This window comes from Anopheles marshallii, chromosome 3 (genome assembly GCF_943734725.1).
Source record: "Anopheles marshallii chromosome 3, idAnoMarsDA_429_01, whole genome shotgun sequence".
Lineage (NCBI taxonomy): Eukaryota > Metazoa > Arthropoda > Insecta > Diptera > Culicidae > Anopheles > Anopheles marshallii.
In genome coordinates this window covers 45,963,965-46,070,902 of record NC_071327.1, presented here as the reverse complement: position 1 = coordinate 46,070,902, position 106,938 = coordinate 45,963,965, and the positions used below count along the sequence as shown (strand labels likewise).

Genomic DNA, 106,938 nt, shown 5'->3' with positions numbered 1-106,938 from the left:
ACAGAGGAACGAGTGATGGTGACCCTTCGGGGTTACAAGTTCTTCACAACGACATTCGGCACCACAATGTTTTTCTTCTGGTTGCCCTGGATAAGTAGACTCAATCATAAACAGAGACGACCATTGTGTGTAGCGCGTAGGCATATATTTTTTATTCAATATTTATACCCACGATAACGAAATTCCCACGAGTGAGAATGAACTCTAGTAGGTGTCGCGTGATGTGTATGAACACAGGTTGATGGTGTTTCCTACGTTATTTTGTGTTTTTTTTTTTTGAAAGCAAAGCTACTACTACTACAGTGTGATGAATTAAGCATGTGTTAAAAGTGCGTTATTTGTTGTATTGTGTGTGCAAAAAATGCGAATTAGAACGAAAAGGACTAAAAAATCTGGTTGTTTATTGTTTCTTCCCCGAGCGAAACAAATTTAATGTGTTATGTGTGGTAAATTCACGAACACACATCAATGAATAAAACACAAGTAGAGTTGATAGTCAGCTGTAGGAAATATGTAACCAATTTTGATCGTGATTGCATGCCAAACAAGGCAAAAAGTGTATTGTAATGGCACGATGGTAGAGAATTTGATAGTTAACATACCCCCGAAGCATACACAAAACACCCCTTATATTCGCAGAACTAGACTTACTGAATTACATTTCAATCAAAGCAACCGTAGGTTTAATGATGGGTGTCAGCAGCATTAGAAGCGTCGGCAGCATACTCAGCAACAGCGGCAACTATATACTATATATTGTTATACACACGCGCCTATACATAGATATATGTACCGGATACGTTATACGCTCATTAGACAGAACAAGAACGAAAAGTGAACACTCACTGTATTTAGCCGCAATATAAAGGTTAGATGAATTTTTCGAAAGTATGAGCATTGACCAGCAGGAAGAATAGGATATATATCTTTTGTAGCATATCAATTATGCATACACTGGCATATAGTGTAGTGGACATATCATTTGTTTCGCGATCACCTCGGTGGTCACTTGGATGGAAGGGTGAACTAACATTTATACTAACGTACCACTGGGAAAGGTAAATGAGTCGTAGTTTTGCTAAACCTTAATAAACGTACTAATTAAAGCCCAACATTGTGGTAAGTAACAGGTGTCCGATAGTTGCGTATCGGCCTAAGATTTATAGACACACACACTTATTATGCGATGTGCCCGACAGAGGGGCAAGATAATGTGAAATAATATGACGGGTTGAATTTAGTGCTATGCGCGGTTTAGTGTTAAATGAGAGAATTAACGAAAACGTAGAAAAACCACAACACAACACCCTCTAGTATTCAACCAATACGCGTACGGAACGAAACGAAAATCGAAGCGGGATATGATTTGAAACGTATAAAAAAATTGAATTGTATGTAACCAGAAATGAACAGAATTTATACAACAGCAAGATAAAAAAACCACAACGACAAGCAATATATGCTTTGGGCGGACAAATAATGTGAGGGAACTTTAGAACGGGACTTTATAAGAAAATATATTACTTATATTATACATACGAAATTGATGAAACGAGTAGGAACATAATGACATGACGGACTGTATGCAGGAGCAGAAGATTGTTGTTGTGTTGGAACGGACGTGGAATGTTATAGGAACAAATAAACAATTGTACATTTGCTAAATTATTGTTCGTTTCGAGTCGATTTATTTCAGTTCTCGTATATTGTAAGTACGTTTTCTTAACACTCTTCAAGTATTTTACAACATAACGTGCTCGGTGGAAAAACGAACTAAATTCGCTATATTTTGCGCGGATTGTATATTTTGATAATTGAGAAATATATTAGCATAACACACAGATGTAAAATCGATAACGGGGTTCTGCACATTGAAATATTTCACTATTGCTATTCCAGACACATTGAAACATTTCACCATCGCGAAGCGCCATCTAATGGTGGGTATTGAAGTTATATCTTTAAAAATTTTATAATTTTTTGTTTAACGAACAGAAGATGGCATGTATTTGCATTCGTACAATTTATATGATTTCAACTAATGTGTGTTTAAAAATGTCGTTCATTCAATTTTTTACTTTCTTAAGCGAAATAAAACAAACGAAACACAATCACATCGAAGATTTTAATACAAGTGCATTAATTTATTGAAATATTAAAGACAAACGTAAAGAACGATTCTTTTACCCTTTTTCCTCGTTGTTGTATGCACTAGCTCTCATTCAGACACTGCTTACAGTGCGGAAAAAGATCGTCGAAAAATTGAACAGCCGTTTACGCTAAAACCTTTTCTTTTATAAGAAACCTTAACAAAATCCTACCAGGGAAAAAAGCGTCACATAATTTGAATTACTACTGTTGTCGCTACTGAATTGCATATTTGTTTTAATTTTCTATAGTTTTCCTCGGAATAAACTATGCGCGCTATTTCCCGACAGCTTTCATAGAAGTGCAAATAGTCACTTACGTTTTGTTTTCACTTTTGCTTCTACCGTGACATGCGGCACATAAACGCTTTAACCTGTAGCTTTGCCTTTCCTACTTCGTTAACTACAGAGCATGATTTCTTTATGTATTTCGTTTTGTTTAGTATACTTAATATTCCAATTGTGTTCTAATTGCTCTTTCTGCGAATCAAGCTATCCCATTATGCTTCGGAAGTTATGTTTGTATTTCTTTTTTTTCCTACTAACACCTACATTGTTGTTGTATAGCTACTAAATTAATTACTGTTTATTTTCGGTGTTGTGTTTTTACCTTCAAATTATTGCCTGATAAGCAAACAAAAACTCTACTCTTTCAGCAGCTTACATTTTATTTACGCGCGCCGCTGCCTTTCCTAGCCTTCTATACCATTGTTTATGTTTAATAGTGTTTTGCCGTCTATCAATCTCTCCCTTTCCATTCTCCGTCGCGGAGAAAACGCAATTAAAAAGAAAACAGACAAATACACACTACTAAAGTGGTGCTAATACAATTTCGTATAAACGTGTGTCCTTTGTTTGTTTGATCTGTTGCCTATTACAGCAGTACCTTCTGTTACGCATCAGCTAAACGTAATGGATGAACATGGAACTAAGTGTAAATGGGAAAATAAAATAGAGAAAACGGAAGAAAATACGCTCTTAAAATGAATGTGTAGAACGTACAGAATCGGCGTCTCCCAAGCATTAAACATAATTTTTGGTTCTGAAGAAGAGCAAATTATAAAAGAAATTAAACAAACAAAAAAGAAACATATAAACATACACCTAAGAGCGCCAGAACAAAACGATGTCCTAACAAGCGTATGATGATAAGTTTTAATAGAGATAGATCGATTCTTTCGCGAGTGTTTCATATCAAGCACATTCAGGTTTTCGCGTGTCCGGGAAATACAGTGGAAAAAGGAAAGTGCTACTACTATGCCTATATATCTATTGGGGGCGTAATGATAATGCATCTTATATCAACAAAAAGAAAAATGATCTCTTCAGCGCTAACGACTAAACGGACGCCCTTGGTTATCATCAGACATCAGACACCTTTTTCACATGATGCTTGTTACTCAATTTTTTAAGTATTGTTGACTGATCACTTACAGATTTTTTACCATTTAGCAAATCCGATGGGCCGGATGATTGCAGTTTGATGATGTGGTTTGATAATAATTGCGAGATGCGGAAACATGAAATGCGTTAAATTATTTGCACATAAAGCAAGGAAAAGGAAGAACAATCGAAACGATACAAAAATGATACAATAATTCTGAACACTAGACGCTGAAAAAATATGTGTACAATAATGGATCAATGAAGACGAAAAATGCTTTGGCGTACACCTGCTTTTACACACCGAGGCATCATTGTTACCGGTAGATTACGTTCTACAATCATCATCATTATCGTCAAACGGGTATAAGTTATTCGCGTGTTCGTAGACTAAAACCTAAAATCCGGCCACATAGGAATCAAGCAGCTGATTACTACTATCTCTGCACCGTCGTCCTTTGAGAAACATTTAAACACGCCAAACAGCGGCGGAAAAGCGAGGTTGAGGGAATTATAAGAACACGGGGCATTGAGAAGAAGAGAGCACTTTTATGTCCCGTGCGCGGTTTTCATGGTGTTGCTTTATCAGAACAGGGTATCAGGAGCAAGAGAGCGAATCGGTAACAGGTTGCGGCTGCTCACACTACCGTGTAATACACACCGGAGCGATCACAAACCTATGAAACCATCGATCTTGCCGGGCTGGTTGCACCACCTGAGGGTGGAATCACACTGTCCTGCTGCTGGACGCAGGTGTTGGAAGCAGCAACACTACTGCTGGCAACGAGACTGTTGCCGGTGGAGTTGGTGGTAGTGGTGGCGGTGCTGGTGGTGGTTCCATTTGATGAGGATAGTGGCACAAGCGGGTTGTCCACGGTGGTGCCGGTGGCGAGTGAATCACGATCATCCAGGGGTGAGATGAGAGCGGCGTTGGATTTGACCGGTGATACCATGGAACCGATCGGAGAAGCCGAGGTAGCCGATACGGACGAGGAGGGTGGAGTTGATGCCGGTGCGGATAAGTTGGCGGAGGATAGGGGATTGGCAAACAGGACACCTTCATACTGGACACCGTTAAATTCCATCGTCACCACTAGTTTCTGGTCGCCCTTGCTAGCATCACCTGCAAGAAACAGAAAGATGGAACCAAAAAGTGTTATTAATGAAAGAGGCTGGACAATTTGTTGGGAACATTGTCTAGTTCATTGAGGTTAACAGAGAAGTGAGTTAGTTAAGGATCTCTATTTATGCGAGCCGTAAGAAAATCCCTGTTCGTCGTCTTACCTCGACTGATCAGCTTAAACTGCATCCCGGAAATGCCCAGCGGTGAGCTAAACGGGTCCGATAGTCCGGTGCCAGTTCCACCTCCGCTCGTAGAAAGATTGCTCTTCGAATGATGCAACTCACTGTCCGGTGTCAAGCTGAGTCGGTCACCATTCTCATGTTTTCGCAGTTCTCGGGCGACACGCGATTGCTGCTGGTGCTGCAATTGCCTTTGGTGAAGGTGATGCTGATCCAGCAGCTGTTGGTGCTGCTGATTTTGCTGTTGTTGCTGCTGCTGCTGGCTCTGACGCTTCAGTTTGTCAGCACTATCACAGCGTAGCCGTTCGCGATCCAGTATGCTTAGGTCCAGTGTTGCCAGATTGTGTTGTTGCTGTTCACGCTGTGCGGCAACCTGCTGTTGAGCACGCTCCCGTTCGCGTTCGCGTTGCTGCTGCTGTTGATGTTGTTGCTGCTGTTGTTGCTGTTGCTGAAGATGATGATCGGCAATGCTGAGTGCGAGCGGGTGCTGATTAACGGCTGCGGCAGCGGCAGCAGCAGCGAACTGAGCACGCAACATGTCCTCCTCTGTCGTTTCGTCCTCCATCTCATCCTCTTCGTCGTCACCGTCATCGTCCAGTGTGGGGCGACGACCAAGAGTACCATTCTCGCGCAGGTTGATCGGTGTGCTGTCGGACCGCGCATCATCGTCATCGTGCGAGGAACTGTGTAGCTTCTGTGGTGGCGTTATCGATCGGTTGTGAAGCGAATGGTGATGGTGGTGGCTACGTTTGGCTGGCGGTCCCAATCCATTACCATAGTCTCGCGGATCGCTAAAATCGACCGGATGATCTCGCTCGCGCTTGATCGCTGACATTGCATGATCCGGCGATTCCGAAAGATCGAGAGCGCTGTTAAGGAGATCGAGAAGTGGTGGATCGATTAAAGCATGGAACGGAAATTAAGGGGGAATGAAAACAGTCTTACCTTTGCATATTATTTTCCGGGCTAGTATTGAGCGAATTCGGTGGACTGTTCGGGCTCGGGTTGTACATGTTCCAGAGTGCCACGCGCGAAATATCAATCGCATTCAGGGCGGACAGTTTATCCGGGCTCTGTGCACGGCCCATCTCCTTCGGCTGGAACATTTTGATGTAGTTGAGCATGCGTTGCTCAAACTCGGCCGGCAACATGTTCGGTATTTGGGCTACTGGTGGTAGCAGCCGGTGATGGTGCTGCTGCTGATTGACGTGTGACACCAGCGACAGGGGCGGCATCTGTGAGATGCCCTGCGGAATCGGTGAGCGTTGTACGGAAGGCTGTAAAGAAAGGAAGCAACAATGCAGAGAAATGTTGTAATTCGTTTCGTTCTACATCTACATTGTATTTTACGATCGGGAAGAGAATTATCTCTCACTAGGAGCCTTACGATTTAATGAATGGAGTAATACCCATCGATCGAACGGTTGAATGAATGGAATTCCATTTCCGTTGTTGCATTGGTTGTTTGGTGTAGTATAAACGCAAAACAAACAACATCGGATTGGATCACGTGGAACACCGATTAGTTCTCGGTTGCCGGTGGATTTTATGTGTGCGCTACCATACCCATTGCTACTCAATCCCATCATTCGATATGCCAAACGAGTGTGCTGCTTTCCGCAAACAGACATGGAAGAAAACCATTCTTCTTAGCAACACACTTGTTGGAACGATTTGGACGCCCTGCATCACGACCAGACGTGGTTGCCGGAACACGAATCACTCCCAGCAACAGTTAAACAACGATATTTTGATCCATGCTGCTCATCGTGCAGTGTTACTCTGTAGACGATGTTGCGATCGTTTCCACTTGCAACATGAGCGTGAATCAAAGTTTATTGATTATTGGCTATGTTTATGGTTTCGCAGATGGTTCATAAGACGGTGGTCGTAAAAAAGAAGGGTGGTTATTACTTTACGTGCGCCGATCAATTGCAGCTGCCTTTTCTGGTGGCAGCAAATTACATTGCTAACAGTAACAATGTTTTGGGAAGAGAAGCAGTTCTATGAAGGAACATTAATAGCAAAATGTGTCACCCGTGAACTTTGCGCAAACGAAAATAATTAATGATCATTCAAGGCAAATCTTAGCTCAGATATATATTGTCATGCTACAAGTACCAAGGCTTATAATAGATCGTCGATGTACCTCTGGGGTTTATGTAATCAGTATAATAAATCGCTTGCATACTTGTAACTGAATAGCAGTTTCTTATTGAGAAACATTGGTCCAACATATTGTATTGATTTCCGTTCAATTAAATGACTTTTTTTTAGGAAGGCTTACTTCAACAGATTAGTCGTTCTTCAATGTTGCACCTAGCGCAACTATTACAACGGGGACTCGCAGACAAAAGAAGATGCGTTTGACGCACCTGTACCAACGAACCTTCGCTAACCATTCAGCCTGATCGATATCGCTTCACATCTCGTCCACTTTCTTCAGGTACTTGTACGGGGTGTAAGATTCTCTGTATGCGTTCGTTGCACTTACCGAATCAAACTGGCCATAGCTAGAGCGACGACCCTCGCGCCGGTTTCCATCGATGGCCGCCTGCAACTCTGCCGGTGTGCTCAGGTTCTTCTTCTCGCACTCGTACGGATAGAGATACTTCATATACCTGGGAAGAAAAATAAGAGTAAAAGGCCATGTTTAGAAGAAGAATGATTCAACGACTCAACAAAATATGACTCCAAGAAGAATGTGTCCACCAGCGCATCACGACGATGATATGGCCGGTGGTGATGAAAATGGTTGCATATGGTTATATACCGATCCTCTTATGCTTATGCTAGCCGTTTGGCAGGTGACCAACGGCCTGGCTGTACACGAGTGAAGGGGTTCCGACGAGTGAGTATAAATATTAATTCATCGAAAGATGCTCCAACCAACCCGCCAACTGGCTGTGTCTGGCCCGTCTGTTGTCGGGTGTGTTCTAATTGACTGTGTAAACATATTTACATGCATTGCATGCTGCAATAGCATATAAAACCAGTATTTTATAACGGACGCATCGGTCTCGAGATGGAGTACGCGTGCAAATGGAGCTAGGATTGAAGACGTCTCACACAGTGAGACACACAGTGAAGTCTTCCGTGGCGACATCTACCGTATTTTATGTATTAAGTAAGATATTAAGGAATAATGTACTATTTTTGAGTACATTTATTCGTTATTTTTTTTAAATTTTCAATACATTTCGTTGTTTGGAAAAGGAAATGTCTTCAAACGAATGTGAATTGTATCTTAGATTAAGTTACCTTTAGTTTTAAGCAATATGGCCTAGCCGTTCTTGTTGAATAAAAAAAACATTTATTTGTTTTTAGCATTATGTTTTTCAAATAAAGTAAAATATAAACTCGCAAGGGTACGTACAAATTCTATTTTAATCCGGCAAAACCAGCTTAAAAATTACCTCATATTTAAACTATAAAAAATGTTTATGAATTGAACGGGAATTTGCCAAAAAAAATATAAAACCCCAACTCCATTAGAGCACACCGTCGAGCAGACCTTTTTTAGCAATATGATACCTGGAAGCAGTAATGCAGCCGCTGCACCCAAACGCATCATTGGGCGGAAGAGGATTAAAAAGCATCGTGAAATATCGCAACAGTATCTTCTACCGACAAGGCCGTAAGGCTCATCAAACACAGTTCCCATAGCGATTTATCCCTCGTGCGTACTACCCACAACACAACAACAATGTGGGGTTTTTATTTTTTCCATATAAAATCCATAAAATAGTCACAATGATGAACTTTCCATTAATAAAAGCCGACGACCACCGTCGTTTTGCGCCTTTTTTGTGGGGGGAAGTTCCAAACGCTTCAACCGAAGCTCCCTTTCGACTTTTGGAGAACTCGTCTGAAGAAATCCCGCAAAAAAGGAGAACACTTAAAAAATAGGCTAATAAACCCTGAAACACTTTTCCTTTTCTTTGTATGGAGTGCGCATGCATGCAAAACAAAATCATCCCGAAGAAATTCTTTGGGACCCCTGAAACAGAAGCTGTTTTTACCCTTTGCTTGGGGGTTATTAAAATCGTTTTTTTTTTTGCTGGCGCACATAAAACCTGGTTGATCGATCGTGAAGCATCTCCCAAAGATCGTTGATGTTTGGATCGATTTCGCGAGAGCAAGTCGCGATTGCGTAGCGAAGACAATAATTAATACCCTTTCCGCGGTGTGGTGTGATGGTGTGCTTCATCGGCAGATTCCTAAACATTGTACCGTGCTTCGTACCCTGTCTTGGATCTGTCATTCCATTGGCGGACGATTCACGGTGAAGATCAGTCTGATGGATTGGTCATTTATGAGTTGTAATCGGGGAAAAAACCCGGATGGTAGACGGACAGCAACCGAACGTTGCGCAGAAGAACAGAGCGAAAATGGGTTTTATTATTACCTTCCAATTTATTGTTGACCATGTCCAGAGCAGTTTTGGTCCCTCTTTATTTGCAATAATAATTTTATCGATTTATATTTTCCATCTTGCTTGGTTCGTCTCCTTCGTGCGATAAATATCGTACAATTAATGGTAAAAATTTTCACTTTGGAAAGGGAGTTTGTTACTACGGGGATGTATGCCAAAGGGCATACAAGCTCCCGCATGAAATTTGTACAAAGTTTCTTGTTTTAAACATTTCTAGTTATTACAAGACATAAAAAAGATCGCAATTATTAAACGACAGTTCATTTATAGCCGTTAAAAAAGAGAAACCCCAAATTATGCATGGCCTTCTGTTGATGCATTTCCAATTAAAATGCATACTTTTCGTAACTTGCTTATCTAACGTAGTTATTAAATGTTTTGCCTGTGAAAAATAAATGTGGGATGAAGGTTAGGATTGTCGACAAATTAATTCCACATTCAGATCAGCTAAAGAAGCTGTTCCCTCCCCCATACAAAGATAACCACCTGCAATGACACACAAAGCGCACAACATGCCGCCGGGTCGTGTGGGATTTCATAGCTAAAACGATACGCAGGAAAAAAAACACAAATAATGCAAAATGAAATACTCACAAAAGAATCCACAACACAAAATAAAACAGGGAAAAAACCGACAAACCGACACACACAACGCACGGGAAATAATAAATGTCACAAAATTATCAACATTGACTTACTCTCTCGTCTCGTTACACACTCGTATGTAACCCGCAACATCAAGCTATGAATGTCTTGCGCCGCCACAACGTGGTGTTCGCGGTGCCTCTTGGGTGGGTGGGTCGGCTTTTTGCGCAAGGCGAGAAAGCGTCGATCGCGCCCAACAACGCAACCGAATGTTCAAGCAGAGTGAGCTGACAATAAAGGTGAGCTCTTGTTTTCTTTTTTTTGACCAGGATGTGGATGAGGACAGTGTAAAAGGAGGTTTTGTGGGGGGGTGAGGGGTGCTGAGTGGCGTTCGCTTACCACCTTCGCCCCCGACAATCGACATTAATTTCGGTACGGCGCGAAAATATATTAATTTAATATTTAAATTATCATCACAACACACCACACAACACATCGCGAATGGATGCCGGTCACCCTCTTCGCAGGGTGGTTTTATTTGGGAGGGAGGGGAGAGAAATGAGGACGGAGACAAAAATGAAGGAAAAAAAAACGGCAAAAACAAAAATGTGATGGATGAAAGAAAAAAGAGAAAACTGGAACGGGGTGCTGTGCCCGCCAGATAGCACGTTTTTGGGTGGTAGATTGGCCCTTCCCTGATGTGCTGACGGGGTTTGTGCCGCGGTCAGACAATATGGCGCGACTATTGGACCAGAACAGAGCGAAGCCCCAATGTTCGTACCCGCAGCACACCAATGTGATGTTGCAGGCACGAGGTAAACCGCCAGTGACATATAAGATGCACACACCTGTAGCGCGTCACGAGCAAAGCCTCGGGATACACACTCAGTGCCATAATTCACAATTCGTAGCGTTCGCTATGCAAGCATAAAATCATAAGAATTGCCGATCGTAAAGCATAATTTACTTATGTGCGCAGAAGGAATTCTTTTCCGTTGTTTTTAAAACGAAAATGACGGGGTATTAAAGCAGTCATAATTCGCATCATTTGGCGAGGAAGTTACGATTGCAATGTGTCTTTGCGGTATCTCGTGTTTGCCGCCAAAGTTGCGCGCCTCACAATGAAGGGTGGTAAAGAACGTTCTCCATGCGGCATCCCTCGAGAATTGCCCACAGAACAGATGTTTCGGCGTTTGAGCTTGGGATAATATTTGGGATCAATTTTGGATTGGCTTTGGTGTGAATGGAATGTGTTGGAGTGTGTGTGTGTGTTTTTTTTTGTAGTACTTAATGTTGTTTTCAACTGTAGACAAACGGACGCCAATCGCGATTTGGTGCTGGGAGGATGAACTGCATGCCAACGGATTGCAAATTTAACCATGCATACATCATTAAGTTTTTATTTGGCATTGTTTGAAATGCAACAAAACTATTATTTCTGTTGTTTAATCTGGCTGGCTGTGTAAGAGAATATTGAAATTCAAATTTAAGCGATTGAATTGTAATGTTGTCTCGTGCCTCCGTTTTATACAAAGATCGATTCTCATCCGAAAATTAATATAAAAGCTTTCCGGAACTGTGCGATCTCGATTAGTTCAGAGCAATACTCTAAAAAAACGAAGAAACAAAAAAAAAATAAAACACCAACGACTCCACTTCCACTAATTACCAACAGAAAACATCAATTACATCGACTATGTCCACGCACACGTGCAATGACACCGGGACTAAATATTTGTCTATTGAAATTCAAATACCGCATGCTTCCTCCCTCTCTCTCTCTCTCGCACTGCCCTGCCCCCCCCCCCCCCCCCCCCCCCCCCCCACCCGTTTATGACTAAGCGTCCGCGTTTATAAATATGTTTATGGACGGTTTTATGGAATTATGAGCCGATGAGATGGACACTTCTGCCATCCGATGGAGTATTGCTTTTGGGGGATGATTTTAACGGCGGAGGAAATGTTGGGTACACCGCAAATAGCGTCACCATCACCTTGCGCACTCGAGCGACCGGATCCATCGGTGGGTGCACTGAATCATTCACTCGATCGCTTACCGTCGTCACTTTGCCCTTTATCACTTCGCCCTCGCAGGCACATTTTGTTGATGATGGTTTGTTCAATACAAGCGCGGCACGGTTACAATCGCGGTGCGCTCTGTTTCAACTGGCCCGTTACGTTGAAAATTGATAGGATAAGAATAATGTACGATCATTTACATTACACGCTCAACAGTTTTTTTTATGATAGAGGTTTTGATCCACTGATTACTGCATCTGCCTGCCTCTCGTAGTACGCTCGAGAGGGATTACTTTTTGGTACATTTTTTGTAGAAAAATTTAAACAAATTTTGTATGCAAAAAAAATTTAAGAGTAATTGATCACTTGATCATGGAATGGAACGAAAAGAAAAAGTACTGTACAAAATTATGAAAAGTGTGTGCGGTGTAAGCCAACCAGCTCAATCATCCCTCCTTCACCAACCCCATTACATACCCCCATCCCCTTCTCCACCAGCAGTGGAAACAATGGAAAAAAGGGAAAATAACAAAACAATCAATTTCGTACACGATATCAAACACGTCCATGTTTGAACAATTAAGTGATTGTTGGTTTTTATTTTCCCTGCTTCCCTCCCAAAAACCATGCTCGATTGGGTGTTTCTCTTTGTTCCCTCAACCGTCTGCCCACCCCAACGCGCCTGTCGTTGACTTTCTGCGGTCAGGACGGTCTTTTGCTGCGATGATGTTATTACCGCAAGCGTTTTGCGGTTACGAAGTGCTTCATATACGAGACCTGTGGCTGGTAAGGATCCGTACCCATCGCCAGATCGTAGATCGTGGAGAGAAACATCCGAAGCAAAGGTAGCAAGGGGTGACATTTCGAAAACGTTTGATCATCCTTTTCTTCGTTTGGGGAGTTTGTTCAACGAATGTATGAGGCGCGATGGAATTATGCGCTTTAATACGTGCTTTGTAAATTATGATTGTGGTGAATCTTTTCCGAAGAGTCATTCATATGAATCTTCTGAGAAGGGCGACGGATTCACAGAATCATGTATCTATAAAACTTCTTTTGAGATTCATGAGTCCATAATGTTTCACATATCTAAGAATCTTAAGTACTTGAATGTCCAGAAAATCGTGAATGTTTAGAATGTTTTTAAAGAATACCTAAATGAATCTTCACCTTGCGAACACAGAGTCATTCGTCCGGTATGTAGATTTATTCTTATTCTTGAATTTGAATTAGATGCACTCAACACCATTAGCAAAAGAATCGTTTCAAAATGATGCAAGATTAATAGAAACTTCAGGAATCCCATGCCATGCGATGATGGACGTATTAGTTCACGTTTGCTCTGCCTTTCTTTGGTAAAAAACTAAGAAAGCCAAACATTAAACGATGAAAAGAAAAGTATTATTGCAACCATTGCTCCATTGCGATACAAAAAATCTAATTTTCTTCGTCATCTCGCTTCACCGCATTTTATATGGTTTAATCAATGAGTAAACTTTAACGATCGATCTTCATAAATCAATCCCTTGCACGCCACGGGCAATGGTCAATGCATTCGTCCGTGCCGGATGGCGGTGTACACCCGGACCCCGTGTCCGCGTGCAACTCGCCAGTCTCATTTGTATTTTAATGAAATTAGCTAACTTTATTGATGATCGGGTGGTGTTCGGCTAGGGCAATGGAGTTGGTAGAATGGGCACGGTGAAGATGGCGCGCCGGGGCCACAAAACAAAACATCGGTTAATATGCAGTTTAATTTAGTGCCGACCTATAAAACTGTTTCCTTCTGCGGCATTCGTTCTCGTGCCTGCATCGTGCGCCGCTGTTTGCGAACGGACGAAAGGGGAAAAGGAAAAGCGCACATAAGCCGCATAAGAACGAGCGAACTTATTTTGCCAGTGGAGCATATTTCCTGCACCAGACATTCGCGTTCGTTCTCGTCCGCCATGCAGTTGGAGCTGTGAAGAGGAAATGTGTGGTGTGTGTTGTTTTCTTTTCTTTCAAAACCCCTCGGTACACCGGTCTAGAGCAGTACGGGGACTGGTTTCAGTGCGGCATCGCGTCGGCGTATTATTTTGTCCTGGCCCCCAAATTTAATGCCCAATGAAAACGCGAATCGTACACACCACAGGCACACAGGCACACAGGCACAAAGGCACAGGCTTATTTATATACATATACAAGCACATTTTGCACATGTGATATGCGCCAAGGTGCAGCTGAAATGGTACTGCAACCCGCACGGGAGCATGTCAGGGCCGGGTACAGCAAAAAGGGAACGAGAGCAATCATCTGCCTTCCTTTGGCGCTGTGTGTTCGCAATGCTGAGTGGTTAAAAACAAAATGAAATCCAATAAAATAAAGTATAAATAATAATGCTTACACCGCGCAAAGAATCGCGTAAGGGCGGCATCGAGAATATAAATCAAGACCAACGCTTTGGCAACCGGCCAGGGCGTCTTTCAGAGCAGTGCAATTGTTGGCTTTGGTTTTGCATCCACTCGACCGGACGGATGGTAACGAGTGCTGGGTTGGGTTTCCCTCCACGAGAACGGATGTGAGTTGTTTTTTGTATATATGGGGTGAGTTCGGGGGAAATGAAGCGCCCGCTGCACGTGATGTTGTTGGCAATGGTAGCGATCAATTTGTTGTTTTGTAATAAACACAATTTGAAGAATTTGCGTGCCCAAGTGTAACACCTGTATACACTTACACTAGGGGGGGAGCTTTGCTAGATTACAATAGCATTACTACCATGCCTGTCATGAGCTGGTCTTATGGTGTAGTGGCTTGGCTCTTGGGGTCTAGTACATCGAGGGTCGTGGTTCGAATCTCAGCAGTACTTTCGATGACCGCACCGTAGAAAATTGATAACCAGACGATGAGAATGTATAAAGATATTAAGTATATTAAGCAATTTCATAGCAAGATATATTGACTGAACTGGAAAAATTTAGTTGAAAAATTGAAGTAACTTCTGGGGATAAAATAATTTGAACAATACTCAGATGTAAATATTACATATCTTTCAACATGCATTCATGAAAACGGATATATCTTTTGTTTTGACAGTTAGTCCTGGCCAGTCAGAATGACTGGACATGAAGATAGATATTATGAATTTCTGACAATATTGTGAGCAACATTACAATATTGCTCGTTTCGTTCTTAATGAATTATAATCATAAATTGTTAAGTATCTTCAATTCTTGATAAGTGTCTATTTCCTGCCTGCCGAACTCTTGGCGCTTCTGAATATTTGAAGATCATACCTTGCCTGGTTATCCAGAGAAAAAAATGATATTCTTTTTTACTCGACACTTATGAACATTCCACAATAGTACACATCATTATTTGGGGATCTGCGTCTGGATAGACACAAAGTGCAACATACATCTCGTTTGCCGGTCTAAAATTAAAATGGTAGCCATCGAATTTCACTTCACTAAGAAGCCATTTGCCAGCATCGAAAGGATTAAGTGGCGAAGTTGTAATGATAGCGTATCGCTATATTATTAGACCATATTCCGATCGAATTATGTATGCAAAGCTTACCACGCGTACTGCCAGGTTAGCCTATAATTTATGCGCATACACATACTCCCATTTGACCAGAGCAGTTATCAAGCGTTCAAGTCGCTGTTGCCGGCCGAATATCCACTGCCTTGTCCCACATCTTCACATCGGTACATACACCTAAGGGCCGGTACATACACCAAACGGGCAGACTCCGAGGACGGCAATTCAGCGAATGAGAAGTCAGGATGCATATTTCGCTCACAAACCCGTTTCGCCTTGCAACCGAAGCCGATCGATTTGTATCTGGAATACATTAAATGATTCTTCTACTGATGGCCGTTTCCTCCCATGGCGAGGTTTCGCGATACATGCGCATTTAGCATTCCTTGTCTGCGGTCGCGAAAACGGTGGCCATTTTGATGTGCTGTCCCCGATGGTTTAATCCCGCAGGCCCTTTCTGGCACGGTGCGCTTCAGATCGTCTCCATTCGTATGTGCATTGGACGACATTTTGACGAATTAATTGACTTTATTTTGTTTTGGCGCGTCCTTTCGAGGGTTTTGGAGAAGCCGCCTTGGATCACGAGGCGGTCGCGTTCCACACACACACACGTACGCTTCCCGGTAGGTAGCATAACGACCGCGAAAACGATGATCGTGGCAAAAGGAAAAAGAATCTCGACAAGAAAAAAATTGTTTACACGCTCGCTGGGTACGTTAGGTTTTAATTTATTCTGGAACGATTACATGCAGTCCCGGACCGTACGATTACACAGCAAGGACAAACAAAATGGCGCAAGCAACACGGCAAGTATGCATGCCCACTCGATATGCGTAGGGAAATAAGAAAATTCATTCAAGAAAGTGAATATGGTCGAAAATTATGTTTTGATGATACAAAAACAATGGATAATATAAGCATTTATATTCATGGAGGGTTGAGCTGTTTCACGAAGTTTGCGATTGTGGGTAGTATTTAATAAGTACATAAAAGAAAAAAATCGTTAAACCAAAGTGTCAATTGAGCGTTCCCCGGAGCATCGGATGCAAGAATATCGAAAATTAATTAAAATAATAATTGTAACAATACTCACTGTGTTCGTAGTGTGAATGCTGCGCTGGTAATGCTAGATGGAAGATGGAGTCCTTTGATGATTTCCTGCCATAGCTTTTTGTTAATTACGTCCACGAGACCGCCGCGCGCAATAACCAGGTTGTATAGTTCGTACAAATCCAGCACCGACTTGGCCATAATTGGCAAGCGGTTAATAGGAGTGCCTAGTAAAGAAAAAGTGAGAAAAGTACGAAATAAGATATCAGTTTTTAATACATCAAGTAGGAAAAAATACGTCTATAGAATAGAACTCTTATAGTAATATCGCAATGCAATAGCAAAAGATGTTTAATAAATTAAACAAATGAACGAAAATCGATGCATTTGTCAAACGAAATCAAAACGGTAGGACACATGGTCGAGCCGCCACGTTGGCACTCGACATTAGCAACCGAAGTCTATTTTTATTTATTGTTCGCTTTTATTATGGTAACATGCAGTAACCTCCTGACATTTTTGTTTTCCATCCATCCTCACAAGCCGCACATTGCACGAGGGTTCCCCCCGAAGGAACAGGCAAAGATCATTATCCATAGCAAAGATTGGTAGGGTAAAAAAAACGACCATCATACCAATAACAATATCAGCAATACTAACAACAGCTACTGGTCATGGTGGGAGAGTAGGAAGAGAAAAAATATAATGCTACAAAATACATCTTCCACCGAAAAAAAAAGATCTATCTGACAATCAATTTTGACATCTTCTCCCCAAGACATGCATGCATATTTTCGGGTGGTGCGCGACACTCGCGGGCGCGATAAATACCGGCCCAAATGGATGACGGGTGTTGCTGTACCGGTGGTGGTGGGATATAAATGATGAATATGTTCATCAGACGGACCAACGAACTAACTCTTTTCCGTGTCATTCGCTTCTGGTCACGTTAGTTCGGCGTCATGGCGTCATGGAAGGAAAATGATTCAAAATTCTGTAGAAATTATGATCATTCATCGATCGAATGTTTCATACCGGTAAAAGGGGTATAGGAAGTTGACGGTAGCAGCAATTGGTTTCATTAATGCCGTTTGCAACATAATGCGAGATCGCATTATTTTCTTAGACTGGCGCCATGAGAAGAATAAAGCGTTCGATTACCGTGACAATAGTTTGGCTTGCAGTATGTCGATTAAAATAATAATTGTGCTTGAGGATGTTAAGATCTAAAATTTATTTTGGAAAATTGTTAAAATTAGTTGTTACATTTGACGGAACCACTGCATGACTCATTCTAATTGAACGTCGTTGCCCATTGACTGTGAAAAGCATCATTTGTATTGAAAATTTTAGTTGTTTGAGAATATCTGAGACGAGTTGCGAAGCATCTTAACAAAGATCGACCTATTCATCGAATAAAAATGTTTCTAATAGTATTCAAAATACGGTGACCCTATGGTTGAATGGTAGCGGCAGCGATATTTGCCCGATCTAATCGGTACCAAAACCGTTTCCGAAGCGTTCACCAATCCAATATGTGGAAGACCAATACTCATGCAGGAGAATTTCATGGATAAATAATGCCAAGAAAATGTGGTTTGTAAAGCCCTCAGCAAACGAGGTAATAACAATGCAGCTATTAATGCAAAATTTTCATAAAAAAACTATTTTATAAAAAGCATCATTCACTTTCCGAAAACCATTTTATCACCAGTGCACGAAATACCATCACCAGATCAATGTATCATTCAATAACTCATCTCAACCACCATCTGTTTTGCATGAATATTATTGCTATGTTTCTAAATAAGAATTATGATTAAAAGGTTATGTTTCGCTCCCACTATTACTATCTCTTCCCCGAACACCGCACCGCACTGTCGGCTAAAATATTTTGACAAATTAGCACCACCCGTTTTCCAACCATTCCCAACCATCTCCGCCCACCACTAATGAATGATCGCGTTCGCTAATGCGATCGTTCTTGTGCGATTTAGCGATTGCTTCCATCTTCATCATCAACCCATCTCGGCACATTATCAACGTCATTTGACAGTGCTACCAACAACAACAACAACAGCAGCAACAAAAAAGTGCCCTTTCGCTCGTGCCGAAGCCATGTGGTGTGCGTCCCTCCCATCCCTTCCCTCACTCACCGGATCTCCACCGTCGGAACGGTGGTCGTTGTGGCGGTTGTTGTGACATTCGCTTTTCCAAACAAACTCCAACGGACGCTCTCTAACGAGTGTCGCGTGGAAAAATACAATTTATTTGTTTCGAGGTCTAGCCACCACCTCGCACATTGGGTCTCCGTGTGACCCGGGAAATGGGTAAAGGAGGAGGAAAACAGGAGAAGGTGAATATGGGGCGTGGGCGTAGTGGTTTTCTTCTGCTGGAGTGGAATGAAAAACGGTTGCGGAAATTTCTCTTCCACGTCACCACCACTAGTGGCGTTTGGGGTAAGTTTTCCTTGCGGTAAGTCGTCGTCACACTCACGAAGACCGACCGACACGGGATTGAGTTGTTTATAAACTAGTGCGTGTGAAAATATAAACATGCACTCACGGGGAGCACATCTACTACTTTGTATTATTATTAATTATTGGAAAGGCTGCCAAATGTGCGGTTTGGGTTGCATCTGTGATTGACGAACTCCGCTCCCATTTGGATAAAGCCTGAGTTTATATGCAAGCGGTGATCCATTTCCAAAGGTTTCCTTTATTTGGCAATGGCCATGGAAATGCTTGGTGTTAATTAACGAGCTATACTGTCGGTAGTAATTTTCGAGCAAAAATGGAAATTTGCGATGCGAAAAAATGCGAATAGGACGGTTGAGAACTTTTTTAATCCACCCCGCCTAGGTCACACAGTTGAACGGTAAAACGATACAACGTGCCGTCACATACGATGTACAGACACCGAGGACTAAGGAAAGCAAATGTAAGAAACATTTTGATATAATCGGACTAAGACATTCGGCTGGGCAGGTATCGAATCCCCAAGAAGATATGTGATACCCCTCAGTGGAAACCAACACACTTTGAAGGTTTCTAGAAGTTTTACGCGTGTGCTGTTCTGGGGTTGTTTCCTTCAATTGATACGAATCGGATTACATGCAAAAAATGAAAAAGCAAGAAATAAGTCAAAGACAGACCCTCCCTCCCCCCTTTTACACGTACTCACAGAACAGAAGGCGAATTGTTGGGTGGGTGAGAAAGCATTATTGTGGCAGTGCATCGATAATGATGTGGATGCAAATTAAGTTAGTTTGTTATTGCAAAAGATCCTGCGGCATGAACGAGGGCTGACGGTTGTTAGTTCCGGGTGTCACCCTGGATTGACGCTGTACGGTGACAAGAAAAAACAACATTGATCTACAATAAAGGAGACAACATTGTTAGCTATCACCCTTTTACGGTTTAAAACAATTACGTGGGGCATACAATGTTATCTAAATTAAATTAATAATTTGTTTAAAAAATGATTTCGACAATACAGATCGATAATTTTTAACATTCTTTTCACCAGGTGCCACAGCCATTTTTCATGTCCAAAAGCGTGCCGATGAAAAACGAAACTCCAACAAGAGTGTCAAAGGGGAGTCCTTTCCATGTGTATATCATCTTCATCGCGCCATCTTTGGGACTGCGATAGGGGAAAAAACGTAACAAGATTCGTGCACAATCGTGGAATATTTGAATTCGAAAATAGAAAAAAAAAAACACGCGTAAGAAAGAGTAGAAACAAAAACGAAGCAAAATAAAATAAAATCCCGTCAACGATGCATTAATCAAATGGCGGCGGAGCACGCACACGGTGATCTACACGAACTTTGCGATCAACGTTGGGTGACCCGTGTGTGCTTGCTTTCTGTTGTCTTGCTACGCGATCTGATCCGCCCGCGGTACCATGTTTTCATCTGTCAGACTTAATTTTCGATTCCTGCGTCTGATTATTTTTCCCGAGCCAAACCGAAATCAAACCAGACTCGGTACTGATGAGAAAATGGTAGCTGCATGAAGGATGATATGGGCCGATGGTACGAGACCGAACGAGAAATAAACGGCCACCGCACCGTCCACTAATTCTTGAACATAACAGGGGGAGTATGAGCTATTTTTCTTTTCACCTTGTTCCTGGGGAAATGCAGCCAAATTTTCTTACCCCAGAAAAACGTACAGAGCAGCCGATTGGAACAAAAACACAGCTCCATGACAGAATCCATTAGTTTGGATAATTTTAGGTGAATGTTTCTTGTTTCTTCTTTCCGGCCCAATCCAGCATCGTCGACTGTTTTTAATGTTTTATTATTGCTTTTATTAATCAATCGCAACTCCCACCGGCGATTTTAACCGAGGTGCACACATTTGTGCCTGGAGTGTGTGGAATTTAGGTGCTGTTAATCTATACAATGGCACGCTGTTGATGAAATTTAGATTATAAATAAATTGTTGCACATCACATATCAGACTTCATTCGCATTTTAACAGCGACATATTTGAAAAATAGCTCTGGAAAAGGGGGTGGAATGAATTTTGGAATCGTATTCGATAAGCGAGTACGTTGTGGTTGCCGTTGCTTTTTGTTGGTCTTATGATACCATGTGTCGGAATGGTTCGTTCATCATCATAGCAAGTGATATCAATTAATTGGCCTGCGAGTAAACTATTGCGACATAAGCGCAACATGTTATGGGGCGTAAACTTATCAGCAGCGTACATGTGATAATTGCCCGAACATTCCAGTGTTGTATCTTTTGCTTCTCATGACGCATTCAATTACTTCGCTTCTACCAACCGCAACTATACGAAGCTGTTTACATCTTCATCTTTTTGAAGAACAAATCTCTTTCCGAATACGGTACTCTAAATATTCCTCCGCAGATCGCAGAAAAACCCCGGTGTTAACATCAGACAAGTGTTATTTTTCGTTTCAATCAACCGATCAAATCATCGTGTGCACAGTGTTTTCCACCAAATAGACGCGTTATAAATCACATTAAAAAGCTATAAAAACTGCAAAACGAGAGTTTACTGCCCCCAGGGTGGGGTGGTAAGGAACTAGTGCAAGCATAATAAAAAACTCCCGAGTTTCGGAATTGCTTCCTAAAACCGGCGGCTTCTCACTTTTCATCTGCCCGGTAAACGTATGGTAAGACGAGGGTTAGATTTTCAGTTTTATGCTGATATAAAATTTATTTCCCACTCCCACACATGCGTTCCCGCAGGCAAGGTTATCAAGAGTCAGAAGTGTTGTGGATATTGGGCGGTTTATATAAACATGTATGTGAGCAACCACCAAAACCCCCGGCTTTAGACGAAGGAAAAATAAAGAATCAGTCAGATTGCTTTGAACCATGGCTCGTGGAATGATGTGTTGAAGATTTATTGGAGATGAAATGCAGAGGGAATGATAAGTCATAAGGTTTATACCACAAAACCCAATCCTTACGTGCGTAGGTGCTGAAGGTGAAACGTGTTGACACACGAGCCGAACATGCGCAAATGATTAATATATCTTTACTTCGCTTTACAAATTCTTGCAAAACGAAAAAAAAAAATAGCTCAAACATAAATGATCGTAATATTTTCATTTCAACTTCACTCGATTTTATGTTAAACTTTTTTCCGTTTTGACATTTTGGCAAGTAACCCACTTATTAAACGAGGACGGTAACAAAAAAGGAAGCGATACCCTCAGGCTACAATTTAACCAGCTTCAAAAAGTGCAAGCGATTTTTTCTTCTTGCGTTTACCATGTGGCTGGACTTCCAGAATTAAAACAGTGCACTCAAACATTGACTCTTTCGCTCTCTACATGTTGGAAAGCTGGCAAGGACAAGTAACCGACAACATACAGGGAGTTCGCGAAGGTTGGAAAAGGGAAAACAAGACCTGCGCAAACTCTATACACCCCAAAACTACCCTCGACCATTGCGACCAACGATTCCACAGTTGCATGCCGGATGGATAAAACATTTAATTGCGTGCATTTTTTCATGGGTAACTTCCGGATATATTTCTAAGCGTGCTGGTACACTTATGCAAACCATTTTTTATCTTTTCTTGACTTAAAAAGAGATCTGGTATAATATTATCATAATGTATTTTCAAGCAAACTCGCATACACCGCACCTGAGGTATCCGCCAGTTCAGATGAGATTCGAACCACGGTTGTCGGATGTGCTAGATCGAACGTCGAGCCACGACTCCAAGGTACCGTCATCAACGAAAATGATCTTAAGCACCCATAAAAAAACAGATGCAAATTATTACACATTCTTATGATTACACTTGGCCGATTTGTACAACGACATTTCAAACAGTAACAATTACACAAAACAAATTTATATTTTGTACTAATACTAAATTATACGATGGATAAAGATTCTCAAAGGCTTGCTACCTTTCTTTCTTTCCCTTCCAAAGCGATTGTTTTATGCCTATATATGGTCATTCCATTTGACGCCGGTTTGACTGTAAACCGGGGCGAGAGCGGAGGGCTGAAGGCAAAGAGGTCGACACCGAGCATAATCTGCATGAATATATAATAAAATTATTAAATATAATTATTCCTTATCCTGGCTTAACGGCATGCCACAGGTCGTGCAACAGGAACTGGGGTTCGTTCGGTCGGAGACGCAATATGGTGGCGAACGTTGGACCATTCTCTTCGGCTCAGTCTGGCCAGGCTCGTGGAGTGTAAATATGCACAGCAACATGTTTTCTTGCTTTCTCTTTACCGACCATTTTCTTCACATTTCCATCGTTGCAAGCCGTTGAGGTATGGAAAGGAAAGCGGCCCGGTTGCAATTGCAAGGGGATGCACTGTGCAGAAAAGCAAGAAGTTTGCCAAGAATATGGAACGAAAACCACACAATTTTAATGCTTCGTCAATGATTATCGATCCATCCATCGCGACGTACAGTGCTTATGTGTGCGCGTTCCATTCTGCTTGCCATGTCCCAGAACTTGGCAGGGCTATTGGTGATATAAAAAATGGAGTTGTGCCCCAATGCAAGACGAGAGACAGAAGAGAGCAGGAAAGAGTTAAATGTAACGATCGTCTGTGGTGATAACATTATGTGGAAGGAATGTTAATTTCATTCTGTATCACATCTGCATGTGCAGAATAGCGTGCATTTGTACACAGCAAGGGTGTACAGTCTCTGGACTGTATGCAAATAAAGAAGTACGCGATGAAGCAGTTCATACAACAACAAAAAACCTATAACCGGTACTCACTTTTAGCAAACATATTCGACTCATTGTAGCATTTGTGGTAAAAGATAAAAATATATCATTTCACTCACCTGACCCGAAACATGCCAATAGCCACAGTTTGTCTATTTCGCTTCGGCTTCATTCATGATACATCGGGCGAACAACACCCGAACGGTCAACGGAAATCATTGTACGGAACATGCCCATCGCGCAAAAGGATGATGCAACGCGCGTATAAATATTGATTCAATTAATTAAGTCAATATTGGCCGTTCACAGCTCGCTCACGGAGAGCGCACTGTTCCGTCACGCGCTTCCACACCCAACATCCGGAGGACATGCGCCCAAAATCGTTCCCATCCTCCTGCATGACAGATCTTGTTCGCCCGATCCGCACAATAACATCATTTTGGAGCAGAGTCCAACGGTTCCACTCCCTCGTGTGTCCACGCACCGCACCGTGTGTTCAAAGTGAACTGTTTCACCAGCCATCGACAGTGTCTTCTAGTGGAGGTATTTGTACGAGCTGTAGTCGGATAGAAATAGGCAAGATTTAGATCCGGTAACGGATCTCGCCTTTAATTGATTTTGTTTTCTCACCTTCACCGTCCCCCAAATGCGTTGAATTTGACTATCATGACCCCATATGGAGATTTACATCCGAAGCGCTATAGTGACCATTGGTACATTTCTACTAATATTGATCTGTTTCTGTGTTTGATTTTTTCCTCGATAAATAATTTAACGGTGAAATATTAACAGCAGACATTTTCCGACAGACGCCATTAGGCATGCAAATAAATTTTATTTTTAAACAATCCTTTTTTTCCCCGCGCTTCTCTTTAACATTATTGCTGACGAACGGAAAATGCTACGCTGTAAATGATTTGAATCGGTTTGTATCAATATTTACCACCAGTTTCGTTGTGGTTGCTTTTATCATAAAATTAGTATCGGCTCATCTAATTCACATTGCAACATCTGTAGAACAAACTTAAGATGTGAAAAATGTAGCTGTCTGCTCTGAGTGAATTGTAAAATCGAGCATAACAAAACTAAGTGCATACATTATTTGTCGGCAAACGCAAGCTCATAATTGCGATGTACTGAATGTTTCTTTCAGTTTGCGAAAAAGAAGGAAATTTCCTAAGGGGGTTACGATGATACCTCCCGCCAAGGAAGCTGCCGGGCACCATGCTGTACTTCTGGGCCAAAGAGTCAAACCATGCAACGAGCAGCGCTATAACTAGCGCCAATGGAGGTGGAAAGAATAAAGCTAACACTAGTCATCGGTAGTCGCGCAAAACATTATGCGCGGAACATGGAACGACTTTGTTAGAAATTGCCGCGTGGCGCGGTGTAGGGGGCTGAGTTCGACCATTGGAGGATGGCGAAATGTTTTTACACTAAATTAACATATGTTAGACATCCAATGTCAGTGGAACGAAGGGCTGTTCCCGATGCGGCGCGGTATGGATGGGAATAAACACGGTGGTAAAGCAACGATCGGTAAACTAAATCAGCAAAAACTTCTGAGCAAAATGAGGCGGCATCGCAATACTGGTTCGAAGTGATCGAATGTGGATAGCAATGTCGGAACATTCGTAATGAAAATCCGAGGCAGCAAACTTCTCTACATTTCCCCTTTTCGGAACGTTTGAGATTGAACTAGCTCACGGTTGCCGGTCGTGGTACGGCTACTAGAAATAGAATTTATAGACAAGTAAAAAAAGTATATTTCAATATGTATAATTAGAGATCCACTTTGTGGTCTCGCGTTTGGAGGGAAGATGTCATCCATCAGATGGATGCGGCGAGATGCCTTGTGTTTCCGATGTGATGGTTTCAATCAATTTCCATAACGAATGCCAACCCGTAACCCATCGGCGTGTTCGGCCGATTCAACCGGACCCGGGAGTTGATGGATCATCATCGATGCAAGAACGTTTGGTCTTAGTCTCAAATCAGGAAAATTGACTTCCATCGCTCATCATCATCACCATCCTTCATCCTACCGCTAAGTCACAAAATGGCACACACGCTTCCCCGTACGGGTCTTTCGATGCGTCACGTAATTATAAATCGAACAGAGAGTACACTAAAACCATTTGGGAAACTCAATGCCCGTGCGCGTTCGATCGGAAAATGGACCTGGCGCGGGTTGCATTAGCAAGTGGATTGAATTTCCCATTTTGCGTAGACTCGTTTTTAATGGTTGTTACAAATACAAAAACCAAAAAAACCCCAACGCGTATACGTGCTCTCGAAATGAGCGTCAGATCATATTCTAAGTAACGTAAAATCAAGCTTGCGCTCAATTTCTTAATTGAAACATATGGTTCATTTTGCCGCCGTGTTTCGTACAATTTGAAACGCGAGACATAGAAATATTAGGACATAGCAGAAGGTTCTTGGGTAGCGAGTAGCCATCATCAAGGAATATACATTCCTTTTATACTAAATTATTTACATTGTTTAGATGTCATGTGTCCATTTATACATTTTTAGATATTAAAACCGATCTTGATCAATTTATATCTTTCAAATGTTTGATTGTTGTATCAATAATACTACAAACATCACTGTATCATGTATCATATAAACCGCAAACATATGTTTTGAAATCATGGTAGCTTTTGTTGATTAATTTTAATATTGTTTTATAATTTTTAAATATATCTATAATTCGTTGCTTTGATTTTTCTATTATTTTATTATACCAAGTTTGAAGGGGTTAAGCTATCTTTGAACTTTTGAACCTTTCTTAAATTTCGTTTTTGATTATGAACAAATTTGTGGATTAATTTATCATTTTGTTAAAAATATTAACACAACTAATTTAATCCATTTGTTTTATGTGACCATAAAACTTATCTAATTAATCAAACGTTGGACTCGTGTGCAGATGCAAAATATTGAGCAATTAATATCTACCATGATCGCATTCATATTATGAACCTAAAAGTTTCAACCTTCACTTAAAAAATGCCTCAAATGAGAACAGTCGCCTAATTCAAATCTGGTGACTGCGATGACCAGAAGACCTTTTTTTAATGAAGATAAGAATATTTTTTATTCGTATATTTGTAGCCCTAACTTGACCGTTGTTGACACTACCAATTTGCGATAATGGCTTCTGACGTACAGCAACAGGTTGGCGATTAGTTTTGGTTGCAGTTGTTTAATGTAATAAAATTTCAATTACTAGAAAACGATTAATCAAATCATTACTTATTTATGAGTTGATAATAACATATAAGATTATCGATTGAGTAATAAAACTATTATTATTATATTTACCATTAATTAGTATGGTTTATTGAACCATCTTTATTCAATTAATCCCGACCCCAATAAAAAGTACTAGTATTAGAAAACACTGTACTTTAAAATAAGCATAAAATGGGTCTGCGTAATTCACTTAACGTTTCACGCAACAGGGTTAGATGTATACATCCAATAAGCCCGATGCAATAGAACTGTTTTGCACATTAATAGCATTATATCTATCACATGTAATTACGAGCCATATAAAAGATTATACGATAAATAAAATGCAGTTCTACTTCCTTTCATGTAACATCGATGATTTCAGCAATGTTTTGAAGTTACGTGACCGTCAGACAATGTTAAGAGACATTCCTTTTCATTTTTTTTTCCAAAATTTTAAGGTATGAAAAAAGCTGAACTGAATGACTTTATCTATCTATTCGTTTCGTTCGTAATCATCATACGATCATATCTGAAGCACAAACCGACATATAACAGCGTAACAATTTTTACTTCCCGGTACAAAATACGGATTTTTTATGTTTTTATTTCACACATTCGCGACCGTCATCTGTCCGTGGGTAAGCTGTCACTGTTTCGCTGTTTGAGTTTTATTCAAGCAAACAAGTGAGCCGCATCGGTGTGTGATTGTTTAATTGCACTCGTAAAAGATACAATTTGAATACAATGCAAAACAGTAAGATGTGACACATGATGTGCACTCGGCAAGTAAGAAAATTTCCTTCTGGTGAAATAAATAACAAAAAATAAAACAACCTTAGACATGTAATATGGATATTGAGGCGGCAGAGAAGCCGGATACGAACGGCGGCACGAATAAATGAAGACGGCAAACGCGCGCATTCGCGTGTCTTGCCGGGATCATAATCTCAATTTCCTCTGTGTTTTCCTCTTCGATGCATTTGTTTGATGCCATATGATCGAAGCTGCTGCATGGATTTCGATCGTTTGCCGCGACCGCTCTTTTGTGTTATATTATTCATGAGACAAATTCCTCGAAAAGCAATAAAGTGTCCAACGTATGGAACGATTTTAATGCGGCACTGCGTCGGCTTTCGAGATCTAACGAACGAAACAATTTATAATTGACTCTTCCCTGAAACGGAAAGATTATTTCCATCCGGGATTGTTACTTGTGAAAGGGAAAATGATGGAAAATTCAACCCCGGGTGGTGATGTTGCTGCTCTTAGATGGTTCTTGTTCAGAACTCTACTGATTTGGTTCTGTTCTTCCCCAATGCTTTATTTACTTGAGTATAAATATATGAAGATTTTCCTTTCTTGGTATTTTGATGCTTGACGAGAATAACAATTACATCTTTCTGTTTTCTAACTTCTAATATAGAAGCCGTTAAATGTAAAACTGTGGGAGGGCTTTACTGCACTAGTCCATTTGCTTTTTACGCTTTTCAAGACCTAATGCAAATTTCGCTTATTGGGTGTGTTGTTCGTATGCTTTGATATGCTTATTTATGCGTAACCGATTCATTAGCTGTCATTATCTAAACATAACATACCGGCGTACATACAATCGTCCTCCTTATCTAGGCGGCATTTGATGCTTTCATGTCAGTGTCGTCTCGCATTGGACTGTCCAAGGAGAACGTTTCAAAAATCGTCGAAGTCTCTTCTTGCAAAATGACCCAACCAGACCCAACCTTTCGTCCCCAGCGCTCCGAGCGCTGGCACAAAAGAACTCGTCAGATAATATAATCACCGAACCACGTCATTCAGCTGCGGTCACAAAATGCGACGGAAATGATGTACAAATAATTTTAGACAAACCTCCCGAAATGACATTTCCTCCCCGTGGTGACTTCCGCCCAGCATGCGGACTCCGTTTGACCCCCGGTTTTGTCGGCCAACTCAGCCGGGCACCGTCGCATCGATCGATTCGATTTTGTGTTGCAGGCAAAAGAAGCTCTCATTTGTCACCGGTTGGACCTTTCGCATGTCCATGATGATGGTACGATAGGTGAGATCCTCCTATATCTTGTTTCTTCTGCTTTTGTTTAGTGCTCTTATACGACTTCACATCGATCTATTTTTCCCATTTACTTGAAATCTGTCACTTGAATTACCATTATACACTCCCCTTCACGCACCATTCCGGCGGGATGATGCTCCATAACTGTGCTTTATTCATTCGGTGGGTACTTCTTCCCATGGTTTGTTTTGTGTGACATTTCAGGAGGCCAACCAAATACGCCCACTCAATCAGCGCACGATGGTCATCCCAAAAATATCCTCCTTCTGCATATCAAACGGGATAGGCAGCGGAAAGGAAAGCACAACCAAACGGATGCTGCACGCCAGCTATTGTCGTCGCCGCGGGACCTCGTCAATCATTTTCTCATCAATCGCTCTCTGGTCGCGACCACGGACGGATGAAACCCGCGAACCTTCCACCGGTTTGCCCAGAAAGACCTTCGTCACCACATAGAAGAAAAACAGATCGACGAGCGCATCGATTTTTTTACAAACGGATGAACTTTCCGCTCTTTTCTGCCAAGGAAATCGTTTGTCAGCGCCAGCACAATCGATGGAAAGGTAAAGATCGAATGATTACGACTTAAAATTCGTAAAACAGTGACAATTCTACTCCAATGCTGACTGTGTGGCAAGAGGATACAAGAGGTAGATGTCTATCGAAGACATGTTTGTACTATTTTCCTCTTATCCGAAATGTTTATTAATAGGTGGCGTGTCCTAATGAGCGGAAAAATCGGCTCACAAACGATGGCAGAGGAAGATTTTTTTTCTTATGTTTCAACCGCCGTTGAAGTTATATCATCGTCGGGAGTTCTAAATGGGACTTCCGCGGTACCTACTTTCAAATTGTTACATCTTGCAGCGAGAACTCTTTGAAGTTCGCGAAAAAAAAAAACAACAAAATAAAACAATTTGAATGCTGCTAACGAGAAATGTCTAACAGCAGCGATGAATGAATAAACCGTTTTCCCACACGCTGGAAATAAGAAAACAACATGTTACATTGAAATTAATATACTTTTTCGTTAAACGAAAGAAAAATAATCTCCACGAAGGGGAGAAGCAAGACGCTGTCAAACCGCACGTGAAGAAATGAAAAATGGTCAATAAATAAATTTGTTGAAATCTTGTTAATACCCGTCTCGACCAAGCATAGGTTGGGTTTGCATTCACTTCGTTATCACGCGGTCTCCATACGTCAACACCTTGTGTTTTGTGTCCGTGTGTGTATATGTGTGTACATACGTGAACACATGCAAAAGGTGCGTCCGATTGCTGGTTGCACACAGATGCACTTTGAATGCAATTTATAAATATTATAATCGAATTATGCAGCCGTTCAACACCTTCTCCGTTGGGTTAAAAGGATTCCAACGAGATGGTGATGTAAGCGGAACTATGTTTTCTTGCAGTTTCATTGATTTGGTCTGAATTGATAAGTGTTAAGAATGGTCAGTCAACTCCACCATAGTCTTATACTACAAATTTCAGTGACAGCTAATTTTATTAAGTGCTCTCTTGTTATGGTTAGTTCCGGTGATTATATTTTTTTTTCAACAAAGAATTTAGAATTCACATTACCTTATCAAATATAAAAAATATTTAACAAATATTAATGCCTGGAAAAAGGACTGAGGCAAAAATTTATAATGAGCATCATTCTTGCGGAAAGAATGTGGAAATTTACATGATATCAAACGGATTTTGAAGATAAACCTAAAGGTATTCAACTAACAAAAAAAAGAGATGAAATTAACAAATATTCATAAAATACAAATGAATCTCACAAATGAAATGATTAACTAGTTTGATGTGGTTTTGTTTAAACTAAATCATTGAGTTAAGAGAGTTAATCGTTGAGTTATTGTTTTCATAAGTGCTATAATAATCAAAAATAATTGTAAGGAAAATATTCACATCACTTCCATTAACTTTTCCTTCAGCTATACAAATCAATAAATTTGTAACCCTGATAGGTACGTGCTGTTGCTAATCGATCGTGCAAATTGTCGAATGAAAAGCTTTCCCCACACCCGAAAGCGCTCCTTTTTAGTGAATATAACACTTCAATTTATCAATTTACGACCTGTCAATTTGGCGGCGCTGTTAGCCCAAACTCCCCGCGGGAATCCCGACCGTCCAAACGAACAAAGCGTACGCGGCGGCTGAATAGGGTGTTGGTGATCCCATCAGCAAAATGCTTTCTCCCTACACAAGATGCGGGAGGTGGATTATACCGTACGCTAGCGAACGCGATCAACAGCTGCTCGATTTAGCTGGCTAACGAGACACGAGCCAGCCAAAAAGAAGGCAGAAACATTCCCCACTACACCACCAACGAAAGAAATAAGGTGTGAACTCATCCCTTGGCTCCATATTTTGATCCAAGCAATCCGATCGTACAGCGGGTGGAAGAGAACGAATGGTCCATTTGCAAAGGATCGCGTGTGTCCCGAATCGAAACACAATATTACGCGATGGTAGCGAAGAATCGGGCCGCTGCTTCTATCCCTACTGCAGACCTTTAATACACTGACCAGAATCAGAGCACACACAAACATTTGCCGGTTTTTTCGCACGTTCGCGATCGCCCCAATTGCTTCGGGCGGCAAACGAGAATCACGCACATAATAAATGCTTAATATAAAAAAACGGTGCCAAAGGAGCAGATTTATTACTAATTGAAATTTAATTTACAATTCAGCGTCTTCTTGCGCGGTACCGATCGAAAATATTCCCATTCTTAAGACTTGCAGGAAGAACTGGAATTGAACGATTAACAGCGCGCGATATCACCGCTACAGTTTATCGACAGATTCGATTAACATCGTGCGGATAGTCGTGCTACGGAGTTTGATATCGATCGAGCTTTGTCCGATCACTAATCAGATACGATGTAGGGAAAATTTATCGCTTCTGTCGTAAAGCGGGCACGACTTTTGTCGTTTGTAGCATAGCATGTGACATTACGGTTGGCAGTATTTTGCTTGATAATTGTATTTATTATGCGAGCATGGGACTTACGTACGACCTTTGCTGAGGAAAAAAAATTGCAATAAAACTGGTAAAAATAAAAATTTTGCAGCTTGAATAAATTTCCTTTAGATATTATTGCTTTTTCTAAGTATTACCAAAGAATGAATATTTGATCCGTCAATTAATTTTATAGATTAGGACAGACGATCATACGATAAGTTATTAATTTTAAGCTTTTAACCTGTATCTCTCAAATAATACAGGTACTGGTCTGTATCATTCTGTACAGATTCGTAAAGAACATAGCATTGTGACTTAAAGAATGACAGTTTAGAAATTAAACTTTAAATTCGATTCATTTCGAATAACACATGAATCTATTATTATTAAATTATTAAATAATCTATTTTTATTTGTTTTCGTTAAAAATGTTTGTTTACATTTTTATCATACGGGAAACATGGTCTAACTCGGTTCAGACCTGCTAGCAAAATGGTTTGTTTTCACATTTGTCGAGCAGCTGACAGAAGCTTTGATTAGGAAAGTAAACTAATCCTTTTTTTTGCTAGGCTTAACTTGGCTTGTGAATTGTGTATAAGTCTTACATACATAAGCATATAAATAAACTGACTTAGAGTATGATTCCCGCCATTAAAAGATTAAGCCTATTTAGTATTGAGTATAAGCTTAACTTCAATAGTAGTTTAAATTTGATAGTAAACAAGGTTGCTTTTCCGTTGATCGATAGTTGTCTACTTCGATATTATCAGATTGTCTATCCCTGTAAGAGTGCTTGCTATGTTGTTATCTTGATTTCTTTAATTTTATGTATCTGCTTCTTTATCGGCACAATCGGTTTCTGGCTTTCTGTGACTTTATTTTCCCGTAGCTGGATAGTCAGTCCTGCGTACGGTGGATTGGTCCGGATCGGATTTTAGTTCGGTCCGTTTGTGTGAAGACCAGCGCCACCGCAACAGCCCTAAATTTGATGTACCATTTCCATTTTAAATATTTTTTCGTTATCTTTGGTGCCCAAATTGCCGATTTCTTTTTTGGGTTTATTTTATTATTTATTTGAAATTTTTAATCAGTTGTTTATTATTTTTTAGTTTTTTATTTTTTCTTCTGCTTGTATATTTTCTCTTGCTAGTTTTGTTCAACACTCTGTGTTACTCAACAATGACCTAGACAATAAATAAAGATGTAGCATAGTTTAGAATTAATGCCTTTTATCTAGTTATAGGACATGACAGGATTTATATCAAATCCCATCTAGATCGTTCCCATTTGCCTTGGATGCATCCAGCTAAGGGAAAAATTAAGGCAGGAAAATGTTAAGACATTCGAAGACACCAGGAGCTTCTTCCACAAAAAAGAACAATAAATAAAGCCTGGTCGTATTGTTTTTCATCAATTATTAATTTCAAAGTAATGAAATACGACGAAGCCGGTACAAAATTGGCTTGTGAATATAATGTAATGCTTGCACATTCCTGAGACTACCAAACGATCGTGTTAACAATTGTAAATAACCTAGTACAAATTTTACGGATTCGCTGCATATAATGCATGCCTCGTCATGCAAGGAGCATGTTAACACAATAGAAATTAAGCATTCATTGCATGTTTGAACAACTATAACGAAGAACACAATGATACAGTACAACCCGTCTACCCTAACCAAAGTTTGCTATCGTTTGATTGACGTTTAATTGATTGAAGATTAGCTACTGGGCGGAAGGTTGTCCATAGTAACGAACCATGTTTGTGTGCATGTTTATCTTACGATTCTGATCGAACACGTCCGTTTTCCCGGTGGCAGTGACTTTGCGGAAAAATGTTTCCACCTTACTTTTTTTTATAAAAGACATGTCAGAAGCCGTGTCGAAAGGGTTGTTTAAGCTTGATGATGTTGAGTAAGATACGACAATGATACGGCACGTGATACTGAAACAACTTCGGTACCATCCTTTCCAAATTCCGAAAGAACAAGCGATGAAAAAGCGAAACAAGAAAGAGAGCACAATAAAAAGGGATTCCCGATGACACAGCAAACATGCGAATGCTGGGCAGGGTTTTCCTTTCGGTTTGATTGGCCCAATGGACAGAGGGGACGAGGATGGGAGTTGCTGGTGAACATCATGTTACTGCCCGTGTTCCGGGTGGTTATTCGATCAATTCCCAGGCACCGGCAACACTTGCGAGGAATTTGTTTACAAAATTGTTTAAGTGCCGCGGCTTAGGGCTTCTCATTTCAAACGACGCGTGCCGATCTTTGCTTCTGGCATTCGATCGATCGTAATCAATAGGCTCACCCTGGATTTCGTTCCGCGCTCCGCACTATTATGGTGAATTGCTTTTCAGCTCTTTTTTTGTGTGTATTTGGTTGTGTTTCGGAAAAAGTTCGGCGGTAACGAAATGCGTTGATTATGTTGTGATGTGTTGCTTGTAAACAATCGACCACCGCATGCGCGATCTGGTGGCATCGAAGCTCCGAGAACAGATATATTGGGCGGCTTTTTTTTAGATAGGGAGAGATGGGATTTTATTCGACTCGGCGGTTCTTAAATCATGCAAACAAATGATCCATCATCGGTTTTTATTACGGTACGATCGGTCGAGAGAGAAAAGATACACCGATTCGAAAACGGTCTACCGTGCGGTGTGAGGGAAGCTCGAATTTTCCTATCAATCGCCAGACAATTTGACGCCCGTTGTTGGCAAGGTACGGGATGGTTTTAGGCGGGAAACATCAACAACAAGCAGCTAAGGTATAAATGGTTTACCAGCTGTAATCAATATATGATAGCAATATTTAGTATTTGTATTTTTGGAACGCTTGGCAATGTTATGACCATCCAAGTAAAAACACGATGAAGCGTCGAGATTTTACACTGCATCAGTTCCAAAATCAAAGAACACGCAAAGCGATTGAGAGCTACAAATCATTCAAAACGCCAGGTCTTTCCACCGAACTGATGCGGAAAATACGGTTCAATTTTTCACCAGTACTCGGAAGCTAAACAATAAAAAAATACACCGATACAGAATCAATGAACAACTATCCTTCCGCCTTCATCTTCAACTACAAAGCATCGGATCGGAGCAAGATGCGCCCATCACCACGGCGGACGTTCGCCGAATGCGACGGACGATCCGCACACAGCTGTCGGAAATATCGATCAAGCGAAAGAAAGGCAACCTATAGACGGGGGCCAACGATATTACATCAAATGACCCAAACAATATACCCCCGTATTTATCCATCATGGTAATGGGCCACAGATCAAAGGGTGCTTCAGGTCTTATGGGTCATACATACTACAGGCATGCGATCTTTCATGCGGGAAAAATCACCAACGTGTATTAATTACCCAAAGGCGATAATTCGGAAAATGCATTGTTGACATTGGCACGTTAGGCGCATTACAAACAAAATGGATCGATGAAGCTTTTCGTTGAATATTGATATTGATGTTATGAGCACCCGGACGTAGGGAAATATATTATTTGGATATCAATTTTATTTTCATTTTCAATTATGCAGAAATCAATTTAACATATATCACAAATGTACAATTTTAACGCAGAGAATGAATTTTTTAATGATAAAATTTTCAGTAAAACAAAAATCATTTTATTACACTTAAACTACTGAATTTAAATGGTGCATTAGATAAGTTAGAAGGCTCCGGTGCTTCGGTGTTCGGTCTGATGCAGTGCTGATCGAACCAAATGATCGTAACTCAACTAGATGTCTAGGAAGCAAAACAGATCATATTACATGAATATAATTTTCTAGCATTCAAGACTATTTCCGGTATCACACATATGCGAATAACTTTAATAGAAATATAAAACATTGTTGAACAATTCATTTCTTTTCATTTTCATACAACAAATGTTAGAATTTGTTTAAAAATTAGCAATTCCTCGTGATTTGACATGTTAAATCTAAATAAAAAAAAAACATGTGAAATAGATCAGCACAAACGATCAGTCACGTTTGCGAGAAAATAAATCGATCTTTATATTCCTAGAAACAGTAACACAAAAGAACCATCGTTAGGCACTGATTGAAAGGAATCAATCAAGAAAGGATTTGTTTTTTTTTGTTTGCACCTACAACACGGTGCACAAATCAAGCTGCATACTCTTAGCTCCGGTTCCGTGCCGTTTTGCATCGATTTGCACTAAGCTGTTGAAAAACAGACGTGCAAGGTAATCAACAACGGCGGATCGAACCAGAACCGCACAGTACTAGGCGCGATACCTCCCGCAGCTTCGATTCCGATCGAACGTGCGATCTCGATGAGATACAGTCCCCTCTCGTGTTTCCCTTGCCACACTGGATGGCTCCTCTTAGGCTGTCTTACCATTTCCTACCAGTGCCTGATCAATTTCTGACCATTTGTGTACCTTTTTTCCACCATGGCTGCCAGTGGTACCGTGGTAGACGAATTAGGAGGCAAGGACTGGTGGCTGTTTTGACTTGATTGTAGCGCCTGTAGAAACATTGACCAGATTGACGAGGGGCCGCAGGAATGCATCGTTACTGTCCAGTGTCCAATTATTCAACATAAACTTTTATTAATCATTCGCGACGACAACACGATCGTGTGGAGTAGATACGGAGAAGGAAACAACATAAGCTCCACTCTCCCGGAGGCGTACAACAACGTGTGCGCGATCTGAAGATATTAGTCCTCAGGCGCCGTCTATCACAGCACGGGGCGGTATGGAAAGGGTCGTGAAACGAAGACAAAAAACAACTCCACCACCCATCCGTAAGAGAAAACGAAGAAATGGCTCAAATCGATGATCCTAGCGTCCGGAATCAATTCCATAGTGCGAACGTAGATATAGGTTGTGTTTGCGGAGTCGAATAAGGTTGTTGGTGAAGAAAGGAAACCTCAGAGAGAAAGCCGAACCTGAAGACGGGTGGAAGATTGATATATTGATTTCGGATCAATTTGACAGCGAGAAAATTGCGTTGCTCTTTTTATTGCTGCGCGCCACGGATCGAACCGATCGGTGTTTCTTTTCGGCCCGACTGACTGGGAAGGCAGAAGACGGCAGTAGTGGCGGTAGTTTCAGATTTGATCATCCTTTTTTTTATTTAAATCGTGAATTCCCCTCCCTATTCGGAGGCCAAAACTCATCCTCTCCACCATCGATCTTCCGCGGAACGAAAATTATGTTCGCTTGTATCAACCCCGCACGCCGGCTAATGATTTCATGATTTTCGTTAACGCGACCCATCTAGACGTTACATTTGCGTATTGGAAGCAATATCTGGCGGGGATCCTTGGACTATCTGCAGGGTTAAACCGATTCCGATCTCGCGCACCACAACCTGCCATAGAGTGTTTGTGTGTCTATGAGTGATGTTTCCTTTTTGTTTCGTTCATTTCTTCGGCAGCAACATTGATATGCTCACTGCCTTATGAATGGAGCCGGGAGTTCAACGGGGGATGGCTGCAGAGCAACAAACTTCACCAATCGTTCCCGACCAAATTCGTTCCCCTTTTTCTTTATCCCTTCCTCGCCATCATCAGAGAATCGTACAATAACAGTGTAAATTACGATTATCTCGGACGAGCTTCTAATTTGACTTTGATTAATTATTGTGATCAACCCCGAGCGACTCCCTACCTTGGGTGTCCCTGCAATCGTTTCGGTGGAATTTTCACGCCTTTCCGATGTAGTTTCCCTTCTATCATCAGTAAGTAATCGCTCACTGATATCACGTGAGTGCGTTGTAAAACATTTATTGCAAACATTTTTTAGTAAGCCCTACCCCGGCAATGAACAATAATTGTTGTTGCTTATGTCATTGATGAAGCGAGACAAAACCAAAAATAATAGCGCTCAGTGTGTTTAGTTTGATAGTTTGAATATACAAACACAATTTGTTTGTGCGATCGTGACAAATAAATTGTAAAGCAAATAAACCACATTACGTCAAACTTAATTCATACAGAGGAATATCGAAAATGTGACAATCGCGCGCGCATACCCAAACACCGTTAAGCCCCAAACGGTTTTGGGGCGGCAAAACATCAAAACTGTATCAAAACAGGTGCCAATACAGCATTCCACCTCTGGAGAGTTTCGTTCGGTGCTAACAAAATCAATCAAAAGCCACCGATATGTGATGTTTTTCATTCGGATGTTGATGATAATTAGATGCACAAACACGGTCAGGGAAAAAATGTATCCAATAGTCTTTGATTTCGATGCCGCAGGCAGTATATCATTGACGGAATGGTTTGATGCTGCATTTGTGCATTTTATGGAAGAGAAGAAACGCTGCATTGCCGTCACGTTATACACGACCATATAGAAAAGAAACTGGACGTGAAGAGGAGATTCGATCTGTCGACGTTACGGGACATAAAACCTCGAACCACATAAAACTCGGCACACACCACGGATTGTGGCACCACATTCAGCTCCACAATATCCTTTCCGTGCGCACATTTGGTCGCACCCCAACACGCTAGCATCATTCATAAACTCTTTTCGCGCAGCCAAGATGCGAATTGCGGCAGGAGCGCATGCATTTTATGAATGTAATTCAAAACCGGCCGACGACCTACAACGATGAGCACTTTTCGCTGAAGAATGCACGTGGAAGTTGGGTACATTTTTGTTGCTGTTATTTTGAGTATGAGTTTTCTACCTCTTCACACCCGCGGAAACAAAAACTATCGCATTTGGAGCAGAGTTAGGTTCCGCAGATTCACCAGCAAGCGGGTCGTTAAATATTAAATTTAAGGTTGCGCAACGCACTTGCTCGGCTGCATCTTCGCCACCGCCATTCTTGAGTTGCAGTCTGTGCAGCTGATGAATGAAACGTGGTACAGAAAGCGTGGATCAATAAAATTAAGAGCCGTCCCATGCTGTGGTAAGAGAGCCAGAACACGCGGCTGGTTTTCCCCCCATTACTGTAGCATTCTGAAACGCTTAATGAAAGTTTACTAATTTGAGAGTGAATTTCCAATTAATTTTGGCATTCCACTTTCTATTTTCTGATTGGGTTTGGTTTTGTTTTTTTTCTGATAATTGCTATAATTAAATAATGCCATTAAGTGCCGTCTTTTTGCCTTACCTTACTATTAAACATACTAAAAATTGTGCAGGTACCATTGATTAGTGAATTGCTAAAACATTAGGTAGCGATTGACTGTCACATGTTACTGTTTATATTCTTTTAAATACTGTGGTCAAATTTGAATTCAATTTTGGTAAAAATTGAAATAGAAATACAGAAAAGTATCGTAAACTATATTATTGTCGTAATATGTTATATATTTTTTCAGAATCAATAAATTGCGATGGAGTTCAACAATTTAATTAATCGTTTTAAAACAATTTAATAATTCAACATAATGATTATTTCATCTCTTCTAGAACATCATACTGCCAAAAAAAAACAAAACTATGAAGAATGAGTTAATAAACAAATATCTCATAGAGAAAAAAATAGCGGCAAGCGCAAATAAGCTAGGGAACAAAAAATCTAATAGAATTCTAGGGTTGAATTCTAATTTTAAAAAAATAGCTGCCAGTGGTCTGTCACTCATGGAGTGATTAATTGAAACTAGCCGAAAAAGATCAAAATTCCTCCCTAAACATCACATTGGATGCAGCATAATGGAAAAATGCTCGATTGCCATGTGTAATGTGAGTGCAAAACGATATCCACATGAACGAAGTTGATAGTGTTACAATATCCGGATGGAAGGCAAAAGAAATTCCTTCTTTACAGTCGAAACGATTCCATTAGCCATGCTACACTATTCACAAAATGTTCATCAATGATTCAAGCTATGATGAGTCAGTGAGGCAGTCACCATATCAGCAGAAAAAAGGTTAATCGTCTTTCGTACCCGATAGTGAAAATATTGCTAGACGTCACTTACCTCGCTTTTGCATGAACAGGAACAGATCGTCCAGAAATTCCTTCCGCTTCGGGTCATCGTTGATTTCGTACAGCTGCAAAGCAAACAAGGAAAAAAAAGATGTACGATAAATGTTAGAAAACAATATGGATGCAACCAAACCCCCACATTCGTCTCTGCTACACAACCACCCCAGGTACCAACGATTTCCTCTGAAATGTTGTTTTAAAATGTTTGCGTTTATCGTGACGTCCGGTCGGGGCAATTAGTTAATAATTTAACAGTCAAAATCAATTTGCCTCGGCCGGCACACACGGCTGGGCCTATCGCTGGAAAAGCAATCACGCTTAACCTGTGTGATGGTGCACACCGCCCAACCGAGGTCGCTGTCAATGCACCAATGCACCCAACCCAATGCATTATTATTATCGCCAATCGAAACCGCTTATTGCATTGGGGTGGACGGGTGGTAAGAAACTCCCCCCTGTCCCCTCTTTCACAACAGTAGGGGGAAAGATAACACACTGCCGAAACGTGATTCACCTGTGCCAGCGATGAAAGATGAAGCATTTTCAATAACGTTTTTAATCGTTTCAACGCATTCGCACTGTGAATTCTGCGTAAATTCAACCCGATGTAATTGTGAAGGGAAAGTTTATGTTTGTTTTTTGTTGTTGTTGCTTGAATTGTTTTTGATGCAAGTACAGACACACACTCAATATGAACTGTACCAGTGTGTGTGTATGTGTTTGCACATACGTATCATCATTAATTACAATTGGCATCAGCATTAAACTTATTTAAATTGATTGCGTGCTTCTTGAAATTATTTTTATTAGTGTATACGAGAAATAGTGCAAACCCAGCCCTCCCTGCACCGCACACTTCATTGTTCATCTACCTCGGCGAGTTCGTGACTTTGGCACTAGCCGGAGATCTAGCGAGGCGTCGAACAATCGGCAGCATTGGTGCAGTACACCGTCAGGGGGGTTTTTAATAGTTGCTGTAACTGAAAGACTATTGCTGAGCTACTGTATGGTACTGTTGGTCTGGGTTTCACACACGTGGGTGGTTGGCAATTATTAGCCAGACAATGCGGTGAAGTTATTGCAGAACTGCTTCACGAGAGTCATTTTCTATTTTATTTGAAACAAGTTGCAATGTCAAACTAAATCACACTGCCACTCACTGAGCAATCAGTAACACTTTAATCAACTCAAGTTCTGACTATTACAATACGTACAAGGAAGTATTTAGCAAGAGTACTTTTCGCTTTAAAACAATGATATGAATACGCAGCATAAACAAAAACAAGTGATGCCATAATACACTATTTTATAATTGTCACACTAGTGCGAAACAAAATAGCACCATTATCTGGTACATTTCCAAGGACAACTAACAACTCATCTACAGAATGGCATCATCGGAAGGTTGTTCTTTTTTTTTGCTCTCTGCCATTTTCACCACACTCAATGATGCCAATTTTAGAATTGCGTGTGAAAATGAAGGTCATCATGTTTTCGAAACCCGTTTCACTTCGAAACTCCGAAATGATTCCATACACTTCCGCTACGAGACAGTTAATAGTTAATGCTGTTGCAGAAAAAAAAACAACGTACAACCGTTAAAAAATATTGCACTTATTGTAATCCATCCCAGTCGACTGTTACAATTACTGGCCCGCCAACGATGTAATCGGCGCAGATGTAAGTGCGAGATAATCGATGAAATTAATATGCAAAATATGCACCTACCGGAATTATAAGTTAACCATTACATTGTTGTCAGTGTTGCTGTTCGGAGTCGGGGCATGGAACTTCCGGACCAACAATGGCTGCTTGTTATTGTACGCAATTTAAATAACATATTCATTTCATTTAATATCGAAATCGATATTAAATAATATTATTTTAAAATACATGAATTAAAACATAAATTCCTTCACACTATAAGAACGGTTCCAAATCCCATCCAAGAATGATCCAGGCCGGGTTCAGATACAATTCAGGTAACCAGAATTGATTGAATGATTCATTGACCAAGATTGACGATTGAATCAGGATCCAACTATACATTAATTTTTATGGAAGGACCGCTCCAATTACAGGCCCAGCATATCTAACAGTTATTAAGTTCTCCAAAAAGTCTAAAATTTACCATTTACACGGTTTAGCAATCTTTGCTATGAATTATTAACCCAGAGGAGATTCGAATAACAAGCTCCAACAATGAGATGCAATACCGCAAGAAGCTTGAAGTTGATGGTATTTACAAACAAACATGTCCCGCATATTGTTCCGTATCTCCTGCACAGCTACCTTCAGTAGCTCCGTTTAAATAATATAAAAAATCCAACATGGGCAGGTCCAAGACTCTTCTATACTCGCAAAATCGAAGAAGACGTTTGAAACAGTAGCATACCTGAAAGCTTTTATATACTTCTCCAATCTAATGATTCCAAGACCATTTCATTGAAGATTTTTGCTCAAATGTTTAAATTATTCGAACCCAAAGGTCCAATTCACAAGGAACGCTAAATTAATAAGAAGCTGTCACGCAATGTGGTTCGTTCTTCTAAGCCTTGTCGGGAAACGATCGTATCTTTCGCTCAATCAACAAAGAATCGATCTCGCATGGTATATACGAACGGTTTAACTTAAAAATTTTACAATATAATTGCTCGTGACGGTTGCGTTCCGAATTTTTTTTCGTCCTGTCCAATTTGCTACGATTTGCACCTTTAAACTCTTGGACGCATACTGGTGCTACCGAAAATTTATCACATCCTTGCGTTTCAACCGTAGCTTCCGTTGGGCTGTCGGAAACCGAGTTGCCTTCGAGCTAAAAAATTGGCTATAATCTTTCTCGCTCAAATCGAACCGCAAAGCAGCAGGCAGACCCACAGGTAAAGGGTGGTACGAACGAAGCGATAATGCAAACCAACCAAATGTGTACATCAACTATATTCTGATATAGAAGGTTAAACAAACGATCGCTAAGATAACGACGGTGTCGTAGGCACAGTAAGGGGGGCACACCTAAGAAAAAGGGAAACAAACCTCCCCAAACGGTATAATTGCCATTTGGTTGCATTGGAAGTAACACAAAATAAAAAGAAATCGTGAGCAATTTGTACGTATTTTGCATACGACGTCTGTGTAGCTGCTTTTGCACGAATGTTCCGTAAGGTTGACGACGTCCTGACACCGCGTCACTGACAGCTGTAATTCGAGCAGCAGTACTTTGATGGTTGAAACGCTCCTATGAAATCTGTATAAGAGTGATTCCTATGTATTGTTACGTACATTGCTCTAACGTGTGTTTATTATTATTACAGATGAAAAATGTAAATTTAATTTTTATTCTCATTTTATCGTATACTTTTTACATGCCGTTGAAGAAAAATGCAGAAAGTCAACCGTAAATCATGAGCTCGCCATAAAAAGCTATCATTAATGTCTTGGCATTAATACACCACGCAGCGCTTCTACTAGTGCAACTCTCAATCCGAAAACAATGGCAAATTTTATTTACAGTAGATAAGATTTTCCAACCTGTAAACCCGCACGCTTGGTGCACTTTAACCACATACACGAAACTGTTCACATCGTAAACGAATGCGCCCGGGTGACATTTGCAAATCCACCGCTTATGCTGGTTCCCCGAAGTGCAATGAGTAATTTTCGTGGTTTTGGCAACCTGACCGACCGCCTGTGTGTTGGTTTGTCGTGAGAAACACCCCGGTTCTTTCTTCTTGTATGACGCCACTGGAACCGACAGAAAGCAAACTTACTAGTCTGCTAACATATGTGAAGACATATTAGCAACCGTTTTAAAAGGCAACACTATTATTCGTGATGCCGTGAAGCCAAAATGGAGCCCGATCGTATGACCTACATATGTTGATGGCAGCACCGTCACTATATCAAAAACGGCACCACCACAAACGAGAGTTTGGAAAATAAAAACCGCAAAAGGTACATAATTTTTAACACTTTCATTTTTATATTTACGACGACACCACGCTTTCGATTGTTTTGTGGAGAAGGTGCCACGACGACTTGGATGGGGCATTTCCCTATTACTAGTGAAAAACTGTTGGTTGGATAATGTTTAGATGTATGAGCGTCGTTTAATTATCATTTTGCCATCATCGGTCGGATCGGTCGGAAATACCTACTATGATTAATGTTTCCCCGGCGCCGTATTGTCCGATAATTGTTTCCCGTTTAGCATTATTAGTCACTTTACAAAAAAGAATGAAATTTGAAGAACTTAACTAAAATTAACTAAAATTAGAAGATATTAAGGCACATCTGATTGTGAATTATTGGGCACACAAGTAAGTTTGTAGCGTATTTACGAAATTTTACGAAGGAAAGTTGGGAACGAGAAGTGCTGATTCCATTCTTTAACATGAAGAAAAGTGCAACAGAGGACTGATGTTTTCTTCAGGAAACTTACGAGCAAGAAGGCGAAAAACACCGCACATGAGATAAGATACCATCACGATAATGCTCTTCCGCATATTACTGATTTGGTCAAAAACTGTTTAGAGAATATTGGTTGAGAAATTAAGAATTGGCGCTGTGATTGCCAAACGCAGCGTACTTCCTTTCAGCGAAGCCAATCACAAATTTGCTCGATTCATGTTGTTGGGCTCAAAAAACGAAAATTTATTTTGCCCTGGAATTCATAATTTGCCAGAAATTTGGGAGAACGTTGTGATTCCTGACATACAATCCTTTGAATAGAAACTATGCTACAGATTTTGTATAATAAATTCTCAAATTCAAGGGAAAAAAAGCGCAGGAAACTTTCGTGCACACCCAAACTATTTTAACAATAAATTATGATTATGCTTAGAACACTTCAATTGGGCCAAAACTTATCAAACCAAATATCATATCGTAAAATGATGAATATTATAGGATCAATCGAAAATGCTCGCTATCGGATAGCGGCAGGATGGTTATCATTTGTCATCGGGTAACGTAACAAACCAACGAAGTAACACAACACACAGTAAGTCGTTCAACCACAAGAAGCAATGTTGAGTTTGATTGATGGATATCTGCTCGGACGAAATCGTACATACGCGTCAGGAACATACACACGCACTAGCACTACCGCAGCCAAATGCCATTCCACGAAAGAGGATGCGCCATAGTTTTTAGCACCTTCGTATGATGTCGTCGTATTTTGGATGCTTTAATGCTATGCTGCACAGGCAGTGTGATGATCTCCTCTAGTCGAGTGTATATTTGGATTTGGTGGTAACTTAACGGTAGTTATTCTTGTCAGATATGCCCATCTAACCTCTCCGGTTTGTGTTTAAAACGGAAAATTCGGGCGAAGTAGAAGGACTCGAGAAAAAAAAAATATCCTAAGTTCCTCCTGTCCCGTGTACCACTTTTCTTCACTCCATCGAACGAATCACGTACAGTGCCTAGTAGGGGAAATCGCGAAAGCACCGTTTCGAGATCGTAGCGCATCATTAACTAGATCAAATCACTATTTTCATCGTCAATTAGAAGCGTTCCATGACGGGCCGCTGGTAGGGTGAGCCAACGCTTCTTCTCTGGAGATAGATCTCAGTCTCTACCCATCAACTATTCTTCCCGTTCTTGCTTAATGGCATGCTCCCGCCATAAAAAAGCAGAGAAAATAATCAATCATTTAATTTCGATCACCAAAAACGATCTATGCGAGTTCATCAGATCGTTACCAACGTCCCGGAACGACGGGCCAGCAAACAGGCTCTTGTGCCGCAACACGAAAAATTAATTTGTATTAATACAATTTACGATTTTAATGCCTATAACGAGATCATTTTTGTTTCGTACATCGGGTCCTCGTCACTTGCTGGTCCTAGGTCAATGATGATCTTCTTCTTCAGCTTCAAGATAACTTCAATTCGGCTTTATTTCATCATGATTCACAGACACACACACACACACACACACACAAATATCAAAAGCCCGTTGGAGACGCCTTTTTACCCAATTAAATGATCCACCTATTCGCTCCACACGTTCAAAACCACCATAGACGGCAAAGAGCCGAGGAAAATAGTAAAAATAAAATACTTGCTTCAATTTTTCTTCTCTAATGATTACGATCAAAGCGCGCCATTATTATGTTCATCTTCAAGATCGCTTAAAGTGATCGTCGATGGTGGTGGCAGCAGCCACGGCAGCTTCTCAGCAGAAGCAGTGATAGAAACCCTAGAGTCAACTGCTCCGTCGATTGGGTTTAAGGAAGCGAACTCCTTAGGACGCGGTTGGAGATCGCGTTGAGAAATAATAAACGCAATCAATCATCGGTTAACACAAAGGCACAAAGGAGAAAGCATAAAACACAACATTTGGAGTGATGATTTGCAAAGGTTACGATACGAGATCGGTGTAGGCAGCAAAGAGAATGAAATTCCGAATTTAAATCGTGAACTATGTGAACATAAAAGAAAATTAAATCAAGTCAATTCAAGTGCAAGATTGAAATGCTTTTCTAGCGTGCCAAAAATTTAAAACTATGGTGTCAAAATGTGTACTACCGGCGTAGATACATAAATGATGTATAACTTGCACTGTCATAGAATCTGGCCAAACTCCAACGCACAGCTTCATTCGCAAAATTTACCCCAGTTGGAGAGTGACGAGTGACGTCAACTGTGACGCTTCAAAATTTATGACTTAAATCCGTTTCGTCAAGCGGTTCATTTTTAAAATGTGCGCAAGAAAGCGGTTTTATGTACAATATCCGGAAAGTAAATTTAATGTGCATCCGAGCATTGGTGCAGCCGGCTTGATTCTGCCCTGTCCGTGATTTATGATCCATTCTTGGCGTGGCTGTATGCAATGCAACGTTGTAGTGGTTGGCGTGGATCTTCAAAAGTAACAGAATTTTACACTCGACACAGGTGTGCCTGATACGACACGTGGGAAACAACACTTGAGAACGGGAAAGTCGTTAATATGACGAAAAAACAACATTTACATAACTGCACAAAGGTTTCCTTACATTAAAATGTTAATCAATATTTTGTTTTTATCATCACATTGTTTCACACTTTTTTCATTATTTTTCACGAATAAGAGAAATCCTCACTTGACTTCGGATAGAGATAAAAATATAATCGACTAATACATGCTCATTTGCAGTTGAACAGTGGGTACAAGAGTGTTATGAGCATGCTTGCTCATCATCATCATCATCATCATCGTGTTCGATGGCTTTAAACATGATGTTTCAGCTACAACAATACCATCCAACACCAGAGACTGGCGAACACGGATGGATATAAATATACAACATAGATTGATTTGAATTTGACACGCCTCTCACTTGGTCGGGCATTACATACCCAGTTATACCTTGCCGAGTATAAAAAGCTTAATAAATTTATATTTTTACTTCGCTCAGTCCCATAAGGTACACCACCTTTCTTGTACAATCAAAGTGCATATAAGCGAGAAGCGGAAGGGTGCATCATTATGAGAGTTACCTTGGCCCCGGCTCTAGCATGGACACTGTTGTCTGACCTATAGTCGAGAAATTGTTCCGGCTTGGTGGAGGCCAAGTTGTGTTTTAATAAGTTTTGCGAACTAACGGAGAATGGTTTACCTTAAAACCTTCGTTCCTTTATAATATGCAAGTGTTAATGTACAAGAAACCCTTTTAATATCTTGAAGAATTATGTTGTAATATCCGATTTACTATTACTCACTGTTTGCCACACACTGTTCCGGTTCAGCACTTTTAGCATGTTGCTTACCTAAAATGATACAAGAGAAGCAAATTAACTCATTTAGTCGAACATTGAAAAATGTTGATATTTTTTTAATTAAAATATAAACATTTCGTGAGGTATTTTTATTTCTCTTCTTAAGCTGCCGGTATTACAAACAGCAGGACGAATAGAAGTAATCATTTTAACAACATCAGGTTATACGATCGCCAATCGGCTTAACTGCGCACGAGCATGTTGTCGGTGTCGATAGCAACACATTTTGATGATTGGTTCCCCCGAAACCAATAAAACTAATTGAGTACCTCTCAACTGGCATCCAAACATCGTCACAATCGCGTGGTATACTTTTCACACGACAAACGTTTCAGATTGTAATTTACTTAATCCTCCTACCGCATTGACGATGCTTACACATTGTTACCCAAGCGGTAGGATGCAAAACGTGCAATCGTTGGAAAACAATTTTGCTGATAAAGGATAAAAAAAAACATTTCCACTCTGCACGGTTGCTTCGTTAGCCCAACAGCGAAGCAACGTCTAACGCTTTGAAGCGAAAGATCGAAACATCAAACACACGGAACGCTAAAGACGAACGAATAAATTTTACAACTTTATGCACAGACAAACAAACCGTTCGGATGCATCCAGCAAGGTTCACACTGCAAAGCTTTACGAGAGTGAAGATGGGAAAAAACACAATCTGCACCAAGGTTATAGGGCTCACAATCGACGTTCGAATTTACACGGGTTTCGTCTTTATTCCTGAAATCCATAAACGAGGCTAAAGGGGACAACACATTGATCGGAAGATGTTTAATCCTGTTGGATAGCGGACAGGATGTACGGTTAGTAATTTTACAGTCATAAAAATCGCCACTTCCATTATCCTCCGCCTCATCCCATTTCTAAGAGTGGGTATCTCTGGTGTACCATCTTCCATTCATTCCATTATTAGTATTAGTTTGTAGCATTTTTCGGTGGTTCATAAACAATCGTTCGAGACCGAATTTACTGCAACTATTCTATCTTGACATGCGTTCATTTCATACCACATTGATGAGTTTTTCTTCTTCTAGTTACATTTCTCTTGAAATGTTTGAATCCAAAAGTATTATGTGTTGATCGGGAAGAAAGCGGAAATTAGATGATTTTCGTTTCATTCAGTATTTTATTAATGAAAGATTTACATAAAAGCACAAGTGGAAAAAAATTGAAAATTCATACGATCGAGCGATCCCTACCATATTTTCACACGACAGGATCTGTATAATGATGATCATGAGTCCAACCTCTTACTCTGACAAATGGGTTGGGAAGAACGGGAATTTTTCTCTGGGATATTTAAAATAATGACTAAAATTGTTGGTGCTACTAATCGGCGAAGACTATGCCAGAGAAACACAGTAAAAAGTCTCATCCGGTCTGTTTATCCTGTGTATGAGATTTTTTCATAAGGAGAAGTACAATCACTAAACAGTATTAGATAGACGTAACTAGAGTTACCAGTCCTAATGAGATTTGATACAACACTTTTAGTTTACTAAACGAAACACTAAGGTACTACACCTTCGGACCCTTTTTAATATATGCACTCTATGATAGTAATAGAATCAATTACATCATACTGAAATGGCGATATAATGGCGATACAACAGCTGCTGATGTATGACATTATTTGACAGAAATCACTACCATATTTTAAATGACGTGATCCAGTTCTATAAAAGTGTATTTTTTGTTCGCCAGGTACGTTAAAGATTAACGGATTAGACTCATCATTAAGGACCTTTGATTTATTCCATCAAGTTGCAACGGTATAACGAACAGCTTTGTCGACTATTGCAATCACACTACAGCTGTATGCGGCCAGTTACGATCCGACATACCAACCACAAAACAATTATGTTACCAAACAATGCTTGCATGATTTCACACAGCGGGAGATGGTCCGATCCGAGTTAATCCCGATTTGATGAGACGCCCTTCAGGGTAGATTAACATTTGCGTTTTAACATCGTGCCAAACCCCTAAAGCCATACCGTGCCGATTCACCAACTAAAATCTCTAATCCTTCGCGTGAAGGAAATCTTGGGAAGAAAAATCTAAACTGCGAGAGGAGCGAATGCCTGCCCTCGGATTGCATGACGACAACGTGGAGAGTCAATCGGTTTTCCTGACGATCTTTCCAACCGATGTTTATTCAATTAAGTGCTCGAATCTGTTCGCATTCTGGGCTTTTCTTTGCTTCTTCTTCACTGCTGTATTGCCTCCTTTATCATAATTTATAGGATATTCTCACGACCATAATTAATGTGTATTTCAGTAAGCAAATTATTATGATTATGGTTCGCCTATTATGTTCATTATCTGGAAGCCAAGTGGGAAGTGGAAACCACCCTTCCCGAGTGCGTCAATCAAGTGACAATGCGCACAGAGGAGGTAGGATAAGAGGTGTTGAATCCATTTCTTCTCAGGCTACTTTATTGCTTCTTTTCGCTTTATCTGTTTTTTTTTTACACCGGTGTTCGCCTTTTGGTCGGTTCCTGCCACTTAGGTTGTTCTCTAAGCGGTTTTATTTTTCTAGTGGATTCAATCACAGCTGGATATCTGTCAAGACATTCGCCGACCAATGTGAGAGCCGCCCATAGAAGGGCAACACATCGTCCCCCGTGGACCGGGGACCCCAACGATTATCCGTCGTTCTGCTTTCCTGTCTGGGGCTGCGTTAATCTGCGCTTCCTGGATATGCACCGGGAAACTGCGGCTAAAGTGCACCGTTGCAATCACTGGAGCGTCAGGTTCCAATTGGGAGCAACCTTGATTAACCTCTTCTGTGCGAATGTGCCAATGAGCCTGAAGCTCCCGTTGTTTCTCGCATTTTGTGGGAATGTGGACCAGCATCGTTTTGCACGTTAGTCGGCAGGCTTGAGAAACTTTTTACTATTTCAATCTACTGCTAGTATATCATAGTTTATTCTGCAATGGCTTTGCACTAGAGGAAAGCATAAATGGAGCCAAATTAGTGTAATTGTTGTTTTAATTTATTGTGTTGCAAATTATCACCTCTTTTTTACATAATTCCAAGAATTACACCATCGATCCAGATTGTATAGTAAATTCATTCGTATAGAGTACAATTAAAACTTTGGCATATGCAATTACTAAGCTTATGTTACACTGATCAAAGAAAATTTCAAAGATCCATCCATTTGTTTTATGAAATAAATGCAATATCATCACATTCAAAACGAATCTGTGCTACCGTTCATCACTTGGAACCACTCAAGAAAACATTCAACTGTTCGCTCATACCAGTAGTTCTTTGGCTTCCTCGGCCAGCTGTTCTTTGTCGAGCGTTTCGTCGCCACGGATTCATTCACAAACGACCTCTCCAAAAAGCGAACCTCACAGTCGTTTACAACCTGACGAAAAGTGGCTTCTTCCACAGCTGATATCTCGACGAGTGCCAAGAAGCAGCCAGCACATAACCAAGAATGCCTTCGATAGTGCTCTTGCATCCGAAAACTAACCACTTGACACTCGCAGGGAACCACGCGCCCATCCGGTCATCCAGACTGATCCTATCATGCTGCTTATGTTGAAGTGGTGAACGATCAAAACCCCTTTCTACCAGAGAGCGTTGGTTTGTTTTCCATACAACGATGCGTGCTCCCGGAGAAAGGATTCCGAATAGTTATTGCCTGTTCAATCAACGAGGGTTTATGTTTAAAGCTCGAGGTGCGCCTCAAAACGATCTCTTCAAAGTATGAGTCGACCATCTAGAGGGGGGAATCCGACCTGATGGTGTTCGGCTAGCTAAATTGGGTGGGTAGCTACTTTTCCGCATTTGATATTGCGTCTCTGATATCGGTCGATGTTTTGATCGCTCTTTTCATCCAACCATGAAACGTCCAGACAGGCCCGGCGAAACGTTCATGATCTCAACCTATCGAGTGTGGATGAGCCTCAGGAAACGGGATCTACCTTAAAAAAAACGGGAAGATCTCGCCACTCAATTGGCTGGCATTGAAGAGGTTGGGCATGATCGGGCAAAAGATCAGCGAAGCCTACGCGTGCGCCCACCATGAGTCAGCGGGATTTTTTTCGACGCTCGCGACTTGACCGACTCAAGTGTACACACGAAAACGAACACGTACACTTACGGCGGAGCGAATATTGGTGGTGTTCCGGGAGGTGCTTGAGATATTAATTTATTGAAGTCTATCAACCGATCGAATCGAATGCGGTTTGCCGGCAATCTGAGCTTGCCCACTTGAAAGGTGGTGCCTGATCCTGTGCCTTTTGTAGGATGTGGCTATTCAAATTTGAGCCCCTTTTCGGAGTACTTCATTCGGAGATTCGGATGAACCCGTTACGCCATCGTCGGCCCTCGACGTTGGGCGTGTGCTTCTGGATAAACATGGCAACTCGTGGTCTTTTTCCCAGTCTGACTAGCCACGCGCGGACCGGTGCTGATCGTTGCGATGCTTAACCGTTTGTTCTCTTCCCGGACCGCTGCCCATAAATCGAAATCAGATTTCGACGCTCAATAGTGGTAGTTGTAGTAATCCAGCCGGAAAGCGGAAACTACTTCATATGCCAACATTGTTTTAGAGGTCCACTGGATTGATGATGGCTCTTGACCACCGACTTGGCATCGATTTGATGTTTGTGAGTGAACAGCTAATGCTGACCGTTTTGCCTACGTTTTGCCGGTCCGCTCTTGTAATCAAAATTGCAAATTAAGACCGCCACAATCCTCCCTCTTACCGCGTACCTTAGCTCCCCCAGCATGCCTATAAGGCTACAGGCAAACCGTGGGAAATTAAAACACTCATGGCGATTCGAGTTGATTTTCTTTTCCCTTTGCTGACGCGATTGATTCAAGCACTCTAACCACAACAAGTGAACTTTATGGTCTCGTGTCTGTCATTTCATGACTTCACCTGTGTACTCCTCTTTTCCTATGTAAAAACTTTTTTCTGTGCTAGCTTGCAGGGCACTAGACAAGCTTGAACGCACCGTTCATGTATGATTAATATATTCCTCCGGTATCGAAGGACGGCTCCATACGCTCCACACACTTTGGCCTTCCCTCGTCACAATCACAGGGGCACTGATCGATGTCCTTAATTATACCGACATCCACCTTCGTGGGTTCAGAGCGCCGCGCTCTCTGCCGAAGTGTAATCAAAATTCTTGTCGGTGAGTTACTGCACCATGCTCCAGTAAAGCTCGTTCTTCACCGACGCAAGAGAACAAAACTGTACCAAAGCGTGAACGCAAACCTATGCCGGTCAGAGGTACGAACTTACAGAGAGACTACGCACCCCATTTCATTCTCTGTAATTATTCTACAATTAATCAAAATCCAAACCTCAAACCGTTGGTCAGGAATCGTACGTACTCCAGGTTCTTATCCAGATGCATATTGCTAGCTGCAACTGCCATCAGTCCATCAGATCTGTTCAACCGTTTGGATTTCATACCAAACAACTGAAGAAATACAACAACAAAAAACAACGACGCGGTAATAAAACACAACCAACATATATCGTCGACCGACATAAAACAGGCGACGAACCCACTCTTCCCTCCACATCAAACGGTACTGCTGGCTTTTGGTGGCGTACACGTTCTTAATCATTTTAGTAATCCCATTTTATTTCCTTTCATTTCTGTTTTCATATCAATCATACGATTTTACACTGGACGTGATGCTTTTTTTATGGGGAAGGCGTTGCCGTTTTTTCTGTTATAAAATGCGCAATTAATAAACCACATCAATCAGTATACTATTGATGATCATGGTTATTTAATAAATACGGAAAATACTCTTTTTTCGTTAAAAATTGTAAATACCTCCATTAAGAAAATAAAAGGAAAAAATACAATAAATAAATCTTTTTTCATAACAATTATTGAAAAACTGATGTCACACAGGAAACAGTAAAAATAAGTAAAAAAAACTGCAACACATGATCATTCAAATGATCGAGGAATGGAATTTTCGTATGTGTTGAGACTCTCACTCATACCACAATCAAACAACTCATAAAGATTCCATAAAGTTACCTTCGATCGACCCGAAACGATCAGAGGCTTTGATGAGAAGATGAAGCGAAATAGTCCTTTAATGAAAAAACCTCCGATCTCGCAGTTAAATGTTTGCTAGGGGGGAGCAAGTAATGATGAATTCTCTTTCTCTTGTCTTAGTGTATGTGGCTGCTTCAATGGTGCCATATCTTGATTGTTGGTTATGGAACCATGATTCGTACGAGTATCGCAGTCAAGCAGTAAACTCTGCTTTTCACCAACATCCCTATACCGCCCCCCTTGTTCATTATACCGTGTGCCAACCGCAATGTTCAAGTTGTTCGTCTGCGAGAGCGCGAAAAAAAATCATCATAATGATAAATGAATCTTATAAAATGTTTCACTCCACTGTTTCCCATGACTCTGCCCTGGAACTGGTGTACTCTACGCCCAACGTGTTTTAGTGGTGAAGCGATCTGATCTTTTTTTTCTCTCTGGATCCTCCTCATCAACCGATGATGTTCCATGGTTATGTTTTGACGTTTGGATATAAAATGTCTTATTACAATTATTAATAACATTTTCCTCCCATATCAGGCCCTTTTCTTCGCTGGAATATCAGTTGCCTTTAATGGCATCCAAACGTCGAAAAGACGTCTACGATGTCTGATGAATAAAACGCAAGAGAAACGCGAATGATTCGAATGATGTAAAATTTTAACGACTAGTCTGGCCAGAAATCGATCATAAAAAAGACCAAACATAAATATTTGGAACATACACGTACACGAGGATACAGTGATTTTTGTTCGTAAGCTCATAAAGACCACAGAAGTAGATATGCTACAACTAAATAATTAATGTTTCATTTACCAGCACAACAAATTCCTCGCAAAACAAATTAAATCAATTCTTCTTACGCTTTTTTTTAGACCATTGCTTTCCTTTCTCACGGATCAGTCGTGAAGAAAGAACATTAAATATATTAAGCAAAAAAAAAATGATTAAAAAAACCACCAAAAAACTGCTTCCTTCTCTTTGAAACGAGCACACATCCCTAGTAATAGGAGGAAATTAATTATGAGCTCGCTAGAAACGAAGAACCCACACGGAATTAACATCCCGAGAGCCACGTACATCATTGACCCTTGTGTAAAGCATCATCACAATTGAATCTTTCTCTTTGAAAACCATCGCAAATCGGGTCGCGTCTTCCTTCCCTTCCATTTTTTTTTTTGTATTTTCGTTAAAAAGTGGTGAGTTCCGAATGGTCGGATCGAAAGGCTTTGGAGACTCGTTACCCGCGTTCTCATTCCCGAGTTGTGTGGTATCGCTTTCCGTCTCACACGTACAAGTGCCATTACCAATTGATATGCTTAACCCATCATCGCGCGAAACCACGAAAAGGCCACAATTATCCACATCGGTTTCATTCCACCCGTACACTAATGTTTTCTAATGCTTCGAGACGTGCGCCATTCCCTTCTCCGGTGCCCGGATGTTCTTGCGATGATTATTTGTGAGCCCCCAATTTTATTCGTCTAGCAAACCATGGAATGGTAGGAAATAACCGGTGATAGGTAAGTCGCGAGCCGATTAAGAACAAAAACAAGGCGGATCGGAATCGGGAGTACACGCTGGCCATCGTGTAACGAGATGGAACCGAACGAATGGTGAATAAAAAACAAAAACATAGCTCATGAAATTAATATCCGATGAAATTGATTTAGTCTACGCCTGCGGTGCACATTCGGACACGGAACCAGCATCTTCACCGTCTGTTCCGTCGAAAACTCGTAGAGAAGAACCCTGCCGGGTAAAACGAGCCACACGCGAAACGCAACCACCACAAAATCGGGGAGAACCCATCGTCCGCAACTAATGGCAGGATTATTACACCCCGTCCGAGGGCTTTTTTAGCAATGCTTTCAAACTAGAACTCACTATTTTCTGGGACTAGAAGCTTTAGAAAGATCCGATCCATTTCACCACGAATCGCCTCACCCCGCATCATACTTGATTGTTTCCGTGCGCAAGTAGCCTAAAGTGGCCGTAAAATTAAAGTTTCCCCAAAAAGCGCTCGCGGGAAGTTTTCCTCGTGGAAAATTGAAGCAAGTAGCACATTAAGACAAAGGCTGAGCTACGGCGTACGGTATTGTGGGAAAATAAATCCAATCGATATAGCGTCAACATTTTCCCCAACATTCGCATCAGTCTCCGCAGTGATTGCGTTTCCTTTTCACCGGAGGGAAGCGTATTTTCCACAGCCTCTCCCCATCCGGGACTCTATCCGATTTGGTTCCGACTTTTTTAACAACAAAAGCATGAAAGAACCGGCTTTTTGGCGTTGTAGCGTAACACATCGTTTAAGCATTGTGTGTTCCCTTGTTTGCCGGCAGCACATAATGCACATGGTGTGAATTTGAACCTTCCTCCCGGGGATGAAAGACTTCTTCTCCCAGCGCAAATGATCCGACGCGTGCAACAAGTCAAAACATATTCTTCATGGCTCGATAATGATGCTGGTATTCGGCCGGTCGGTTGGTTGGTTGGGTTGGTGGTAGCAAATATGTTTGACCTTATGTTCCTGCTTCCTGGCCGTCCTTCTTTCCAGACAGATCCTGAGACAGCAACACAACCCAGGATGCCCTTGAACAGGTATTCCTTTTTTTTTGCTGTATTTGCTCTTCCCTTTCACCTAATTCCAGGACAATGCCGACAATACACACGGGTGCGTGCGTGCCAGTCTGTAAGTGTGTAATAATGGACCGTTCGATTAGGGCGGCCACGAACATGGGACTTTTACCCGGGGTTTTATAACATCCGTAGCATGCGTATGCGACAGGCAAAGAGATAAACATCCTTCATCTGGTACACCGGTAAGGCAAAGCATGGACACACTCTGTGTGCATGCTTGTCCAGAGGTAGTGAAAAAGTCGCACAACAAAGCGACAACATAATCTAGCACCACGGGAAATACCGAAACATCACGGTTAGCTCCGAGAGGGGGGGAAGAAGAAAATAGACTAGAAAACAATAACAACAGAAGGGGAAAAAACCACTGCCTCCTTACAGCAGGTCGCGCCATAAAACCATCGACAGCATCAACAGTTCCGTTGCTGTTCGGTTAACATGCTGGGGAATTCACGGTGGAACTTTCCACTTTTTGTTTTGGCGCTTTTCCGGACATTTTTCCACAACCGGATAATGTGAACTGGCACACTATTGTAATGTCTTTATTTTTTCACCACATAGCCATCAGATCACAACAGGGGAAAAAAATCCGATATTTGATTTAGAAACTCTTTTCCACATTAATGATGCTTAAATGATTGTTCAAACACTCATTGTGTAACATTTGGAATCATTGAAACGTAATGATGTTCGAATTACAATTAAACAATTATTTGCTCTTGAAATATAATTCAGTTTTGCTACAACCCTTTACAAGCTCGACCAGTAAAGGACAACATTAATTGCTTAAATGCTTTACCTCCCAGATCAAAAGATTGTTGTTATGGATCTTCAGGTTTTCTGATTGCGAAGGAAGTTTTTATACTATCCGTAAATAGTTATATAGAAGACGATTGGGCGGTGCATAATAAACCCTTTCCAGTAACAAATACATCATGTTGCGCTGTCAAACAATGTTACTCCAGCTAATCGAATTGTGAGACACAACGGTGACGCGGCCAGGGTACTACGATACCCTTGGTAAAATATATCTAATCATGCAACGTGGTTAATGGGCAGCGCTGCGGCTAGTTTTAATGTACGCAAAATGCCAACCCACACACCCAGCGCGTCAACTGTGGTAATTTTTGAATTATTAATCATTAAAACGAACGCTATGCGAGCGCCGGTGACCTATCGAACTATTTCGCCCCTTATTTTGCGGGAGGGTTTTCGATCACAGACTGGACGGTTTTTTTTAACTATTGCAGGAGACGGTGTTGTCGATGCAACATTGTAATCTAAAATTTAATCAACCATATTTTATTAGACGGCATGGGGGTCGTCGGCGGCAATCTGCAACGTATGTGCTTTTTCTCGTATCTTCTAACGATGCCGACAGGTGGCTGGCAAGTCTGGCAATCCCAACGAGCGAAGGTGAGCAGTAAAAACCAAATCGATGCACCAACCTTCTACATCGTTTCGATCCGCTTTAAAGTGTCTGTCGCCACCGGGATCCGCGCGCTTGCCTCGGGCTTGGTGCGATATCTTTACAATCTCTCGCTGTGACCTGACCGTTAGCTTAGTTCACTAAATGTTAAAATGAGCCGTAAAATGAGTGTATACTTCAATCTGCTACCGGTGCGCTTCCTACCGGGACGCGAGCAGTTATGGAGATGGACGAGGCAGACGTTTTTATTGCCTCTCCGATCGGATGACTCTGCTTCAATATCGTAGCCGATATGCGACCGGCACCAGCTCCGTTTGTCATAATTTGCTAATAAATGCGATTTTAAACAGTCCATAAAACGAGAATGTGGGACGATCGGAATAATCCATGAAGGGGGTCAAAAGCGAAAAACAAATCACATTCATAAACGATCGAATGGATTGTGTTGTTTGCGTCCCAAACACATTGTTGCCGATGATGTAGATGTTGCTGTTTTTTGTTTTGTTTCAATAAACACAATGTAGTGGGTGAAACAAGCTGTTTGTTTTGCTGCATTAGCTAAATCATACGCAGAAGCTATCAATATTTTATACGCGGTAACTTTACGTGCATGCAATGATGAGATACAATGACAAAGTAATTAACGATATTATAACTGGCAGACTCTTTAAATAAAATAAATATTAAAGATATACTCTTTTCCGGTTAAGGCTGAAATTATTTAACATTCATTCACAAGTTTGAAAATGTAAAAAACATTCTTTGAGATATAAGCTTTGATGCCACAATCCACAAACAAATCGCTGATATTATGATAACAAAATATACTAAAATGAACTCACAGATTTCTTCATACTTCTAATAGAATGTTCTATACTATCTAGTCAAACCTTGGTAACATTGATTGAGAATGGTGTTCCATCTTTATTAACAGCCCTGTTATATTTATATGGCAAACACCCCATTATATAACAGAACATAATGTGCGTGAGGTACATGTCCCTAGTTGCTTGACCAAGCATTCCTAAGATACATTCCGAAAGTTGCGAGCATCAAACCTATGTTATGTCATTATTTTTTAATTTATTTTGTTCTAAAATCAGTAATAGAATAAATTTTCATGACAATGATAATTTCAGATATGGAATCGAAATGGAACCTTTAGCACATTTTAAACAGTTTGTTGAACATATAGAGCTAAATAATAGGTTGGATTTCGGATGCAATCGTCCATAAACCATTTGAATTCTCTGACAAAGCTTATCAATCCCACTCTAACAAAAATGGTATTATAATGCTTGTTGTTCTTTTATGTATATTGTATTCGTTTGCAATCATATTCCTTCTCGGCGAGTTTAATTTATTCATATTTTTTCTTGCATTGCAATAGCTCCTACAAAGACCTTTCCTTCCTCTGATAAGTTCGTACAACAAAACACATGTCCCATTCGAGTGTCCGTTATCGTTACCCGTAGCGATGATGAACAAGTTTTAAACAAGGGCGCAGAGAAAAAGGACGAGAAAAAAAGCACCCTTTTAAAAAGACCCACTGTAATGCGATGTGTCTGTAGCACAGACAGCAGCGAAAATCTGGCGTCCTTGCCTGGTCAAGATGTGGTTGTAGGCGTTCTGGATATTGTACCCCGAAGGATTTGTGCACCGGGCGAAACATGAAGCCCGGCGACATCGATCAGAGGCTAGGAATTGTGCAGGGCAATAAAAATGTGACGCTGATCTCGATCCGCAGTGCAGCTTTCCAACTACTTCAATGCTACCACATTGCTATTGTTCAGTTTCAGGTTCTTCCTTGCCACACTGCCGCCCGTTTCAGAATCAATGACGAATGTACGACAAACGGAAAGAACCAACAAAAAAAAAAGCCCGGCGATAATCTACAACTGTATCCATGCACTTACTTGGAAGAGGAAAGAGACATTGTATGCATATCATTTCGTTTGCCATAACGCGCTGGTAGGTTTTCCTAAATTTCATTGACAAACTTATTATCTGTTTTCTTCGTTCCTTTCGCACCCTCGCACGGTCAAGAAGACAAATTACGGCTTCCTTTTCTTGCTAACCACGCAATGCCATATGTAACGGGAACATGTAACGGATGGGCAAAGAGCATCCGCACAGCGGGAGTTTAAGCAAGATCGATGGTAAGGAACATCTTGATCTTCTGCGCACCATCACCGGCTGGACGGGCCCTTTTACTCTCAAAATTATGTTGTTGGTGTTGGTTGAAGGATCGAACATCTGAGGCTGTCTGAATTGATCACTTCCTGGGATTTTGGTTTCTTTCTTCAGCAATTGATCCTTTGCCGATTTGTCAATGCTATGGGTGCATTAGGTATTAAACACACAAGAATGAGAACGCTCCAGAGATTTAGTGGTAACGGAGTCGATCTTCACACAACAGCTCTATGCACATATAGCGTATGTACTGATAACAAAAAAATACATTGCAACTGCTTTGTACACAAGCGATAACATAACATCCTAAAATGATTCTTTTTGAAATACTTCATGAACTTAAAACTGCTCTAGTGCAAGAAATACGCTTACGATTAATGTTCACATTTGTCAACCTTAACTCGATCATCAGCCGTAATTAATCAAATAGTTTGTCATTCAAACGTTCCCATTGTACTACAAATTATTGCATTCCACCTTGCATTGAACGATTTCCAGATGCCACAGAAGATTTTGTCTGATGAAAACGATGAATAAATTCTTTGTGTAATTATTAAACTACCCCACAGACGCACAGAGGTGTGTTTCAATACATCAAAAGATTGAGATGTGCCCAGCTATAGCACCGATCTACACGCTCGAAATAAATCGTCTTCAATCAACGTGATGTGTCCACTAGCGTTGCGGCCAGCCCTAACACACCCCCATTCTCACACAACTCCTTCGGGGTGGGTCCATCACCTTTCCTTTCTATTTGAGGGATAATCCCAACATTCAAGGCACATTGTGTTCGGATCTAATAAATCTGTAATGTATCATCGCCTTCTATTTATGTGGTCTCGTCAGAAATGGGAGCCCGTTAAACGGCATTTAAACAGCACAACAGGCGAACAGGTAGCACTAGCACCACAGAGCACAAATCGTTTTTCCTTTTCTATCACTTCATCGACATCAATCGAACAAGGGGCAGTACGCCCCTATTCATATGGCTACCTACGCCTCGTACCACAGTTGGGAAAGAGTAGAATCAGGGAATAACATCCATGGTCATTTAATGAAATCGTTACCGAACTGGAAAAAGCAAGATGAGAAAAGATTAGAGCGCGTAATATCGTGTTTTTCAACAAAAAGGACACCCGGCAAAAAGGATCGGGCCCGTGCCATCAAATGGAACAAACAGATCTGTTTAGATTCCTTCGCTGCTCAACATGCCACCAGCAAACCCATAAGAAGGAGCCGCATCAAAAAAGGAAAAACAAATCTCAGAGAACGGAGAACGGGATGGAAAGCGGGTATGCGTGTGTGATGCTATTTTTATGCCGTTCCTTCACCACCAAATAGCCCGACAGCTGGAGCACACCCACACCCAAAGGCTGGTATGTGCTGTGAGGAAATAGGGGTTAGCATTATGCGAGCAAACTATGGGCAAAGCGATACGCGACAAAGCGATCGAAGAGGATTAAGAGATTTGTCACATTAACTTTACACAGCGCATCCGTGCGGGCACAAACATGCACCCATACATCCAAATGTAGGATATCTTTTCTTCTGTTTTCTTAAGGATTTCCTTTTCTTTTGCAGTCGAAACGCCCCCTTGTTCGAGAGGTATTGTGGCTTGATGACTTGGAAACTTGTATGGAACGATCGCAGGATAACGGATTGTTGTGTGCGTTGATTTCCTCGCTTGGGAAAAACGGTACGAACCGTATGGATGGTGATAAACCGACAAGCGATCGGTTCTGAATTCGGTTAGCCTTCTAGATATTACTGGGCGAACACTATCGTTCGGAAACGGGAAGCTGATAATAGGAAGCGATATGTGTTTGATGGGTATTGCCATGACCGTGAGATTACATTTGGAAATCATTATTGTGCACGGAATGATACTTTACTATAATCCCAACGCATTTAATCTCTAGTATCATAGTCTTTTCCAACTACAATCTCAGAAATTCTGGCATTCAGTGACTTAATTGACACGTAACTGGATTGGAAACTGTTGCATTCTGCGTGACCGATTTGTATGAGATAATATTCAGTGTTACCATGGGGAGAAATTGTAATGGCTATTAATAAAACATCGTTTCACTCTAATATATCGACTTTTACGTTTGAATTGTTTTGCATCTAGTGTAGTATAAAGATATATCGTTGTCTAACGCATGTATACAATGCAAAAGGACGTATAACAGCAAATAATCTTTTCATTAATCATCGTGTTTCCAATGCAACAGCAGCGCTTGATACGTAATTTACCATCTACAAAACTAAAATAAAGAGGAATGAGATGAGCAAATAACACGAGAAAAGTATTTTCAAAACAATAAAATATAAATTATTGCATCCGAGTCACGTATGCGAGCACTCGTAAAGCAAGCTCAAATTACAATTGCAACCGCTACCAGTGACCATGAAAAGGATCAGGGAATCGAGCAATCGTTGCTCCCTTCAAATCCACCCAGACAGCATCTTGTATATTTATGGTGCGCATGGCGACAATGGTGGCGACACCATCAACTGCATTGGGATACGAGTCGTCCCTTTTTGCTTCGGATTTGAGGGCTCTTTCCCTTATTGGTCCTTCATCGACGGTTCTGGAACATTTCTCCATCCAGACGAACCAACTCGATTTGCATACTAAAACTTGAGGATTGTTTGGAAGTTGGTTTGGGTTTTTTCTTCTTCCCTGTGCCCGTTACCTAAGATCTGCATGTTCTTTGTTTCAACTGCCCCCTCATTCAGAAACAACACATGGAACAGTGGTAAAAACACGAAGAAGCAAACATTACACCATGATCGGTCTTATTTTAATCATCGGTACTGAAATATCCGTATGAACCGGGTAGCGTAACGGACAGCACAACACAGGCTTACAATTTATCGCATCCTAAAAGGTACAAAAACAAAACGTGACTAACGTTTTTATAAATTCCTACCTCACTGAGCTGATTGTCGACGGGTAACATGTTAGTGGTTATGATTCGAAGCGAATTCAGGTATCGAAAAAAGCCGTCGCTATAATGATCCGATGTGGAAACTCAAACGATGGTTCTGCTCGTATACCCTGTCTGTTGAACCGAACAGAAGCACCACTAAACCGTACACACTAGGATATATTGACTAATATTCTTGAAGTTCACTTGCGAATTGAAAGGGTTTTTCTCTCAAATAGAACTTTTCCAGGCACAGGAAAATGGTACGTATGAAACGCGTTGAGTCTTGTTCCTTTTAAAAATGCACACTTCACCTTGGAACCTGGGCACACTTCACCTGATGTTGTTTGGCACCTTTAGTTTAACGTTTAAACAATTTTTGGATAAATATGAAATCCGATTTTCTTCAAAACGTCAATTCACTTTCGAAGTATACAACAGGCTTGTTTGATAAGTTTAATCTGCCACTTTCTAGTAAAACAAACACAGCATTCAACTCGTTCGTTTTTAACACAACCCTCACACAACCTTTTTAACACGCACACACTAGCGTACAAACGGTTGAACTATATGCTGCATGTTGACACAAACTTGAAGGATCCGTGTGGTGGTTGTTTTAGAATATTTGCTTCCGCTTCCGTGCAGTTTTTCAAAACGATCTTTTGTTCGCACGCTTCCAAATACACGGCACGCACAGAAACACACACACACACTTTAATTTTCACTTCACGTTCACTTTGCCCAAAATTTTTGCGTCGCTCCGGCCTAATCCTGCGGTCCCATAAACCGTACACATTTACTGAACCGACGACTAACCCCCTATATCTTGGCGACCTGTTCCGCCATCCGAGCGTTTTCGATCAGAAGCAGCAGCAGCAGCACCGATCCGATCCTCGATCTCTCGATCACAAAGGTAAACTAACGGGGCATTATGAGAGATAAAATGCGGGGAGAAATGTAAGCAAAAAACTCGGTTCGTACGCGCTCTCGTTTGCGCACACGCACCGCACCCGCACGTGCAGCCACGTGCCGTCCCTTTCCGATGATTAATCTCCACACATTTGCCGCCATCTCGCTTACCCGCAGGAGTGTGAGTAGCGACAGCACACCGCAACATGGCGTGAGAAGAGATTCACCGACCATCTCACCGGCAGCTCACCAGTGCGAGTGGGAATGAAATACCGAGAGATTTGAACATAAACATAAACCGCGTGCAGCATGCGCGTGAGAGAAGGAGAGAAACGGGCGCATCGTAGCTGGCTGTACCGTTTTCGCTGTCGTAAAGGGATGTGGGAAATGTTGCTATTCAGGGGGTAAATGATGTTAGGAATTTTCTTATCGCCGCTATGCATTCGCTTTTCCACACAACCAACCACACCTCGTGCGCACACGATGAAAATTGACGCAGGCGAGCATGCGGGAGTTTATTTGCAAGGTTTCGTAACACGGGAATCTAGAATTGCTTTGCCGCTTGGTGATTTCTGATGTGATTTTGCCTTTTCATGGAAAATCACTGGCGAAAGTGACTGTAACTATGATTTAGTACAACAAATTCGTTCAGGTTGCCATTTTCAGGCGAATGAAACGGTGCTGCATAAAAAAATAACCCTAGACTTCGTACACATTTAAACTGACCCATTAGTGGCGTTATAAGTTTAATAATATACATTAGAAATTTGTGTTATAACGAATTGTTAATTCATTTTTCATTTCGTTCATTAAAACATAAGCTAATCTAAACATATTTTAGCTGTACTGCCTTTCCGTGTAAAGTATTATTTTTAACTAGTATTTATTTAGCTTAATTAAACTCTGTTATAATGGCGCTCTCTCCAGGGAATCTTATCACAAAAACCAATCTTAGGACCGATCTGTGATTTTATGTTTGTGAGGGTGGTCAATTGGCAATAGCTGGGGTAGCGTGATTTTAAAACATCGATAAACCCAGCATGTATAGCCTACGTCTCCTACACACATAATTAATGTCCGCCCCTATATTGAGCATATTTCCTATACACGTTTTAAAAGTGTGCATACTTATAAAACGAACCCTTCGACGACCTCCATAGCAATCGTGCCAAATTAATGTTGCTCTATTCTAAAACAAACCATTCTAAGTGGCAATCGTACGTTAATTCTATTTTAGAGAAAAACACAGAAATCAAAGCGTTAAATGTCGTTGAGGAACCATCAATAATAATAATCCTCGGTAATAAAAATTCACGCACTCGCTCGCTCCGTAACGCCACAGGGACCCCTTCCTATGGGACCGGGAGCGTAACAAGAAGACCGTAACATAAGTGGGAAAATCTGTCCCATCCTTAGCGCATCGCGATCTACAGTGACAACCGAAAACACAGCGCGACCTACACCAATGGGAAACACGTTGCACTCCCTTTCTCGTGTCTTCACCAGCAGCCGTTCTTGCTTCGGGCGACACCAAGCATTATTTTCGCCTGAATACGCTGGAACAACAAAAAGCGAACAAACCAAAAGCGGTACGATCGGTGGTGGATCATGCCCCGGGTTTTTTTTTGTTTTTCACCACTTTCCGTCAATTTTTCCCCCATGCCCAACGTGGTGGTACAGCTGCAACGGAAAAGTTTGCGTCAAAAACTGTTGACCCATATATTCGACCGTGGCCGACACAACAACGCATCGCCAAAGATGCTCAGCGGCGACATAAAAACAATTGATATTTGCTGCGCCGATGAACACGGCGGCTACGGGGAGAAATGCGGGCAACGGCGATCAGCGCCGAATGAAAATTCGTCCCGCTTGGCCGCGGTTCTTTTCATGGGCGCTCCAGACTTACGGTGCAAAGCAATGCAATGCCCCCGCGATTCGTCGGGGGAAAAAGTCGTAAAATCGTTACACACATTTGTCTCGTGACGTAGTAACTTTGACTATCCATCCACTGTGTCATTTAGGTTGGTCCTCTATCGCTCTGCTCACTCTACACGTTCCGATGCAGATTCGGTCTGCAGCACGATCTTGAAGCTGAGCGCTCGTAATGGCAAACATGTGGTGACAGCACATGCCTCTATGCTCGGTGATCAAAGTTTTATTAGATTTCGGAACGAACGAATTGATGGTTTAAATAAAGCGAAAAGGAAGCGGATGGGAGAGTGACGAGCAAGAATATTGAAACGATTATGCAGTTCGAAAATATGGTACAATAACAGAAGTTTCAGCTGGAAATAAAATTCTATTTCTGACCTTGGCGAATTGATCGAATTTAGAACTAAATTTAAACAATATTGAAGTTATTCACGAGTGTTGTATATCATTAATTTGAAAGCAAATTTAATAATTTGACACTAAAATTCCTTAGTAACATTTAATCACAACAATGCCTCTTGAATTTAATTTACGCAGCAACTACGGATGTAGGAAACCATTAAGATGTGATAGGATACAGCTGTTCTCGTTCCGATAATGCCCATGTCAATAATCCCACCCTCACAACCCAGTGTTGTTGCAAGGATGTAAGGACACATCAGGACACTCAGTAACGGTACCGGAGTCAGCTGCTCTTCCCGAGTGTCATCGTGTTCCGCTGGCCGTAAAAATCTTTCCATGTACATCTCCTTCAAAACGGACTCTAATTAAATCGTACAACCGAGGGATCTCGTCCTTTGTTCTATTGCACCATCCCACACCCCTAATCTACCAGCATCTAAGCGAGACGAACGAGAACACATAGCCGAAGACGATTAATTTTGATTGGAAATTGATGAAGTGATCACTATTAATAGACTCCCTCCGAGCGAGAGAGAAAGAAAGGGGGCGCTCTCGCTGTGGTGTCATGGAAAAGGCATAGCAATATGAATTCCCCTCGGAGGTATCACCCAACACACAAGCGCATCCTTTTACGAGTACGAAATGCTACTTTGCTGGAAAAGCGTTGTTTTCCAGCAGAACGAACCGTGACAATCGATAAATTAATCCCACCGCTAAATATAGATATCTCGAACCGTACGGGATATAGTTTTGGGCTTTGGAAATTCGGAGGTCGTACTGCGCCCTTCTGCTGCCCTTGAAATGTGTTGCATGTGTGTGCATTGCTGCATCATGCGTGCAAGGGATCGGATGGGGAAGGTGAGAATCACTCAAGTGCATTTAGCTGCTCACGGAATGATGATGATGGTGATGTTGTTAAGACTGATGTTGTCGTCCAGTGAGAGGGTGCTCATTTTCCGTTATACCGAAAGAGAACGTCGCAAGGAAAGTTTAATTTTTAATACAGTTTATCGAAATGTTATGTTAACACAATTGAATAAAACAATTAAAACAAACTGTACTTACAAATGTTAATGTAATTCCGACTAATCTCGTCCATTCGGATACGATCAGTAGCCGCATTGTTTATAGCAAAACAAAATACTTTCAATCAGTAGAATTCTTACTAAAATACATCTGATAATAATATAATTATAATAACCAATAATAATAATAATAATAATTAATAAATAATCAATAATTAATAACCTCAATGTAGGCCAGATGTTTTAGAATATCTACAAAACATATCACCTTTTGTAAAATATCAATAGCAATTTTCTGGCATTTTAACAAAGATGTTTCATACGAAAGAAGAGAAAGAGAAAATTTCTTACAACAATATCAACAATTGAAAGAGTAAAATTAGAACGTGATGACCAGCTTTACCGAGAAGCACTAAATTAAATTATATTATTTAAAAATAGATTAATTTGTTTGTGAAATTTAAAACAACATAGATGTTTTACAAACTTATAACGTAATGCCACAAAATCATTGCTAGTAACACAAACTATGTTAATATTGGATACTTGCAGTAAATGCTGCGTCAGCTTTGATCACATATCTAACGCTACGGACGTTCCATACGGCACACATATCTTCTCCTGCCAATGCGTGCAAAGAATGTCGGTAATTTAAACCATAACTTCTGGCCACAACAAAACTCTTCTCTCACGGTCAGCTGGCGGTTGTAAAGGTGTACGACAGGCAGGGGATAGAATATTGCACCAGAAAACGACGGGTCGGGCGCGCGCTTTTAGACCTGCGGGGACCAAGCGCATGACCCCCATTCGTTGGCTTTCCCTGCGTCCGTTTCGTACAAGATGAAAAGCGAAGTTCAGACAAAACTGCACACGGCTTTGGGAGCAATTAATAACATTAGCGAACCTGCGGAGAACATATGTCCCGAGACTCACACCTCACACGAATTTCTTCCCTTATGCAGCTTGCAGTTTCGATAGGATGTGTTCGGAATTGGAAAACAACATACAGCGCATGGAAGCAAACGCTATATCTCTGCCTGCAAACACTTCATATGCGGTTTTATGTGATTGCATCCGTGGCTTGGAATGAAAACGCTGGAGGATACAAAATTGCACGCGGAAGGCTGTCGGAAGATATCTTGCGGGTATTCTGCGGTGTTTTTTTACCCACAACTCTTACCGATGCCCGAAAGAAGATGCGAACAAGCGAGACAGAAAGCGATCATTAGTACGAATCATTTTAATCAGCCGTAATTACTAGTTTTATATCTCGGAGGCATACTACGCGTGCGATTCGCGCAGCCAACTCGTGCCTTTCTCTCGCGGGACTGTGAAGTCAGTATTCATTCGAGAGGCCAAAAGGGCGTTCGCAGTTGCGCTGCACCGGGTGCATCCGTACGCTGGCCAACCCGAACAAGACCGTACCGTGTCTCATTTGTCTCAGACCCGTCGTCCATGGTTTCACGGATGGAAAATTGACGATCCGGGAAAAAGGAACGGACGCTCGGACAGGGGCGTTTACTTGGCTCGTGGGTCTCGCCGAGCCAAACGTCATTTGTGTCATTGCCGGCGGCGGAGCAAAGTTTCTTAGTCATTGCCCGGCGAGATTCTAAATATTTCTCAGACTGTGAACCGATAAACCACTGAAGAAGGAAGGACTTTATGATGAACGAACACCCATCAAACGAGATGCTCTTTGACAAGCGCTCAGGGAAAACAGAGTACCGCCAATGATAAATCTCTTTATTTGGAATGTAATGCATCGTGAATTAGGATATGCTAATCCATGCAAGAATGTTGCTTGCAGAGAGATATAATTCATTTAAGTTCATGTATTGATACAATTCAGCGTTGTTTATAAGTTTTCTTCCCGCAATCAAGCAAATTAAAAGAAAAACATACACAAACAATAAACATAATAGTAATAATAATGTAATTAATCATTTACTTTTGATTGTGATGAAACAAAACAGACAAAGAGCTTAAAAATGATAATGAAATCAAACAAATCATGGAAATAACAGAAAAAGAAAAATTACTAGAAATGTCTTTGAGAAGAAACTCCAATTATTTCGCAATTTTGATGGTTTTCAATAACTAAAACCCAAACAAAAAAATTAAACAAAATCAATCTAAAACATTCCCTCCTGCTTCCCGGTGTCTAAAACATGAATCCTTCAAAGTGTATGCATCTTCCTGCGGCAAATTAAATACCACCGCTCGATGTACTGGAGCCCATGCATACGGGCAAGCTAAACGATGGGTATCCACCATCACAGGGCTTCTATTTATTTCGTTAAAAGTCGGTAATTTATCGCTCCGTGCCGTTGAAAGAATGAATAATTCAAAACAATTTATCATGTTGCGCTCGTCGACGTAACGTTCGATCGTCATCGGAGTTCCTGCCATCAGCCGTCGCACTCCACCGCCTTGCCGCGCATCCCAAATCACAATGGACTAAAAATGAACGATTTCAGGTTGCGTGTGTATGGGACGCGACGACATCCCGCAATCGATGATGTAGAAGCAATAGCGGGAGGCAAGACAGGAACTGAACGGTGAAAACAGGGAACCGAACAAATATTGAGCCACGGTAAGAAATGAGTGCAGTTTGAATATAATTTGAAAATAGAAAATAATTACCGCACGGCGTCTTACGGTGCGATGATACAAAAAAAAACCTTCCTCCGCCATAGTGTGCTCCCACAGCATTCAGTGACGAGAGCATTAATATTAAATACTAATACCATCATCTTACTTTCTACCATCTTCTCCACGCACCATTCACAGCCCCACCAAACCAAACCAACGTGCTAGCTGTGCGCAATCGTTGCTCTGCACCGTTTGTTGATGTATCAATTGCCACCAAACAGCATGGAAGAGACTGGGCATTAAATAATTACCACACTCTGAGCACAAACGAACGCCATTCAGCCCATTCAAGGCTCGGGGGAGCCCGTGGGAGTCCCCAAGCAGCCGTTTACCAATTTTTCCCTCAATGACTGGGGGTGCAGGTGAATGTGCGAGCCAAGTCTATAATCCCACCCGCAGATCTCACCCCATTCATCAGTGAAACGTTTTGTCAAACATAACCAAACAAAAAAAAAAAACGAACCAGAATATGAAAGATCGTCTCACGTCTTTTAATCCTCGTCGATCAATCCTTTTTTTTTCAGAGACATCGCGCGAGCTGACAAGATTCCCGCGGTGAGGGATTAGCAGCATGATGACGGAAGGGGAACGGTTGTTGTGAAATGGAAGAAATAAGTTCATTCATGCCGCGTGGTGGTTTGCTAAATGGTATGGCAGGATTTGAATAAAGCGCTGGCGAGATGCGACATCAGCATGTCGTTCCCATTCTCACACCCTTTCGGAGGTGTTGACTCTATTAAAAGAGTTCCATTTTCATTCAATTTGTACCACGGTGCCTCGTATTAATGGTGTACGTTTTTCGCTTTATGCTTCTCGTCACCTCTGTGCTGAAGAACAACACTTCCTTCTTTCGCACCTTTCGCACGACCACGGCCTCACTGGAACGAACTGCGGCGGTTACATTGTGGCAGTATATGGCAGACAGGCAGAAATAAAATTTATATTACTCATAATACGACCACAATTTATCAAACGACCTAAAACTGCTCTGCTCTTCACAGCACGGTTTACTGCCTTGTGCTTGATGATGGACGTGTTGGAAATGGTGAAAGAACAATTCGTTCCATGAATGATTTGAGGCGCTTAATCTTTGAACTAAATTCATCTTCCCAACTCGAAACGGTTCCGTATTTAGAACATTATCGTAACACTACGCGCGTTAAAATTTGATACTTCATCGTGTAAGTCTCTAACGGAATTGTGAGGAATTTGAAAACAATATAATTACAATTCAATTGTAATTCATACCATGAATTAAATCCTTTCGGGAATTACTAATTAACCAAAAACATTTTTAAAACATTCCATTTCAATTTCAGATCAGAAATTACAAAATGCACAGCAAATCAATATTTTGCATCCTGCAGAAGTTGTTTTTAAGGCAGTTTTTAAATATTTTTATTGAAGATCAGAACGCTAGCAATAGAAACATATTAATTGATAAAATAATACACCAACAGTCAAACATACTTCCATACATTCTACCACAATCCTAACATAACGATATACATTCAACAAGCACTTCGTTATGCATACTGCACTATTGCTACACGAATATGATGGATTTGCAACAAAAAAGGATCCTAAATTAATGCCTACGTCGTGCATCTGCAATCACGTACATAACACGCAACACCGTACCGTAAGGGTTGCTCCCGCATATGATTCTCATTCGCTCACGCAAAAATCCCCAACAGGACCGTCCTCCGGAACGGAACCGCTCGATATGCATTCACTGTCTCATAACCCACAGAGATTCCCAAACAGAGATGCAAACGCGTTGCACAAGAAGCTGAGCGAAATTAACATTCTCTTGGTTCGGTTTGTTTGTATCCACCCGCCGAAGGAGACCCACCAGGGGCCATGATAAATGCACCGAACAAGCGCGCGAAAAAGAGTAATGTACATCATGTAAAACACTATAAAACGTCTATCAGCAAATTAATCTACCACAAACGAGGTACAGGCGTACCCGTGTCATGTCTCCCGCATGCTTCGTTCGTGGTGTTCGGCTGTTTATTCCCATGCTCGATCCTGCTGTTGGCGAATGTACGAGAAGTGCAGTTTCTTGACACTGGATGCAGTTCAGCTAACACCCCCTTTCTCACTCTGTCTTGTCTAATCCGGTATGCACGAACGAGCCTGATCGTTGGACACAAATCATCGCTCGAAACGTACGCCAATTCACACTTCCATCGTCAATGAGATTCGAACGAAGGGACCACCGGCAAAAAGCGGATCGTTGTTACTGTGTGCCCGAACGACCTACCAGCAGAAGCCGGCAAACATCTAAGCGAATTCTTTCACTCCAACCGTTCTCAAAACCGCTTGTGCAGAAAGGCGAGCTGCATTAAACCACAATACTTTATGGGAGAGGGTTTCACCAATTTTTAAGCGTATCGGTGCAAGAGCCTTTGGAAGGTGCACTGTGTGGTCGGCCCTGTAAATGTCATTGTGAAGAGTGGATAATCATAACCCAAAAACTGATGCGGCATCGTAAATATTGTTTAATATATAGCCATAATAATATGGATATTTCTGTGAACAGAGAACCTTTCGGGGGACTGCTAAAACATGTTTGCTTCCTCTATTAAACTCGCATTTTTATTTAAGACAACAGATTCACTATCTGCAATACAGCAAAACAAATATTAAATTGTATATGCAATTTCTTGAATTCCTTGGAGCAGCAGAAGTTCAGAAAACCTTATCTCTGTCGTTTTGACTTAGTAAAATAATATTTTTTGGGTGGAACGGATGATTTTGCTGCGTTCTCAGCGATGTCAGCATAGGGACAGCTTCCTCGTACACTGGAATGCATATCCAGAAAATCCTAAACCCTCGAAATGACCAATTCGACCTTCTGAGAGTTATAGAATCTACAAAAATAAATTAAAATCTTTTTTATGTTAGGGTACGGTGACACTATAAAAATCTTTCACTGCAAACCTAACCCATACCTTCACATACAATATCAATAAAAACAGATTCGCTTGTGTTTCGTGTTCAAACGATATACATATCTTTTATAAATATGGTTACCTTTTTCTGGCTACTGAGATGAAACATCGTTCCTTCAGCATAGCAGAAATTATAAGCGGTTTTCAAAAGATTACAAGCAAAAGATTTGTGTTATCCACCAAAGTTGCAGGAATTGTATCGTGTGATGATACCTTTACCTACTCGGTTAGTAAATATTTTCTAAACGTGAATTAGTGTAGAGAGATTCGATCCACGAACTTTGGTGTGTTAGATCGAATCCCGAAGTTTAAATTCAAGATCATAAGAACGCAAAAATCAAACGTTATTAAAGGATCTTGACACATTCGACAAATAATAAGTAACTGGTGTACATGTACTGTGAGTAGTTAACAAATTTTATGTGAATTGCTTTTTTAACAGATAAGCGCATGCATAATTGATTCCAGCAACTGAAAAAACTGATTGAAAAGCGCAAACCGTTAAAAAAAAAAATGAATAATGATTTTGCTACAGCGGCTTTACACCAAGCACCGAAAGTGTTAACTTAATTAGTGTATTTATTCCACATTCCAAAGATTCCTAAGAATAATCATATTCCTCAACAAGCGGCATGATTATTTTTGGTTAAGCATGTTGCTAACGACAACGGTTCGTTACGCTGATGATAATTTGTTCAGAAGTTCTTTTTTTATACTGAGCAGTTAAACTCGTTAATCTGGTAAAGAATTCCATTCAAACGGTACTGCAGATTTTCACTTGGATGCTCTAAAATAGTACCGCAATGCTAAATGAGAAAACAAAGCATTATATGCGGCTCAAAGAAAGGCGCACAATGTTCAGAAAACTAACAATAACAATAAGTAGGGTCATGGTAGAGTTTTTCCAACGCACTTTGATGCATCATTTGTTGAATAAATTTTTACAATGATAAATTAATCAGCTAGTCGTATGAGACTGTTGTACAACTGTTGGTATCCAATGATGCAGAAAATTAATTTGCATGCATCAGCTGCCTGCAAAATTCCAAAAATCCTTGGTAGCCATCTACCTCACGGCAAGATAGCGCGCTGCGTTCTGCGGTAGCAGAAACTCGGCAACAAATTGACCAATCAATCTTGTACCAGCGCAGAAGGCGCAGTGGGACCGTCGGAGTGGCAGTGGCCAATCGCTTTTATTTTACTCCCTTTTTCATCCCACTTTACATCCGAGCACCCATCCATCCAACGCGGACGGTTGTCGATGCAACGGATACGCGCAGCAAGCGGATATCTTTTAAATGTATTATTTCTCAGCTCCCGAATGCACAATCCACCGGAATCGCATCATTATGCTCACGCATGTGATAACAATTTTCTGCCCAACCATGCCAAAGAAGGCAGAGGAAAGCAAAGAAAGCCCCACGCCTAACCGTGCTCGAGCGAGACTGCACTTGCGCTGTGGTCTGAGCAGTTAATTCTGCTGCCTCCCGGAAAAGGATGTCCGAAGGATGCCCCTCGGCTTGGAATAAAGGGCACAGAGTATGTGTGTTTGTGTACAAAGCTAAAAGAAAAAGAGTAGAAATACTAAACACGATGCCTGATCGGGCCGCTATGTTTCAAATACAGAAGCTTTCGTGATAAGCTTATTTAATATAATTTGAATACATTCCCAACACCTCATCGATCCCTTTGCCATCCTCTCTGGTGTCCAAGCAGCGCACACATGAATGCCTTTTATGTTGTTTTGTGGAAAAAAAATGGCCAAACATAATTTATAAGAAAGAAAAACCTGTCTCGAACACTTCACTTCATCCGACTGCCCCACCACTACACCTTGACGCATCGCCCTGAGAAAGTGAAGGATGAAATAATTTAGGAAAATTATCATAACTCCCGTCGCTAGAGGAGATCGAAACGGTTGTTCCCCGCACTACCAGAGATCGACCGATTGTTAGTGTCCTCACACCATCGTCGGGTTGAGAACATCTTTCAAATCTAAATCGGCTAAATCACTTTGACGGGTTGGGAGAAAACTGGACAAGAGGCGAAGAGAGAAAATCGTGAATGGAACATTTCATGACTAACCAATTAATTTCGTTCTTATAGATTATGTGCCCTTTTTTTCTTACAAACATCCACAACGTCCATGCACCAAGACCTTGAACTCTGCGGTTTTGAACTCTCCGCCCCGAGAGTTGTGGAAATCGAAGATCGCGTGGGGAAAATATTGACAGCAATTCAAAGCAATTTCTTTTTCCTTTCTTCCCAAAATTAACAGCAAACCGATTAGATGGCACGTTACCATTTCAGCATAACCATGCCATAATCCTTGTTGTACAGGCTGATCGTTTCCTTTGCATGCACGGGGCGGTTGCATTAGAAGCTATTTTTACCGTCGCACATCGTCGCACATTTCAATACGTTAAAAATCAACCGGGAAAATGCCGATGATCCTACGACGCGACGCAGCTTCGAATAAAACAGCCGGCGCTTTTCATACGGGGTTGAAAGATTGCAAGATGGATTTCATCTCGCTGAAATTATTCACAAACATAATCAATGGCTAAAGCAAGAAATCAGGGGGAGGAAAGGAAAGGTGAAACGAAAGGTCCTAATGTAGCTGTCATCTTTCACGCAAGTGATGATGAGTATCGTTCAACCTGTCAGTTCTAAAAGCTAAAGTCAAAAATTTGTTAATCGTTTTAAAGTCATTGATTTACTTTTAATTTAATCGTTAATAATTTGATTAAGTATACTATCGTAGAGTTTTTAACTCTAAAGCGTAAATGGAACTGGTCTTTCAAACGGAAACCTTTCGGATATACATTTCATCCCATAAATCCACGAATCAGAAGCATGTTTCAATTTGTTGCGCAACCACACGCAACTAATAGAGTGTATTACATTGCAAAACCATTGAACTGAGACTTATAATATGGCACGAATCTTATTCATAGACATGCGCATCCTAGAAAACCCCATTCCGGAGAGTATTTCAACACCATCAACTATGTTGTATGCTGCGGAACATAGAACGTCTGCCAACTCCCAAACGTACCAATCAAATGCATGGTGCACACCAGCGACAGAAAGAGATATATACCAGCCGTAAGGAAAGAGTGGGAAAGCTAACCAGCAGCTAACAAAATTGAAATGTGACTAAAAGACAAATGCCGATGCATATATTACAGCTGCAAAATAATGAACATACCGATACCGTTGCATACGCGCGAGTGTTGATGCATGTGCATTCTGTAATGAAACCTGTCCCCTTTGTACCCTGCCCGGACCTTCACCGTTTGCTCCGCGACGGTACAATCCTGGGCCACCTTCTTCTTCACCAGTCACGACAAGGACCTTCAGACTTTCATCGGCTTATGCTTCGGCCCGCTCGGGTGCACAGAGGCACACAATTAGACACCCATTTTTCGGTTTCAATTTCACTGCAGTGTGAAGCAATGGGTTTAGTAAAGGCAATTGAGAACGTACCGCGGTGTGCTGCGTACGCACGGTGTTTGCGCGTGTGGAATACATGCTGCATGCTAATCAAAAGGTTTAAGTTTTTCCGTGCGCCGTGAGCGATGGATTCATTTTCCTTTTGCACTTTGATCACTTAATCTCGTCCAATTGCGATAGAAGGTATTTTGACGTGGTTCGTCATCTTAATATACGACTCACGCGCTCGTTACCTAATTTGCGCGGGATGGTGAACAGGCCCGGGCATCGTTTGCAATAGTACGCGTTACAATTTAACTAAGTAGACGTTCTCTAACAGTAAAAATCACATTGTAATCATGTTACCATCGAAGGTGCCCTAACGCTTAATGGTAGTGGCGTCGATCTTTGCACATCAAGATTGGCCCAAAAATTTAATCTCGATAGTCCTCGTAATGTCCAGATATTCCAGCTAAAAGTAAATAATATTAAGTTATCTAAAAAGGAAGTTCAAGACCAAACCCTCAAGGAGTTTACAGCACCATAAAGAATAAGAATCATATAGCCCTTTAGACAGCACCTTATAAATTGCAATAGTAAGTAAAATACAACATTGCTACAAATCTTGTTGCAAAAACATAAAAATTAAAATCAATCGCAACATAACCTGAAAATGCTTGTTTGCCAATCTTTTCAAGGTCCTTCGGACCATCTCTCACATTCTTTGTCCGTCAATATCTCCTTTGGCAAAACCCCGCTGCAAATGGATATTTCATTCTGCAATAATATGCATTCAGTTTCGATCCGTTTGACTTCCAAGCTAATTTAATTAGACGAACGTGACATTATGTCAAATTACATTGGCGCGTCGCGCCGGCCAAACCGCGCACGCTTGGTCTGATCTTGGGGCCGATGACGAAATGCAAACAAAAACGGCCCTTCCTTTTTCGTCGTTCCGGTGAGGCGCTGCTTCATCTTGTGGCATCCGCTTGACTACGTTTCTGCTGCCGAAGCAGGGCTGCAGCGGCTGACTCAGAGATGCTCCATCGGCTTCACTGATGGCCGGATGTCACAGTTTCATCGTCAGCGGTCGGCGTGTCAGACGAAACGCAAACATGCGCGCTGCGGGACATGCTCGACAAATTTCCCAACGCCTCATATGGTAGGCACACGAGGTTCGATAATGAATAATTTGTAATTTTGCGAAATGGAAATAACACAGCCAATGGGGAATGCAACAAATACCGGGAAGATATCTATAGAGATTGGTTTGATTATAGTAAAGAACGAGAATAATTACTCCCATTTCATGAACTCGTAGAACTTTACAGGGGCAGTTCATGAACTTGTAAACAAATCAAAAACTAAAAATTAATAAACCAGAATGAAATTCAAAAATGGATAACATCTTTCTTAGCTTAATTTGCTACGCTCAGTGTTGTTTACTAATCCACCGCTATCCAACAAGGTTCTTTAGATTAAACTTTTCCTTCATCTAATGTTTCATCAGCAAGTCGAACCCGTAACGAAACAATCACAAGAACCACATCAAGTTATTTATGGACTTTTGACCAACTACAAGTTCTTGATGATCTCAGTGATCACTGACTCCGGCACCCCCGAAGATGCCTGTCACCATGGATTCTAGGGCGTTGGAAGTTCCCAACACGAAAGGCAAACAACCTACGGGGTAAGTGGGGATCGGAGAGGGCTGCAAATCGATTAGTAAAAGCATGGAAAATAATAATATCGAATATAGTGCCCGCCGCAAGTTGATGGACGAACCGTAAACGAAAACGGAACCGATTCAGCGCGATCAGACCAACACTAGGCTTGGGACCGATGGGTGCCTTACGTTCCATTGCATGAACAAGCGGCTGTTATGCAGGAACAGTGGAGGAAAAAAAACACACAAACGTGTCTACGACCGTGCGACAAACGGGACACCAGCTCAATGTTTCCTTGGGTCTCGTTCGATGTGAAAATTTATATCAAATTACTGTACACAATTTCGTTGCTGCAGGGGGTACGACTGCTAGCTAACCGTCTGATGGGGTACGATACTTTCTTCGTGCTCTCATCAGATGGATTAGTATTGGACGAGCATTTATTGGTGGTAATGCGAAGGATAGCCTACAGGGAGAACAAAAATTCATGCCTGCACGGCAATAAAATCTCGAACAGAATAATGAACACGACAAACAGTTTATGGTTACGGCATAATAATCGAACAAGCACATGTTTTCAATTGGGAACGGAGATGGTAGATCCATTCTTCGAAATTCAACCATAACTCTACGAATTGCAATGTACTGACAAGATATATTGTTACAATTAAATGCACAATTTATCCTTTTCCAGTAACGAATTCTGTATAAATTTCCTTAACACACAAGAGTAAGAAGCACAAAATGTACATCTAATGTTTGTATAACGGTACTATATTAAGAAATATCATCACATCAGGTCATCAAAAACATTAAATTCCGTAGAAATCATAATCTTTTGACCAAATATGACATAATTTCTTATGTTGGTTCCGTTACGCATTGCTATTGCCTATTAACAAGGGTAGATAAACGTTAATTTATGCATCGGACGATCTTCGCGTAAAGCACGTGCTCATCGACGTGCGCAATATGATTTTATTGGCAAAATAATGTCTAACGAAACGGAACAACTTGCAAACTGTCATTTCATCCTTACAAAGTGCTCTTTCATCTGCAGGTTCATAGATTTTAACTGCAGCAAATAGAGAAATCACACTGCCTAATGCATCAACAAGCTAAGTATGCAATCCATCGTTGCAGCGCATGAGCTGATGAGTTTCTCTCCGATCGTACATTGCCAGACGATTATCATCGTTTGTCCTGCAACAAGATCGTGCAGTTCCTACCGTTTGCGTATGCACGGAAAATGAATATTCATCCCCATGACACTAGCCAATAGCAATAAAATGGCCCAGGACAAAAAAGCACACCTCACCGAGTGTTGAAATAGAGGCGAATGCGCGTACGTAATGGTAACCAAACGGTACACATAATGTCCGATAGTGGCTGCAAACTGCCGTATCGCGCTAACGCGTCTTGGCCACTTGATGATGGAAATGGTCATCTCCTCCCGTAGGTACACACAGGCCACTCGCGGCCTACGGCAAATGATGGCAAGTATTAATTAATAGAAACGTGCTATTGACGCTCGATCGGCAATTAATCAGCATGTTGTGGATGCAATTTATCTAGCAAGGCAAACATGTGCCCACTTCAGTTTAGAGTGTCGTGCCTTGGAGAGTATGTGTTTGTGCCTAACTAGCACTAGGTGCAATCGCTTTCTTTAATTGGAAATTGCATTTACGCGATGGAAAAACAGAGGAAAATAATTTTTTGTTCAATACGTTAAATACTGTTATTAGAATCGTGTCACTTTCAATACTTCAAAGTGTGACAATTTATTCGGCGAATAAAACTGGAATCATAAAAAAAATATATTCTTTATAACAGTAGGACATTTTCTTGTTTGAAAACCCTCAGACGCATCTCATCACTAACGGAAGTTGCAGTTGTTTGGGTAAGCGTTCGCATTCGCGAGCTGCGAGCTCCGTATTTATCGTTGCATTAATAGTTAATTAAAATTGTAAACATCATGAATGATTGTAACCATAAATATTGGTGCTGCGACCGAGACGGGTAGCGTAATTTTACCCGCGTGAAAAGTGAGCAACCCTTCTCCTGCCCATCCAGACGAAGGCAATAAATAAAGCTACAGGGCTAGGTGTTCGCCTCACGGTACACTATAAAACATGCAATCTTTTGATTGCGAAATTATGACCCAATGGAAGAAGGTTTTGAGAAATGGCGAATCTTTTGCTGGATTCGTTTGCTTGTGCCACGCAACTCGGCGCTGCGTGTATGTGGGCCATGAAGGAAGCTTGGTTGTGAATTCCAACCCTTCCCTGCTGCCCTGGACCCCCCCCTTTCAGACACGCACCATGCAACTTACCTGTCGTACTTGTTTGAATTGCTCCTCGAAGCTCCAGCCGTTGTTTTGTTGGGACGAGTTCGACGTTTCGCTCGAGGTTGACGAATTGGAACCGGGATTGCCTGAGGTGATTAAAAATTGGAAAGCGAAATGCGATTTCAATACCACTGCTTCTAGAGTAATTTGTTTGTCGTACGATTGTATCCGGTTTGGTGAAGGTAGTGGAATATAGATATGAGAGAAACAATAAGTCAACTATTCAGCATAAATATTTTCAGTTTCCTTTTTTGATTTGTACCAGTTTAAAGACCAAGCACTGGAAAGCATTAATAGTTTAACGTTGCAGTATAGACAAGTATGTAAGTGCTTACATTCATACCTTCACCACTTTGTAATAATAGAGTACACAGTTTTAATAAAGATACGCATTTTTTAAAGTTTTAATACTAGTTGAATAAAATTGTACAAAAAAAAATGCTGATAACTTACCATCCTTGCTGATCGGTGCGTTCGGTAGCGTGAAGGAAAAGTTACCCCCATTCTGAGATCCTGTTTGTGATTGCGACCCACCTCCACCACCACCTGCACCACCATTACCGGTATTCATAGAACCAGAACCACCGCTTCCACCACGATGTTCCTCTCTTCCGGAGCCGAACATTCCCATCCCATTACCCGCTCCATTGGCGGCACTGGCGGCCAGCGCTGCACCGAACGGCGACGAAGCCGCATGAAGGGCCGCTAAGTCGGCCGCCATTTGTTCACTCATCAGCGCTCCCACCTTCATGTCGCGCACCTGCATCTTTAGCTTCTCGAGCACATCGCCATGGTGGCCTGCCGCAAGCCCAGACGCCAACCCGGACAATCCCGGCATATTCATGTTGAGTGCCGTCAGATTGCCGAGCATTCCCAGTGGATGGTTTGCGCCGAATTGGGCGGCGGCTGCTGCCGCTGCTGCCGCTGCTGCCGCCGTCGCTTGGCTGCATGGTGGGAAGAGGAGTTTTTGTGAAAATTAATATGATCTTAATTAGAACCGGTGACACCGCGGTCACCGTCCAACGCATCATTGGTCTTACCTTAGCTCCGAGTGATGGTCTGGACTTCTGCCAAATTCCATGCCGGATGTCATCTTTGCGTCCGGGGACGGGCGCTTCACATTAACGCCCTCGTCGCTCGACTCTCCGTCCTGGCCTGGATCCGTCTCGTGATCGGAATGTTCGTCTGCTGTGTTGGACTGGTTGGAATAGAGGAATGAAAAGGACTAATAAGTGGTACTGTTTGATGGAAAGGAGCCCAAGTGGTGCAATAAACACGCTCTACATTGTGTACTTAAACTTAAATATTGGATTATAATAACAATCGTAATAGAAACTATTTTATGGAAAGGAAATAAAATATTCCCTCTCATTGGTGGCCCAGAAAGGTAAAAATAAGACAGAAAACAATTAATTATGAACTACGCGTCACATCAGAACATACCAGTGAAAAATAAAAACCTTCCACCACCTCCTCATATCGGAGACACAAATCGAGATCGTGAACCAGCGCACGCCAGTCGTGCGTGCATGTGTGTGTGTTTGGGGCGACTGGGTGTACTGATGCGTCCTGCATTCGACCACGTTCTTCTGGCGCTGACACAACAACTGTCGTGGCAAGATTAACCGACACGTCCATATATTTAACACTCATTTTGATACATTGTCGCCGGTGCGAGTCGCGATCCTCGGTCTGGTTAGCATCGAGACGAAGGCACCCACGGAACGTGCTGTACTAGAAAACGAATACACACACAAATTTCTGGGAAGGGATCGTCATTACACACTCTAAAACAAGAGCGTATGCTGAGCGAAAGAAGCTGAGATTTGCTACCGAGATTAGCTGCATAGTTGCTACTACTGTTGCTGCTACTACTACTCGGTACCTAGCCAATCAACAATCCATGATTCTGTGATCACGTCTCGGTACGCCACACTTCGGGCGACCCCCGGGAGCATGGGCGATGAAAATAAAATACAACACATCGGTAGCACTTTTATAGCCACTTTTATAAGCCAGTGGATTTCCGTTGATATTAAACTGTCAAATTAACGAAATTGATGTAATATTTACGCTCCCTCTGTTTTTCTGTCCGTTTGTTAGAGAGAAAGAAACTCGGGGGATACAGCAAAAAAAAAAAACGTTTCGATTACGTGTGAGAGAAAACCACCATCATCCGCAGGGAAGTGCCACGATCAAGGGAAGTGTTTGAAGTTGGAAGCGATTTACTTAACACCTAACATACGATTCCGAACGAAGAATGCTGCAAGGCAGCACAAACGGACACATAACGAAGAAGCGGCGCTTGACAATTTTTGTCACCGCAGACACCAATCGAGAAAACATTCCCAGCATCATTTAAGAATTTTATTACACCCTCCCAACCGCCAAAACGGGCGGTTGACACAAGTTCAGAGACCATAGGAGGTCACATGTGGTCAACGCGAGATCAGGTGAGAGGAGATGAATAAAAAGATGAAATAAAACAACACCTAAAAAACTCATATTAATTTGCAAAGAAACGTGTTTGTGTTGATAGTGCGGTATGTAGGATGGGGTTTGGGTTTTTTCTTCGCACCACGAGGAATGGAATCTAATTGAATAATTTATTGCCCACACAATATGTTGCGCTGACAGTGAATGAAAGATATGACAAGATGCTTTGATCAGAGGCGCAAGAGTGTTGATGGTAGCGAGTGTTGATCAAGATGTTTAGCTCCTACTTTACAACAGCGATTAAGAAAAGTGTGAAGTTACAGGAGGAATAAAGTTTTATCAAAACACAAAAAATAATATTCTAAAGTTTCAAAAAAACCTTGATAAAGTAGGAATGATTGTTTGATATTTCCTTAAGTTTATATAGGTAATTTGCAAACTACATGGCATTTAATATTACACGAACTGTCAAAATTTTGAGATTTGCGTATCTGGAATTAGCGAGTGTTGTGTAGCTCGGGAAATAACTATACTTTATAATTCTATAATATAACCATAACCAACTTGAAGAACAATGCTTTTTTTTAGGAAATTCGGACACTTTTTGAGAAAACTTGTATTTAATTTTTGGGAAGCACAAATCACATTCTTAACTGCCTCCATGACTGTTTTCATAGTTTTCATGCCGTAATTTAATAGTTATGTTAGCAATGTTGATGCAATAGCTTACTATTACGTAAATGGATCTTTAAGGATAAAGTATAGAATCTCTATTCCCTACACCAGCACCGCAGTTGATAGTGCGTATGAATGTACGCCGATGAGATTAAACCCAGCTCGATGGTGTTGTTGAAGAGTACAGGTCCCCGAGATACGTGGTTCCCCTTATACACGGATTTAGGAGCAGTTGAGGCAGCACAAAATCTGAGCAAAGAGGAAGATTGGTCGAAAATGCCTCCCTTTTTTCATATAAAATATTTATTTTTTTAATTCCTGCGAATGTTTTCCTTCTGAAAGTAATCAGAATTGCAGAATAAATAAAGAGTAGAAAAGAAAGTCGAGTCTGCATCGTTGAAGAATAAACGATATTGCACGCGGATCTTTCTTGGGTTATAGCGGTCCACTATAATAGCGTATCTTGGGGACTGCCTGTACTTATTAACTTATTGTACTATTCAAATAATGCTGCAAATAATGGTATTTTATTACATTATTATTACATATATTACATTATTCCATTTATAAAATACCACAACGACAGCTACTCTAATATAAATTTCACGATAATGAGCAATGCACAATAGCATATTTATCCAAAAATGAATCAGCTCGGGAGACGTACAGTACGACCTCAAACTATTCACCCATGATTGCTATCCCAAATATACTCCATTTTACACCAATTCATTAAATCACACCCTGGCAAACAGACAACCCAAGCATCCTGTCCCAATTGCGCATAAATTCCACCATATATCCAAATACCCCACCGGACATGAGGTGTGTCGCTTTCCATCGAACCAAAGATCAGCACCATACTTCATTACATACCAGAAGAGAGTAGTTTGCTGCTTTGGTTGTTTTTGTCACACCTTATCGTGCCTGACTCATCTCACTAGTGAAAAAAATGGCGGAAGCGGTGTTTAAAGAAGTCGCAATGTATTTATTGATTCAACAGACATTTAAATGAAACCAAATCTGTAGTTCCCGATTCCGTAGGACCGGATCTCAGGCACGATCGGGAATTGTGTCTTGACGCACTTCAAACACATTGCCCTTTCCGGGCGCGAGAACTCGCTGTGAACGGAAGTGGGGTAATAAAAGTTCACGTCTCTCTGGGATTTCCATTGGTGGATGATATCGATCGAAAAAAATACCACCAAACGGAACTATGTGAGGGTGTCCATGGTCCAAATGGAAGGATGGAATAATAATGACCGTTCAAAGCGTCCGTACTGTTTGCCGCACAGTCGATTGGACAACGCCTGTAAACGGTCACCGCAAACACTGTACATCGGCGGTACTGTGAATTGGTATAAATATTGTACCAATGTCGGAACACTCGAGAACAACGAACCGGCCATTTCCATAGTATTACAATATGAAAAGACATCGATCTTCAATCTCAAACAGACTCGGACCTGTACAAAAAATGTCAGCTTTCGGGAGGCGCTCTCTGGCCTCGGGCATCCGGCGGCACCCGCAACGGCATTTACGGGTATTTTTTCCGGGCTTTATTGTAATGAAATTCTTTTCTTAAGCAAATAATACCCCCAGCAGCAGCTAATGTGGGAGGAAGAGACGTAACATAATTTGCTTTGATTTTTCTCCTTCTTTTCTGGTGTTGCTTTCCTCCCCAGACTGGGTCCACCTTTCCTTCATCGACCATTTAACACTTCTTCACTGTTCGCTTTCTTTTACATTCGAGCCGCTTCCTTCCACTTCCTTGCGCGGGTTATCATCTTGGGATGGCAGAAGATACAAAGCACTACAAAAAACGCACTACAAGTCTTTCAAGCCTTTTCACTGGTTCAACATCAACCCACACGCCCCGCAAAGGCATCCCTTCCTGCGGCACGCCATGATGCATCAAAGGGAAGGAAACAGGAAATTTGAAAATCAACATTGTCTCGCGCGTTGATGATGAAATATGTCAAACTTGCGAATGAACAAAGAATCGAACGATCGTTGTTTGAGCGTAAAAATAAGACGATAACAGGAATTTTTACATTCAATCGTAAACATCTATACTTCTCTGCTATGTAATCTGCGGAACAAAACTCTGGAGGAAATACTAAAACATTATCGTCTGAATTAAAAATTGTACCTAGTAAAAGCCAACCAAATTCCAGCTCAAAAACAACAATTTATTATGTTGCATGATCAAGCATGTCTCCCCCGCCCTGAAGCGAAGGATGATGATGCTAACGAAACGGGTAGGTTTATTTTATTCTTAGCTGGAAATCGACACATCACGAAAGGATTGACCACCACTTCACATCATCGAGGTACCCCGAAATGTAATGTAAATATTAGACCAAAAAACCGAAAAAGATCGGTCCCGCGTTCAACAAGTGTTATTAATGCGCTCGATGTAAAAAAAAGAACAAGTAAAACTCCGTGTGCAACACCGAACCAACATAAAAGGCCACAACACAAAGACGCCAATCCTCTTCGGGAGGGAGTGCCCGGCCAGGGTTGCTCTTTATTGGTTTTATAGTCCGGTTTGGTGTTTTGCACTTGTTTGGATAAATCGTTTAAACTTCTACGACCGCTTTGTGCTGTTGCACAGAGAGAAAAATGGTTTGTGAGTAGAAATATTAATTTTTTGAGCAAATGACATTTTGGGCCACAGCTTTAAAGACACGTCCATGCTAACTTTAATTTCCACATCGGCACAAAAAAGTGACCGCTGCGTCATCGCACTGTTGACACAATCGGTTGGAAGCGAAAGGCGAAACTAATTAATAAAAAGCGCTCCTACACGTACGCCTAACGTTATGGAGACGAATATTCAACATTATGCCACCGATTGGTCATGAATGAATAAAATGGCACAGCTTCAATTCAAGGTAAAAGTGTGCACAGTATTTGTCTTTCAAGAAGGCAACTTTGTTGCTTAGTGTAGGGTATAGTGTTGCTTATTGCATTTCTCATAAGTCAATCGGTAGCACTCAGAAACATTCAAAGGACATGGCGTTCGTGTATTTCAATTCCCTGTACTTTCTCGTGTGCTAGCATTACGAGAATCCTTCCAGCTCGAATACGATTGCTTCTAGGTGGTCCATAGATTACCGTGCGCTCTTCTCGCCCGTGAGTTCCAGCCACCCTTCCCTGTGCGCCCTTCAACACGAGTCTGCTTTATTACGTGCGATATAAAGCTTTATAGTTCAACCGTACCGTAACAGCCTCCAACGGTTACAGACGACGGCTAGAAGTGAAACACAACAACAGAAAAAGTGACCACGGGTTAAGCGGTAGAAAAGCCCAGAGAGACACGGCGGAGGGATTGAAATGCATTATTACAAACAAGAAAGCCGGCCCTCGCTCAAACTGACGAGCAGCCCGCCTGGTCCCGGTCAGCCTTTTAATATCAATGTGTGACTTTGGCCCAGTGCAACCGGCCCAATCCCGTACCGGAGACCGTGTCTCGTGGGGTCATTCGACCGCAGTGCATCGGATGCGCTCGATGCATCCAGCCAGAAGGCGAACCACACGGACGATAAATACATTCGTAAGGGTAAAATCAATATTTGCTCGCTTATTCACGCACAGCGTACATTTTTTTTTATTTCCTTTCGTTCATTCGTCTTCTGCTGCTCCTACACAACTTTCCTTGATCAAACGATGATGATGATGATCAGGATAATGTAATGTGGAGAATTCATCCCGATCCCGGCAAGCACGGACTCCCGCCGGTGGTGCGTAGGGAAGAAGTGGTGCAGTATGGGTTCCTTCTTGGTGCTTTAATGCAAACAGCTAGCTCCGGCATTGAGGCGGTCGTGATTTGCTAAAAGAATTCTCGGCCACCTCGGCACAACACACACGGCTTGGGGCTCTCTGCTCATGCCCGTGCATGGAGCACATGCTAATGAACGATAATTATGACTTGTCTATAGAAGAGCATATGTTTTTTTTTAATTCATTTGCATATACCACGGGCAATGAACATTACCACGTTGCGTTGCGTTTGCTTGGATGGTAGCATGAATATAAGAAAAAATAGTATTTTTATAATGCATTCTACCAAGTTGTACATTGAAAGCGAATTTCGTTCTTGTCAGATATTTCCAAAGCTACAAGGTTGTGCATACCAATACGTTGAATACTTAATGATGTTAATTTAATATTATTATTTAATAATATTTATGTTATATACATTGAATTTAATATATTTAAAATATTCAAAGTACATTTAAAGTTTTTCAATATTATTACATTGGTATAGAGACAAAATAGACAGGGTATTCTGTGTCTTCCAGTCTGTATCTATTTGTTGTTTGTTTTGTTGCAGCCCAAGACCGATCAACAAGCTAAGCCCGATCCACGTGCGTCAAGAACGAAGTTGAAACCATATCATACCACCACTAATGATATAGAAATAATAACACGATCGACGAAAACACATCACAATAAACACAACAATAGAAACGACACGGTCGATCCACAGCCAATCAATAGAACATCTACCACGCATAGTCACAATTGTATATACTAACAAGACTACATGGTGAAAATGAGTGCATTAAAATATTATATAGTACCACCCAATATTATGTCCTTATACTAAGAAAAGGACTAAGGATTTACCATTAGTTATAACATTTAAAACAAAATATCACAGATTTAAAGTTTGGCCAACCATAACATAACAATGATAAATGTTTATTTAATTAAATAAATAACCAAATCATGCAAACCACCAAATTTTCTGCTGCAGATAGAAATGATCCTTCAACAAACAAAGCTTTATAATTCATTCAATTGATATCATTTACCCACAAATCTTGTTGGGAATCAGAACCGATATGTTCAATGATCGCAATGCGGGTAACGTTCTGTTTGCCGAACGAAGTTGTCCATTTCATTGATGACATTTCATATCCCAATTTTCCAATTATCCCAAGCCAAATTCGATTGTTGTTAAAGCTATCTATTTTAACCAGACCCGACCCGGTTGCCGATGACCTTTACGGATTCTGATTTGCTGATCACAATCGACACGCATGCTGGGCAAGGGAATGCAAAAACCCTTCGAGAAACTATTACGAACAAGCCAGAACTGGAATATGTCACTTGGTTCATGGGTTATGGCACCCGCAAGCAGACCCATACAATTTGGATTTCTTGCTGGTGAGTCGATTAGGGTCCGAACCCATCGGATCTTGCCGGAACAAGGCGTGAAAAATGGAATTGGCCCATTTTCGCTTCGCGTACATGTACAATTCGTAGCGGACAATTTTACCACGCTTGTCAACTGGCGTCATGCCCTGTAGCCCATACAGAACCATGTTTTTCGCTTGTGCGAGCAGTGTTAATATGCCAGCTTTTCCCTGTTAATTCGGAAAACGAAAACAGCCACACGATCGATGAGCCTCGTGCGGGTATTCCTCAGAATGCCGAGCAACTTAATTATGAAACTGACAGCAAGGACAACGGTGGTGCTACGAGACGTACGGTGCGGGCAACATTATGACATTATGATTTATGTATCGATCTACTTTATTCCCTTCCGAGACGTGTCCATTGACCTGGGCTGGTAATGTGTAAGGTAAGGCAACGCGTACAGACATATAAGCGCGTACAGTATGAAATTGAATCCTTCAAATCCTTCCGTTCGGAACCGGACCAGCGAGGGGGAGACGGCGTTATGATATCATTCCGTACCGTCCAGTTAGGATACTGTTTCTGGTGCAGTTTATTGCGAAGAAGAATCAAATCGTCTTCGTTTGGCTTACAACAGTGACACAGCGAGTTCTTGAGAGGTGCATTCTTGCGTGGCTTCCCTGGAAGGAAGCCCGCTAGACGCTTGTCTTGTGCCGACCGATATACCGGTACACCTGGACGCCTTTACCACGGTTTGCTACGGTTTGCTCACGCACACGAGCCACAGCCACGTTGTTGATAGCAATATAAAAAAAAATTGTGGTGAATATAAACGAAGGAAATTCGATATTACATACGGATTTTAATTTAAATGGAACGCACATGGGTAGGTGTGCGCGTTGGTGGGTATTAGCGAAGGTTTCGTTCTATGGTAGAATTCTAGTAAGTATCTCAGAATGCCTGTCGCGACGAACGGCAATGGACACGTTAGCTAGCTGCTTTGGAACTCCACAAACATTAGGCACGTTAAAGATATGTGGCAAATCTACTTATACCGAGGGTGGATGGACATAACAGAGTATCGTTTGTTTTTAGTGTATGTGCAATGTTAGCAATTGTTTGCCATTCTAACTGGAATAAACAGTTTGAAAGCCAATGATGTTCTTGATCAATTCAATTTCTAATTATTTTTTAACATCTCAGAACTCTCAAGTTTTTTTTTGTTTTTACTGGTTTTTGCCATATCGAAACGTGCTAAGCTTGCGTCAACGCTGCATGCATAAAATTTCGCTACATACTTGCGTCCGCTTACATAGTTGTGGCCTTACGTAAATAAACCCTGCCCAATGCACATGTACACTGGGAGGGGCGGTACTCGTCTGATGCTTCACGAAGTATGGCCTTCGATTTTGCGCAATTCAATAGCTCAGACCTAGCATGGAACACTGTACGCCGAGGGATCGATTTAATTTAAAATAAATTGTACGAAACATTAGCCGCGCAACAACAACACACACCAAGCCGCGCCTTTCTCTTTCGTCCTTTGCGTTATCAGTCGTCGTGTGGAAGTAATGTTCTGGGCGACTTAGGAAACTTAGTAACTATCCGTAACAGTCGCCTGCAATTATTGCAGCCAAAATTAGGCACGGTTCGTTGGTCACGTTTCCTGAGTACATAATCGCCAATCAAATATGACTAACGTTGCATGTTTGGTGTTTGTTTGTCGATAAGCGCTAATTTACAGTAGTAAAATTTAAAAAAAAAACATTGAAATATTTAACTTTTACACACATAATAAATTGAAACATTAAATACTACTGCAAAATCTTCCATAAAAAGTGAAAATTATATGAAAAGAATACACCAAATGCAGTGTTGGTAAAAAAACTAAAAAATAACTACAAAAATAGCATAGCAACTCTTAAGAAGCAGGTGTTGATGGCCAATAAAAAGATGGTTTTTGTATGGCAGACGATACCGAGCATATAATTAAGCATATGTTTTTCAGCATGTGTGCACTTGTCAAAAGAATTCCAACGAACTGCAAATCTCTTGATAATTTGCTGTTACTAATACTGCAACAATTTTATTGAGACACAGTAGAACATCGATTACGCGGGGCCTGGTAGACCAATGAGTGCATTTTCCGTGAGCTCAAAAGTGACAGCTAGTAGAAACGGTTGGAGTTCTTTTACCATTTAACCACAGTGTTCTAGTGGGACTCGAGAGTTTACTAAATGGTGTAGACAAAGGACCAGGGAGTTTATACCTGGAACATGTTCTAAACAATGATAATAAATAAAAACTTTAAACATTAAAAACACATATATGTGTTTAACGTTTGCCTGTCATCTTTGTCTTCAAATGTTACACGCACAATGCTGAATGGTCTGTTATCCATGGAAATCGTTTAAACAGTATGAAACGGTCCGCAGTCGCCCGGATAATCGACAATAACTAATAATTATCTAAGATTGTGTATTCAAAAAAGTAAGCAGTTAACCTTTCTCAGAATAAAAATCCCTTAAAATGAACTGACCAAGAATGCAAGACAGCTAATATTGTTATTACGAGCAGCTTCAGTTCACCCATAGCATTGCTAAGAGAAAAAAGTCCTGAATAACAATGTGCTTGGGTGTAATTGCCGTCTCGCGATTAAACGGAAAGAAACTTATTAAAATCACCGTCCATTAAATGGTGAACTGGAGATACTGGATAAACGTAGCCACATGGCCTACCCTACATACAAGCGCGTACCACGCACGTACGCGATGAACCTTCCCGGCGCGAACTAACAGTGGAGTGGATTGAGAATTTTAATGAATGCTTCAACGCATTATCATGCATCTTTGTGTTAGCGGGTTGGCGCGATAAAATGTCGGAGAACGCGAAGCAAGGGTGCGTTCGCGATGAGGATGGCTTAGCGTTCGGCAGGTATTCGCTAAAAACTGGACAACTTCGCGAACGATTCGAACCACCAGGTTGTCCACTCGCGGCTAACCCAGGTTGCCAGGGTGTAAAATTGTAATAAAACTAAAGTGGTATACCCCTGCCTTCCGAGCTGGTGTCCCTGCACGATCTCCATCCTTCGCTCCCCATGGCAAATGCATTCCTGCTGCACTTCCCATTGATAGACCACGCCTATTTGTAATTTAATTTTTATTGCCTACCCTTCTTCACTTGTGGTCCGACGACATCCACGGTAGGCACGGTAACAGATGGAAAACAGAGGGGGGCATCATCGTCATTGCAAAGCATCGGCCGTTGCAGCTTGCCACACCGTTGCATACAAATGCAGTGCAGGGGAAAAGGACGATCGTGCCTGCTCGTTCCATCCCTTGCACAAGGTGTGCATACAGCGGACCAATTTCTCCACTGTTGCTTGTCGGTGATAAACGCAGCTTTTTACAGCTCCTAACGCGGAGGACACATACGCAAACGCACATACAGATGCCGCTTCACGTCAAACGCTTGCACACCAATGAATCGGTTCGGTTGATTAAAAATGGAGCTAAACACGGGCATGTGTGCGGGGAAAATCGATGGAATGCCTTTAATTCCGCAACCCGAAGCGGCACTCATTTTTAATTTCCTACCATTTCCGGTGGCCTCCTCAACACTCACCTCCTCCGCCACGTTGCATTAGGTCACCCAACCAACCGTACCAGGATCTGGTGTGGTGCCGGTAGGTAGCCCAACCTTTTTGCGCTCATAAACGGCAGAACAAGGAAGGGAACAATTACGGGCCGTTGGCTTTTGCAGTTTTAATTTTCATTTTGCTAATTTTTCCCCGGCCTCCAACGCGCGAGTCTCGGTGCACGATGTGCCCGATGAAGTGCCCGCGGAAAACAAATGATAATAAAATTTTGTGATTACGAATTAATATTTGTTCTCGTAAAATGAGCAACGTGCTTTAGAATGTTTCCATCTTTACAATACTTTTTTTATTATCGTTAACTGTAGAACATGTGTTCGTAAATTTCCTGAAGTTCATTTCACTTTACAATGTCTGTCTTCTGTTAGTATTAAACACTTGAACTTAATTTATGTATGAACGAACGTTTGCCCGTGACTAATACCATCGCGAATAAATATGATTGTATTAAATCATTTGTTCGTATGAACTTTAATGTGAACTTTAATTCGCAATTATTACACTGCAATTTGATGTTCAGCTAAATTGTCATATAAATTATAGAACTCAAGCTCACACGTTGATGTATCTTTGTTACAGCGTTCAAGATCAGCTAGATTGTGCTCTTTTATTACGTTTTAAACAGACGAGTTAGATGTGAAAATTCCCAATTGGATTGGATCTCTTCTCGGTCGGGGTACTTTTCCCACCAGTGCTCACCGAAATCAACTAACCGCATCATTGTTCAACCGAACGATTCATCAACGCGTCAAGCATCTACTTGTGCTTCAAATTCTATTAGCAATCGATCATCGGCAAGCTTTCCACCCCGGGCGCCTCGAAACCTCAATCACGTGTGCTAAACAGGGTAAGGCATTTCGGAGCAATAATGATGAGGTTTGGCCAAATGGAAATACCTGAACAGCCCGGCATGATTACGAGCAGCAGCATTTCGATACACAAAGATTCCACCCGGCAATTGGGGATGGCGTTACGCAACAGAACCGATGTTCACCACACTAACCACGATGTGATCGTCCACAAACAACTCGAATCGGTTTATCTAATTGAAGTGAAAAACCACAAGCTCCGTCATCTTCTTTTGCCACAGCCATCGTAGATCGTAGCATAGGAGACGGGTGCGGGCTGCCGATGCGAACACAACGTAAACGTTGACATTTAACATAACTTAATACTTTCAAGTTCGTTCAATCGTTGCGGTAGGTAGGGGGACGTCAATTATTTCTTACGGCCGTGTAATAGAAAGCTGTTTAAGTGGATTTGGAAGAAAAAAATGTTGATTGCAATGCATATTTCATTGAGATAGCTAAACAACAAAAAATAGCACAAATAGAATGAAGCTTACAGATCATAACTATATTTATGCAAATGTTATTCATGTAGTTATAATTAATGTTCTGTTGTTTATACCAAATACTGTGTTTTAGTCAAAATCAAGAATTGCATGTTTATGAGCGACACATTCAAAAGCTAGTGACCTCAGTAAACACCTTATCGATAAGATATACCAGACCTAGTTCATGCTTTTTGAAGAAACAGGTTCTCGAATATTGAGCATAAGAACAAATTTGGGGAATTTGTGATCCGCTCTACTAAAAAAGAAGGGTATTCCTATAAAAGTGTCAAGGTGGAACTAGACAGTTCGTAATAAATAACATCGTTTTGATCCCATCATATGCAGAGTATGACTTTCTACCAGCAACATCTTCGGCGGGCGAAATGGCCGTTCGTTTAGTTTTACTCGAACAATTTCTAATTCACGGCTTGAATGAATCCCAACTCTTTAAGCCAAAAAAAAACAGCTGGTCCTCAAGGCTTTAAACGTTATCAAATTCTTGGAATGCCACTTGTTTTTAACATCCAAATCGCAGCGATTGGCGTTTTTTGAATGGCCGTAATTATCCAACCCCTGTAGCATGTTTTCATACTAAATAAAGGACGTAACACTTCCTGCAATCGACGCTTTGTCGACCGAAACCTTTCCATTATTTCGCTAAAAAAAAACTATAAAATAATTCTTCAAAGGTAACTATATAATGTTATAAAGAGAGATCCAACCGTAAGACACACGTAAGATAGTATACCCAATAATATAATGGAAATAATATCACAAAACAGTATATTTGACGCAACGACGATATTGTTAATGTCAAATAAGAATAAGAATAAGTCGCATTTTATTCTAGAGTTGTTATAACTGCGTTATCAGTCAGCTGGAAAATTAAATGCTCGAGCAACTTTTCACTATGTGATCCGATCTACAGTGCCACACAAAATCATAATGTCGTGATGTAAATTCTAAATAATCTGCCCTTTTCTCACCAATATAAAACATGGCCCACATAACACTATTCCTTATTGCGTACTTCTTTTCACCATATTGACAATTTAAAACCATTATCAACCATGATTGTCGCAGCGAAACAAAATCCTACCCGCAACAGATAATAGTACGCATTTGACACCGGGACCTGCATTTGTTGATTTAAAAACCGCAACCTCCGTACCGTTTTCCATCGCTTTTCTAAAACCCGACAGAAAATTGTCCCCATTTTGCGATTGTCCAACAGGGTGTGTGTGTGTGTGTGTTTCAAACCGATCGGGGCCGCTGATCGACTTGATTGGTGCCTTGAAATTGGTGAGAAAATGCTAGGCGTGTGAAAACAAAAATCTACTTCGACCGAATGTCCATCGCGCAACGAAGTTGCCGTCGTCTGTCAGTGAGCAGAACGGTGGGAAAAAGATTTTTCCGACTGGAACACGAAATCCTGCCTTGACTGCTGCCGATGCCACGGGTTTGCACTGGTTCGACGGCCGTCTCTTTGATAAGTCTGTCGGCCAACTGTATGGCATTTGCCAAATGCACTCTGTACTTTTTTTCCCTGCGTCATCTTCGAGCGTGCGTTCGATGCGTTCGTGCTTAGTTGCGTGCGCACCTGTGTACGCACCTGAGCGTTGTGGTTTGACCTGTTCCAATTTCAATTCCGGCAGCAGTAGCAGCAGCAGCAACCGGTGTGGAAGGCTTCGAATATGTAACCGATCGATAATTACCAACGCTCTTTCTCAAGGGTAATTACGAGAAGTGGTCATTCGCCATTCGGCCTTCTCACTCTCATCGAACACTCGCAACAGTCCGTTTGCCCTTACACAGTTGATCGCTGTTTCAACTCTCCCAAGATATGCTGATGACGGCAAATTAATTCAGCCATCGTCGTATGCTTTTTTTGCTACTTCCCTCGACTACTACAGCGGTTCCCTTGGGATCAATAGTTTCACACTGCTCGCTTTCGGTTTGCACTGATAATTATCCTTTCCTCTAGTTTTTCTTTCGAATTATTGATTTACATTTTGCTATATTAGCTTGGCTCGCAGCAGATGTACTAAATATACCTTGAACACACGTCCTGCTTGTAAAAATAGAATGGGCGCAATGTAAAAAAAAGATATAATATATCTGTTGGGTGTATAAATGAAAGTTCTTCTACTCAAAGCGAGAAAACGATTAAAACAACAACAAAAAACAACTCTTCCACTAAAAATTACACCAATCGAAGGCCAAACAGCATCAATCAATCAATCAAATTGGAGGAGAAAATGCGTTAGTAGATAAAAACGGACATCAAATCGTACACACGTCAAGGAGAGGAGCAAAAAAAAGAGTTAAAGCGGTAGGGAAAAAAAAAACCCTTCAGAGTGTCACACGCTGACGCTCGATTTCCCGTTGTCCATTGGTGCGCGGAACAGACGGCCGGACGATGGTTGCCATCATAAAATGATGCTAATTTCACCGCCGTATCAATTAGCCACAATCACTTCCGTCTACGAGCGAGTGAGCGATTAACTTTAAACGGTTTGTCTTCGCTAAGGCCGCGGTGACGTACTCGGGGTTGGCCGGCAGGGGAAACACCGTAGTGGATCGCACAGTACGAGGAGAGCGTTGGGAGGACGGGTGAGACGGCCGATCGGTTCGCAGAGCTTGTGAAACCGCGCGTTAGCTTAAACTATCGGTAACGGTTTACACATTGTAATGAACGACGTCTGGTTTTTCGTCGCGAAAAGACACCCGATCCTATTGGGCAGTATTGAGTTATTTGCTAATTTTCCTACGTTATTTATGCGCTTTGCTTGTGTGGAAACACGTATTTGCTTTTATGCACAATCCTGTCATAAGGTTTTACATGTTTATTTGCGCCGAGCGTTTATTTTGCTTATGCTGCGCACGAGGTGGTAACAGAGAAAAATCATAGCTATTTTAGGCGATTGTTTTTATATGTTTGTCTATTAGCAATTCGTAAGCTTTGCTAACAAAGTACCAAAGCGGATTTTAAAAAGAAAATTTTCTAATTTCTTCTTTTTTATCGGCACAACAACCTCAACAGGATCTAGGGCTTGCCATTTCAGGTTTTCTTTAACTTTGTTTATCCGAATAGATACCCAGATAGTCTTGCGTACGGGGGTTTGGTAAGGATGGGATTTTGGACCGGTCCTGTCGTGTGACGAACGGCGCCGCTACTAATACACCCCCAGGTTGCCCGAATTTGGAGAAACTGTTACCTGTTATGGAATGTTCAGAAGCCACGCAGAACAATGCGATTCAAGAAATAATTACTAATGTACTTGTGATGTGGACCACTACTTCAGAATTGGGAAATCAAAACAATAATACCGATTAAAAAAGGAGCACTTCGAAGAATCCCCTCGAATATCTCGAAAAACATGCTCCAAATCTTCCGTAGAAGATGCCAAGAAAAAAGTTTCTGCTGAAGATAGAATCTCTCATCAATCTCTCAAAGATATTCTAAAGGGTTTGAAATCCTCCGCTTTTGTTTCCTCATAAGTCAGTAAACATAACAACTATCAGGAGGAACATTGAAGACTATATTATCGTAAAGACTAGGAGACTATATTATCATAAATTTAAAAAAAATAAATAAAATGAAAAATCAATTCAAATGAACTTTGAATGAACGTTACTGTCGATATGTCTGGTATGTATGCGGTAGGTGGTAATATCTGCAACAGTCTCGAAAATCATAATACGACGAGAAAAATCAAAAGAAAGGCTAGTCTTCTACACAATCTCTGTCGACGGTGTGGCACCCTACAGTACCTTATCAGTCAGGTGCACCCATCACGGCTTAAGTATGATTGTTTTTACTTCATTTTCCTGCCCTCATCAAACCCGTCAACGGGCGGATTCACCTGTCGAAGGGCCGCCACCGAAACAGGTCGGGAAAACATAACTAGCCCTCCGCGTACCATCATCCGCACATATACACACACACACACACACACAAACTCTCCGCGCAATGATAATTGCCCTCGCACAGTGGTAGCAGCAACAACTAAAACAAAAATCGCACCCCCCATACAGAAACGCGAAACAACGACGGGGGCGCCCTTTCCACACAGCATAAAACCGGGCGCCATTGCAAACTGGCAGCCATGGCCGCAAATGGTTGTAATCATTTCGTTACCTTTGTTGGTGCTGCTTTTTTATCGTTACCGTATTGGCTACCCTCTCTCAAGTTAATTTGTATTAATTGCTGGATAATTGTTTTGAATTAATTACCGCGGATATTGGTGTACCAAACACAACCATACGGAACGGATAGGAAACGGACGACGAGAGGAGAAGCTAATGGTGTGTGTGTGTGATTTTGTGCAAAACAGGCAAACACACAATCCCTGCTAAGACCTTCGGATTGGCATTTCGAATCGAGCCAAACCGTTTTTCCCTCCATCGTAGCTGAACGCTTTTCCTCGCGTTGGAGTTTGTTTTTCATTTTCATTCCTCCTGCACCTTTCGTCTTTTGGTCTTGCCGGGACAACCCTTCCATCGACGTCTCTTCTCCCTTGCCCCAACCTTCTGTTGATTTCCACCTTCCGAGAAGTGAATCGCGTTTTTAGTTTTTGACCAATTGCCCAACAACCATCATCCTTCGTCGTGGTCGTCACCGTGCGATAACGGATGGAGTCTTCCTCACTTGCCGGTGGTGCACTAACTGCACACTGTGAAGTGCAATTTTTGTTGCAGGTTGGCAGGCAGTTAGCGTTACACCTCACTGCAATTTCCGATCGTCGCACCGGTTCGCTCATGCAGTCCCCATATTTTCAATTCTCCACTTGTTCTCTGGTTGGTTCATTTATATTTATATAAATCATAATTATGCACAACCCCCTTTTCGGTTCTCTCCGGGATGCTCCCCGGTGGGTTGGGTGTCCTTTCCTCAAACCTTAATCCACCGAGAATCGTCCATCGTTGAGAATCGGTAAACAATTGTTACACAAGGGTGGTTGGCCCCCTCACGTGTATGCCAAGAAGTAGTCACGGGAGACGCAATTTGTAAACACATCTGAAAGCTCCTCCTCCTTCTCGCGAACATTCGAAGCCTTTCTTTTATTGCTTGGGAGCCTTTTTATGCGCCAGAATTTAAATGCAGTCTATTAAAAAAATGTTTTCACATTTGCAAGAAACGTGTATCGTTTACATTACATTCTAAAGTTACGTCCTTGAATATGTTCGTCCCATAAAAAAAATTATAAAAATGCTCACTGCCCTATGCTAAGGTTATGGAGTAGGCAAACTGTCAATCTCCACTACGCTTTATGCCTAGTCTCCCACCTTTCTACCTTTTTGCCAGCACCAGGCTCGAGCTTAAGAGCTATTCCGAAATGAACCTGATAAGCAATCAAAGGCCAAAATGAATCTTTAAGCTAAATTAACGACTCTGAATCTCCATCATAAAGATTCGGGAATCTTAAGTAAAAAAATTAACGTAATTTTCATTCGATTTCCACAATTAAACTTTGGATGTAAATGAAACAATCCAAGCACTGCCAGTCTTCGATAGCATAGATAAATGAAGCCAAAGTATTTCTAATTTTTTACAGTAGGGTCCGGTAAATCCGGCCCACAAAGAGATTGACTCCGGCTCAATATAAACTTTTTTAAGACCGTAAAAACAACACAAGATTTCTTCACCAGAATAGTAACAATGTATATATGTGATTTATCATTGACATCAAATGTGTCATATTTGTCTACATTTTTCAATCAAACTTCTATGGTCTGAAAGTGTGCTAAAATTCCTAAAAAAAAACGCTAAGTTCAGAATGCATGTAATGAAGGCAGTTGCGTTTAAGAGTCCACGCAAAAATAAATGTAACGGTTATCGATACCATGTGACAAGGCTAGAGGATGGTAGAGTTTTGTCAAAGATTTCAAAATTCGTATGAACATCAACGTTTTTGTTATATTCTGCAAGTATTTGTAGGATTTTGAGTCAGGTAACATTAGAACGGAAATTAAAAAAAGTAATATAACAAAGTATTAAAGAATGAAAATGGTCTGCGGACAGTTTGTAATTTTGAAAAGACGTACGTGCACCAGCAGAACCGATACAACTTTGTTAAATCATAAAAAAATTATCTACTTTCAGGCCCTGCTCGTGCAAATGTGTGCCGACTCATGTTTTAGATTAATAAATAAACAATAACTGGTAAAACAATCCCATTTCTTTTAGTCATTCATGGCTCCTAGAAAATAAATGAATTGTTTGAAATTCATTCATTTATTATTTCATTTACTTTTATTCAAAATTTTATTCAGAAATTTATTCATTTACTGGAACAAAAATGCATGTATAAATCATTATTCTCGTCAGATTCATTAACTATAACACTATAAAATACTCTAAAGAAAACCGTGGAAATGTATGATTTGAATTTATATTTGTTAGCTATACTCTAGAAAAGGCGTCTACAAAGTACGGCCCTCGAGAGTCTCCAATGGTCCAATGCGGCCCGCGACACTTTTGCTAATGTTACCATCTTAAGGGATTGTGAAGTTATAATATTTTTTTATATTATAACTTGGTGACATTTATGTTTATGGCGTTTATGGTGACATTTTGAATAAACAAATGACCAAAACTGAAAGTTATTGGATTGAATTAGAAAACATTATCTACATTGCTTTCTATTTTCTGGCATTCAACCACCTGTATTCACAGTATTCAACATAAAAAGGACCACATTACTCAGCACCGGGGTGACCCGATGGTGTATTTGCTAGCGGCTGCTATCTTCACACGATAGGACCGGTACAAAATTCCATTCGCAACAATCCCTCGTACGCAGGAATGATTATTCAGCTACGAGTAAATGAACTCAAAGAAAGCCAGATATGGCAGGATTAAATTTCTGGAGGTTGATGAACCAAAGAAGAATGAGGAAGAAGATTTAATAAAAAAAACTATATAAAAAAATATCTGAAACGGATGATTTAACAAACGATCATTCATGCCTTCATAACACATTCGATGAAAGCACCCAAATGCTCATGAATGGTTTCCATGGAAATATCAAAAGCAACACCCAGAGAAACTAATCACCTTGCTTTGTCTTGACGGACAGTTCCCACTTGACACTCATACACTTACCAGAGGGGAATCATCTCCAAGGTCGGAGTCAGTGTCCCGTTCGGTACGGCAAACACTAGCATCCATGGCCGCGTACACCGGCACAGGTTCTCGATTCTTGACCCGAATTTTGAAGCCTTTCAAGTCTTTTTGAAGCCGGAAGTAACTTTTCTTCGCCTGGATAAGTCTTTTATGCCTCTCAAAATGTTTGAATCGTACGGAATGGGTTCTTTTTTGTGTTCCCAGTATCTTAACAAAATCCTAGTTTAAACTGTTCTGCTCCTTTTTGTTCTACTATTCAATTAACCCACTTTTGCACTCACAGGAAAACTAACACTATACGGAGCTATCCGCGTGGTTCCGAAGATCACTTACACACATAAATACGTACATTTAATTTTAAATAGAGATAAAACTATACAACTTACCGATGAATTATCGGTACAGAGGAAAACACTTTCATACAAAAAAATACATAAACCGTTTCTGTAAATGAAATCCGAAAGTAATATTAATCCTTTTAAATTGCTAAGCTTCGGCTCCCGATCGAATGTGTTGGTTTGGTAAAGAGTGTTTAAAGACACAACTACAGCTTTAGTCATTCGGTTAAAGCACTAAAAAAACACTGCAGCCAAGAGAAAGTGGCCCATAATTTGGGACCCATTACGTGTTCGCGCGCACGTATGTGTGTACAGTTCCAAGTCTTCTTTCTCACAGGTAATACACATTTTTCACACTTTCCAAATGTATTGCTTTTGCGGCGGGCAATTAATTAATTACACACACACATGAAATGACACAAAAAGTCAGCTATCAGCTTGGCATCCGCCACCATGATTAACTATCGCTCCACATCCGCCACGTACGGATGCACTCGATATCATGCCGAAAAACGACACACTCTCTGGTCTGGTGTGTCGAAAACGACACACTCTCTCAAAAGTGCTACCGCGGTGCTACTGCTAACGATGACTAATGAACGAACAAGAACGGCAACCTTTTTAGCCAGTGATCGTACAACAGGAGCGAAAATAAAGACTGCACTAGAAAAAAAACAGCTAACAACACAATCGCCGTAACGAATTAATCGGCCTTTCACATTGGTACTGATCGAAACGCACACACTCTTTTTGACACCATCGCCGTGCAACATACAACGGCACACTAGAGGCGCGTTTATCTAGTTTGACAATCTAGCAGCAGTCGACTGTGCGAAGGATAACGCACGGCGAAACGGAGCACACAACGGTTTACATGTGCGCTGTTGTAACGTTTTGTCGCAAAATTATCTCTATAATTTAAATAACTCGATGTCAAATATGTAATAAGGAAATATTACAGTGAGAAGCTACTGATTTTATTTCCACTGTCGCGACATTTACTTTATCGGTAAATTATCAACTTCAAACAGAAAAAATGAACGTGCTGTAAGCGATACGTTCATTCGACAAAACGGCACGAATGTCTCCACACTAACACGTTCTTTATCTGACTGTGGGTTATTTTTCGATTTTATCCCTTTATTAAGGTTGTAGAGATAAGTAACGCAGAGTGCCACTCTGTGAAGAACAAGACCAAGTCGCCTTGCTTAAAAGCATCGCGAAATTTACCCCCAAACCCGACAGTGGCTTCACGATAGGCTTTGTTCTGTTATCGCGTTTATGTGCAAAGCCCCCTTCTACCAGCGACCAACCGCAAAGGATCGAGAACCGGCTTTTCAGGACCACACAGGATGTTGCACTTACTTGGAAAACTTTTATGGTTGAAAAGGACCCAACAAAACCAACAGAGAGAAAAAGCGTCAGATCATCTCTTAACACCTTTCTGGCGTCGAACTTCCGTAGACACCCTTTTATGACCCGGGTGATGGGAACGTGTCCTTTTTCTAAGGCAAATGACAATTTCGGCAGATTTTACCCGGGGAACAGACCCGGGGTTTGAGGCTGTGGAGCCTATTTTTTGCGAACAAAAACATAAAACTAAGGGATTGTCTTAAAGCAGTGATGAGTCTATAGCGCGTTCTCCACCAGGTTTTGGAGATGCTGCACAAACAGCATCTCTTTTGGTGGAGCAGTAAAAACACAAACAAAAAATAGTTCAACAACCAAACGGGTTGCGGTTTGCTTGTGTGATGTTGATGATTTTTTTGTTGGGGGACTTTGAACCCTTACGGTTGTTTTTCATGTTTCGAACAGTTTGCAAGGTCCGCACGACCACCGGGAGCGATTTTCCGATAGTGTCAGAAAAAGGGGCAGAATCGATTTTAGTTGCATGCTGTACTTTTTAATGGGTTTTTAGAATTCTAGGAGCATGTACCATTCTTGTAAGAAAACATAGAGGTTATCTCTATACCGAACATTACGCCATAGGTCTGTCTCTAAACATATCTTAAATGATGGAACTTTACCTTATTTAATGAAACTTAATGATATCACGTATAAATATGCATTACAGTGGAGTCTATGTCAATGCTTCAGTTAATGTAACTCGAAAACAAATTTACTTGATTTAAGTGTATCAGTTATTCAGGCATTCTTACCAAATCAATTTAGAGGATCCCGGAATACCACATCCATATACCAGTACGAGTAATTCACAACTCTATCAAATTAGGAAAGCTCGACTTATGGGTACTTCCGAATGCAAATATGTCTTGTCTTTTAAATCTTCAATTCTTTTAATTGCTTCTACAATTTCGATAATACCCTGCCTAGCCTAATAAATAATAGCTGCAGTATTGGCCTGTCCTGCGTATGAGAGGATTTTGAGTTTAAAGGTATTCGATCAAACCTAAAACGGCTCGATTGTTGAGTTGTGTTTCAATGAATATACTATTTAACAGACCAAACCACCTTGCTAGTGTAAATTACTTGGGTTGGAGATGTTAGTGTGGCTTACGTGAATTTGAAAGAGAGAAACGAGCCGTTACACTCGGTTTCGAGAAACTTCGGTTAGGACCATAGTATGCAAATGTTAATTTGCATGACACCTGATCTAATTAAAGTGGTTAAACTTGTATAAAGATCAAGATGCGATACTTTTCAAACATCAGCCATGTTTGATTGTGATAGCTTCTTCTTACGATCATATCATTGATAGAGTCTCACAAGTAGGAGATAATTTAGAAAAGAAATATTAGGTTCTAAGATGGATTCAAATGGAACCTAATATCAACTATCGTTTAATAACGATGAATGTCTTTTCATAATATTTGATCACTTTTCATTAAAGATGTTTTTTTAAATGTTGTGTTTAACGTGTTGTTTTAATAAATTAACAAGCGCTAAAAATAATCATTATATTCGTGTGGGCTGGTTTTCTTTCTTTTTCTTCCTTTAGCTGCCTGTAATACAGATGTTTGATTTATGTTTGGCTATGCAGACATTCCCCTAATAGTACCATGAAAATGTTTCCAGATGTTCGGCTTACTGGACGGTATATAAAGAAAGAAAGCTTGACACCTGACTCACCGTGCAATTAGACGGTGACAATTTTCAACTTTTCGATGAAATGCGATGAAAAGGTAATGTATAAAAAACGGCTTTTTCGGGATTTTCATCGCGTGTATGAAGTGGCTCTATTTTGCCTGGTGTTCTGTTGTCATTTGTTCATAAATACAAGTTTTGTTCACAAAACCAAGTCATTTCAAGCTTAAAATTCAATTATTATTATCTGCATACATAAAAAAATAAACACCTCCAAGTGGCATGTAAACAATCAAATGAGCGCAGAAATGTCTCGGAGAAACTTGCTGGAGTGAGCCAATTCAAAAAGTTTCGGAGAAAAAGTCTCCGAGAAAATTTTCACCGTCTAATTGCACGGTCAAAGATCAATCTCACCTGTGTTTTTTTTTTATAATGGAACTATTAAAGCTCATCTGAATTTAGTTGGAAGAATCACAATTCATGATTCAATTTTCAATTAAAATTTTATCAAACTATACGCAATCAAATAGTCAAATTTTGGTTTTCCTTGTGTGCATTTATAGAATAGGCAGGCCAAATTAGGAGCCAAATTTAAATAGGGAAGAACTATACACAAAAGAGTGTGCAGTAGTTTTTTTAATCATTTAACACAGACCTTGCGTCTATTTATGTATAGGAAAGGTACATTAAAGGGAGCGTGAGCGGTTTGATCTTTGGATTATTGTTATTATTATTAGCATTAACTTTATTTGCTCACCTCAATGCGGTTGACAAAAATGACTTAAACTAAAGAGACGACAGGAAAGAGGAATCACGAAGACGGAAACTGAAGTGGGAAACAGGGAACAGGGTTATTTGCGCAATGCTCAGAAGCAAGGTGATCCTTGAGCCAACAGGATATTGCGAGCGTACAACAGACAGTATAATGAGAAAACTCCATGCGAATGCATATCTTGGAGTGTGATTAAAATTATGTAAAATGTGAATGAACGATAAAGCTAGGCAAATTGAAATAAACGTCACTATCATTATTTGTGTAAAAAACACCATGTCTGAACCAATGACCTGATCTTAATGAGACATTTCAAAAAGACTTATACGAATGCAGTGGTAGGTGTTATCATAACTTTAGACGTATAATGCACTCGTTATGTCATTTAAATGATGCGCACTTTACTCGTTTTTTTAGACATTTAGTGCGTCTATTTTCGGTTAGCTGACATGATAGCTATGGACAACAAGCAATGTGACAAAAAATCAAGGGACACAACCATTAGCACAACGGATGAGCTTTAATTGTAAACTGTTCTTATTTGTGAGATATTTCCTTAATTTGTCAAAGGCTCTACTTCTTCTTTTTCTTCTTCTTCATAACCGGCACAATAACCTCAAATTGTTTAGATATCTGGGTCACATCTAGCAGGACTTCATTTACCCTTGCTGGATAGTCATTCCTGCGTACGAGGGATGGGTCTGGATGGAATTTTGGACTGGTCTAGTCATGTGAAGACCGGCACCGCTACCAAACACACAATCGAGCAGCAAAATTTGTTAAAATCATAAAGCATTATTTACATGTCCAAAACCTTACATAGCAATGATGTATGAATCAGCTGATCATTCATAGTAACCGTAAAATAAACGCGAAGAATAGTATATAGCAAATACAGCAAAAACCAATTAAAAAGCACAATTGGCGTCTAAAATTCTCAAATGTTGTTTGAGTAATTTGTAGAAATTTAATGCATAATCTCAGTAAAATAGTTACCTTATGTGATGTTCAGCTGTAATTTTCGCGGCGACACGGGTAGAAAAGTCAATAGCTTTGATTTAACATTATTTGGGTTTAAAAACACAACACAATTTCAACAGACAAATTCACAATTTGTACACAAAACCTTATTCCATATCACAAACGGTATTTGTGATATTTATTGGAAAATAACGCACAAAACACTGCCACCGAAGACGCTATAAATTCTTTTTTAATTCGATCATTTAATTTCTCTTCAGGAGTTTTCCAATCTTTTACAAGCTTGCTCCATACATGGGGAGTTTTACAACTGCAACTGCACACTGATGCTTTGCACACCAAAAATAGAATTCACGCACGATAGTCACTTTCACCGTTGTGAGTATTAACGTCACTACGCATTTCAAACGACACTGGTTTCACACGCATAAACGTGCCGACAGTGGGCACACAAATGGGACGCACTTGGTGTCACCTGGTAAACACACAGTATACCACGTACAAGCTGATTATTCCGTCTTCGCAATAGCGTCTTCGCGGAGCACAGTGGAGCGCGGTGGTTATAGAACTCACTTTAAATCTGTAATTTTTCAAGCTAATAGCTTGTAACTCACTTTCAGTAACTGCAATTTTCAATCACAATAATCCGAATTTCCACAGCACAACTTGTTCTTAGTAGGCTGATTTTACACAAATAAAAAACGCACAACTTCGTCTACTGCGATCGAGTAAAAAACGGGATTCGCAAATACGCACCTTATGCACACTACGCGCCACACGCGGGGACCGGCAACGAATGAATGAATGAACGCGTCAAAGGGTACACGCGACCCAGCGCAATTCTTCTCCCTCCCCCGCTTTCTAGAGACTCGCGAGAGAACGGCAACAACACCACAACAACACGAACAAACAGCCTAAGACCCACCGTGTCTTTTCTTTTTGCGGCAAAGGAAAACAACGCGATCACACAACTAGGACACACTGCGCCTTCACACAAACACACCCTCACAGGAGGGCAGGTGTTGCAGCGATGTGCGTACGGGCACGCGTGCGTATTGAAAAACGGCGTCAAGATCGTTCGTTATCGATCGTTACAATGTGCACTGGCTAAGAGGCTGCAACTACCCAGGATACACGGCGATTCTAGTATTGCAGCAAACGCAAACCGAACGAACACACTGATGAACGGGCACGGCGCCGGCCGTGACGTCTGCTTCCGTG

General features: G+C 41.1%; 1 protein-coding gene across 1 annotated transcript; it reads right to left on the bottom strand.

Moving 5' to 3' along the window:
• Positions 1 to 4,207: 4,207 nt before the first annotated feature.
• On the bottom strand, positions 4,208 to 100,626 carry LOC128711325 (protein dead ringer). Its single transcript, XM_053806194.1, has 11 exons — positions 100,561 to 100,626; positions 81,240 to 81,397; positions 80,653 to 81,143; positions 80,185 to 80,285; positions 47,562 to 47,609; positions 39,851 to 39,923; positions 16,484 to 16,667; positions 7,327 to 7,453; positions 5,778 to 6,109; positions 4,815 to 5,701; positions 4,208 to 4,653 (listed from the first exon to the last, which is right to left on the bottom strand). The coding sequence occupies exons 1-11, from the start codon at positions 100,624 to 100,626 to the stop codon at positions 4,208 to 4,210; spliced, it is 2,913 nt and encodes a 970-aa protein (XP_053662169.1).
• Positions 100,627 to 106,938: the final 6,312 nt, after the last annotated feature.

Coding starts and splice junctions, on each gene's coding strand:
- LOC128711325 (XM_053806194.1), bottom strand. CDS start 100,626: ATGGATGCTAGTGTTTGCCGTACCGAACGGGACACTGACTCCGACCTT. Junction 47,610..80,184: donor AATTCAAACAAGTACGACAG/GTAAGTTGCATG, acceptor GTATCATTTTAG/GTAAGCAACATGCTAAAAGT. Junction 39,924..47,561: donor GGAACAGTGTGTGGCAAACA/GTGAGTAATAGT, acceptor TTTGCTTTGCAG/CTGTACGAAATCAACGATGA.